Source organism: Chiloscyllium punctatum, chromosome 6 (genome assembly GCF_047496795.1).
Source record: "Chiloscyllium punctatum isolate Juve2018m chromosome 6, sChiPun1.3, whole genome shotgun sequence".
NCBI classification, from domain to species: Eukaryota; Metazoa; Chordata; class Chondrichthyes; order Orectolobiformes; family Hemiscylliidae; genus Chiloscyllium; species Chiloscyllium punctatum.
Genome location: NC_092744.1, coordinates 101,713,024 through 101,857,202, shown reverse-complemented (window position 1 = coordinate 101,857,202; position 144,179 = coordinate 101,713,024).

Here is a 144,179-nt window from a genome sequence, read left to right as displayed (position 1 = left end):
GTGTGTGTGCACGCTTGTGTGCGTGTGAACGTGTGTGTGTGTGTGAACACGTGTGTGTATGAAAACGAGTGTGTGAACAGGTGTGTGTGTGTGAACACGTGTGTGTGTGAACAGATGTGTGTGTGAACAGGTGTGTGTGTGTGAACACGTGTGTGTGTGTGAACGGTGTGTGTGTGAACACGTGTGTGTGTGAACACGTGTGTGTGTGAACAGGTGTGTGTGTGTGAATGTGTGTGTGAACAGGTGTGTGTGTGAATATGTCTGTGTGTGCGAACACGTGTGTGTGCTTGAACAGGTGTGTGTGTGTGTGAACACGTGTGTGTGTGTGAACAGGTGTGTGTGTGTGAACACGTGTGTGTGTGAACTCGTGTCTTTGTGAACACGTGTGTGTGTGTGAACAGGTGTGTGTGTGAACAGGTGTGTGTGAGTGTGAACATGTGTGTGTTTTAACAGGTGTGTGCGTGAACAGGTGAGTGTTAACACGTGTGTGTGAACCCGTGTGTGTGTGTGAACACGTGTGTGTATGTATGTGAACATGTGTGTGTGTGTGTGAACACGTTTGTGTGTGTGAACACGTGTGTGTATGTGTGTGAACACGTGTGTGTGTGTGAACACACGTGTGTGTGTGATCACGTGTGTGTGTGTGAGAACAGGTGTGTGTGTGAACAAGTGTGTGTGTGTGAACAGGTGTGTGTGTGTGAACAGGTGTGTGTGTGTGAGAACACGTGTGTGTGTGTGAACAGGTGTGTCTGTGTGAACACGTGTGTGTGTGAACACGTGTGTTTGTGTGATCACGTGTGTGTGAACACGTGTGTGTGTATGTGAACACGTGTGTGTGTGTGAACACGTGTGTGTGAGAACACGTGTGTGTGTGAACACGTGTGTGTGTGAACACGTGTGTGTGTGAACACATGTGTGTTTGTGTGAACACGTGTGTGTGAACACGTGTGTGTGTGAACACGTGTGTGTGTGTGTGTGAGAACACGTGTGTGTGTGAACATGTGTGTGTGTTACAACGTGTGTGTGTGTGTGAACAGGTGTGTGTGTGAACAGGTGTGTGTGAGTGTGAACACGTGTGTGTTTTAACAGGTGTGTGCCTGAACAGGTGTGTGTGTGAACACGTGTGTGTGAACACGTGTGTGTAAGTATGTGAACACGTGTGTGTGTGAACACATTTGTGTGTGTGAACACGTGTGTGTATGTGTGTGAACACGTGTGTGTGTGTGAACACACGTGTGTGTGTTAACACGTGTGTGTGTGTGAGAACAGGTGTGTGTGTGTAAACACGTGTGTGTGTGTGAACAGGTGTGTGTGTGAACAGGTGTGTGTGTGTGAGAACACGTGTGTGTGTGTGAACAGGTGTGTCTGTGTGAACACGTGTGTGTGTGAACACATGTGTTTGTGTGAACGTGTGTGTGTATGAACGTGTGTGTGTGTGAACACATGTGTGTGTGTGAACACATGTGTGTGTGTGTGAACACGTGTGTGTGTGTGAACAGGTGTGTGTGCGTGAACAGGTGTGTGTGCCTGTGTGTGAACACGTGTGTGTGTATGTGAGGACGTGTGTGTGTGAACACGTGTGTGTGTGTGAACACGTGTGTGTGTGAACAGGTGTGTGTGAAAAGGTGTGTGTGTGACCAGGTGTTTGTGAAAACGTGTGTGTGTGTGAACACGTGTGTGTGTGAACACGTGTGTGTGTGTGTGAACAGGTGTGTGTGCGTGAACATGTGTGTGTGTGAACAGGTGTGTGTGCGTGAACAGGTGTGAGTGTCTGTGTGAGAACACGGGTGTGTGTGTGAGAACATGTGTGTGTGAGAACGCGCGTGTGTGTGTGAGAACACGTGTGTGTGTGTGAACAGTTGTGTGTGTGTTTGAACAGGTGTGTGTGTGTGTGAACACGTGTGTGTGTGAACAGGTGTGTGTGTGTGAACATGTGTGTGTGTGTGTGAACACGTGTGTGTGTGTGAGAACACGTGTGTGTGTGTGAACAGGTGTGTGTGTGAACACGTGTCTGTGTGTGTGAACACGTGTGTGTGTGTGAACACGTGTGTGTGTGTGTGAACAGGTGTGTGTGGGTGTGTGTGAACAGGTGTGTGTGTGTGAACGTGTGTGTGTGTGAACACATGTGTGTATGTGAACGTGTGTGTGTGAACAGGTGCGTGTGTGAACACGTGTGTGTGTGAACAGGTGTGTGTGTGTTAACAGGTGTGTGTTGAGTGTGAACACGTGTGTGTGTGTGAACAGGTGTGTATGTGTATGTGTGAACGCGTGTGTGTGTGCGAACAGGTGTGTGTGAGAGAACTGGTGTGTGTGAACACGTGTGTGTGGACTCGTGTGTGTGTGGACAGGTGTCTGTGTATGTGAACAGGTGTGTGTGTGTGAACAGGTGTGTGTGTGTGAACAGGTGTGTGTGTGTCTGTATGTGAACAGGTGTGTGTGTGAACAGGTGTGTGTGTGAACAGGTGTGTGTGTGTGAACAGGTGTGTGTGTCTGTATGTGAACAGGTGTGTGTGTGAACACGTGTGTGTGTATGTGAACAAGTGTGTGTGTGAACGTGTGTGTGTGAGAAAATGTGTGTGGGTGTGTGAACACGTGTGTGTGTGTGAATACGTGTGTATGTGTGAACAGGTGTGTGTGTGTGAACAGGTGTGTGTGTGTGAACACGTGTGCGTGTGTGTGCACAGGTGTGTGTTTGTGAACAGGTGTGTGTGTGAGCAGGTGTGTGTATGTGTGAACAGGTGTGTGTGTGTGAACAGGTGTGTGTGTGTGAACACGTATGTGTGTGAACACGTGTGTGTGTGTGAAATGTTAGTGTGCGTGTGTGTGAACACATGTGTGTGTGAACACGTGTGTGTGAACACGTGTGTGTGTGAACACGTGTGTGTGTGAACACGTGTGTGTGTGAACAGGTGTGTGTGTTAACAGGTGTGTGTGTGTGAACACGTGTGTGTGAGTGAACACGTGTGTGTGTGTGGACACGTGTGTGTGTTTGTGTGGACATGTGTGCGTGTGGACGCGTGTGTGTGGACATGTGTGTGTGTGTGACCACGTGTGTGTGTGTGAACATGTGTGTGTGTTTGTTTGAACACGTGTGTGTGAACACGTGTGTGTGTGTCAACACGTGTGTGTGTGTGTGAACACGTTTGTGTGTGAACGTGTGTGTGCGTTTGTGTGTGCACACGTGTGTGTGTGAATGTGTGTGTGTGTGTGAACGTGTGTGTGTATGTGAACGTGTGTGTGTGAACAGGTGTGTGTGTGTGAACACGTGTGTGTGAACAGGTGTGTGTGTGAACGCGTGTGTGTGTGAACAGGTGTTTGTGTGCGTGAACACGTGTGTGTGAACAGGTGTGTGTGTGTGTGAACACGTGAGTGGGTGAACAGGTGTGTGTGTGTGAGAACAGTTGTGTGTGTCTGTGTGTGAACACGTGTGTGTGTGCGTGAACACGTGTGTATGTGTAAGAGAACAGGTGTGTGTGTGTGAACACGTGTGTGTGTGTGAACGTGTGTGTGTGTGTGTGTGAACGTGTGTGTGTGAACACGTGTGTGTGTGCGTGAGTGTGAACACGTGTGTGTGCGTGTGTGTGAACATGTGTGTGTGATCGTGTGTTTGTGTGTGAACACGTGTGTGAGTGTGGGTGAACACGTGTGTGTGTGCACGCTTGTGTGCGTGTGAACGTGTGTGTGTGTGTGAACACGTGTTTGTATGAAAACGAGTGTGTGAACAGGTGTGTGTGTGTGAACACGTGTGTGTGTGAACAGATGTGTGTGTGAACAGGTGTGTGTGTGTGAACACGTGTGTGTGTGTGAACGGTGTGTGTGTGAACACGTGTGTGTGTGAACACGTGTGTGTGTGAACAGGTGTGTGTGTGTGAATGTGTGTGTGAACAGGTGTGTGTGTGAATATGTCTGTGTGTGCGAACACGTGTGTGTGCTTGAACAGGTGTGTGTGTGTGTGAACACGTGTGTGTGTGTGAACAGGTGTGTGTGTGTGAACACGTGTGTGTGTGAACTCGTGTCTTTGTGAACACGTGTGTGTGTGTGAACAGGTGTGTGTGTGAACAGGTGTGTGTGAGTGTGAACATGTGTGTGTTTTAACAGGTGTGTGCGTAAACAGGTGAGTGTTAACACGTGTGTGTGAACCCGTGTGTGTGTGTGAACACGTGTGTGTATGTATGTGAACATGTGTGTGTGTGTGTGAACACGTTTGTGTGTGTGAACACGTGTGTGTATGTGTGTGAACACGTGTGTGTGTGTGAACACACGTGTGTGTGTGATCACGTGTGTGTGTGTGAGAACAGGTGTGTGTGTGAACAAGTGTGTGTGTGTGAACAGGTGTGTGTGTGTGAACAGGTGTGTGTGTGTGAGAACACGTGTGTGTGTGTGAACAGGTGTGTCTGTGTGAACACGTGTGTGTGTGAACACGTGTGTTTGTGTGATCACGTGTGTGTGAACACGTGTGTGTGTATGTGAACACGTGTGTGTGTGTGAACACGTGTGTGTGAGAACACGTGTGTGTGTGAACACGTGTGTGTGTGAACACGTGTGTGTGTGAACACATGTGTGTTTGTGTGAACACGTGTGTGTGAACACGTGTGTGTGTGAACACGTGTGTGTGTGTGTGTGAGAACACGTGTGTGTGTGAACATGTGTGTGTGTTACAACGTGTGTGTGTGTGTGAACAGGTGTGTGTGTGAACAGGTGTGTGTGAGTGTGAACACGTGTGTGTTTTAACAGGTGTGTGCCTGAACAGGTGTGTGTGTGAACACGTGTGTGTGAACACGTGTGTGTAAGTATGTGAACACGTGTGTGTGTGAACACATTTGTGTGTGTGAACACGTGTGTGTATGTGTGTGAACACGTGTGTGTGTGTGAACACACGTGTGTGTGTTAACACGTGTGTGTGTGTGAGAACAGGTGTGTGTGTGTAAACACGTGTGTGTGTGTGAACAGGTGTGTGTGTGAACAGGTGTGTGTGTGTGAGAACACGTGTGTGTGTGTGAACAGGTGTGTCTGTGTGAACACGTGTGTGTGTGAACACATGTGTTTGTGTGAACGTGTGTGTGTATGAACGTGTGTGTGTGTGAACACATGTGTGTGTGTGAACACATGTGTGTGTGTGTGAACACGTGTGTGTGTGAACAGGTGTGTGTGCGTGAACAGGTGTGTGTGCCTGTGTGTGAACACGTGTGTGTGTATGTGAGGACGTGTGTGTGTGAACACGTGTGTGTGTGTGAACACGTGTGTGTGTGAACAGGTGTGTGTGAAAAGGTGTGTGTGTGACCAGGTGTTTGTGAAAACGTGTGTGTGTGTGAACACGTGTGTGTGTGAACACGTGTGTGTGTGTGTGAACAGGTGTGTGTGCGTGAACAGGTGTGTGTGTGCGTGTGTGTGAACACGTGTGTGTGTGTGAGAACAGGTGTGTGTGTGTGAACACGTTTGTGTGTGTGAACACGTGTGTGTGTGAACACGTGTGTGTGTTTGTGTGTGAAAACGTGTGTGTGTGAACACGTGTGTGTGTGTGAACACGTGTGTGTGTGTGTAAACAGGTGTGTGTGTGTGAACACGTGTGTGTGTGTGAGTGTACAGGTGTGTGTGTGAACACTTGTGTGTGTGTGGGAACAGGTGTGTGTGTGAACAGGTGTGTGTGTGTGAACACGTGTGTGTGTGTGAACACGTGTGTGTGTGAACACGTGTGTGTATGTGAACAAGTGTGTGTGTGAACGTGTGTGTGTGAACACGTGTGTGTAAGTATGTGAACACGTGTGTGTGTGAACACATTTGTGTGTGTGAACACGTGTGTGTATGTGTGTGAACACGTGTGTGTGTGTGAACACACGTGTGTGTGTTAACACGTGTGTGTGTGTGAGAACAGGTGTGTGTGTGTAAACACGTGTGTGTGTGTGAACAGGTGTGTGTGTGAACAGGTGTGTGTGTGTGAGAACACGTGTGTGTGTGTGAACAGGTGTGTCTGTGTGAACACGTGTGTGTGTGAACACATGTGTGTATGTGAACAAGTGTGTGTGTGAACGTGTGTGTGTGAACACGTGTGTGGGTGTGTGAACACGTGTGTGTGTGTGAATACGTGTGTATGTGTGAACAGGTGTGTGTGTGTGAACAGGTGTGTGTGTGTGAACACGTGTGCGTGTGTGTGAACAGGTGTGTGTTTGTGAACAGGTGTGTGTGTGAGCAGGTGTGTGTATGTGTGAACAGGTGTGTGTGTGTGAACAGGTGTGTGTGTGTGAACACGTGTGTGTGAACACGTGTGTGTGTGTGAAATGTTTGTGTGTGTGTGTGAACACGTGTGTGTGAACACGTGTGTGTGAACACGTGTGTGTGTGAACACGTGTGTGCGTGAACACGTGTGTGTGTGAACAGGTGTGTGTGTGAACAGTTGTGTGTGTGAACACGTGTGTGTGTGTTTGTGAACAGGTGTGTGTGTGTGTGAATACGTGTGTGTGTGTGAGTGTACAGGTGTGTGTGTGAACACTTGTGTGTGTGTGTGAACAGGTGTGTGTGTGAACAGGAATGTGTGTGTGAACAGGTGTGTGTGTGTCAACACGTGTGTGTGTGTGAACACGTGTGTTTGTGAACACGTGTGTGTGTGTGAACAGGTGTGTTTGCGTGAACAGGTGTGTGTGTCTGTGTGTGAAAACGTGTGTGTGTATGTGAACACGTGTGTGTGTGCAGGAGAACACGTGTGTGTGTGTGAGAAAACGTGTGTGTGTGTGAGAACACGTGTGTGTGTGTGAGAACACGTGTGTGTGAGAACACGTGTGTGTGTGTGTGAGAACACGTGTGTGTGTGAACAGGTGTGTGTGTGTGTGAGAACAGGTGTGTGTGTGTGTGTGAACAGGTGTGTGTGTGAGAACACGTGTGTGTGTGTGAGAACACGTGTGTGTGTATGTGAACAGGTGTGAGTGTGTGTGAACAGGTGTGTGTGTGTGTGAACACGTGTGTGTGTGTGAACATGTGTGTGTGTGAACATGTGTGTGTTTGAACAGGTGTGTGTGTGAACGGATGTGTGTGTGTGAAGAGATGTGTGTGTGTGAACACGTGTGTGTGTGTGAACGTGTGTGTGTGATTAAGGGTGTGTGTGTGTGTGAACACGTGTGTGTGTGAGTGAACACGTGTGTGTGTGAACACGTGTGTGTGTGTTAACACGTGTGTGTTGGTGAACATGTGTGTGTGTGAACAGGTGTGTGTGCGTGAACAGGTGTGAGTGTCTGTGTGAGAACACGGGTGTGTGTGTGAGAACATGTGTGTGTGAGAACGCGCGTGTGTGTGTGAGAACACGTGTGTGTGTGTGAACAGTTGTGTGTGTGTTTGAACAGGTGTGTGTGTGTGTGAACACGTGTGTGTGTGAACAGGTGTGTGTGTGTGAACATGTGTGTGTGTGTGTGAACACGTGTGTGTGTGTGAGAACACGTGTGTGTGTGTGAACAGGTGTGTGTGTGAACACGTGTGTGTGTGTGTGAACACGTGTGTGTGTGTGAACACGTGTGTGTGTGTGTGAACAGGTGTGTGTGGGTGTGTGTGAACAGGTGTGTGTGTGTGAACGTGTGTGTGTGTGAACACATGTGTGTATGTGAACGTGTGTGTGTGAACAGGTGCGTGTGTGAACACGTGTGTGTGTGAACAGGTGTGTGTGTGTTAACAGGTGTGTGTTGAGTGTGAACACGTGTGTGTGTGTGAACAGGTGTGTATGTGTATGTGTGAACACGTGTGTGTGTGCGAACAGGTGTGTGTGAGAGAACTGGTGTGTGTGAACACGTGTGTGTGGACTCGTGTGTGTGTGGACAGGTGTCTGTGTATGTGAACAGGTGTGTGTGTGTGAACAGGTGTGTGTGTGTGAACAGGTGTGTGTGTGTCTGTATGTGAACAGGTGTGTGTGTGAACAGGTGTGTGTGTGAACAGGTGTGTGTGTGTGAACAGGTGTGTGTGTCTGTATGTGAATAGGTGTGTGTGTGAACACGTGTGTGTGTATGTGAACAAGTGTGTGTGTGAACGTGTGTGTGTGAGAAAATGTGTGTGGGTGTGTGAACACGTGTGTGTGTGTGAATACGTGTGTATGTGTGAACAGGTGTGTGTGTGTGAACAGGTGTGTGTGTGTGAACACGTGTGCGTGTGTGTGAACAGGTGTGTGTTTGTGAACAGGTGTGTGTGTGAGCAGGTGTGTGTATGTGTGAACAGGTGTGTGTGTGTGAACAGGTGTGTGTGTGTGAACACGTATGTGTGTGAACACGTGTGTGTGTGTGAAATGTTAGTGTGCGTGTGTGTGAACACATGTGTGTGTGAACACGTGTGTGTGAACACGTGTGTGTGTGAACACGTGTGTGTGTGAACACGTGTGTGTGTGAACAGGTGTGTGTGTTAACAGGTGTGTGTGTGTGAACACGTGTGTGTGAGTGAACACGTGTGTGTGTGTGGACACGTGTGTGTGTTTGTGTGGACATGTGTGCGTGTGGACGCGTGTGTGTGGACATGTGTGTGTGTGTGACCACGTGTGTGTGTGTGAACATGTGTGTGTGTTTGTTTGAACACGTGTGTGTGAACACGTGTGTGTGTGTCAACACGTGTGTGTGTGTGAACACGTTTGTGTGTGAACGTGTGTGTGCGTTTGTGTGTGCACACGTGTGTGTGTGAATGTGTGTGTGTGTGTGAACGTGTGTGTGTATGTGAACGTGTGTGTGTGAACAGGTGTGTGTGTGTGAACACGTGTGTGTGAACAGGTGTGTGTGTGAACGCGTGTGTGTGTGAACAGGTGTTTGTGTGCGTGAACACGTGTGTGTGAACAGGTGTGTGTGTGTGTGTGAACACGTGAGTGGGTGAACAGGTGTGTGTGTGTGTGTGAACACGTGAGTGGGTGAACAGGTGTGTGTGTGTGAGAACAGTTGTGTGTGTCTGTGTGTGAACACGTGTGTGTGTGCGTGAACACGTGTGTATGTGTAAGAGAACAGGTGTGTGTGTGTGAACACGTGTGTGTGTGTGAACGTGTGTGTGTGTGTGTGAACGTGTGTGTGTGAACACGTGTGTGTGTGCGTGAGTGTGAACACGTGTGTGTGCGTGTGTGTGAACATGTGTGTGTGATCGTGTGTTTGTGTGTGAACACGTGTGTGAGTGTGGGTGAACACGTGTGTGTGTGCACGCTTGTGTGCGTGTGAACGTGTGTGTGTGTGAACACGTGTTTGTATGAAAACGAGTGTGTGAACAGGTGTGTGTGTGTGAACACGTGTGTGTGTGAACAGATGTGTGTGTGAACAGGTGTGTGTGTGTGAACACGTGTGTGTGTGTGAACGGTGTGTGTGTGAACACGTGTGTGTGTGAACACGTGTGTGTGTGAACAGGTGTGTGTGTGTGAATGTGTGTGTGAACAGGTGTGTGTGTGAATATGTCTGTGTGTGCGAACACGTGTGTGTGCTTGAACAGGTGTGTGTGTGTGTGTGAACACGTGTGTGTGTGTGAACAGGTGTGTGTGTGTGAACACGTGTGTGTGTGAACTCGTGTCTTTGTGAACACGTGTGTGTGTGTGAACAGGTGTGTGTGTGAACAGGTGTGTGTGAGTGTGAACATGTGTGTGTTTTAACAGGTGTGTGCGTGAACAGGTGAGTGTTAACACGTGTGTGTGAACCCGTGTGTGTGTGTGAACACGTGTGTGTATGTATGTGAACATGTGTGTGTGTGTGTGAACACGTTTGTGTGTGTGAACACGTGTGTGTATGTGTGTGAACACGTGTGTGTGTGTGAACACACGTGTGTGTGTGAACACGTGTGTGTGTGTGAGAACAGGTGTGTGTGTGAACAAGTGTGTGTGTGTGAACAGGTGTGTGTGTGTGAACAGGTGTGTGTGTGTGAGAACACGTGTGTGTGTGTGAACAGGTGTGTCTGTGTGAACACGTGTGTGTGTGAACACGTGTGTTTGTGTGATCACGTGTGTGTGAACACGTGTGTGTGTATGTGAACACGTGTGTGTGTGTGAACACGTGTGTGTGAGAACACGTGTGTGTGTGAACACGTGTGTGTGTGAACACGTGTGTGTGTGAACACATGTGTGTTTGTGTGAACACGTGTGTGTGAACACGTGTGTGTGTGAACACGTGTGTGTGTGTGTGTGTGAGAACACGTGTGTGTGTGAACATGTGTGTGTGTTACAACGTGTGTGTGTGTGTGAACAGGTGTGTGTGTGAACAGGTGTGTGTGAGTGTGAACACGTGTGTGTTTTAACAGGTGTGTGCCTGAACAGGTGTGTGTGTGAACACGTGTGTGTGAACACGTGTGTGTAAGTATGTGAACACGTGTGTGTGAACACATTTGTGTGTGTGAACACGTGTGTGTATGTGTGTGAACACGTGTGTGTGTGTGAACACACGTGTGTGTGTTAACACGTGTGTGTGTGTGAGAACAGGTGTGTGTGTGTAAACACGTGTGTGTGTGTGAACAGGTGTGTGTGTGAACAGGTGTGTGTGTGTGTGAGAACACGTGTGTGTGTGTGAACAGGTGTGTCTGTGTGAACACGTGTGTGTGTGAACACATGTGTTTGTGTGAACGTGTGTGTGTATGAACGTGTGTGTGTGTGAACACATGTGTGTGTGTGAACACATGTGTGTGTGTGTGAACACGTGTGTGTGTGAACACGTGTGTGTGTGTGAACAGGTGTGTGTGCGTGAACAGGTGTGTGTGCCTGTGTGTGAACACGTGTGTGTGTATGTGAGGACGTGTGTGTGTGAACACGTGTGTGTGTGTGAACACGTGTGTGTGTGAACAGGTGTGTGTGAAAAGGTGTGTGTGTGACCAGGTGTTTGTGAAAACGTGTGTGTGTGTGTGAACACGTGTGTGTGTGAACACGTGTGTGTGTGTGTGAACAGGTGTGTGTGCGTGAACAGGTGTGTGTGTGCGTGTGTGTGAACACGTGTGTGTGTGTGAGAACAGGTGTGTGTGTGTGAACACGTGTGTGTGTGTGAACACGTGTGTGTGTGTGAACGTGTGTGTGTGTGAACGTTTGTGTGTGTGAACACGTGTGTGTGTGTGAACACGTGTGTGTGTTTGTGTGTGAAAACGTGTGTGTGTGAACACGTGTGTGTGTGTGAACACGTGTGTGTGTGTGTAAACAAGTGTGTGTGTGTGTGAACACGTGTGTGTGTGTGAGTGTACAGGTGTGTGTGTGAACACTTGTGTGTGTGTGGGAACAGGTGTGTGTGTGAACAGGTGTGTGTGTGTGAACACGTGTGTGTGTGAACACGTGTGTGTGTGTGAACAGGTGCGTTTGCGTGAACAGGTGTGTGTGTCTGTGTGTGAAAACGTGTGTGTGTATGTGAACACGTGTGTGTGTGCATGAGAACACGTGTGTGTGTGTGAGAAAACGTGTGTGTGTGTGTGAGAACACGTGTGTGTGTGTGAGAACACGTGTGTGTGAGAACACGTGTGTGTGTGTGTGAGAACACGTGTGTGTGTGAACAGGTGTGTGTGTGTGAGAGAACAGGTGTGTGTGTGTGAACAGATGTGTGTGTGAGAATACGTGTGTGTGTGTGAGAACACGTGTGTGTGTATGTGAAAAGGTGTGAGTGTGTGTGAACAGGTGTGTGTGTGTGTGAACACGTGTGTGTGTGTGAACAGGTGTGTGTGTGTGTGAACATGTGTGTGTTTGAACAGGTGTGTGTGTGAACGGATGTGTGTGTGTGTGAACAGATGTGTGTGTGTGAACACGTGTGTGTGTGAACGTGTGTGTGTGAATAAGGGTGTGTGTGTGAACACGTGTGTGTGTGTGAACACGTGTGTGTGTGAACACGTGTGTGTGTGTTAACACGTGTGTGTTGGTGAACATGTGTGTGTGTGAACAGGTGTGTGTGCGTGAACAGGTGTGTGTGTCTGTGTGAGAACACGTGTGTGTGTGTGAGAACATGTGTGTGTGAGAACACGCGGGTGTGTGTGAGAACACGTGTGTGTGTGAACAGGTGTGTGTGTGAACAGGTGTGTGTGTGTGTGAACACGTGTGTGTGTGTGAACGTGTGTGTGTGTGTGTGAACGTGTGTGTGTGAACACGTGTGTGTGTGCGTGAGTGTGAACACGTGTGTGTGCGTGTGTGTGAACATGTGTGTGTGATCGTGTGTTTGTGTGTGAACACGTGTGTGAGTGTGGGTGAACACGTGTGTGTGTGCACGCTTGTGTGCGTGTGAACGTGTGTGTGTGTGTGAACACGTGTGTGTATGAAAACGAGTGTGTGAACAGGTGTGTGTGTGTGAACACGTGTGTGTGTGAACAGATGTGTGTGTGAACAGGTGTGTGTGTGTGAACACGTGTGTGTGTGTGAACGGTGTGTGTGTGAACACGTGTGTGTGTGAACACGTGTGTGTGTGAACAGGTGTGTGTGTGTGAATGTGTGTGTGAACAGGTGTGTGTGTGAATATGTCTGTGTGTGCGAACACGTGTGTGTGCTTGAACAGGTGTGTGTGTGTGTGAACACGTGTGTGTGTGTGAACAGGTGTGTGTGTGTGAGAACACGTGTGTGTGTGTGAACAGGTGTGTCTGTGTGAACACGTGTGTGTGTGAACACGTGTGTTTGTGTGATCACGTGTGTGTGAACACGTGTGTGTGTATGTGAACACGTGTGTGTGTGTGAACACGTGTGTGTGAGAACACGTGTGTGTGTGAACACATGTGTGTGTGAACACGTGTGTGTGTGAACACATGTGTGTTTGTGTGAACACGTGTGTGTGAACACGTGTGTGTGTGTGTGTGTGAGAACACGTGTGTGTGTGAACATGTGTGTGTGTTACAACGTGTGTGTGTGTGTGAACAGGTGTGTGTGTGAACAGGTGTGTGTGAGTGTGAACACGTGTGTGTTTTAACAGGTGTGTGCCTGAACAGGTGTGTGTGTGAACACGTGTGTGTGAACACGTGTGTGTAAGTATGTGAACACGTGTGTGTGTGAACACATTTGTGTGTGTGAACACGTGTGTGTATGTGTGTGAACACGTGTGTGTGTGTGAACACACGTGTGTGTGTTAACACGTGTGTGTGTGTGAGAACAGGTGTGTGTGTGTAAACACGTGTGTGTGTGTGAACAGGTGTGTGTGTGAACAGGTGTGTGTGTGTGTGAGAACACGTGTGTGTGTGTGAACAGGTGTGTCTGTGTGAACACGTGTGTGTGTGAACACATGTGTTTGTGTGAACGTGTGTGTGTATGAACGTGTGTGTGTGTGAACACATGTGTGTGTGTGAACACATGTGTGTGTGTGTGAACACGTGTGTGTGTGAACACGTGTGTGTGTGTGAACAGGTGTGTGTGCGTGAACAGGTGTGTGTGCCTGTGTGTGAACACGTGTGTGTGTATGTGAGGACGTGTGTGTGTGAACACGTGTGTGTGTGTGAACACGTGTGTGTGTGAACAGGTGTGTGTGAAAAGGTGTGTGTGTGACCAGGTGTTTGTGAAAACGTGTGTGTGTGTGTGAACACGTGTGTGTGTGAACACGTGTGTGTGTGTGTGAACAGGTGTGTGTGCGTGAACAGGTGTGTGTGTGCGTGTGTGTGAACACGTGTGTGTGTGTGAGAACAGGTGTGTGTGTGTGAACACGTGTGTGTGTGTGAACACGTGTGTGTGTGTGAACGTGTGTGTGTGTGAACGTTTGTGTGTGTGAACACGTGTGTGTGTGTGAACACGTGTGTGTGTTTGTGTGTGAAAACGTGTGTGTGTGAACACGTGTGTGTGTGTGAACACGTGTGTGTGTGTGTAAACAAGTGTGTGTGTGTGTGAACACGTGTGTGTGTGTGTGTACAGGTGTGTGTGTGAACACTTGTGTGTGTGTGGGAACAGGTGTGTGTGTGAACAGGTGTGTGTGTGTGAACACGTGTGTGTGTGTGAACACGTGTGTGTGTGAACACGTGTGTGTGTGTGAACAGGTGCGTTTGCGTGAACAGGTGTGTGTGTCTGTGTGTGAAAACGTGTGTGTGTATGTGAACACGTGTGTGTGTGCATGAGAACACGTGTGTGTGTGTGAGAAAACGTGTGTGTGTGTGTGAGAACACGTGTGTGTGTGTGAGAACACGTGTGTGTGAGAACACGTGTGTGTGTGTGTGAGAACACGTGTGTGTGTGAACAGGTGTGTGTGTGTGAGAGAACAGGTGTGTGTGTGTGAACAGATGTGTGTGTGAGAACACGTGTGTGTGTGTGAGAACACGTGTGTGTGTATGTGAAAAGGTGTGAGTGTGTGTGAACAGGTGTGTGTGTGTGTGAACACGTGTGTGTGTGTGAACAGGTGTGTGTGTGTGTGAACATGTGTGTGTTTGAACAGGTGTGTGTGTGAACGGATGTGTGTGTGTGTGAACAGATGTGTGTGTGTGAACACGTGTGTGTGTGAACGTGTGTGTGTGAATAAGGGTGTGTGTGTGAACACGTGTGTGTGTGTGAACACGTGTGTGTGTGAACACGTGTGTGTGTGTTAACACGTGTGTGTTGGTGAACATGTGTGTGTGTGAACAGGTGTGTGTGCGTGAACAGGTGTGTGTGTCTGTGTGAGAACACGTGTGTGTGTGTGAGAAAATGTGTGTGTGAGAACACGCGGGTGTGTGTGAGAACACGTGTGTGTGTGAACAGGTGTGTGTGTGAACAGGTGTGTGTGTGTGAACACGTGTGTGTGTGTGAACGTGTGTGTGTGTGTGTGAACGTGTGTGTGTGAACACGTGTGTGTGTGCGTGAGTGTGAACACGTGTGTGTGCGTGTGTGTGAACATGTGTGTGTGATCGTGTGTTTGTGTGTGAACACGTGTGTGAGTGTGGGTGAACACGTGTGTGTGTGCACGCTTGTGTGCGTGTGAACGTGTGTGTGTGTGTGAACACGTGTGTGTATGAAAACGAGTGTGTGAACAGGTGTGTGTGTGTGAACACGTGTGTGTGTGAACAGATGTGTGTGTGAACAGGTGTGTGTGTGAACACGTGTGTGTGTGTGAACGGTGTGTGTGTGAACACGTGTGTGTGTGAACACGTGTGTGTGTGAACAGGTGTGTGTGTGTGAATGTGTGTGTGAACAGGTGTGTGTGTGAATATGTCTGTGTGTGCGAACACGTGTGTGTGCTTGAACAGGTGTGTGTGTGTGTGAACACGTGTGTGTGTGTGAACAGGTGTGTGTGTGTGAGAACACGTGTGTGTGTGTGAACAGGTGTGTCTGTGTGAACACGTGTGTGTGTGAACACGTGTGTTTGTGTGATCACGTGTGTGTGAACACGTGTGTGTGTATGTGAACACGTGTGTGTGTGAACACGTGTGTGTGAGAACACGTGTGTGTGTGAACACGTGTGTGTGTGAACACGTGTGTGTGTGAACACATGTGTGTTTGTGTGAACACGTGTGTGTGAACACGTGTGTGTGTGAACACGTGTGTGTGTGTGTGTGTGAGAACACGTGTGTGTGTGAACATGTGTGTGTGTTACAACGTGTGTGTGTGTGTGAACAGGTGTGTGTGTGAACAGGTGTGTGTGAGTGTGAACACGTGTGTGTTTTAACAGGTGTGTGCCTGAACAGGTGTGTGTGTGAACACTTGTGTGTGAACACGTGTGTGTAAGTATGTGAACACGTGTGTGTGTGAACACATTTGTGTGTGTGAACACGTGTGTGTATGTGTGTGAACACGTGTGTGTGTGTGAACACACGTGTGTGTGTTAACACGTGTGTGTGTGTGAGAACAGGTGTGTGTGTGTAAACACGTGTGTGTGTGTGAACAGGTGTGTGTGTGAACAGGTGTGTGTGTGTGTGAGAACACGTGTGTGTGTGTGAACAGGTGTGTCTGTGTGAACACGTGTGTGTGTGAACACATGTGTTTGTGTGAACGTGTGTGTGTATGAACGTGTGTGTGTGTGAACACATGTGTGTGTGTGAACACATGTGTGTGTGTGAACACGTGTGTGTGTGAACACGTGTGTGTGTGTGAACAGGTGTGTGTGCGTGAACAGGTGTGTGTGCCTGTGTGTGAACACGTGTGTGTGTATGTGAGGACGTGTGTGTGTGAACACGTGTGTGTGTGTGAACACGTGTGTGTGTGAACAGGTGTGTGTGAAAAGGTGTGTGTGTGACCAGGTGTTTGTGAAAACGTGTGTGTGTGTGTGAACACGTGTGTGTGTGAACACGTGTGTGTGTGTGTGAACAGGTGTGTGTGCGTGAACAGGTGTGTGTGTGCGTGTGTGTGAACACGTGTGTGTGTGTGAGAACAGGTGTGTGTGTGTGAACACGTGTGTGTGTGTGTGAACACGTGTGTGTGTGTGAACGTGTGTGTGTGTGAACGTTTGTGTGTGTGAACACGTGTGTGTGTGTGAACACGTGTGTGTGTTTGTGTGTGAAAACGTGTGTGTGTGAACACGTGTGTGTGTGTGAACACGTGTGTGTGTGTGTAAACAAGTGTGTGTGTGTGTGAACACGTGTGTGTGTGTGAGTGTACATGTGTGTGTGTGAACACTTGTGTGTGTGTGGGAACAGGTGTGTGTGTGAACAGGTGTGTGTGTGTGAACACGTGTGTGTGTGTGAACACGTGTGTGTGTGAACACGTGTGTGTGTGTGAACAGGTGCGTTTGCGTGAACAGGTGTGTGTGTCTGTGTGTGAAAACGTGTGTGTGTATGTGAACACGTGTGTGTGTGCATGAGAACACGTGTGTGTGTGTGAGAAAACGTGTGTGTGTGTGTGAGAACACGTGTGTGTGTGTGAGAACACGTGTGTGTGAGAACACGTGTGTGTGTGTGTGAGAACACGTGTGTGTGTGAACAGGTGTGTGTGTGTGAGAGAACAGGTGTGTGTGTGTGAACAGATGTGTGTGTGAGAACACGTGTGTGTGTGTGAGAACACGTGTGTGTGTATGTGAACAAGTGTGTGTGTGAACGTGTGTGTGTGTGAACACGTGTGTGGGTGTGTGAACAATTGTGTGTGTGTGAATACGTGTGTATGTGTGAACAGGTGTGTGTGTGTGAACAGGTGTGTGTGTGTGAACACGTGTGCGTGTGTGTGAACAGGTGTGTGTATGTGTGAACAGGTGTGTGTGTGTGAACAGGTGTATGTGTGTGAACACGTGTGTGTGTGAACACGTGTGTGTGTGAAATGTTTGTGTGTGTGTGTCTGAACAGGTGTGTGTGTGAACACGTGTGTGAACAGGTGTGTGTGTGAACAGGTGTGTGTGTGAACACGTGTGTGTGTGTGAACACGTGTGTGTGTGAACACGTGTGTGCGTGAACACGTGTGTGAACAGGTGTGTGTGTGAACAGGTGTGTGTGTGAACACGTGTGTGTGTGTGAACGCGTGTGTGTGTGTGAACACGTCTGTGTGTGTGAACTCGTGTGTGTGTGTGTGAACACGTGTGTGTGTGAACAGGTGTGTGTGTGTGAACAGGTGTGTGTGCGTGAACAGGTGTGTGTGTCTGTGTGTGAACACGTGTGTGTGTGTATGTGAACACGTGTGTGTGTGTGAGAACACGTGTGTGTGTGAGAAAACGTGTGTGTGTGTGAGAACACGTGTGTGAGAACACGTGTGTGTGTGTGAGAACACGTGTGTGTGTGAGAACACGTGTGTGTGTGAATGTGTGTGTGTGAACACGTGTGTGTGTGTGAACACGTGTGTGTGTGAACACATGTGTGTGTGTGAACACGTGTGTGTTTGTGTGAACGTGTGTGTTTCTGTGTGTGAACAGGTGTGTGTGTGAACACGTGTGTGTGTGTGAACACTTGTGTGTGTGTGAACACGTGTGTGTGCTTGTGAACAGGTGTGTGTGTGTGAACACGTGTGTGTGTGAACAGGTGTGTGTGTGTGTGAACAGGTGTGTGTGGGTGTGTGTGAACACGTGTGTGTGTGAACGTGTGTGTGTGTGTGAACGTGTGTGTGTGTGTGTGAACACGTGTGTGTATGTGAACGTGTGTGTGTGAACAGGTGTGTGTGTGAACACGTGTGTGTGTGAACACTTGTGTGTGTGAACACATGTGTGTGTGTGAACACATGCGTGTGTGTGAACACGTGTGTGATGGTGAACACGTGTGTGTGTGTGTGAACAGGTGTGTGTGCGTGAACAGGTGTGTGTGTCTGTGTGAGAACACGTGTGTGTGAGAATATGTGTGTGTGAGAACACGCGTGTGTGTGAGAACACGTGTGTGTGCGTGAACAGGTGTGTGTGTGTGAACACGTGTGTGTGTGAACACGTGTGTGTGCGTGAACAGGTGTGTGTGTGAGAACACGTGTGTGTGTGTGAACACGTTTGTGTGAGAACACGTGTGTGTGTGAGAACGCGTGTGAGAACACGTGTGTGTGTGTGAACAGGTGTGTGTGTGTGAACAGGTGTGTGTGTGTGTAAACAGGTGTGTGTGTGTAAACAGGTGTGTGTGTGTGAGAACATGTGTGTGTGTCTGAGACCACGTGTGTGAGAACACGTGTGTGTGTGTGAGAACACGTGTGTGTGTGAGAACAGGTGTGTGTGTGAGAACAGGTGTGTGTGTGTGTGTGAACAGGTGTGTGTGTGAGAACACGTGTGTGTGTGTGTGAGAAAACGCGTGTGTGTATGTGAACAGGTGTGAGTGTGTGTGAACAGGTGTGTGTGTGTGAACACGTGTGTGTGTGAGAACACGTGTGAGAACACGTGTGTGTGTGTGAACAGGTGTGCGTGTGTGAACAGGTGTGTGTGTGTAAACAGGTGTGTGTGTGTGAGAAAATGTGTGTGTGTGTGAGATCACGTGTGTGACAACACGTGTGTGTGTGTGAGAACACGTGTGTGTGTGTGAGAACACGTGTGTGTGAGAACACGTGTGTGTGTGTGAACAGGTGTGTGTGTGAGAACAGGTGTGTGTGTGTGTGAACAGGGGTGTGTGTGAGAACACGTCTGTGTGTGTGTGAGAACACGTGTGTGTGTATGTGAACAGGTGTGAGTGTGTGTGAACAGGTGTGTGTGTGTGAACACGTGTGTGTGTGAACAGGTGTGTGTGTGTGAACATGTGTGTGTGTGTGAACAGGTGTGTGTGTAAACAGGTGTGTGTGTGAACAGATGTGTGTGTGTGAACACGTGTGTGTGTGTGAACGTGTGTGTGTGAATAAGGGTGTGTGTGTGTGAACACGTGTGTGTGTGAGTGAACTTGTGTGTGTGAACACGTGCGTGTGAACATGTGTGTGTGAGAGAACAGGGGTGTGTGCGTGAACAAGTGTGTGTCTGTGTGAGAACACGTGTGTGTGTGTGAGAACATGTGAGTGTGAGAACACGCGTGTGTGTGTGAGAACACGTGTGTGTGTGTGTGAACAGGTGTGTGTGTGTGAACAGGTGTTTGTGTGTGAACACGTGTGTGTGTGTGTGTGAACAGGTGTGTGTGTGTGAACACGTGTGTGGGTGTGTGAACACGTGTGTGTGTGTGAATACGTGTGTATGTGTGAACAGGTGTGTGTGTGTGAACAGGTGTGTGTGTGTGTGAACACGTGTGCGTGTGTGTGAACAGGTGTGTGTTTGTGAACAGGTGTGTGTGTGAGCAGGTGTGTGTATGTGTGAACAGGTGTGTGTGTGAACAGGTGTGTGTGTGTGAACACGTGTGTGTGAACACGTGTGTGTGTGTGAAATGTTTGTGTGTGTGTGTGAACACGTGTGTTTGTGAACACGTGTGTGTGAACACGTGTGTGTGTGAACACGTGTGTGCGTGAACACGTGTGTGTGTGAACAGGTGTGTGTGTGAACAGGTGTGTGTGTGAACACGTGTGTGTGAGTGAACACGTGTGTGTGTATGAACACGTGTGTGTGTGAACACGTGTGTTTGTGAACACGTGTGTGTGTGTGAACAGGTGTGTGTGTGAACAGGTGTGTGTGAGTGTGGACATGTGTGTGTTTTAACAGGTGTGTGCGTGAACAGGTGTGTGTTAACACGTGTGTGTGAACCCGTGTGTGTGTGTGAACACGTGTGTGTAAAAATGTGAACACGTGTGTGTGTGTGAACACGTTTGTGTGTGTGAACACGTGTGTGTATGTGTGTGAACATGTGTGTGTGTGTGAACACATGTGTGTGTGTGTGAACAGGTGTGTGTGTGTGTGTGAACAGGTGTGTGTGTGTGAGAACACGTGTGTGTGTGTGAACAGGTGTGTCTGTGTGAACACGTGTGTGTGTGAACACGTGTGTTTGAGTGATCACGTGTGTGTGAACACGTGTGTGTGTGTATGTGAACACGTGTGTGTGAACACGTGTGTGTGAGAACACGTGTGTGTGTGAACACGTGTGTGTGTGTGAACACGTGTGTGTGAACACATGTGTGTTTGTGTGAACACGTGTGTGTGTGTGAACACGTGTGTGTGTGAACACTAGTGTGAGTGAACACGTGTGTGTGTGTGTGTGAGAACATGTGTGTGTGTGTGAACAGGTGTGTGTGTTACAACGTGTGTGTGTGTGTGTGAACAGGTGTGTGTGTGAACAGGTGTGTGTGAGTGTGAACACGTGTGTGTTTTCACAGGTGTGTGCGTGAACAGGTGTGTGTGTGAACACGTGTGTGTGAACATGTGTGTGTATGTATGTGAACACGTGTGTGTGAACACATTTGTGTGTGTGAACACGTGTGTGTATGTGTGAGAACACGTGTGTGTGAGAATATGTGTGTGTGAGAACACGCGTGTGTGTGAGAACACGTGTGTGTGCGTGAACAGGTGTGTGTGTGTGAACACGTGTGTGTGTGAACACGTGTGTGTGCGTGAACAGGTGTGTGTGTGAGAACACGTGTGTGTGTGTGAACACGTTTGTGTGAGAACACGTGTGTGTGTGAGAACGCGTGTGAGAACACGTGTGTGTGTGTGAACAGGTGTGTGTGTGTGAACAGGTGTGTGTGTGTGTAAACAGGTGTGTGTGTGTAAACAGGTGTGTGTGTGTGAGAACATGTGTGTGTGTCTGAGACCACGTGTGTGAGAACACGTGTGTGTGTGTGAGAACACGTGTGTGTGTGAGAACAGGTGTGTGTGTGAGAACAGGTGTGTGTGTGTGTGTGAACAGGTGTGTGTGTGAGAACACGTGTGTGTGTGTGTGAGAAAACGCGTGTGTGTATGTGAACAGGTGTGAGTGTGTGTGAACAGGTGTGTGTGTGTGAACACGTGTGTGTGTGAGAACACGTGTGAGAACACGTGTGTGTGTGTGAACAGGTGTGCGTGTGTGAACAGGTGTGTGTGTGTAAACAGGTGTGTGTGTGTGAGAAAATGTGTGTGTGTGTGAGATCACGTGTGTGACAACACGTGTGTGTGTGTGAGAACACGTGTGTGTGTGTGAGAACACGTGTGTGTGAGAACACGTGTGTGTGTGTGAACAGGTGTGTGTGTGAGAACAGGTGTGTGTGTGTGTGAACAGGGGTGTGTGTGAGAACACGTCTGTGTGTGTGTGAGAACACGTGTGTGTGTATGTGAACAGGTGTGAGTGTGTGTGAACAGGTGTGTGTGTGTGAACACGTGTGTGTGTGAACAGGTGTGTGTGTGTGAACATGTGTGTGTGTGTGAACAGGTGTGTGTGTAAACAGGTGTGTGTGTGAACAGATGTGTGTGTGTGAACACGTGTGTGTGTGTGAACGTGTGTGTGTGAATAAGGGTGTGTGTGTGTGAACACGTGTGTGTGTGAGTGAACTTGTGTGTGTGAACACGTGCGTGTGAACATGTGTGTGTGAGAGAACAGGGGTGTGTGCGTGAACAAGTGTGTGTCTGTGTGAGAACACGTGTGTGTGTGTGAGAACATGTGAGTGTGAGAACACGCGTGTGTGTGTGAGAACACGTGTGTGTGTGTGTGAACAGGTGTGTGTGTGTGAACAGGTGTTTGTGTGTGAACACGTGTGTGTGTGTGTGTGAACAGGTGTGTGTGTGTGAACACGTGTGTGGGTGTGTGAACACGTGTGTGTGTGTGAATACGTGTGTATGTGTGAACAGGTGTGTGTGTGTGAACAGGTGTGTGTGTGTGTGAACACGTGTGCGTGTGTGTGAACAGGTGTGTGTTTGTGAACAGGTGTGTGTGTGAGCAGGTGTGTGTATGTGTGAACAGGTGTGTGTGTGAACAGGTGTGTGTGTGTGAACACGTGTGTGTGAACACGTGTGTGTGTGTGAAATGTTTGTGTGTGTGTGTGAACACGTGTGTTTGTGAACACGTGTGTGTGAACACGTGTGTGTGTGAACACGTGTGTGCGTGAACACGTGTGTGTGTGAACAGGTGTGTGTGTGAACAGGTGTGTGTGTGAACACGTGTGTGTGAGTGAACACGTGTGTGTGTATGAACACGTGTGTGTGTGAACACGTGTGTTTGTGAACACGTGTGTGTGTGTGAACAGGTGTGTGTGTGAACAGGTGTGTGTGAGTGTGGACATGTGTGTGTTTTAACAGGTGTGTGCGTGAACAGGTGTGTGTTAACACGTGTGTGTGAACCCGTGTGTGTGTGTGAACACGTGTGTGTAAAAATGTGAACACGTGTGTGTGTGTGAACACGTTTGTGTGTGTGAACACGTGTGTGTATGTGTGTGAACATGTGTGTGTGTGTGAACACATGTGTGTGTGTGTGAACAGGTGTGTGTGTGTGTGTGAACAGGTGTGTGTGTGTGAGAACACGTGTGTGTGTGTGAACAGGTGTGTCTGTGTGAACACGTGTGTGTGTGAACACGTGTGTTTGAGTGATCACGTGTGTGTGAACACGTGTGTGTGTGTATGTGAACACGTGTGTGTGAACACGTGTGTGTGAGAACACGTGTGTGTGTGAACACGTGTGTGTGTGTGAACACGTGTGTGTGAACACATGTGTGTTTGTGTGAACACGTGTGTGTGTGTGAACACGTGTGTGTGTGAACACTAGTGTGAGTGAACACGTGTGTGTGTGTGTGTGAGAACATGTGTGTGTGTGTGAACAGGTGTGTGTGTTACAACGTGTGTGTGTGTGTGTGAACAGGTGTGTGTGTGAACAGGTGTGTGTGAGTGTGAACACGTGTGTGTTTTCACAGGTGTGTGCGTGAACAGGTGTGTGTGTGAACACGTGTGTGTGAACATGTGTGTGTATGTATGTGAACACGTGTGTGTGAACACATTTGTGTGTGTGAACACGTGTGTGTATGTGTGTGAACACGTGTGTGTGTGTGAACACACGTGTGTGTGAACACGTGTGTGTGTGAGAACAGGTGTGTGTGTGTGAACACATGTGTGTGTGTGTGAACAGGTGTGTGTGTGTGAACAGGTGTGTGTGAACAGGTGTGTCTGTGTGAACACGTGTGTGTGTGAACACATGTGTTTGTGTGATCACGTGTGTGTGAACACGTGTGTGTGTATGTGAACACGTGTGTGTGTGTGTGTGAACAGGTGTGTGTGTGTGCACACGTGTTTGTGTGTGAACGTGTGTGTGTATGAACGTGTGTGTGTGTGTGAACACATGAGTGTGTGAACAAATGTGTGTGTGTGAACACGTGTGTGTGTGAACACGTGTGTGTGTGTGTGAACAGGTGTGTGTGCGTGAACAGGTGTGTGTGCCTGTGTGTGAACACGTGTGTGTGTATGTGAAGACGTGTGCGTTCGAACACGTGTGTGTGTGTGAACACGTGTGTGTGTGTGAACAGGTGTGTGTGAAAAGGTGTGTGTGTGACCAGGTGTTTGTGTGTGAACACGTGTGTGTGTGTGAACACGTGTGTGTGTGTGAACACGTGTGTGTGTGTGTGAACAGGTGTGTGTGCGTGAACAGGTGTGTGTGTGTGTGTGTGAACACGTGTGTGTGTGATCACGTGTGTGTGTGAACGTGTGTGTGTGTGAATGTGTGTGTGTGTGAACACGTGTGTGTGTGTGAACAGGTGTGTGTGTGAGTGAACACGTGTGTGTGTTAACAGGTATGTGTGTGTGAACATGTGTATGTTTGAACAGGTGTGTGTGTGAACGGATGTGTGTGTGAACAGATGTGTGTGTGTGAACACGTGTGTGTGTGAACGTGTGTGTGTTAATAAGGGTGTGTGTGTGAACACGTGTGTGTGTGTGAACACGTGTGTGTGTGAACACGTGTGTGGGTGTTAACACGTGTGAGTTGGTGAACATGTGTGTGTGCGTGAACAGTTGTGTGTGCGTGAACAGGTGTGTGTGTCTGTGTGAGAATACGTGTGTGTGTGTGAGAACATGTGTGTGTGAGAACACGCGTGTGTGTGTTGGAACACGTGTGTGTGTGTGAACAGGTGTGTGTGTGTGAACACGTGTGTGTGAACAGGTGTGTGTGTGTGAACATGTGTGTGTGTGAACACGTGTGTGTGTGTGAGAACACGTGTGTGTGTGTGAACAGGTGTGTGTGTGAACACGTGTGTGTGTGTGTGAACACGTGTGTGTGTGTGAACACGTGTGTGTGTGTGAACAGGTGTGTGTGGGTGTGTGTTAACAGGTGTGTGTGTGTGAACACACGTGTGTGTGAACACGTGTGTGTATGTGTGTGAACACGTGTGTGTGTGTGAACACACGTGTGTGTGAACACGTGTGTGTGTGAGAACAGGTGTGTGTGTGTGAACACATGTGTGTGTGTGTGAACAGGTGTGTGTGTGTGAACAGGTGTGTGTGTGAGAGAACACGTGTGTGTGAACAGGTGTGTCTGTGTGAACACGTGTGTGTGTGAACACATGTGTTTGTGTGATCACGTGTGTGTGAACACGTGTGTGTGTATGTGAACACGTGTGTGTGTGTGTGTGTGTGAACAGGTGTGTGTGTGTGCACACGTGTTTGTGTGTGAACGTGTGTGTGTATGAACGTGTGTGTGTGTGTGAACACATGAGTGTGTGAACAAATGTGTGTGTGTGAACACGTGTGTGTGTGAACGTGTGTGTGTGTGTGTGAACGTGTGTGTGTGTGTGAACACGTGTGTGTATGTGAACGTGTGTGTGTGAACAGGTGTGTGTGTGAACACGTGTGTGTGTGAACACTTGTGTGTGTGAACACATGTGTGTGTGTGAACACATGCGTGTGTGTGAACACGTGTGTGTTGGTGAACACGTGTGTGTGTGTGAACAGGTGTGTGTGCGTGAACAGGTGTGTGTGTCTGTGTGAGAACACGTGTGTGTGAGAATATGTGTGTGTGAGAACACGCGTGTGTGCGAGAACACGTGTGTGTGCGTGAACAGGTGTGTGTGTGTGAACACGTGTGTGTGTGAACACGTGTGTGTGCGTGAACAGGTGTGTGTGTGTGAACACGTGTGTGTGTGAGAACACGTGTGTGTGTGTGTGAGAGAAAACGTGTGTGTGTGTGAGAACACGTGTGTGTGTGTGTGAACACGTTTGTGTGAGAACACGTGTGTGTGTGAGAACGCGTGTGCGAACACGTGTGTGTGTGTGAACAGGTGTGTGTGTTTGAACAGGTGTGTGTGTGTAAACAGGTGTGTGTGTGTGAGAACATGTGTGTGTGTCTGAGACCACGTGTGTGAGAACACGTGTGTGTGTGTGAGAACACGTGTGTGTGTGAGAACAGGTGTGTGTGTGTGTGTGAACAGGTGTGTGTGTGAGAACACGTGTGTGTGTGTGAGAACACGCGTGTCTGTATGTGAACAGGTGTGAGTGTGTGTGAACAGGTGTGTGTGTGTGAACACGTGTGTGTGTGAGAACACGTGTGAGAACACGTGTGTGTGTGTGAACAGGTGTGCGTGTGTGAACAGGTGTGTGTGTGTGTAAACAGGTGTGTGTGTGTGAGAACATGTGTGTGTGTGTGAGACCACGTGTGTGACAACACGTGTGTGTGTGTGAGAACACGTGTGTGTGTGTGAGAACACGTGTGTGTGAGAACACGTGTGTGTGTGTGAACAGGTGTGTGTGTGAGAACAGGTGTGTGTGTGTGTGAACAGGGGTGTGTGTGAGAACACGTGTGTGTGTGTGTGAGAACACGTGTGTGTGTATGTGAACAGGTGTGAGTGTGTGTGAACAGGTGTGTGTGTGTGAACACGTGTGTGTGTGAACAGGTGTGTGTGTGTGAACATGTGTGTGTGTGTGAACAGGTGTGTGTGTAAACAGGTGTGTGTGTGAACAGATGTGTGTGTGTGAACACGTGTGTGTGTGTGAACGTGTGTGTGTGAATAAGGGTGTGTGTGTGTGAACACGTGTGTGTGTGTGTTAACACGTGTGTGTGTGTGTGTGAACACGTGTGTGTGTGTGAACAGGTGTGTGGGTGTGTGTGAACAGGTGTGTGTGTGTGAACATGTGTGTGTGTGAACACGTGTGTGTGTGTGTGAGAACATGTGTGTGTGTGTGTGAACAGGTGTGTGTGTGTGAACACGTGTGTGTATGTGTGTTAACACGTGTGTGTGTGTGTGTGTGAACACGTGTGTGTGTGAACAGGTGTGTGTGGGTGTGTGTGAACAGGTGTGTGTGTGTGAACGTGTGTGTGTGTGAACACGTGTGTGTATGTGAACAGGTGTGTGTGTGTGTGAACACGTGTGTGTGTGTGCGAACAGCTGTGTCTGTGTGAACTGGTGTGTGTGAACACGTGTGTGTGGACTCTTGTGTGTGTGGACAGGTGTCTTTGTATGTGAACAGGTGTGTGTGTGTGAACAGGTGTGTGTGTGTGAACAGGTGTGTGTGTCTGAACAGGTGTGTGTGTGTCTGTATGTGAACAGGTGTGTGTGTGAACACGTGTGTGTGTATGTGAACAAGTGTGTGTGTGTGAACGTGTGTGTGTGAACAAGTGTGTGTGTGTGTGTGAACACGTGTGTGTGTGAACGCGTGTGTGTGTGTGAACACGTGTGTGTGTGTGAACTCGTGTGTGTGTGTGTGAACACGTGTGTGTGCGAACAGGTGTGTGTGTGAACAGGTGTGTGTGCGTGAACAGGTGTGTGTGTCTGTGTGTGAACACGTGTGTGTGTATGTGAACACGTGTGTGTGTGTGTGAACACGTGTGTGTGTGTGAACGCGTGTGTGTGTGTGAACACGTCTGTGTGTGTGAACTCGTGTGTGTGTGTGTGAACACGTGTGTGTGTGAACAGGTGTGTGTGTGAACACGTGTGTGTGTGAACACTTGTGTGTGTGAACACATGTGTGTGTGTGAACACATGCGTGTGTGTGAACACGTGTGTGTTGGTGAACACGTGTGTGTGTGTGTGTGAACAGGTGTGTGTGTGAACACGTGTGTGTGTGTGTGAACACGTGTGTGTGTGTGAAAACGTGTGTGTGTGTGAACAGGTGTGTGTGGGTGTGTGTTAACAGGTGTGTGTGTGTGAACGTGTGTGTGTGTGAACACGTGTGTGTATGTGAACGTGTGTGTGTGAACAGGTGCGTGTGTGAACACGTGTGTGTGTGAACAGGTGTGTGTGTGTGAACAGGTGTGTGTGTGTGTGAACACGTGTGTGTGTGTGAACAGGTGTGTATGTGTGTGTGTGAACACGTGTGTGTGGACACATGTGTGTGTGGACAGGTGTCTGTGTATGTGAACAGGTGTGTGTGTGTGAACAGGTGTGTGTGTGTGTGAACAGGTCTGTGTGTCTGTATGTGAACAGGTGTGTGTGTGAACAGGTGTGTGTGTGTGAACAGGTGTGTGTGTGTGAACAGGTGTGTGTGTGTCTGTATGTGAACAGGTGTGTGTGTGTGAACACGTGTGTGTGTATGTGAACAAGTGTGTGTGTGAACGTGTGTGTGTGTGAACACGTGTGTGGGTGTGTGAACAATTGTGTGTGTGTGAATACGTGTGTATGTGTGAACAGGTGTGTGTGTGAACAGGTGTGTGTGTGTGAACACGTGTGCGTGTGTGTGAACAGGTGTGTGTATGTGTGAACAGGTGTGTGTGTGTGAACAGGTGTATGTGTGTGAACACGTGTGTGTGTGAACACGTGTGTGTGAAATGTTTGTGTGTGTGTGTCTGAACAGGTGTGTGTGTGAACACGTGTGTGTGAACACGTGTGTGTGTGAACACGTGTGTGCGTGAACACGTGTGTGTGTGAACAGGTGTGTGTGTGAACAGGTGTGTGTGTGAACACGTGTGTGTGTGTGAACGCGTGTGTGTGTGTGAACACGTGTGTGTGTGTGAACTCGTGTGTGTGTGTGAACACGTGTGTGTGAACAGGTGTGTGTGTGTGAACAGGTGTGTGTGCGTGAACAGGCGTGTGTGTCTGTGTGTGAACACGTGTGTGTGTATGTGAACACGTGTGTGTGTGAGAACACGTATGTGTGTGAGTGAACATGTGTGTGTGAACACGTGTGTGTGTGTGAACATGTGTGTGTGTGTGTGAACAGGTGTGTGTGCGTGAACAAGTGTGTGTGTGAATGTGTGTGTGTGTGAACAAGTGTGTGTGTGTGTGAACACGTGTGTGTGTGTGAACTCGTGTGTGTGTGTGTGAACACGTGTGTGTGTGAACAGGTGTGTGTGTGTGAACAGGTGTGTGTGCGTGAACAGGTGTGTGTGTCTGTGTGTGAACACGTGTGTGTGTATGTGAACACGTGTGTGTGTGAGAGAGAACACGTGTGTGTGTGAGAAAACGTGTGTGTGTGTGTGAGAACACTTGTGTGAGAACACGTGTGTGTGTGTGAGAACACGTGTGTGTGTGAGAACACGTGTGTGTGTGAACACATGTGTGTGTGTGAACACGTGTGTGTTTGTGTGAACGTGTGTGTGTTTCTGTGTGTGAACAGGTGTGTGTGTGTGAACACGTGTGTGTGTGTGAACACTTGTGTGTGTGTGAACACGTGTGTGTGCGTGTGAACAGGTGTGTGTCTGAACACGTGTGTGTGTGAACAGGTGTGTGTGAACAGGTGTGTGTGTGTGAACAGGTGTGTGTGGGTGTGTGTGAACACGTGTGTGTGTGAACGTGTGTGTGTGTGTGAACGTGTGTGTGTGTGTGAACACGTGTGTGTATGTGAACGTGTGTGTGTGAACAGGTGTGTGTGAACACGTGTGTGTGTGAACACGTGTGTGTGTGAACACATGTGTGTGTGTGAACACATGCGTGTGTGTGAACACGTGTGTGTTGGTGAACACGTGTGTGTGTGTGTGAACAGGTGTGTGTGCGTGAACAGGTGTGTGTGTCTGTGTGAGAACACGTGTGTGTGAGAATATGTGTGTGTGAGAACACGCGTGTGTATGAGAACACGTGTGTGTGCGTGAACAGGTGTGTGTGTGTGAACACCTGTGTGTGTGAACACGTCTGTGTGCGTGAACAGGTGTGTGTGTGTGAACACGTGTGTGTGTGAGAACACGTGTGTGTGTGTGTGTGTGTGTGTGAGAAAACGTGTGTGTGTGTGAGAACATGTGTGTGTGAGAACACGCGTGTGTGTGTAAGAACACGTGTGTGTGTGTGTGAACAGGTGTGTGTGTGTGAACAGGTGTGTGTGTGTGAACACGTGTGTGTGTGAACAGGTTTGTGTGTGTGAACATGTGTGTGTGTGAACACGTGTGTGTGTGAGAACATGTGTGTGTGTGTGAACAGGTGTGTGTGTGTGAACACGTGTGTGTATGTGTGTTAACACGTGTGTGTGTGTGTGTGAACACGTGTGTGTGTGTGAACAGGTGTGTGGGTGTGTGTGAACAGGTGTGTGTGTGTGAACATGTGTGTGTGTGATCACGTGTGTGTGTGTGAGAAATGTGTGTGTGTGTGAACAGGTGTGTGTGTGTGAACACGTGTGTGTATGTGTGTTAACACGTGTGTGTGTGTGTGTGAACACGTGTGTGTGTGAACAGGTGTGTGTGGGTGTGTGTGAACAGGTGTGTGTGTGTGAACGTGTGTGTGTGAACACGTGTGTGTATGTGAACGTGTGTGTGTGAACAGGTGTGTGTGTGAATACGTGTGTGTGTGAACAGGTGTGTGTGTGTGAACAGGTGTGTGTGTGTGTGAACACGTGTGTGTGTGAGAACACGTGTGTGTGTGAGAACAGGTGTGTGTGTGTGTGAACAGGTGTGTGTGTGAGAACACGTGTGTGTGTGTGAGAACACGCGTGTGTGTATGTGAACAGGTGTGAGTGTGTGTGAACAGGTGTGTGTGTGTGAACACGTGTGTGTGTGAGAACACGTGTGAGAACACGTGTGTGTGTGTGAACAGGTGTGCGTGAGTGAACAGGTGTGTGTGTGTAAACAGGTGTGTGTGTGTGAGAACATGTGTGTGTGTGTGAGACCACGTGTGTGACAACACGTGTGTGTGTGTGAGAACACGTGTGTGTGTGTGAGAACACGTGTGTGTGAGAACACGTGTGTGTGTGTGAACAGGTGTGTGTGTGAGAACAGGTGTGTGTGTGTGTGAACAGGGGTGTGTGTGAGAACACGTGTGTGTGTGTGTGAGAACACGTGTGTGTGTATGTGAACAGGTGTGAGTGTGTGTGAACAGGTGTGTGTGTGTGAACACGTGTGTGTGTGAACAGGTGTGTGTGTGTGAACATGTGTGTGTGTGTGAACAGGTGTGTGTGTAAACAGGTGTGTGTGTGAACAGATGTGTGTGTGTGAACACGTGTGTGTGTGTGAACGTGTGTGTGTGAATAAGGGTGTGTGTGTGTGAACACGTGTGTGTGTGTGTGTTAACACGTGTGTGTGTGTGTGTGAACACGTGTGTGTGTGTGAACAGGTGTGTGGGTGTGTGTGAACAGGTGTGTGTGTGTGAACATGTGTGTGTGTGAACACGTGTGTGTGTGTGTGAGAACATGTGTGTGTGTGTGTGAACAGGTGTGTGTGTGTGAACACTTGTGTGTATGTGTGTTAACACGTGTGTGTGTGTGTGTGAACACGTGTGTGTGTGAACAGGTGTGTGTGGGTGTGTGTGAACAGGTGTGTGTGTGTGAACGTGTGTGTGTGTGAACACGTGTGTGTATGTGAACGTGTGTGTGTGAACAGGTGTGTGTGTGAATACGTGTGTGTGTGAACAGGTGTGTGTGTGTGAACAGGTGTGTGTGTGTGTGAACACGTGTGTGTGTGTGCGAACAGCTGTGTGTGTGTGAACTGGTGTGTGTGAACACGTGTGTGTGGACTCGTGTGTGTGTGTGAGAACACGTGTGTGTGTGAGAACAGGTGTGTGTGTGTGTGAACAGGTGTGTGTGTGAGAACACGTGTGTGTTTGTGAGAACACGCGTGTGTGTATGTGAACAGGTGTGAGTGTGTGTGAACAGGTGTGTGTGTGTGAACACGTGTGTGTGTGAGAACACGTGTGAGAACACGTGTGTGTGTGTGAACAGGTGTGCGTGTGTGAACAGGTGTGTGTGTGTGTAAACAGGTGTGTGTGTGTGAGAACATGTGTGTGTGTGTGAGACCACGTGTGTGACAACACGTGTGTGTGTGTGAGAACACGTGTGTGTGTGTGAGAACACGTGTGTGTGAGAACACGTGTGTGTGTGTGAACAGGTGTGTGTGTGAGAACAGGTGTGTGTGTGTGTGAACAGGGGTGTGTGTGAGAACACGTGTGTGTGTGTGTGAGAACACGTGTGTGTGTATGTGAACAGGTGTGAGTGTGTGTGAACAGGTGTGTGTGTGTGAACACGTGTGTGTGTGAACAGGTGTGTGTGTGTGAACATGTGTGTGTGTGTGAACAGGTGTGTGTGTAAACAGGTGTGTGTGTGAACAGATGTGTGTGTGTGTGAACACGTGTGTGTGTGTGAACGTGTGTGTGTGAATAAGGGTGTGTGTGTGTGAACACGTGTGTGTGTGTGTTAACACGTGTGTGTGTGTGTGCGAACACGTGTGTGTGTGTGAACAGGTGTGTGGGTGTGTGTGAACAGGTGTGTGTGTGTGAACATGTGTGTGTGTGAACACGTGTGTGTGTGTGTGAGAACATGTGTGTGTGTGTGTGAACAGGTGTGTGTGTGTGAACACGTGTGTGTATGTGTGTTAACACGTGTGTGTGTGTGTGAACACGTGTGTGTGTGAACAGGTGTGTGTGGGTGTGTGTGAACAGGTGTGTGTGTGTGAACGTGTGTGTGTGTGAACACGTGTGTGTATGTGAACAGGTGTGTGTGTGTGTGAACACGTGTGTGTGTGTGCGAACAGCTGTGTCTGTGTGAACTGGTGTGTGTGAACACGTGTGTGTGGACTCTTGTGTGTGTGGACAGGTGTCTTTGTATGTGAACAGGTGTGTGTGTGTGAACAGGTGTGTGTGTGAACAGGTGTGTGTGTCTGAACAGGTGTGTGTGTGTCTGTATGTGAACAGGTGTGTGTGTGAACACGTGTGTGTGTATGTGAACAAGTGTGTGTGTGTGAACGTGTGTGTGTGAACAAGTGTGTGTGTGTGTGTGAACACGTGTGTGTGTGAACGCGTGTGTGTGTGTGAACACGTGTGTGTGTGTGAACTCGTGTGTGTGTGTGTGTGAACACGTGTGTGTGCGAACAGGTGTGTGTGTGAACAGGTGTGTGTGCGTGAACAGGTGTGTGTGTCTGTGTGTGAACACGTGTGTGTGTATGTGAACACGTGTGTGTGTGTGTGAACAAGTGTGTGTGTGTGTGAACACGTGTGTGTGTGTGAACGCGTGTGTGTGTGTGAACACGTCTGTGTGTGTGAACTCGTGTGTGTGTGTGTGAACACGTGTGTGTGAACAGGTGTGTGTGTGAACACGTGTGTGTGTGAACACTTGTGTGTGTGAACACATGTGTGTGTGTGAACACATGCGTGTGTGTGAACACGTGTGTGTTGGTGAACACGTGTGTGTGTGTGTGTGAACAGGTGTGTGTGTGAACACGTGTGTGTGTGTGTGAACACGTGTGTGTGTGTGAAAACGTGTGTGTGTGTGAACAGGTGTGTGTGGGTGTGTGTTAACAGGTGTGTGTGTGTGAACGTGTGTGTGTGTGAACACGTGTGTGTATGTGAACGTGTGTGTGTGAACAGGTGCGTGTGTGTGTGTGTGAACACGTGTGTGTGTGTGAACAGGTGTGTATGTGTGTGTGTGAACACGTGTGTGTGGACACATGTGTGTGTGGACAGGTGTCTGTGTATGTGAACAGGTGTGCGTGTGTGAACAGGTGTGTGTGTGTGAACAGGTGTGTGTGTGTGTGTGTGAACACGTGTGTGTGTGTGAACAGGTGTGTATGTGTGTGTGTGAACACGTGTGTGTGGACACATGTGTGTGTGGACAGGTGTCTGTGTATGTGAACAGGTGTGCGTGTGTGAACAGGTGTGTGTGTGTGTGAACAGGTGTGTGTGTCTGTATGTGAACAGGTGTGTGTGTGAACAGGTGTGTGTGTGTGAACAGGTGTGTGTGTGTGAACAGGTGTGTGTGTGTGAACAGGTGTGTGTGTGTCTGTATGTGAACAGGTGTGTGTGTGTGAACACGTGTGTGTGTATGTGAACAAGTGTGTGTGTGAACGTGTGTGTGTGTGAACACGTGTGTGGGTGTGTGAACAATTGTGTGTGTGTGAATACGTGTGTATGTGTGAACAGGTGTGTGTGTGAACAGGTGTGTGTGTGTGAACACGTGTGCGTGTGTGTGAACAGGTGTGTGTATGTGTGAACAGGTGTGTGTGTGTGAACAGGTGTATGTGTGTGAACACGTGTGTGTGTGAACACGTGTGTGTGTGAAATGTTTGTGTGTGTGTGTCTGAACAGGTGTGTGTGTGAACACGTGTGTGTGAACACGTGTGTGTGTGAACACGTGTGTGCGTGAACACGTGTGTGTGTGAACAGGTGTGTGTGTGAACAGGTGTGTGTGTGAACACGTGTGTGTGTGTGAACGCGTGTGTGTGTGTGAACACGTGTGTGTGTGTGAACTCGTGTGTGTGTGTGTGAACACGTGTGTGTGAACAGGTGTGTGTGTGTGAACAGGTGTGTGTGCGTGAACAGGCGTGTGTGTCTGTGTGTGAACACGTGTGTGTGTATGTGAACACGTGTGTGTGTGAGAACACGTATGTGTGTGAGTGAACATGTGTGTGTGAACACGTGTGTGTGTGAACATGTGTGTGTGTGTGTGAACAGGTGTGTGTGCGTGAACAAGTGTGTGTGTGAATGTGTGTGTGTGTGAACAAGTGTGTGTGTGTGTGAACACGTGTGTGTGTGTGAACTCGTGTGTGTGTGTGTGAACACGTGTGTGTGTGAACAGGTGTGTGTGTGTGAACAGGTGTGTGTGCGTGAACAGGTGTGTGTGTCTGTGTGTGAACACGTGTGTGTGTATGTGAACACGTGTGTGTGTGAGAGAGAACACGTGTGTGTGTGAGAAAACGTGTGTGTGTGTGTGAGAACACTTGTGTGAGAACACGTGTGTGTGTGTGAGAACACGTGTGTGTGTGAGAACACGTGTGTGTGTGAACACATGTGTGTGTGTGAACACGTGTGTGTTTGTGTGAACGTGTGTGTGTTTCTGTGTGTGAACAGGTGTGTGTGTGTGAACACGTGTGTGTGTGTGAACACTTGTGTGTGTGTGAACACGTGTGTGTGCGTGTGAACAGGTGTGTGTGTGTGAACACGTGTGTGTGTGAACAGGTGTGTGTGAACAGGTGTGTGTGTGTGAACAGGTGTGTGTGGGTGTGTGTGAACACGTGTGTGTGTGAACGTGTGTGTGTGTGAACGTGTGTGTGTGTGTGAACACGTGTGTGTATGTGAACGTGTGTGTGTGAACAGGTGTGTGTGAACACGTGTGTGTGAACACGTGTGTGTGTGAACACATGTGTGTGTGTGAACACATGCGTGTGTGTGAACACGTGTGTGTTGGTGAACACGTGTGTGTGTGTGTGAACAGGTGTGTGTGCGTGAACAGGTGTGTGTGTCTGTGTGAGAACACGTGTGTGTGAGAATATGTGTGTGTGAGAACACGCGTGTGTATGAGAACACGTGTGTGTGCGTGAACAGGTGTGTGTGTGTGAACACCTGTGTGTGTGAACACGTCTGTGTGCGTGAACAGGTGTGTGTGTGTGAACACGTGTGTGTGTGAGAACACGTGTGTGTGTGTGTGTGTGTGTGAGAAAACGTGTGTGTGTGTGAGAACATGTGTGTGTGAGAACACGCGTGTGTGTGTAAGAACACGTGTGTGTGTGTGTGTGTGTGAACAGGTGTGTGTGTGTGAACAGGTGTGTGTGTGTGAACACGTGTGTGTGTGAACAGGTTTGTGTGTGTGAACATGTGTGTGTGTGAACACGTGTGTGTGTGAGAACATGTGTGTGTGTGTGAACAGGTGTGTGTGTGTGAACACGTGTGTGTATGTGTGTTAACACGTGTGTGTGTGTGTGTGTGAACACGTGTGTGTGTGTGAACAGGTGTGTGGGTGTGTGTGAACAGGTGTGTGTGTGTGAACATGTGTGTGTGTGAACACGTGTGTGTGTGTGAGAAATGTGTGTGTGTGTGAACAGGTGTGTGTGTGTGAACACGTGTGTGTATGTGTGTTAACACGTGTGTGTGTGTGTGTGAACACGTGTGTGTGTGAACAGGTGTGTGTGGGTGTGTGTGAACAGGTGTGTGTGTGTGAACGTGTGTGTGTGTGAACACGTGTGTGTATGTGAACGTGTGTGTGTGAACAGGTGTGTGTGTGAATACGTGTGTGTGTGAACAGGTGTGTGTGTGTGAACAGGTGTGTGTGTGTGTGAACACGTGTGTGTGTGAGAACACGTGTGTGTGTGAGAACAGGTGTGTGTGTGTGTGTGAACAGGTGTGTGTGTGAGAACACGTGTGTGTGTGTGAGAACACGCGTGTGTGTATGTGAACAGGTGTGAGTGTGTGTGAACAGGTGTGTGTGTGTGAACACGTGTGTGTGTGAGAACACGTGTGAGAACACGTGTGTGTGTGTGAACAGGTGTGCGTGTGTGAACAGGTGTGTGTGGGTAAACAGGTGTGTGTGTGTGAGAACATGTGTGTGTGTGTGAGACCACGTGTGTGACAACACGTGTGTGTGTGTGAGAACACGTGTGTGTGTGTGAGAACACGTGTGTGTGAGAACACGTGTGTGTGTGTGAACAGGTGTGTGTGTGAGAACAGGTGTGTGTGTGTGTGAACAGGGGTGTGTGTGAGAACACGTGTGTGTGTGTGTGAGAACACGTGTGTGTGTATGTGAACAGGTGTGAGTGTGTGTGAACAGGTGTGTGTGTGTGAACACGTGTGTGTGTGAACAGGTGTGTGTGTGTGAACATGTGTGTGTGTGTGAACAGGTGTGTGTGTAAACAGGTGTGTGTGTGAACAGATGTGTGTGTGTGAACACGTGTGTGTGTGTGAACGTGTGTGTGTGAATAAGGGTGTGTGTGTGTGAACACGTGTGTGTGTGTGTGTTAACACGTGTGTGTGTGTGTGTGAACACGTGTGTGTGTGTGAACAGGTGTGTGGGTGTGTGTGAACAGGTGTGTGTGTGTGAACATGTGTGTGTGAACACGTGTGTGTGTGTGTGAGAACATGTGTGTGTGTGTGTGAACAGGTGTGTGTGTGTGAACACGTGTGTGTATGTGTGTTAACACGTGTGTGTGTGTGTGTGAACACGTGTGTGTGTGAACAGGTGTGTGTGGGTGTGTGTGAACAGGTGTGTGTGTGTGAACGTGTGTGTGTGTGAACACGTGTGTGTATGTGAACGTGTGTGTGTGAACAGGTGTGTGTGTGAATACGTGTGTGTGTGAACAGGTGTGTGTGTGTGAACAGGTGTGTGTGTGTGTGAACACGTGTGTGTGTGTGTGCGAACAGCTGTGTGTGTGTGAACTGGTGTGTGTGAACACGTGTGTGTGGACTCGTGTGTGTGTGGACAGGTGTCTTTGTATGTGAACAGGTGTGTGTGTGTGAACAGGTGTGTGTGTGTGAACAGGTGTGTGTGTCTGAACAGGTGTGTGTGTGTCTGTATGTGAACAGGTGTGTGTGTGAACACGTGTGTGTGTATGTGAACAAGTGTGTGTGTGTGAACGTGTGTGTGTGAACAAGTGTGTGTGTGTGTGTGAACACGTGTGTGTGTGAACGCGTGTGTGTGTGTGAACACGTGTGTGTGTGTGAACTCGTGTGTGTGTGTGTGTGAACACGTGTGTGTGCGAACAGGTGTGTGTGTGAACAGGTGTGTGTGCGTGAACAGGTGTGTGTGTCTGTGTGTGAACACGTGTGTGTGTATGTGAACACGTGTGTGTGTGTGTGAACAAGTGTGTGTGTGTGTGTGAACACGTGTGTGTGTGTGAACGCGTGTGTGTGTGTGAACACGTCTGTGTGTGTGAACTCGTGTGTGTGTGTGTGTGAACACGTGTGTGTGTGAACAGGTGTGTGTGTGAACACGTGTGTGTGTGAACACTTGTGTGTGTGAACACATGTGTGTGTGTGAACACATGCGTGTGTGTGAACACGTGTGTGTTGGTGAACACGTGTGTGTGTGTGTGAACAGGTGTGTGTGTGAACACGTGTGTGTGTGTGTGAACACGTGTGTGTGTGTGAAAACGTGTGTGTGTGTGAACAGGTGTGTGTGGGTGTGTGTTAACAGGTGTGTGTGTGTGAACGTGTGTGTGTGTGAACACGTGTGTGTATGTGAACGTGTGTGTGTGAACAGGTGCGTGTGTGAACACGTGTGTGTGTGAACAGGTGTGTGTGTGAACAGGTGTGTGTGTGTGTGTGAACACGTGTGTGTGTGTGAACAGGTATGTATGTGTGTGTGTGAACACGTGTGTGTGGACACATGTGTGTGTGGACAGGTGTCTGTGTATGTGAACAGGTGTGTGTGTGTGAACAGGTGTGTGTGTGTGTGAACAGGTGTGTGTGTCTGTATGTGAACAGGTGTGTGTGTGAACAGGTGTGTGTGTGTGAACAGGTGTGTGTGTGAACAGGTGTGTGTGTGTGAACAGGTGTGTGTGTGTCTGTATGTGAACAGGTGTGTGTGTGTGAACACGTGTGTGTGTATGTGAACAAGTGTGTGTGTGAACGTGTGTGTGTGTGAACACGTGTGTGGGTGTGTGAACAATTGTGTGTGTGTGAATACGTGTGTATGTGTGAACAGGTGTGTGTGTGAACAGGTGTGTGTGTGTGAACACGTGTGCGTGTGTGTGAACAGGTGTGTGTATGTGTGAACAGGTGTGTGTGTGTGAACAGGTGTATGTGTGTGAACACGTGTGTGTGTGAACACGTGTGTGTGTGAAATGTTTGTGTGTGTGTGTCTGAACAGGTGTGTGTGTGAACACGTGTGTGTGAACACGTGTGTGTGTGAACACGTGTGTGCGTGAACACGTGTGTGTGTGAACAGGTGTGTGTGTGAACAGGTGTGTGTGTGAACACGTGTGTGTGTGAGTGAACATGTGTGTGTGAACACGTGCGTGTGAACATGTGTGTGTGAGAGAACAGGGGTGTGTGCGTGAACAAGTGTGTGTCTGTGTGAGAACACGTGTGTGTGTGTGAGAACATGTGTGTGTGAGAACACGCGTGTGTGTGTGAGAACACGTGTGTGTGTGTGTGTGAACAGGTGTGTGTGTGTGAACAGGTGTGTGTGTGTGAACACGTGTGTGTGTGTGTGTGAACAGGTGTGTGTGTGTGAACACGTGTGTGGGTGTGTGAACACGTGTGTGTGTGTGAATACGTGTGTATGTGTGAACAGGTGTGTGTGTGTGAACAGGTGTGTGTGTGTGAACACGTGTGCGTGTGTGTGAACAGGTGTGTGTTTGTGAACAGGTGTGTGTGTGAGCAGGTGTGTGTATGTGTGAACAGGTGTGTGTGTGAACAGGTGTGTGTGTGTGAACACGTGTGTGTGAACACGTGTGTGTGAACACGTGTGTATGAACACGTGTGTGTGTGTGAAATGTTTGTGTGTGTGTGTGAACACGTGTGTTTGTGAACACGTGTGTGTGAACACGTGTGTGTGTGAACACGTGTGTGCGTGAACACGTGTGTGTGTGAACAGGTGTGTGTGTGAACAGGTGTGTGTGTGAACACGTGTGTGTGAGTGAACACGTGTGTGTGTATGAACACGTGTGTGTGTGAACACGTGTGTTTGTGAACACGTGTGTGTGTGTGAACAGGTGTGTGTGTGAACAGGTGTGTGTGAGTGTGGACATGTGTGTGTTTTAACAGGTGTGTGCGTGAACAGGTGTGTGTTAACACGTGTGTGTGAACCCGTGTGTGTGTGTGAACACGTGTGTGTAAAAATGTGAACACGTGTGTGTGTGTGAACACGTTTGTGTGTGTGAACACGTGTGTGTATGTGTGTGAACATGTGTGTGTGTGTGAACACATGTGTGTGTGTGTGTGAACAGGTGTGTGTGTGTGTGAACAGGTGTGTGTGTGTGAGAACACGTGTGTGTGTGTGAACAGGTGTGTCTGTGTGAACACGTGTGTGTGTGAACACGTGTGTTTGAGTGATCACGTGTGTGTGAACACGTGTGTGTGTGTATGTGAACACGTGTGTGTGAACACGTGTGTGTGAGAACACGTGTGTGTGTGAACACGTGTGTGTGTGTGAACACGTGTGTGTGAACACATGTGTGTTTGTGTGAACACGTGTGTGTGTGTGAACACGTGTGTGTGTGAACACTAGTGTGAGTGAACACGTGTGTGTGTGTGTGTGAGAACATGTGTGTGTGTGTGAACAGGTGTGTGTGTTACAACGTGTGTGTGTGTGTGTGAACAGGTGTGTGTGTGAACAGGTGTGTGTGAGTGTGAACACGTGTGTGTTTTCACAGGTGTGTGCGTGAACAGGTGTGTGTGTGAACACGTGTGTGTGAACATGTGTGTGTATGTATGTGAACACGTGTGTGTGAACACATTTGTGTGTGTGAACACGTGTGTGTATGTGTGTGAACACGTGTGTGTGTGTGAACACACGTGTGTGTGAACACGTGTGTGTGTGAGAACAGGTGTGTGTGTGTGAACACATGTGTGTGTGTGTGAACAGGTGTGTGTGTGTGAACAGGTGTGTGTGAACAGGTGTGTCTGTGTGAACACGTGTGTGTGTGAACACATGTGTTTGTGTGATCACGTGTGTGTGAACACGTGTGTGTGTATGTGAACACGTGTGTGTGTGTGTGTGAACAGGTGTGTGTGTGTGCACACGTGTTTGTGTGTGAACGTGTGTGTGTATGAACGTGTGTGTGTGTGTGAACACATGAGTGTGTGAACAAATGTGTGTGTGTGAACACGTGTGTGTGTGAACACGTGTGTGTGTGTGTGAACAGGTGTGTGTGCGTGAACAGGTGTGTGTGCCTGTGTGTGAACACGTGTGTGTGTATGTGAAGACGTGTGCGTTCGAACACGTGTGTGTGTGTGAACACGTGTGTGTGTGTGAACAGGTGTGTGTGAAAAGGTGTGTGTGTGACCAGGTGTTTGTGTGTGAACACGTGTGTGTGTGTGAACACGTGTGTGTGTGTGAACACGTGTGTGTGTGTGTGAACAGGTGTGTGTGCGTGAACAGGTGTGTGTGTGCGTGTGTGTGAACACGTGTGTGTATGTGAGAACAGGTGTGTGTGTGTGAACACGTGTGTGTGTGATCACGTGTGTGTGTGAACGTGTGTGTGTGTGAATGTGTGTGTGTGTGAACACGTGTGTGTGTGTGAACAGGTGTGTGTGTGAGTGAACACGTGTGTGTGTTAACAGGTATGTGTGTGTGAACATGTGTATGTTTGAACAGGTGTGTGTGTGAACGGATGTGTGTGTGTGAACAGATGTGTGTGTGTGAACACGTGTGTGTGTGAACGTGTGTGTGTTAATAAGGGTGTGTGTGTGAACACGTGTGTGTGTGTGAACACGTGTGTGTGTGAACACGTGTGTGGGTGTTAACACGTGTGAGTTGGTGAACATGTGTGTGTGCGTGAACAGTTGTGTGTGCGTGAACAGGTGTGTGTGTCTGTGTGAGAATACGTGTGTGTGTGTGAGAACATGTGTGTGTGAGAACACGCGTGTGTGTGTTGGAACACGTGTGTGTGTGTGAACAGGTGTGTGTGTGTGAACACGTGTGTGTGAACAGGTGTGTGTGTGTGAACATGTGTGTGTGTGAACACGTGTGTGTGTGTGAGAACACGTGTGTGTGTGTGAACAGGTGTGTGTGTGAACACGTGTGTGTGTGTGTGAACACGTGTGTGTGTGTGAACACGTGTGTGTGTGTGAACAGGTGTGTGTGGGTGTGTGTTAACAGGTGTGTGTGTGTGAACACACGTGTGTGTGAACACGTGTGTGTATGTGTGTGAACACGTGTGTGTGTGTGAACACACGTGTGTGTGAACACGTGTGTGTGTGAGAACAGGTGTGTGTGTGTGAACACATGTGTGTGTGTGTGAACAGGTGTGTGTGTGTGAACAGGTGTGTGTGTGAGAGAACACGTGTGTGTGAACAGGTGTGTCTGTGTGAACACGTGTGTGTGTGAACACATGTGTTTGTGTGATCACGTGTGTGTGAACACGTGTGTGTGTATGTGAACACGTGTGTGTGTGTGTGTGTGAACAGGTGTGTGTGTGCACACGTGTTTGTGTGTGAACGTGTGTGTGTATGAACGTGTGTGTGTGTGTGAACACATGAGTGTGTGAACAAATGTGTGTGTGTGAACACGTGTGTGTGTGAACGTGTGTGTGTGTGTGTGAACGTGTGTGTGTGTGTGAACACGTGTGTGTATGTGAACGTGTGTGTGTGAACAGGTGTGTGTGTGAACACGTGTGTGTGTGAACACTTGTGTGTGTGAACACATGTGTGTGTGTGAACACATGCGTGTGTGTGAACACGTGTGTGTTGGTGAACACGTGTGTGTGTGTGAACAGGTGTGTGTGCGTGAACAGGTGTGTGTGTCTGTGTGAGAACACGTGTGTGTGAGAATATGTGTGTGTGAGAACACGCGTGTGTGTGAGAACACGTGTGTGTGCGTGAACAGGTGTGTGTGTGTGAACACGTGTGTGTGTGAACACGTGTGTGTGCGTGAACAGGTGTGTGTGTGTGAACACGTGTGTGTGTGAGAACACGTGTGTGTGTGTGTGTGAGAGAAAACGTGTGTGTGTGTGAGAACACGTGTGTGTGTGTGTGAACACGTTTGTGTGAGAACACGTGTGTGTGTGAGAACGCGTGTGCGAACACGTGTGTGTGTGTGAACAGGTGTGTGTGTGTGAACAGGTGTGTGTGTGTAAACAGGTGTGTGTGTGTGAGAACATGTGTGTGTGTCTGAGACCACGTGTGTGAGAACACGTGTGTGTGTGTGAGAACACGTGTGTGTGTGAGAACAGGTGTGTGTGTGTGTGTGAACAGGTGTGTGTGTGAGAACACGTGTGTGTGTGTGAGAACACGCGTGTGTGTATGTGAACAGGTGTGAGTGTGTGTGAACAGGTGTGTGTGTGTGAACACGTGTGTGTGTGAGAACACGTGTGAGAACACGTGTGTGTGTGTGAACAGGTGTGCGTGTGTGAACAGGTGTGTGTGTGTGTAAACAGGTGTGTGTGTGTGAGAACATGTGTGTGTGTGTGAGACCACGTGTGTGACAACACGTGTGTGTGTGTGAGAACACGTGTGTGTGTGTGAGAACACGTGTGTGTGAGAACACGTGTGTGTGTGTGAACAGGTGTGTGTGTGAGAACAGGTGTGTGTGTGTGTGAACAGGGGTGTGTGTGAGAACACGTGTGTGTGTGTGTGAGAACACGTGTGTGTGTATGTGAACAGGTGTGAGTGTGTGTGAACAGGTGTGTGTGTGTGAACACGTGTGTGTGTGAACAGGTGTGTGTGTGTGAACATGTGTGTGTGTGTGAACAGGTGTGTGTGTAAACAGGTGTGTGTGTGAACAGATGTGTGTGTGTGAACACGTGTGTGTGTGTGAACGTGTGTGTGTGAATAAGGGTGTGTGTGTGTGAACACGTGTGTGTGTGTGTTAACACGTGTGTGTGTGTGTGTGAACACGTGTGTGTGTGTGAACAGGTGTGTGGGTGTGTGTGAACAGGTGTGTGTGTGTGAACATGTGTGTGTGTGAACACGTGTGTGTGTGTGTGAGAACATGTGTGTGTGTGTGTGAACAGGTGTGTGTGTGTGAACACGTGTGTGTATGTGTGTTAACACGTGTGTGTGTGTGTGTGTGAACACGTGTGTGTGTGAACAGGTGTGTGTGGGTGTGTGTGAACAGGTGTGTGTGTGTGAACGTGTGTGTGTGTGAACACGTGTGTGTATGTGAACAGGTGTGTGTGTGTGTGAACACGTGTGTGTGTGTGCGAACAGCTGTGTCTGTGTGAACTGGTGTGTGTGAACACGTGTGTGTGGACTCTTGTGTGTGTGGACAGGTGTCTTTGTATGTGAACAGGTGTGTGTGTGTGAACAGGTGTGTGTGTGTGAACAGGTGTGTGTGTCTGAACAGGTGTGTGTGTGTCTGTATGTGAACAGGTGTGTGTGTGAACACGTGTGTGTGTATGTGAACAAGTGTGTGTGTGTGAACGTGTGTGTGTGAACAAGTGTGTGTGTGTGTGTGAACACGTGTGTGTGTGAACGCGTGTGTGTGTGTGAACACGTGTGTGTGTGTGAACTCGTGTGTGTGTGTGTGAACACGTGTGTGTGCGAACAGGTGTGTGTGTGAACAGGTGTGTGTGCGTGAACAGGTGTGTGTGTCTGTGTGTGAACACGTGTGTGTGTATGTGAACACGTGTGTGTGTGTGTGAACACGTGTGTGTGTGTGAACGCGTGTGTGTGTGTGAACACGTCTGTGTGTGTGAACTCGTGTGTGTGTGTGTGAACACGTGTGTGTGTGAACAGGTGTGTGTGTGAACACGTGTGTGTGTGAACACTTGTGTGTGTGAACACATGTGTGTGTGTGAACACATGCGTGTGTGTGAACACGTGTGTGTTGGTGAACACGTGTGTGTGTGTGTGTGAACAGGTGTGTGTGTGAACACGTGTGTGTGTGTGTGAACACGTGTGTGTGTGTGAAAACGTGTGTGTGTGTGAACAGGTGTGTGTGGGTGTGTGTTAACAGGTGTGTGTGTGTGAACGTGTGTGTGTGTGAACACGTGTGTGTATGTGAACGTGTGTGTGTGAACAGGTGCGTGTGTGAACACGTGTGTGTGTGAACAGGTGTGTGTGTGTGAACAGGTGTGTGTGTGTGTGTGAACACGTGTGTGTGTGTGAACAGGTGTGTATGTGTGTGTGTGAACACGTGTGTGTGGACACATGTGTGTGTGGACAGGTGTCTGTGTATGTGAACAGGTGTGTGTGTGTGAACAGGTGTGTGTGTGTGTGAACAGGTGTGTGTGTCTGTATGTGAACAGGTGTGTGTGTGAACAGGTGTGTGTGTGTGAACAGGTGTGTGTGTGTGAACAGGTGTGTGTGTGTCTGTATGTGAACAGGTGTGTGTGTGTGAACACGTGTGTGTGTATGTGAACAAGTGTGTGTGTGAACGTGTGTGCGTGTGAACACGTGTGTGGGTGTGTGAACAATTGTGTGTGTGTGAATACGTGTGTATGTGTGAACAGGTGTGTGTGTGAACAGGTGTGTGTGTGTGAACACGTGTGCGTGTGTGTGAACAGGTGTGTGTATGTGTGAACAGGTGTGTGTGTGTGAACAGGTGTATGTGTGTGAACACGTGTGTGTGTGAACACGTGTGTGTGTGAAATGTTTGTGTGTGTGTGTCTGAACAGGTGTGTGTGTGAACACGTGTGTGTGAACACGTGTGTGTGTGAACACGTGTGTGCGTGAACACGTGTGTGTGTGAACAGGTGTGTGTGTGAACAGGTGTGTGTGTGAACACGTGTGTGTGTGTGAACGCGTGTGTGTGTGTGAACACGTGTGTGTGTGTGAACTCGTGTGTGTGTGTGTGAACACGTGTGTGTGAACAGGTGTGTGTGTGTGAACAGGTGTGTGTGCGTGAACAGGCGTGTGTGTCTGTGTGTGAACACGTGTGTGTGTATGTGAACACGTGTGTGTGTGAGAACACGTATGTGTGTGAGTGAACATGTGTGTGTGAACACGTGTGTGTGTGTGAACATGTGTGTGTGTGTGTGAACAGGTGTGTGTGCGTGAACAAGTGTGTGTGTGAATGTGTGTGTGTGTGAACAAGTGTGTGTGTGTGTGAACACGTGTGTGTGTGTGAACTCGTGTGTGTGTGTGTGAACACGTGTGTGTGTGAACAGGTGTGTGTGTGTGAACAGGTGTGTGTGCGTGAACAGGTGTGTGTGTCTGTGTGTGAACACGTGTGTGTGTATGTGAACACGTGTGTGTGTGAGAGAGAACACGTGTGTGTGTGAGAAAACGTGTGTGTGTGTGTGAGAACACTTGTGTGAGAACACGTGTGTGTGTGTGAGAACACGTGTGTGTGTGAGAACACGTGTGTGTGTGAACACATGTGTGTGTGTGAACACGTGTGTGTTTGTGTGAACGTGTGTGTGTTTCTGTGTGTGAACAGGTGTGTGTGTGTGAACACGTGTGTGTGTGTGTGAACACTTGTGTGTGTGTGAACACGTGTGTGTGCGTGTGAACAGGTGTGTGTGTGTGAACACGTGTGTGTGTGAACAGGTGTGTGTGAACAGGTGTGTGTGTGTGAACAGGTGTGTGTGGGTGTGTGTGAACACGTGTGTGTGTGAACGTGTGTGTGTGTGTGTGAACGTGTGTGTGTGTGTGAACACGTGTGTGTATGTGAACATGTGTGTGTGAACAGGTGTGTGTGAACACGTGTGTGTGTGAACACGTGTGTGTGTGAACACATGTGTGTGTGTGAACACATGCGTGTGTGTGAACACGTGTGTGTTGGTGAACACGTGTGTGTGTGTGTGAACAGGTGTGTGTGCGTGAACAGGTGTGTGTGTCTGTGTGAGAACACGTGTGTGTGAGAATATGTGTGTGTGAGAACACGCGTGTGTATGAGAACACGTGTGTGTGCGTGAACAGGTGTGTGTGTGTGAACACCTGTGTGTGTGAACACGTCTGTGTGCGTGAACAGGTGTGTGTGTGTGAACACGTGTGTGTGTGAGAACACGTGTGTGTGTGTGTGTGTGTGTGTGAGAAAACGTGTGTGTGTGTGAGAACATGTGTGTGTGAGAACACGTGTGTGTGTGTAAGAACACGTGTGTGTGTGTGTGAACAGGTGTGTGTGTGTGAACAGGTGTGTGTGTGTGAACACGTGTGTGTGTGAACAGGTTTGTGTGTGTGAACATGTGTGTGTGTGAACACGTGTGTGTGTGAGAACATGTGTGTGTGTGTGAACAGGTGTGTGTGTGTGAACACGTGTGTGTATGTGTGTTAACACGTGTGTGTGTGTGTGTGAACACGTGTGTGTGTGTGAACAGGTGTGTGGGTGTGTGTGAACAGGTGTGTGTGTGTGAACATGTGTGTGTGTGAACACGTGTGTGTGTGTGAGAAATGTGTGTGTGTGTGAACAGGTGTGTGTGTGTGAACACGTGTGTGTATGTGTGTTAACACGTGTGTGTGTGTGTGAACACGTGTGTGTGTGAACAGGTGTGTGTGGGTGTGTGTGAACAGGTGTGTGTGTGAACGTGTGTGTGTGTGAACACGTGTGTGTATGTGAACGTGTGTGTGTGAACAGGTGTGTGTGTGAATACGTGTGTGTGTGAACAGGTGTGTGTGTGTGAACAGGTGTGTGTGTGTGTGAACACGTGTGTGTGTGAGAACACGTGTGTGTGTGAGAACAGGTGTGTGTGTGTGTGTGAACAGGTGTGTGTGTGAGAACACGTGTGTGTGTGTGAGAACACGCGTGTGTGTATGTGAACAGGTGTGAGTGTGTGTGAACAGGTGTGTGTGTGTGAACACGTGTCTGTGTGAGAACACGTGTGAGAACACGTGTGTGTGTGTGAACAGGTGTGCGTGAGTGAACAGGTGTGTGTGTGTAAACAGGTGTGTGTGTGTGAGAACATGTGTGTGTGTGTGAGACCACGTGTGTGACAACACGTGTGTGTGTGTGAGAACACGTGTGTGTGTGTGAGAACACGTGTGTGTGAGAACACGTGTGTGTGTGTGAACAGGTGTGTGTGTGAGAACAGGTGTGTGTGTGTGTGAACAGGGGTGTGTGTGAGAACACGTGTGTGTGTGTGTGAGAACACGTGTGTGTGTATGTGAACAGGTGTGAGTGTGTGTGAACAGGTGTGTGTGTGTGAACACGTGTGTGTGTGAACAGGTGTGTGTGTGTGAACATGTGTGTGTGTGTGAACAGGTGTGTGTGTAAACAGGTGTGTGTGTGAACACGTGTGTGTGTGTGAACGTGTGTGTGTGAATAAGGGTGTGTGTGTGTGAACACGTGTGTGTGTGTGTGTTAACACGTGTGTGTGTGTGTGTGAACACGTGTGTGTGTGTGAACAGGTGTGTGGGTGTGTGTGAACAGGTGTGTGTGTGTGAACATGTGTGTGTGTGAACACGTGTGTGTGTGTGTGAGAACATGTGTGTGTGTGTGTGAACAGGTGTGTGTGTGTGAACACGTGTGTGTATGTGTGTTAACACGTGTGTGTGTGTGTGTGAACACGTGTGTGTGTGAACAGGTGTGTGTGGGTGTGTGTGAACAGGTGTGTGTGTGTGAACGTGTGTGTGTGTGAACACGTGTGTGTATGTGAACGTGTGTGTGTGAACAGGTGTGTGTGTGAATACGTGTGTGTGTGAACAGGTGTGTGTGTGTGAACAGGTGTGTGTGTGTGTGAACACGTGTGTGTGTGTGCGAACAGCTGTGTGTGTGTGAACTGGTGTGTGTGAACACGTGTGTGTGGACTCGTGTGTGTGTGTGAGAACACGTGTGTGTGTGAGAACAGGTGTGTGTGTGTGTGTGAACAGGTGTGTGTGTGAGAACACGTGTGTGTGTGTGAGAACACGCGTGTGTGTATGTGAACAGGTGTGAGTGTGTGTGAACAGGTGTGTGTGTGTGAACACGTGTGTGTGTGTGTGTGAACACGTGTGTGTGTGTGAACAGGTGTGTGGGTGTGTGTGAACAGGTGTGTGTGTGTGAACATGTGTGTGTGTGAACACGTGTGTGTGTGTGAGAAATGTGTGTGTGTGTGAACAGGTGTGTGTGTGTGAACACGTGTGTGTATGTGTGTTAACACGTGTGTGTGTGTGTGAACACGTGTGTGTGTGAACAGGTGTGTGTGGGTGTGTGTGAACAGGTGTGTGTGTGTGAACGTGTGTGTGTGTGAACACGTGTGTGTATGTGAACGTGTGTGTGTGAACAGGTGTGTGTGTGAATACGTGTGTGTGTGAACAGGTGTGTGTGTGTGAACAGGTGTGTGTGTGTGTGAACACGTGTGTGTGTGAGAACACGTGTGTGTGTGAGAACAGGTGTGTGTGTGTGTGTGAACAGGTGTGTGTGTGAGAACACGTGTGTGTGTGTGAGAACACGCGTGTGTGTATGTGAACAGGTGTGAGTGTGTGTGAACAGGTGTGTGTGTGTGAACACGTGTGTGTGTGAGAACACGTGTGAGAACACGTGTGTGTGTGTGAACAGGTGTGCGTGAGTGAACAGGTGTGTGTGTGTAAACAGGTGTGTGTGTGTGAGAACATGTGTGTGTGTGTGAGACCACGTGTGTGACAACACGTGTGTGTGTGTGAGAACACGTGTGTGTGTGTGAGAACACGTGTGTGTGAGAACACGTGTGTGTGTGTGAACAGGTGTGTGTGTGAGAACAGGTGTGTGTGTGTGTGAACAGGGGTGTGTGTGAGAACACGTGTGTGTGTGTGTGAGAACACGTGTGTGTGTATGTGAACAGGTGTGAGTGTGTGTGAACAGGTGTGTGTGTGTGAACACGTGTGTGTGTGAACAGGTGTGTGTGTGTGAACATGTGTGTGTGTGTGAACAGGTGTGTGTGTAAACAGGTGTGTGTGTGAACAGATGTGTGTGTGTGAACACGTGTGTGTGTGTGAACGTGTGTGTGTGAATAAGGGTGTGTGTGTGTGAACACGTGTGTGTGTGTGTGTTAACACGTGTGTGTGTGTGTGTGAACACGTGTGTGTGTGTGAACAGGTGTGTGGGTGTGTGTGAACAGGTGTGTGTGTGTGAACATGTGTGTGTGTGAACACGTGTGTGTGTGTGTGAGAACATGTGTGTGTGTGTGTGAACAGGTGTGTGTGTGTGAACACGTGTGTGTATGTGTGTTAACACGTGTGTGTGTGTGTGTGAACACGTGTGTGTGTGAACAGGTGTGTGTGGGTGTGTGTGAACAGGTGTGTGTGTGTGAACGTGTGTGTGTGTGAACACGTGTGTGTATGTGAACGTGTGTGTGTGAACAGGTGTGTGTGTGAATACGTGTGTGTGTGAACAGGTGTGTGTGTGTGAACAGGTGTGTGTGTGTGTGAACACGTGTGTGTGTGTGCGAACAGCTGTGTGTGTGTGAACTGGTGTGTGTGAACACGTGTGTGTGGACTCGTGTGTGTGTGTGAGAACACGTGTGTGTGTGAGAACAGGTGTGTGTGTGTGTGTGAACAGGTGTGTGTGTGAGAACACGTGTGTGTGTGTGAGAACACGCGTGTGTGTATGTGAACAGGTGTGAGTGTGTGTGAACAGGTGTGTGTGTGTGAACACGTGTGTGTGTGAGAACACGTGTGAGAACACGTGTGTGTGTGTGAACAGGTGTGCGTGTGTGAACAGGTGTGTGTGTGTGTGTAAACAGGTGTGTGTGTGTGAGAACATGTGTGTGTGTGTGAGACCACGTGTGTGACAACACGTGTGTGTGTGTGAGAACACGTGTGTGTGTGTGAGAACACGTGTGTGTGAGAACACGTGTGTGTGTGTGAACAGGTGTGTGTGTGAGAACAGGTGTGTGTGTGTGTGAACAGGGGTGTGTGTGAGAACACGTGTGTGTGTGTGTGAGAACACGTGTGTGTGTATGTGAACAGGTGTGAGTGTGTGTGAACAGGTGTGTGTGTGTGAACACGTGTGTGTGTGAACAGGTGTGTGTGTGTGAACATGTGTGTGTGTGTGAACAGGTGTGTGTGTAAACAGGTGTGTGTGTGAACAGATGTGTGTGTGTGTGAACACGTGTGGGTGTGTGAACGTGTGTGTGTGAATAAGGGTGTGTGTGTGTGAACACGTGTGTGTGTGTGTTAACACGTGTGTGTGTGTGTGCGAACACGTGTGTGTGTGTGAACAGGTGTGTGGGTGTGTGTGAACAGGTGTGTGTGTGTGAACATGTGTGTGTGTGAACACGTGTGTGTGTGTGTGAGAACATGTGTGTGTGTGTGTGAACAGGTGTGTGTGTGTGAACACGTGTGTGTATGTGTGTTAACACGTGTGTGTGTGTGTGAACACGTGTGTGTGTGAACAGGTGTGTGTGGGTGTGTGTGAACAGGTGTGTGTGTGTGAACGTGTGTGTGTGTGAACACGTGTGTGTATGTGAACAGGTGTGTGTGTGTGTGAACACGTGTGTGTGTGTGCGAACAGCTGTGTCTGTGTGAACTGGTGTGTGTGAACACGTGTGTGTGGACTCTTGTGTGTGTGGACAGGTGTCTTTGTATGTGAACAGGTGTGTGTGTGTGAACAGGTGTGTGTGTGTGAACAGGTGTGTGTGTCTGAACAGGTGTGTGTGTGTCTGTATGTGAACAGGTGTGTGTGTGAACACGTGTGTGTGTATGTGAACAAGTGTGTGTGTGTGAACGTGTGTGTGTGAACAAGTGTGTGTGTGTGTGTGAACACGTGTGTGTGTGAACGCGTGTGTGTGTGTGAACACGTGTGTGTGTGTGAACTCGTGTGTGTGTGTGTGTGAACACGTGTGTGTGCGAACAGGTGTGTGTGTGAACAGGTGTGTGTGCGTGAACAGGTGTGTGTGTGTCTGTGTGTGAACACGTGTGTGTGTATGTGAACACGTGTGTGTGTGTGTGAACAAGTGTGTGTGTGTGTGAACACGTGTGTGTGTGTGAACGCGTGTGTGTGTGTGAACACGTCTGTGTGTGTGAACTCGTGTGTGTGTGTGTGAACACGTGTGTGTGTGAACAGGTGTGTGTGTGAACACGTGTGTGTGTGAACACTTGTGTGTGTGAACACATGTGTGTGTGTGAACACATGCGTGTGTGTGAACACGTGTGTGTTGGTGAACACGTGTGTGTGTGTGTGTGAACAGGTGTGTGTGTGAACACGTGTGTGTGTGTGTGAACACGTGTGTGTGTGTGAAAACGTGTGTGTGTGTGAACAGGTGTGTGTGGGTGTGTGTTAACAGGTGTGTGTGTGTGAACGTGTGTGTGTGTGAACACGTGTGTGTATGTGAACGTGTGTGTGTGAACAGGTGCGTGTGTGAACACGTGTGTGTGTGAACAGGTGTGTGTGTGTGAACAGGTGTGTGTGTGTGTGTGAACACGTGTGTGTGTGTGAACAGGTGTGTATGTGTGTGTGTGAACACGTGTGTGTGGACACATGTGTGTGTGGACAGGTGTCTGTGTATGTGAACAGGTGTGTGTGTGTGAACAGGTGTGTGTGTGTGTGAACAGGTGTGTGTGTCTGTATGTGAACAGGTGTGTGTGTGAACAGGTGTGTGTGTGTGAACAGGTGTGTGTGTGTGAACAGGTGTGTGTGTGTGAACAGGTGTGTGTGTGTCTGTATGTGAACAGGTGTGTGTGTGTGAACACGTGTGTGTGTATGTGAACAAGTGTGTGTGTGAACGTGTGTGTGTGTGAACACGTGTGTGGGTGTGTGAACAATTGTGTGTGTGTGAATACGTGTGTATGTGTGAACAGGTGTGTGTGTGAACAGGTGTGTGTGTGTGAACACGTGTGCGTGTGTGTGAACAGGTGTGTGTATGTGTGAACAGGTGTGTGTGTGTGAACAGGTGTATGTGTGTGAACACGTGTGTGTGTGAACACGTGTGTGTGTGAAATGTTTGTGTGTGTGTGTCTGAACAGGTGTGTGTGTGAACACGTGTGTGTGAACACGTGTGTGTGTGAACACGTGTGTGCGTGAACACGTGTGTGTGTGAACAGGTGTGTGTGTGAACAGGTGTGTGTGTGAACACGTGTGTGTGTGTGAACGCGTGTGTGTGTGTGAACACGTGTGTGTGTGTGAACTCGTGTGTGTGTGTGTGAACACGTGTGTGTGAACAGGTGTGTGTGTGTGAACAGGTGTGTGTGCGTGAACAGGCGTGTGTGTCTGTGTGTGAACACGTGTGTGTGTATGTGAACACGTGTGTGTGTGAGAACACGTATGTGTGTGAGTGAACATGTGTGTGTGAACACGTGTGTGTGTGTGAACATGTGTGTGTGTGTGTGAACAGGTGTGTGTGCGTGAACAAGTGTGTGTGTGAATGTGTGTGTGTGTGAACAAGTGTGTGTGTGTGAACACGTGTGTGTGTGTGAACTCGTGTGTGTGTGTGTGAACACGTGTGTGTGTGAACAGGTGTGTGTGTGTGAACAGGTGTGTGTGCGTGAACAGGTGTGTGTGTCTGTGTGTGAACACGTGTGTGTGTATGTGAACACGTGTGTGTGTGAGAGAGAACACGTGTGTGTGTGAGAAAACGTGTGTGTGTGTGTGAGAACACTTGTGTGAGAACACGTGTGTGTGTGTGAGAACACGTGTGTGTGTGAGAACACGTGTGTGTGTGAACACATGTGTGTGTGTGAACACGTGTGTGTTTGTGTGAACGTGTGTGTGTTTCTGTGTGTGAACAGGTGTGTGTGTGTGAACACGTGTGTGTGTGTGAACACTTGTGTGTGTGTGAACACGTGTGTGTGCGTGTGAACAGGTGTGTGTGTGTGAACACGTGTGTGTGTGAACAGGTGTGTGTGAACAGGTGTGTGTGTGTGAACAGGTGTGTGTGGGTGTGTGTGAACACGTGTGTGTGTGAACGTGTGTGTGTGTGAACGTGTGTGTGTGTGTGAACACGTGTGTGTATGTGAACGTGTGTGTGTGAACAGGTGTGTGTGAACACGTGTGTGTGTGAACACGTGTGTGTGTGAACACATGTGTGTGTGTGAACACATGCGTGTGTGTGAACACGTGTGTGTTGGTGAACACGTGTGTGTGTGTGTGAACAGGTGTGTGTGCGTGAACAGGTGTGTGTGTCTGTGTGAGAACACGTGTGTGTGAGAATATGTGTGTGTGAGAACACGCGTGTGTATGAGAACACGTGTGTGTGCGTGAACAGGTGTGTGTGTGTGAACACCTGTGTGTGTGAACACGTCTGTGTGCGTGAACAGGTGTGTGTGTGTGAACACGTGTGTGTGTGAGAACACGTGTGTGTGTGTGTGTGTGTGTGAGAAAACGTGTGTGTGTGTGAGAACATGTGTGTGTGAGAACACGCGTGTGTGTGTAAGAACACGTGTGTGTGTGTGTGAACAGGTGTGTGTGTGTGAACAGGTGTGTGTGTGTGAACACGTGTGTGTGTGAACAGGTTTGTGTGTGTGAACATGTGTGTGTGTGAACACGTGTGTGTGTGAGAACATGTGTGTGTGTGTGAACAGGTGTGTGTGTGTGAACACGTGTGTGTATGTGTGTTAACACGTGTGTGTGTGTGTGTGAACACGTGTGTGTGTGTGAACAGGTGTGTGGGTGTGTGTGAACAGGTGTGTGTGTGTGAACATGTGTGTGTGTGAACACGTGTGTGTGTGAGAACATGTGTGTGTGTGTGAACAGGTGTGTGTGTGTGAACACGTGTGTGTATGTGTGTTAACACGTGTGTGTGTGTGTGAACACGTGTGTGTGTGAACAGGTGTGTGTGGGTGTGTGTGAACAGGTGTGTGTGTGTGAACGTGTGTGTGTGTGAACACGTGTGTGTATGTGAACGTGTGTGTGTGAACAGGTGTGTGTGTGAATACGTGTGTGTGTGAACAGGTGTGTGTGTGTGAACAGGTGTGTGTGTGTGTGAACACGTGTGTGTGTGTGCGAACAGCTGTGTGTGTGTGAACTGGTGTGTGTGAACACGTGTGTGTGGACTCGTGTGTGTGTGGACAGGTGTCTTTGTATGTGAACAGGTGTGTGTGTGTGAACAGGTGTGTGTGTGTGAACAGGTGTGTGTGTCTGAACAGGTGTGTGTGTGTCTGTATGTGAACAGGTGTGTGTGTGAACACGTGTGTGTGTATGTGAACAAGTGTGTGTGTGTGAACGTGTGTGTGTGAACAAGTGTGTGTGTGTGTGAACACGTGTGTGTGTGAACGCGTGTGTGTGTGTGAACACGTGTGTGTGTGTGAACTCGTGTGTGTGTGTGTGTGAACACGTGTGTGTGCGAACAGGTGTGTGTGTGAACAGGTGTGTGTGCGTGAACAGGTGCGTGTGTCTGTGTGTGAACACGTGTGTGTGTATGTGAACACGTGTGTGTGTGTGTGAGAACACGTGTGTGTGTGAGTGAACATGTGTGTGTGTGAACACGTGTGTGTGTGTGAACATGTGTGTGTGTGAACAGGTGTGTGTGCGTGAACAAGTGTGTGTGTGAATGTGTGTGTGTGTGAACAAGTGTGTGTGTGTGTGTGAACACGTGTGTGTGTGTGAACGCGTGTGTGTGTGTGAACACGTCTGTGTGTGTGAACTCGTGTGTGTGTGTTTGTGTGAACACGTGTGTGTGTGAACAGGTGTGTGTGTGTAAACAGGTGTGTGTGCGTGAAAAGGTGTGTGTGACTGTGTGTGAACACGTGTGTGTGTATGTGAACACGTGTGTGTGTGTGAGAACACGTGTGTGTGTGAGAAAACGTGTGTGTGTGTGAGAACACGTGTGTGAGAACACGTGTGTGTGTGTGAGAACACGTGTGTGTGTGAGAACATGTGTGTGTGTGAATGTGTGTGTGTGAACACGTGTGTGTGTGTGAACACGTGTGTGTGTGAACACATGTGTGTGTGAACACGTGTGTGTTTGTGTGAACGTGTGTGTGTTTCTGTGTGTGAACAGGTGTGTGTGTGAACACGTGTGTGTGTGAACACTTGTGTGTGTGTGAACACGTGTGTGTGCTTGTGAACAGGTGTGTGTGTGTGAACACGTGTGTGTGTGAACAGGTGTGTGTGTGTGAACAGGTGTGTGTGGGTGTGTGTGAACACGTGTGTGTGTGAACGTGTGTGTGTGTGTGAACGTGTGTGTGTGTGTGTGAACACGTGTGTGTGTGAACACTTGTGTGTGTGAACACATGTGTGTGTGTGAACACATGCGTGTGTGTGAACACGTGTGTGTTGGTGAACACGTGTGTGTGTGTGTGAACAAGTGTGTGTGCGTGAACAGGTGTGTGTGTCTGTGTGAGAACACGTGTGTGTGAGAATATGTGTGTGTGAGAACACGCGTGTGTGTGAGAACACGTGTGTGTGCGTGAACAGGTGTGTGTGTGAACACGTGTATGTGTGAACACGTGTGTGTGCGTGAACAGGTGTGTGTGTGTGAACACGTGTGTGTGTGAGAACACGTGTGTGTGTGTGTGTGTGAGAAAACGTGTGTGTGTGAGAACACGTGTGTGTGTGTGAACACGTTTGTGTGAGAACACGTGTGTGTGTGAGAACGCGTGTGAGAACACGTGTGTGTGTGTGAACAGGTGTGTGTGTGTGAACAGGTGTGTGTAAACAGGTGTGTGTGTGAGAACATGTGTGTGTGTCTGAGACCACGTGTGTGAGAACACGTGTGTGTGTGTGAGAACACGTGTGTGTGTGAGAACAGGTGTGTGTGTGAGAACAGGTGTGTGGGTGTGTGTGAACAGGTGTGTGTGTGAGAACACGTGTGTGTGTGTGTGAGAACACGCGTGTGTGTATGTGAACAGGTGTGAGTGTGTGTGAACAGGTGTGTGTGTGTGAACACGTGTGTGTGTGAGAACACGTGTGAGAACACGTGTGTGTGTGTGAACAGGTGTGCGTGTGTGAACAGGTGTGTGTGTGTAAACAGGTGTGTGTGTGTGAGAACATGTGTGTGTGTGTGAGACCACGTGTGTGACAACACGTGTGTGTGTGTGAGAACACGTGTGTGTGTGTGAGAACACGTGTGTGTGAGAACACGTGTGTGTGTGTGAACAGGTGTGTGTGTGAGAACAGGTGTGTGTGTGTGAACAGGGGTGTGTGTGAGAACACGTGTGTGTGTGTGTGAGAACACGTGTGTGTGTATGTGAACAGGTGTGAGTGTGTGTGAACAGGTGTGTGTGTGTGAACACGTGTGTGTGTGAACAGGTGTGTGTGTGTGAACATGTGTGTGTGTGTGAACAGGTGTGTGTGTAAACAGGTGTGTGTGTGAACAGATGTGTGTGTGTGAACACGTGTGTGTGTGTGAACGTGTGTGTGTGAATAAGGGTGTGTTTGTGTGAACACGTGTGTGTGTGAGTGAACATGTGTGTGTGAACACGTGCGTGTGAACATGTGTGTGTGAGAGAACAGGGGTGTGTGCGTGAACAAGTGTGTGTCTGTGTGAGAACACGTGTGTGTGTGTGAGAACATGTGTGTGTGAGAACACGCGTGTGTGTGTGAGAACACGTGTGTGTGTGTGTGAACAGGTGTGTGTGTGTGAACAGGTGTGTGTGTGTGTGAACACGTGTGTGTGTGTGTGAACAGGTGTGTGTGTGAACACGTGTGTGGGTGTGTGAACACGTGTGTGTGTGAATACGTGTGTATGTGTGAACAGGTGTGTGTGTGTGAACAGGTGTGTGTGTGTGAACACGTGTGCGTGTGTGTGAACAGGTGTGTGTTTGTGAACAGGTGTGTGTGTGAGCAGGTGTGTGTATGTGTGAACAGGTGTGTGTGTGTGAACAGGTGTGTGTGTGTGAACACGTGTGTGTGAACACGTGTGTGTGTGTGAAATGTTTGTGTGTGTGTGTGAACACGTGTGTGTGAACACGTGTGTGTGAACACGTGTGTGTGTGAACACGTGTGTGCGTGAACACGTGTGTGTGTGAACAGGTGTGTGTGTGAACAGGTGTGTGTGTGAACACGTGTGTGTGAGTGAACACGTGTGTGTGTATGAACAGGTGTGTGTGTGAACACGTGTGTTTGTGAACACGTGTGTGTGTGTGAACAGGTGTGTGTGTGAACAGGTGTGTGTGAGTGTGGACATGTGTGTGTTTTAACAGGTGTGTGCGTGAACAGGTGTGTGTTAACACGTGTGTGTGAACCCGTGTGTGTGTGTGAACACGTGTGTGTAAAAATGTGAACACGTGTGTGTGTGTGAACACGTTTGTGTGTGTGAACACGTGTGTGTATGTGTGTGAACATGTGTGTGTGTGTGAACACACGTGTGTGTGTGAACACATGTGTGTGTGTGTGAACAGGTGTGTGTGTGTGTGAACCGGTGTGTGTGTGTGAGAACACGTGTGTGTGTGTGAACAGGTGTGTCTGTGTGAACACGTGTGTGTGTGAACACGTGTGTTTGGGTGATCACGTGTGTGTGAACACGTGTGTGTGTGTATATGAACACGTGTGTGTGAACACGTGTGTGTGAGAACACGTGTGTGTGTGAACACGTGTGTGTGTGTGAACACGTGTGTGTGAACACATGTGTGTTTGTGTGAACACGTGTGTGTGTGTGAACACGTGTGTGTGTGAACACTAGTGTGAGTGAACACGTGTGTGTGTGTGTGTGTGAGAACATGTGTGTGTGTGTGAACAGGTGTGTGTGTTACAACGTGTGTGTGTGTGTGAACAGGTGTGTGTGTGAACAGGTGTGTGTGAGTGTGAACACGTGTGTGTTTTCACAGGTGTGTGCGTGAACAGGTGTGTGTGTGAACACGTGTGTGTGAACATGTGTGTGTATGTATGTGAACACGTGTGTGTGAACACATTTGTGTGTGTGAACACGTGTGTGTATGTGTGTGAACACGTGTGTGTGTGTGAACACACGTGTGTGTGAACACGTGTGTATGTGAGAACCGGTGTGTGTGTGTGAACACATGTGTGTGTGTGTGAACAGGTGTGTGTGTGTGAACAGGTGTGTGTGTGAGAGAACACGTGTGTGTGAACAGGTGTGTCTGTGTGAACACGTGTGTGTGAACACATGTGTTTGTGTGATCACGTGTGTGTGAACACGTGTGTGTGTATGTGAACACGTGTGTGTGTGTGTGAACAGGTGTGTGTGTGTGCACACGTGTTTGTGTGTGAACGTGTGTGTGTATGAACGTGTGTGTGTGTGTGAACACATGAGTACGTGAACAAATGTGTTTGTGTGAACACGTGTGTATGTGAACATGTGTGTGTGTGTGAACACATGAGTGTGTGTGTGAACACGTGTGTGTATGTGAACGTGTGTGTGTGAACAGGTGTGTGTGTGAACACGTGTGTGTGTGAACACTTGTGTGTGTGAACACATGTGTGTGTGTGAACACATGCGTGTGTGTGAACACGTGTGTGTTGGTGAACACGTGTGTGTGTGTGTGTGAACAGGTGTGTGTGCGTGAACAGGTGTGTGTGTCTGTGTGAGAACACGTGTGTGTGAGAATATGTGTGTGTGAGAACACGCGTGTGTGTGAGAACACGTGTGTGTGCGTGAACAGGTGTGTGTGTGTGAACACGTGTGTGTGTGAACACGTGTGTGCGTGAACAGGTGTGTGTGTGTGAACACGTGTGTGTGTGAGAACACGTGTGTGTGTGTGTGTGTGAGAAAACGTGTGTGTGTGTGAGAACACGTGTGTGTGTGTGTGAACACGTTTGTGTGAGAACACGTGTGTGTGAGAACGCGTGTGAGAACACGTGTGTGTGTGTGAACAGGTGTGTTTGTGTGAACAGGTATGTGTGTGTAAACAGGTGTGTGTGTGTGAGAACATGTGTGTGTGTCTGAGACCACGTGTGTGAGAACACGTGTGTGTGTGTGAGAACACGTGTGTGTGTGAGAACAGGTGTGTGTGTGAGAACAGGTGTGTGTGTGTGTGTGAACAGGTGTGTGTGTGAGAACACGTGTGTGTGTGTGTGAGAACACGCGTGTGTGTATGTGAACAGGTGTGAGTGTGTGTGAACAGGTGTGTGTGTGTGAACACGTGTGTGTGTGAGAACACGTGTGAGAACACGTGTGTGTGTGTGAACAGGTGTGCGTGTGTGAACAGGTGTGTGTGTGTAAACAGGTGTGTGTGTGTGAGAACATGTGTGTGTGTGTGAGACCACGTGTGTGACAACACGTGTGTGTGTGTGAGAACACGTGTGTGTGTGTGAGAACACGTGTGTGTGAGAACACGTGTGTGTGTGTGAACAGGTGTGTGTGTGAGAACAGGTGTGTGTGTGTGTGAACAGGGGTGTGTGTGAGAACACGTGTGTGTGTGTGTGAGAACACGTGTGTGTGTATGTGAACAGGTGTGAGTGTGTGTGAACAGGTGTGTGTGTGAACACGTGTGTGTGTGAACAGGTGTGTGTGTGTGAACATGTGTGTGTGTGTGAACAGGTGTGTGTGTAAACAGGTGTGTGTGTGAACAGATGTGTGTGTGTGAACACGTGTGTGTGTGTGAGCGTGTGTGTGTGAATAAGGGTGTGTGTGTGTGAACACGTGTGTGTGAGTGAACATGTGTGTGTGAACACGTGCGTGTGAACATGTGTGTGTGAGAGAACAGGGGTGTGTGCGTGAATAAGTGTGTGTCTGTGTGAGAACACGTGTGTGTGTGTGAGAACATGTGTGTGTGAGAACACGCGTGTGTGTGTGAGAACACGTGTGTGTGTGTGTGAACAGGTGTGTGTGTGTGAACAGGTGTGTGTGTGTGAACACGTGTGTGTGTGTGTGAACAGGTGTGTGTGTGTGAACACGTGTGTGGGTGTGTGAACACGTGTGTGTGTGTGAATACGTGTGTATGTGTGAACAGGTGTGTGTGTGTGAACAGGTGTGTGTGTGTGAACACGTGTGCGTGTGTGTGAACAGGTGTGTGTTTGTGAACAGGTGTGTGTGTGAGCAGGTGTGTGTATGTGTGAACAGGTGTGTGTGTGTGAACAGGTGTGTGTGTGTGAACACGTGTGTGTGAACACGTGTGTGTGTGTGAAATGTTTGTGTGTGTGTGTGAACACGTGTGTGTGTGAACACGTGTATGTGAACACGTGTGTGTGTGAACACGTGTGTGCGTGAACACGTGTGTGTGAACAGGTGTGTGTGTGAACAGGTGTGTGTGTGAACACGTGTGTGTGAGTGAACACGTGTGTGTGTATGAACACGTGTGTGTGTGAACACGTGTGTTTGTGAACACGTGTGTGTGTGTGAACAGGTGTGTGTGTGAACAGGTGTGTGTGAGTGTGGACATGTGTGTGTTTTAACAGGTGTGTGCGTGAACAGGTGTGTGTTAACACGTGTGTGTGAACCCGTGTGTGTGTGTGAACACGTGTGTGTAAAAATGTGAACACGTGTGTGTGTGTGAACACGTTTGTGTGTGTGAACACGTGTGTGTATGTGTGTGAACATGTGTGTGTGTGTGAACACACGTGTGTGTGTGAACACATGTGTGTGTGTGTGTGTGAACAGGTGTGTGTGTGTGTGAACAGGTGTGTGTGTGTGAGAACACGTGTGTGTGTGTGAACAGGTGTGTCTGTGTGAACACGTGTGTGTGTGAACACGTGTGTTTGAGTGATCACGTGTGTGTGAACACGTGTGTGTGTATGTGAACACGTGTGTGTGAACACGTGTGTGTGAGAACACGTGTGTGTGTGAACACGTGTGTGTGTGAACACGTGTGTGAACACATGTGTGTTTGTGTGAACACGTGTGTGTGTGAACACGTGTGTGTGTGAACACTAGTGTGAGTGAACACGTGTGTGTGTGTGTGTGTGAGAACATGTGTGTGTGTGTGAACAGGTGTGTGTGTTACAACGTGTGTGTGTGTGTGTGAACAGGTGTGTGTGTGAACAGGTGTGTGTGAGTGTGAACACGTGTGTGTTTTCACAGGTGTGTGCGTGAACAGGTGTGTGTGTGAACACGTGTGTGTGAACATGTGTGTGTATGTATGTGAACACGTGTGTGTGAACACATTTGTGTGTGTGAACACGTGTGTGTATGTGTGTGAACACGTGTGTGTGTGTGAACACACGTGTGTGTGAACACGTGTGTGTGTGAGAACAGGTGTGTGTGTGTGAACACATGTGTGTGTGTGTGAACAGGTGTGTGTGTGTGAACAGGTGTGTGTGTGAGAGAACACGTGTGTGTGAACAGGTGTGTCTGTGTGAACACGTGTGTGTGTGAACACATGTGTTTGTGTGATCACGTGTGTGTGAACACGTGTGTGTGTATGTGAACACGTGTGTGTGTGTGTGTGAACAGGTGTGTGTGTGTGCACACGTGTTTGTGTGTGAACGTGTGTGTGTATGAACGTGTGTGTGTGTGTGAACACATGAGTGTGTGAACAAATGTGTGTGTGTGAACACGTGTGTGTGTGAACACGTGTGTGTGTGTGTGAACAGGTGTGTGTGCGTGAACAGGTGTGTGTGCCTGTGTGTGAACACGTGTGTGTGTGTATGTGAAGACGTGTGCGTTCGAACACGTGTGTGTGTGTGAACACGTGTGTGTGTGTGAACAGGTGTGTGTGAAAAGGTGTGTGTGTGACCAGGTGTTTGTGTGTGAACACGTGTGTGTGTGTGAACATGTGTGTGTGTGTGAACACGTGTGTGTGTGTGTGAACAGGTGTGTGTGCGTGAACAGGTGTGTGTGTGCGTGTGTGTGAACACGTGTGTGTATGTGAGAACAGGTGTGTGTGTGTGAACACGTGTGTGTGTGATCACGTGTGTGTGTGAACGTGTGTGTGTGTGAATGTGTGTGTGTGTGTGAACACGTGTGTGTGTGTGAACAGGTGTGTGTGTGAGTGAACACGTGTGTGTGTGTTAACAGGTATGTGTGTGTGAACATGTGTATGTTTGAACAGGTGTGTGTGTGAAGGGATGTGTGTGTGTGAACAGATGTGTGTGTGTGAACACGTGTGTGTGTGAACGTGTGTGTGTTAATAAGGGTGTGTGTGTGAACACGTGTGTGTGTGTGAACACGTGTGTGTGTGAACACGTGTGTGTGTGTTAACACGTGTGTGTTGGTGAACATGTGTGTGTGCGTGAACAGTTGTGTGTGCGTGAACAGGTGTGTGTGTCTGTGTGAGAATACGTGTGTGTGTGTGTGAGAACATGTGTGTGTGAGAACACGCGTGTGTGTGTTGGAACACGTGTGTGTGTGTGAACAGGTGTGTGTGTGTGAACACGTGTGTGTGAACAGGTGTGTGTGTGTGAACATGTGTGTGTGTGTGAACACGTGTGTGTGTGTGTGAGAACACGTGTGTGTGTGTGAACAGGTGTGTGTGTGAACACGTGTGTGTGTGTGAACACGTGTGTGTGTGTGAACACGTGTGTGTGTGAACAGGTGTGTGTGGGTGTGTGTTAACAGGTGTGTGTGTGAACACACGTGTGTGTGAACACGTGTGTGTATGTGTGTGAACACGTGTGTGTGTGTGAACACACGTGTGTGTGAACACGTGTGTGTGTGAGAACAGGTGTGTGTGTGTGAACACATGTGTGTGTGTGTGAACAGGTGTGTGTGTGTGAACAGGTGTGTGTGTGAGAGAACGTGTGTGTGTGATCAGGTGTGTCTGTGTGAACACGTGTGTGTGTGAACACATGTGTTTGTGTGATCACGTGTGTGTGAACACGTGTGTGTGTATGTGAACACGTGTGTGTGTGTGTGTGAACAGGTGTGTGTGTGTGCACACGTGTTTGTGTGTGAACGTGTGTGTGTATGAACGTGTGTGTGTGTGTGAACACATGAGTGTGTGAACAAATGTGTGTGTGTGTGAACACGTGTGTGTGTGAACGTGTGTGTGTGTGTGAACGTGTGTGTGTGTGTGAACACGTGTGTGTATGTGAACGTGTGTGTGTGAACAGGTGTGTGTGTGAACACGTGTGTGTGTGAACACTTGTGTGTGTGAACACATGTGTGTGTGTGAACACATGCGTGTGTGTGAACACGTGTGTGTTGGTAAACACGTGTGTGTGTGTGAACAGGTGTGTGTGCGTGAACAGGTGTGTGTGTCTGTGTGAGAACACGTGTGTGTGAGAATATGTGTGTGTGAGAACACGCGTGCGTGTGAGAACACGTGTGTGTGCGTGAACAGGTGTGTGTGTGTGAACACGTGTGTGTGTGAATACGTGTGTGTGCGTGAACAGGTGTGTGTGTGTGAACACGTGTGTGTGTGAGAACACGTGTGTGTGTGTGTGTGAGAAAACGTGTGTGTGTGTGAGAACACGTGTGTGTGTGTGAACACGTTTGTGTGAGAACACGTGTGTGTGTGAGAACGCGTGTGAGAACACGTGTGTGTGTGTGAACAGGTGTGTGTGTGTGAACAGGTGTGTGTGTGTAAACAGGTGTGTGTGTGTGAGAACATGTGTGTGTGTCTGAGACCACGTGTGTGAGAACACGTGTGTGTGTGTGAGACCACGTGTGTGTGTGAGAACAGGTGTGTGTGTGTGTGTGAACAGGTGTGTGTGTGAGAACACGTGTGTGTGTGTGTGTGAGAACACGCGTGTGTGTATGTGAACAGGTGTGAGTGTGTGTGAACAGGTGTGTGTGTGTGAACACGTGTGTGTGTGAGAACACGTGTGAGAACACGTGTGTGTGTGTGAACAGGTGTGCGTGTGTGAACAGGTGTGTGTGCGTAAACAGGTGTGTGTGTGTGTGAACATGTGTGTGTGTGTGAGACCACGTGTGTGACAACACGTGTGTGTGTGTGAGAACACGTGTGTGTGAGAACACGTGTGTGTGAGAACACGTGTGTGTGTGTGAACAGGTGTGTGTGTGAGAACAGGTGTGTGTGTGTGTGAACAGGGGTGTGTGTGAGAACACGTGTGTGTGTGTGTGAGAACACGTGTGTGTGTATGTGAACAGGTGTGAGTGTGTGTGAACAGGTGTGTGTGTGTGAACACGTGTGTGTGTGAACAGGTGTGTGTGTGTGAACATGTGTGTGTGTGAACAGGTGTGTGTGTAAACAGGTGTGTGTGTGAACAGATGTGTGTGTGTGAACACGTGTGTGTGTGTGAACGTGTGTGTGTGAATAAGGGTGTGTGTGTGAACACGTGTGTGTGTGTGTGTTAACACGTGTGTGTGTGTGTGTGAACACGTGTGTGTGTGTGAACAGGTGTGTGTGTGTGAACACGTGTGTGTGTGTGAACACGTGTGTGGGTGTGTGAACACGTGTGTGTGTGTGAATACGTGTGTATGTGTGAACAGATGTGTGTGTGTGAACAGGTGTGTGTGTGTGAACACGTGTGCGTGTGTGTGAACAGGTGTGTGTTTGTGAACAGGTGTGTGTGTGAGCAGGTGTGTGTATGTGTGAACAGGTGTGTGTGTGTGAACAGGTGTGTGTGTGTGAACACGTGTGTGTGAACACGTGTGTGTGTGTGAAATGTTTGTGTGTGTGTGTGAACACGTGTGTGTGAACACGTGTGTGTGAACACGTGTGTGTGTGAACACGTGTGTGCGTGAACACGTGTGTGTGTGAACAGGTGTGTGTGTGAACAGGTGTGTGTGTGAACACGTGTGTGTGAGTGAACACGTGTGTGTGTATGAACACGTGTGTGTGTGAACACGTGTGTTTGTGAACACGTGTGTGTGTGTGAACAGGTGTGTGTGTGAACAGGTGTGTGTGAGTGTGGACATGTGTGTGTTTTAACAGGTGTGTGCGTGAACAGGTGTGTGTTAACACGTGTGTGTGAACCCGTGTGTGTGTGTGAACACGTGTGTGTAAAAATGTGAACACGTGTGTGTGTGTGAACACGTTTGTGTGTGTGAACACGTGTGTGTATGTGTGTGAACATGTGTGTGTGTGTGAACACACGTGTGTGTGTGAACACATGTGTGTGTGTGTGTGAACAGGTGTGTGTGTGTGTGAACAGGTGTGTGTGTGTGAGAACACGTGTGTGTGTGTGAACAGGTGTGTCTGTGTGAACACGTGTGTGTGTGAACACGTGTGTTTGTGTGATCACGTGTGTGTGAACACGTGTGTGTGTATGTGAACACGTGTGTGTGAACACGTGTGTGTGAGAACACGTGTGTGTGCGTGAACAGGTGTGTGTGTGTGAACACGTGTGTGTGTGAGAACACGTGTGTGTGTGTGTGTGTGTGAGAAAACGTGTGTGTGTGTGAGAACATGTGTGTGTGCGAACACGCGTGTGTGTGTAAGAACACGTGTGTGTGTGTGAACAGGTGTGTGTGTGTGAACAGGTGTGTGTGTGTGAACACGTGTGTGTGTGAACAGGTTTGTGTGTGTGAACATGTGTGTGTGTGAACACGTGTGTGTGTGAGAACATGTGTGTGTGTGTGAACAGGTGTGTGTGTGTGAACACGTGTGTGTGTGAACACGTGTGTGTGCGTGAACAGGTGTGTGTGTGTGAACACGTGTGTGTGTGAGAACACGTGTGTGTGTGTGTGTGTGTGAGAAAACGTGTGTGTGTGTGAGAACATGTGTGTGTGAGAACACGCGTGTGTGTGTAAGAACACGTGTGTGTGTGTGAACAGGTGTGTGTGTGTGAACAGGTGTGTGTGTGTGAACACGTGTGTGTGTGAACAGGTTTGTGTGTGTGAACATGTGTGTGTGTGAACACGTGTGTGTGTGAGAACATGTGTGTGTGTGTGAACAGGTGTGTGTGTGTGAACACGTGTGTGTATGTGTGTTAACACGTGTGTGTGTGTGTGTGAACACGTGTGTGTGTGTGAACAGGTGTGTGGGTGTGTGTGAACAGGTGTGTGTGTGTGAACATGTGTGTGTGTGAACATGTGTGTGTGTGTGTGAGAGCATGTGTGTGTGTGTGAACAGGTGTGTGTGTGTGAACTCGTGTGTGTATGTGTGTTAACACGTGTGTGTGTGTGTGTGAACACGTGTGTGTGTGAACAGGTGTGTGTGGATGTGTGTGAACAGGTGTGTGTGTGTGAACGTGTGTGTGTGTGAACACGTGTGTGTATGTGAACGTGTGTGTGTGAACAGGTGTGTGTGTGAATACGTGTGTGTGTGAACAGGTGTGTGTGTGTGAACAGGTGTGTGTGTGTGTGAACACGTGTGTGTGTGTGCGAACAGCTGTGTGTGTGTGAACTGGTGTGTGTGAACACGTGTGTGTGGACTCGTGTGCGTGTGTGAACGTGTGTGTGTGAACAAGTGTGTGTGTGTGTGAACACGTGTGTGTGTGAACGCGTGTGTGTGTGTGAACACGTGTGTGTGTGTGAACTCGTGTGTGTGTGTGTGTGAACACGTGTGTGTGCGAACAGGTGTGTGTGTGAACAGGTGTGTGTGCGTGAACAGGTGTGTGTGTCTGTGTGTAAACACGTGTGTGTGTATGTGAACACGTGTGTGTGTGTGTGAGAACACGTGTGTGTGTGAGTGAACATGTGTGTGTGTGAACACGTGTGTGTGTGTGAACATGTGTGTGTGTGTGAACAGGTGTGTGTGCGTGAACAAGTGTGTGTGTGAATGTGTGTGTGTGTGAACAAGTGTGTGTGTGTGTGAACACGTGTGTGTGTGTGAACGCGTGTGTGTGTGTGAACACGTCTGTGTGTGTGAACTCGTGTGTGTGTGTGTGTGAACACGTGTGTGTGTGAACAGGTGTGTGTGTGTAAACAGGTGTGTGTGCGTGAACAGGTGTGTGTGTCTGCGTGTGAACACGTGTGTGTGTATGTGAACACGTGTGTGTGTGTGAGAACACGTGTGTGTGTGAGAAAACGTGTGTGTGTGAGAACACGTGTGTGAGAACACGTGTGTGTGTGTGAGAACACGTGTGTGTGTGAGAACACGTGTGTGTGTGAATGTGTGTGTGTGAACACGTGTGTGTGTGTGAACACGTGTGTGTGTGAACACGTGTGTGTGTGTGAACACGTGTGTGTTTGTGTGAACGTGTGTGTGTTTCTGTGTGTGAACAGGTGTGTGTGTGAACATGTGTGTGTGTGTGAACACTTGTGTGTGTGTGAACACGTGTGTGTGCGTGTGAACAGGTGTGTGTGTGTGAACACGTGTGTGTGTGAACAGGTGTGTGTGTGTGAACAGGTGTGTGTGGGTGTGTGTGAACACGTGTGTGTGTGAACGTGTGTGTGTGTGTGAACGTGTGTGTGTGTGTGAACACGTGTGTGTATGTGAACTTGTGTGTGTGAACAGGTGTGTGTGTGAACACGTGTGTGTGTGAACACTTGTGTGTGTGAACACATGTGTGTGTGTGAACACATGCGTGTGTGTGAACACGTGTGTGTTGGTGAACACGTGTGTGTGTGTGTGAACAGGTGTGTGTGCGTGAACAGGTGTGTGTGTCTGTGTGAGAACACGTGTGTGTGAGAATATGTGTGTGTGAGAACACGCGTGTGTGTGAGAACACGTGTGTGTGCGTGACCAGGTGTGTGTGTGTGAACACGTGTGTGTGTGAACACGTGTGTGTGCGTGAACAGGTGTGTGTGTGTGAACACGTGTGTGTGTGAGAACACGTGTGTATGTGTGTGTGTGAGAAAACGTGTGTGTGTGAGAGAACACGTGTGTGTGTGTGAACACGTTTGTGTGAGAACACGTGTGTGTGTGAGAACGCGCGTGAGAACACGTGTGTGTGTGTGAACAGGTGTGTGTGTGTAAACAGGTGTGTGTGTGTGAGAACATGTGTGTGTGTCTGAGACCACGTGTGTGAGAACACGTTAATGTGTGTGAGAACACGTGTGTGTGTGAGAACAGGTGTGTGTGTGAGAACAGGTGTGTGTGTGTGTGTGAACAGGTGTGTGTGTGAGAACACGTGTGTGTGTGTGAGAACACGCGTGTGTGTATGTGAACAGGTGTGAGTGTGTGTGAACAGGTGTGTGTGTGTGAACACGTGTGTGTGTGAGAACACGTGTGAGAACACGTGTGTGTGTGTGAACAGGTGTGCGTGTGTGAACAGGTGTGTGTGTGTAAACAGGTGTGTGTGTGTGAGAACATGTGTGTGTGTGTGAGACCACGTGTGTGACAACACGTGTGTGTGTGTGAGAACACGTGTGTGTGTGTGAGAACACGTGTGTGTGAGAACACGTGTGTGTGTGTGAACAGGTGTGTGTGTGAGAACAGGTGTGTGTGTGTGTGAACAGGGGTGTGTGTATGTGAACAGGTGTGAGTGTGTGTGAACAGGTGTGTGTGTGTGAACACGTGTGTGTGTGAACAGGTGTGTGTGTGTGAACATGTGTGTGTGTGTGAACAGGTGTGTGTGTAAACAGGTGTGTGTGTGAACAGATGTGTGTGTGTGAACACGTGTGTGTGTGTGAACGTGTGTGTGTGAATAAGGGTGTGTGTGTGTGAACACGTGTGTGTGTGAGTGAACCTGTGTGTGTGAACACGTGTGTGTGAACATGTGTGTGTGAGAGAACAGGGGTGTGTGCGTGAACAAGTGTGTGTCTGTGTGAGAACACGTGTGTGTGTGTGAGAACATGTGTGTGTGAGAACACGCGTGTGTGTGTGAGAACACGTGTGTGTGTGTGAACAGGTGAGTGTGTGTGAACAGGTGTGTGTGTGTGAACACGTGTGTGTGTGTGTGAACAGGTGTGTGAGTGTGAATATGTGTGTGTGTGTGTGAACACGTGTGTGTGTGTGAGAACATGTGTGTGTGTGTGAACAGGTGTGTGTGTGTGAACACGTGTGTGTATGTGTGTTAACACGTGTGTGTGTGTGTGTGAACACGTGTGTGTGTGTGAACAGGTGTGTGTGGGTGCGTGTGAACAGGTGTGTGTGTGTGAACGTGTGTGTGTGTGAACACGTGTGTGTATGTGAACGTGTGTGTGTGAACAGGTGTGTGTGTGAATACGTGTGTGTGTGAACAGGTGTGTGTGTGTGAACAGGTGTGTGTGTGTGTGTGAACACGTGTGTGTGTGCGTGCGAACAGCTGTGTGTGTGTGAACTGGTGTGTGTGAACACGTGTGTGTGGACTCGTGTGTGTGTGGACAGGTGTCTTTGTATGTGAACAGGTGTGTGTGTGTGAACAGGTGTGTGTGTGTGAACAGGTGTGTGTGTCTGAACAGGTGTGTGTGTGTCTGTATGTGAACAGGTGTGTGTGTGAACACGTGTGTGTGTATGTGAACAAGTGTGTGTGTGTGAACGTGTGTGTGTGTGAACAAGTGTGTGTGTGTGTGAACACGTGTGTGTGTGAACGCGTGTGTGTGTGTGAACACGTGTGTGTGTGTGAACTCGTGTGTGTGTGTGTGTGAACACGTGTGTGTGTGAACAGGTGTGTGTGTGTGAACAGGTGTGTGTGCGTGAACAGGTGTGTGTGTCTGTGTGTGAACACGTGTGTGTATGTGAACACGTGTGTGTGTGTGTGAGAACACGTGTGTGTGTGAGTGAACATGTGTGCGTGTGAACACGTGTGTGTGTGTGAACATGTGTGTGTGTGTGAACAGGTGTGTGTGCGTGAACAAGTGTGTGTGTGTGAACACGTGTGTGTGTGTGTGAACAGGTGTGTGTGTGTGAACACGTATGTGTGTGAACAGGTGTGTGTGTGTGAACAGGTGTGTGTGGGTGTGTGGGAACACGTGTGTGTGTGAACGTGTGTGTGTGTGTGAACGTGTGTGTGTGTGTGAACACGTGTGTGTATGTGAACGTGTGTGTGTGAACAGGTGTGTGTGTGAACACGTGTGTGTGTGAACACTTGTGTGTGTGAACACATGTGTGTGTGTGTGAACACATGCGTGTGTGTGAACACGTGTGTGTTGGTGAACACGTGTGTGTGTGTGTGTGAACAGGTGTGTGTGCGTGAACAGGTGTGTGTGTCTGTGTGAGAACACGTGTGTGTGAGAATATGTGTGTGTCAGAACACGTGTGTGTGCGTGAACAGGTGTGTGTGTGAACACGTGTGTGTGTGAGAACACGTGTGTGTGTGTGTGAGAAAACGTGTGTGTGTGTGAGAACACGTGTGTGTGTGTGTGAACACGTGTGTGTGAGAACACGTGTGTGTGTGAGAACGCGTGTGAGAACACGTGTGTGTGTGTGTGAACAGGTGTGTGTGTGATACCACGTGTGTGAGAACACGTGTGTGTGTGAGAGAACACGTGTGTGTGTGTGAGAACACGTGTGTGTGAGAACACGTGTGTGTGTGAGAACACGTGTGTGTGAGAACACGTGTGTGTGTGTGAGAACACGTGTGTGTGTGTGAACAGGTGTGTGTGTGAGAACATGTGTGTGTGTGAGACCACGTGTGTGAGAACACGTGTGTGTGAAACCATGTGTGTGTGTGTGAACACGTGTGTGTAAAAATGTGAACACGTGTGTGTGTGTGAACACGTTTGTGTGTGTGAACACGTGTGTGTATGTGTGTGAACATGTGTGTGTGTGTGAACACACGTGTGTGTGTGAACACATGTGTGTGTGTGTGAACAGGTGTGTGTGTGTGTGAACAGGTGTGTGTGTGTGAGAACACGTGTGTGTGTGTGAACAGGTGTGTCTGTGTGAACACGTGTGTGTGTGAACACGTGTGTTTGTGTGATCACGTGTGTGTGAACACGTGTGTGTGTGTATGTGAACACGTGTGTGTGAACACGTGTGTGTGAGAACACGTGTGTGTGTGAACACGTGTGTGTGTGTGAACACGTCTGTGTGAACACATGTGTGTTTGTGTGAACACGTGTGTGTGTGTGAACACGTGTGTGTGAACACTAGTGTGAGTGAACACGTGTGTGTGTGTGTGAGAACATGTGTGTGTGTGTGAACAGGTGTGTGTGTTACAACGTGTGTGTGTGTGTGTGAACAGGTGTTTGTGTGAACAGGTGTGTGTGTGTCTGAACACGTGTGTATGTGAACAGGTGTGTGTGTGTGAACACGTGTGTGTGTGTGAACACGTGTGTCTGTGTGTGTGAACACGTGTGTCTGGGTGTGTGAACACGTGTGTCTGCGTGTGAACACGTGTGTGTGTGTGTGTGGACACGTGTGTGTGTGTGAACACGTGTGTGTGTGTGTGTGTGTGTGTGTGTGAGAACCGGTGTGTGTGTGTGTGAACACGTGTGTGTGTGTGTGTGTGAGTGTGAGAACACGTGTGTGTGTGTGGACACGTGTGTGTGTGAACACGTGTTTGTGTGTGAACACGTGTGCGTTTGAAAAGGTGTGTGTGTGTGAACACGTGTGTGTGTGTGAACACGTGCGTGTGTGAACATGTGTGTGTGAACAGGTGTGTGCATCTGAACACGTGTGTGTGTGTGAGAGAACAGGTGTGTGTGTGTGAGAACAGGTGTGTGTGTGTGTGAACAGGTGTGTGTGTGAACACGTGTGTGTGTGTGAACACGTGAGTGTGTGAACACGTGTGTGTGTGTGAACACGTGTCTGTGTGAACACGTGTGTGTGTGTGTGTGTGTGAACACGGGTGTGTGAGAACACGTGTGTGTGTGTGAACGCGTGCGTGTGTGAACATGTGTGTCTGAACAGGTATGTGCATCTGAACACTTGTGTGTGTGTGTGTGAGAACAGGTGTGTGTGTGTGAGAACAGGTGTGTGTGTGTGTGAACAGGTGTGTGTGTGAACACGTGTGTATGTGTGTGAACACGTGTGTGTGTGAACACGTGTGTGTGTGAACACGTGTCTGTGTGAACACGTGTGTGTGTGTGTGAACACGCGTGTGTGTTAACGTGTGTGTGTGAACAGGTGTGTGCGTGTGTGAACAGGAGTGTGTGTGAAAACGTGTGTGTGTGAACGTGTGTGTGTGTGTGTGAACACGTGTGTGTGTGAACGTGTGTATGTGTGAACGTCTGTGTATGTGAACGTGTGTGTGTGTGAACACGTGTGTTTGTGTGTGTGTGAACGTGTGTGTGTGAACGTGTGTGTGTGTGAACACGTGTGTGTGTGTGAACAGGAGTGTGTGTGTGAACAGGTGTGTGTGTGAACAGGTGAGTGTGTGAACAGGTGTGTGTGTGTGTGTGAACAGGTGTGTGTGTGAACACGTGTGTGTGTGAATAGGTGTGTGTGTGAACAGGTGTGTGTGTGTGTCTGAACACGTGTGCGTGTGTGAACAGGTGTGTGTGTGAACAGGTGTGTGTGAACAGGTGTGTGCATCTGAACACGTGTGTGTGTGTGTGTGAGAACAGGTGTGTGTGTGTGAGAACAGGTGTGTGTGTGTGTGAACAGGTATGTGTGTGAACACGTGTGTATGTGTGTGAACACGTGTGTGTGTGAACACGTGTGTGTGTGAACACGTGTCTGTGTGAACACGTGTGTGTGTGTGTGAACACGTGTGTGTGTGAACACGCGTGTGTGTTAACGTGTGTGTGTGAACAGGTGTGTGCGTGTGTGAACAGGAGTGTGTGTGAACACGTGTGTGTGTGAACGTGTGTGTGTGTGTGTGAACACGTGTGTGTGTGAACGTGTGTATGTGTGAACGTCTGTGTATGTGAACGTGTGTGTGTGTGAACACGTGTGTTTGTGTGTGTGTGAACGTGTGTGTGTGAACGTGTGTGTGTGTGAACTCGTGTGTGTGTGTGAACAGGTGTGTGTGTGTGAACAGGTGTGTGTGTGAACAGGTGTGTGTGTGAACAGGTGTGTGTGTGTGAACAGGTGTGTGTGTGAACACGTGTGTGTGTGAATAGGTGTGTGTGTGAACAGGTGTGTGTGTGTCTGAACACGTGTGCGTGTGTGAACAGGTGTGTGTGTGAACAGGTGTGTGTGTGTGTGAACAGGTGTGTGTGTGAACAGGTGTGTGTGTGTGAACAGGTGTGTGTCTGTGAACAGGTGTTTGTGTGTGAACAGGTGTGTGTGTGTCTGTACATTTGTTTGTGTTAACACGTGTGTGTGTGAGTGTGAACACGTGTGTGTGTGAACAGGTGTGTGTGTGAACAGTTGTGTGTGTGAGAACAGGTGTGTGTGAGTGAGAACAGGTGTGTGTGTGTGAACAGGTGTGTGTGTGAACGCGTGTGTGTGTGCACAGGTGTGTGTGTGAACAGGTGTGTGTTTGTGTGAACTCGTGTGTGTATGTGAACAGGTGTGTGTGTGTGAACAGGTGTGTGTCTGTGTTAACAGGTGTGTGTATGAACACGTGTGTGTGAGAACAGGTGTGTGTGTGTGAACACGTGTGTATGTGTGTGAACAGGTGTGTGTGTGTGTGAACACGTGTGTGTGTGTGAACACGTGTGTGTGTGTGTGAACACGTGTGTGTGTGAACAGGTGTTTGTGTGAACAGGTGTGTGTGTGTCTGAACACGTGTGTGTGTGAACAGGTGTGTGTGTGTGAACACGTGTGTGTGTGTGAACACGTGTGTCTGTGTGTGTGAACACGTGTGTCTGGGTGTGTGAACACGTGTGTCTGCGTGTGAACACGTGTGTGTGTGTGTGGACACGTGTGTGTGTGTGAACACGTGTGTGTGTGTGTGTGTGTGTGTGAGAACCGGTGTGTGTGTGTGTGAACACGTGTGTGTGTGTGTGTGTGTGAGTGTGAGAACACGTGTGTGTGTGTGGACACGTGTGTGTGTGAACACGTGTTTGTGTGTGAACACGTGTGCGTTTGAAAAGGTGTGTGTGTGTGAACACGTGTGTGTGTGTGAACACGTGCGTGTGTGAACATGTGTGTGTGAACAGGTGTGTGCATCTGAACACGTGTGTGTGTGTGAGAGAACAGGTGTGTGTGTGTGAGAACAGGTGTGTGTGTGTGTGAACAGGTGTGTGTGTGAACACGTGTGTGTGTGTGAACACGTGAGTGTGTGAACACGTGTGTGTGTGTGAACACGTGTCTGTGTGAACACGTGTGTGTGTGTGTGTGTGTGAACACGGGTGTGTGTGAACACGCGTGTGTGTGAACGTGTGTGTGTGTGTGAACACGTGTGTGTGTGTGTGAGAACACGTGTGTGTGTGAACAGGTGTGTGTGTGTGAACAGGTGTGTGTGTGAATGTGTGTGTGTGTGTGAACGTGTGTGTGTGTGAATGTGTGTGTGTGAACGTGTGTGTGTGTGAACACGTGTGTGTGTGTGTGAACAGGTGTGTGTGTGAACACGTGTGTGTGTGAATAGGTGTGTGTGTGAACAGGTGTGTGTGTGTGTCTGAACACGTGTGTGTGTGTGAACAGGTGTGTGTGTGAACAGGTGTGTGTGTGTGTGAACACGTGTGTGTGTGTGAACAGGTGTGTGTGTGAACAGGTGTGTGTGTGTGAACAGGTGTGTGTGTGAACAGGTGTTTGTGTGTGAACAGGTGTGTGTGTCTGTATGTGTGTTTTTGTGAACACGTGTGTGTGTGTGTGTGAACACGTGTGTGTGTGAACAGGTGTGTGTGTGAACAGTTGTGTGTGTGAGAACAGGTGTGAGTGAGTGAGAACAGGTGTGTGTGTGTGAACAGGTGTGTGTGTGAACACTTGTATGTGTGTGCACAGGTGTGTGTGTGTGAACAGGTGTGTGTGTGTGTGAACTCGTGTGTGTGTGTGAACAGGTGTGTGTGTGTGAACAGGTGTGTGTCTGTGTTAACAGGTGTGTGTATGAACACGTGTGTGTGAGAACAGGTGTGTGTGTGTGAACACGTGTGAATGTGTATGAACAGGTGTGTGTGAGTGAGAACGTGTGTGTGTGTGTGAACCTCTGTGTGTGTGAACAGGTGTGTGTGTGTGAAAACGTGTGTGTGTGAACATGTGTGTGTGTGTGTGAACAGGTGTGTGTGTGTGAACACGTGTGTGTGTGTGAACAGGTGTGTGTTTGTGAACAGGTGTGTGTGAACACGTGTGTGTGTGTGTGAACACGTGTGTGTGAACAGGTGTGTGTGTGGACAGGTGTGTGTGTGAACAGGTGTGTTTGTGTGTGTGTGTGAACTGGTGTGTGTGTGTCTGAACACGTGTGTGTGTGAACAGGTGTGTGTGTGTGAACACGTGTGTGTGTGTGAACACGTGTGTGCGTGAACACGTATGTGTGTGTGAACAGGTGTGTGTGAGCGAACACGTGTGTGTGTGTGAACACGTGTGTCTGTGTGTGAACACGTGTCTGTGTGTGTGAACACGTGTGTCTGTGTGCGAACACGTGTGTGTGTGAACACGTGTGTGTGTGAACAGGTGTGTGTGTTTGAACACGTGTGTGTGTGTGAACACGTGTGTGTGTGAACAGGTGTGTGTGTGTGAACAGGTGTGTGTGTGTGAACAGGTGTGTGTGTGTCTGAACACGTGTGTGTGTGAACAGGTGTGTGTGTGTGAACATGTGTGTGTGTGAACACGTGTGTGTGTGAACAGGTGTGTGTGTGTGAACAGGTGTGTGTGAGTGAACACGTGTGTGTGAACACGTGTGTCTGTGTGTGAACACGTGTGTCTGGGTGGGTGAACACGTGTGTCAGCGTGTGAACACGTGTGTGTGTGAACACGTGTGTGTGTGTGTGAACACGTGTGTGTGTGTGTGAGAACACGTGTGTGTGTGAACCGGTGTGTGTGTGTGTGTGAACACGTGTGTGTGTGGGTGAGTGTGTGAGAACACGTGTGTGTGTGTGTGTGGACACGTGTGTGTGTGAACACGTGTGCGTTTGAACAGGTGTGTGTGTGTGAACACGTGTGTGTGTGTGTGATCGCGTGCGTGTGTGAACGTGTGTGTGTGAACAGGTGTGTGCATGTGAACACGTGTGTGTGTTTGAGAACAGGTGTGTGTGTGTGAGGACAGCTGTGTGTGTGTGTGAACAGGTGTGTGTGTGAACACGTGTGTGTGTGTGAACACGTGAGTGTGTGAACACGTGTGTGTGTGTGAACACCTGTCTGTGGGAACACGTGTGTGTGTGTGTGTGAACACGGGTGTGTGTGAACACGCGTGTGTGTGAACGTGTGTGTGTGTGAACACGTGTGTGTGTGTGAACGTGTGTATATGTGAACGTCTGTGTGTGTGAACGTGTGTGTGTGCGAACACGTGTGTTTGTGTGTGTGTGAACGTGTGTGTGTGAACGTGTGTGTGTTGGAACACGTGTGTGTGTGTTGAACAGGTGTGTGAGTGAACACGTGTGTGTGTGTGTGTGAACACGTGTGTCTGTGTGTGTGAACACGTGTCTGTGTGTGTGAACACGTGTGTCTGTGTGCGAACACGTGTGTGTGAACACGTGTGTGTGTGTGTGAACACGTGTGTGTGTGTGAACACGTGTGTGTGTGTGTGAACCAGTGTGTGTGTGTGTGAACACGTGTGTGTGTGTGTGAACACGTGTGTGTGTGTGAACAGGTGTGTGTGTGAACAGGTGTGTGAGAACACGTGTGTGTGTGAACAGGTGTGTGTGTGAACAGGTGTGTGTGTGAATGTGTGTGTGTGTGTGAACGTGTGTGTGTGAATGTGTGTGTGTGAACGTGTGTGTGTGAACACGTGTGTGTGTGTGTGGACAGGTGTGTGTGTGAACACGTGTGTGTGTGAATAGGTGTGTGTGTGAACAGGTGTGTGTGTGTCTGAACACGTGTGTGTGTGAACAGGTGTGTGTGTGAACAGGTGTGTGTGTGTGTGTGAACACGTGTGTGTGTGTGAACAGGTGTGTGTGTGAACAGGTGTGTGTGTGAACAGGTGTGTGTGTGTGTGAACAGGTGTTTGTGTGTGAACAGGTGTGTGTGTCTGTACGTGTGTTTGTGTGAACACGTGTGTGTCTGTGTGTGTGAACACGTGTGTGTGTGAACAGGTGTGTGTGTGTGAACAGTTGTGTGTGTGAGAACAGGTGTGTGTGTGTGAGAACAGGTGTGTGTGTGTGAACACGTGTGTGTGTGAACACGTGTGTGTGTGCCCAGGTGTGTGTGTGAACAGGTGTGTGTGTGTGTGAACTCGTGTGTGTGTGTGAACAAGTGTGTGTGTGTGAACAGGTGTGTGTCTGTGTTAACAGGTGATTGTATGAACACGTGTGTGTGAGAACAGGTGTGTGTGTGTGAACATGTATGTGTGTGTGAACGTGTGTGTGTGTGAAAACGTGTGTGTGTTAACAGGTGTGTGTGTGTGTGAACAGGTGTGTGTGTGTGAACACGTGTGTGTGTGTGAACAGGTGTGTGTGTGTGAACAGGTGTGTGTGAACACGTGTGTGTGTTTGTGTGAACACGTGTGTGTGTGAACAGGTGTGTGTGTGGACAGGTGTGTGTGTGAACAGGTGTGTTTGTGTGTAAACAGGTGCGTGTGTGTGAACAGGTGTGTGTGTGAATATGTGTGTGTGTGTGAACACGTGTGTGTGTGAATGTGTGTGTGTGTGAACGTGTGTGTGTGTGAATGTGTGTGTGTGAACGTGTGTGTGTGTGAAAACGTGTGTGTGTGAACAGGTGTGTCTGTGTGTGTGAACACGTGTCTGTGTGTGTGAACACGTGTGTCTGTGTGCGAACACGTGTGTGTGTGAACACGTGTGTGTGTGAACAGGTGTGTGTGTGTGAACACGTGTGTGTGTGTGTGAACACGTGTGTGTGTGTGAACAGGTGTTTGTGTGAACAGGTGTGTGTGTGTGTGTCTGAACACGTGTGTGTGTGAACAGGTGTGCGTGTGTGAACACGTGTGTGTGTGTGAACACGTGTCTGTGTGAACACGTGTGTGTGTGTGTGAACACATGTGTGTGTGAACACGCGTGTGTGTTAACGTGTGTGTGTGAACAGGTGTGTGCGTGTTTGAACAGGAGTGTGTGTGTGAACACGTGTGTGTGTGAACATGTGTGCGTGTGTGAACACGTGTGTGTGTGAACGTGTGTATGTGTGAACGTCTGTGTATGTGAACGTGTGTGTGTGTGAACACGTGTGTTTGTGTGTGTGTGAACGTGTGTGTGTGAACGTGTGTGTGTGTGTACACGTGTGTGTGTGTGAACAGGTGTGTGTGTGTGAACAGGTATGTGTGTGAACAGGTGTGTGTGTATGTGTGAACAGGTGTGTGTGTGAACAGGTGTGTGTGTGTGTGTGAACAGGTGTGTGTGTGTGTCTGAACACGTGTGTGTGTGAACACGCTTGTGTGAACACGTGTGTGTGTGAACACGTGTGTGTGTGAACACGTGTGTCTGTGAACATGTGTCTGTGTGTGAACAGGTGTGTGAGTGAACACGTGTGTGTGTGAACACGTGTGTCTGTGTGTGTGAACACGTGTCTGTGTGTGTGAACACGTGTGTCTGTGTGCGAACACGTGTGTGTGAACATGTGTGTGTGTGTGAACACGTGTGTGTGTGTGTGTGAACACTTGTGTGTGTGTGTGAACCGGTGAGTGTGTGTGTGTGAACACGTGTGTGTGTGTGTGAACAGGTGTGTGTGTGTGAACAGGTGTGTGTGTGAACAGGTGTGTGTGTGTGAACACGTGTGTGTGTGAACAGGTGTGTGTGTGAATGTGTGTGTGTGTGTGTGAACACGTGTGTGTGTGTGAACAGGTGTGTGTGTGAACACGTGTGTGTGTGAATAGGTGTGTGTGTGAACAGGTGTGTGTGTGTGTCTGAACACGTGTGTGTGTGTGAACAGGTGTGTATGTGAACAGGTGTGTGTGTGTGTGAACACGTGTGTGTGTGTGAACAGGTGTGTGTGTGAACAGGTGTGTGTGTGTGAACAGGTGTGTGTCTGTGAACAGGTGTTTGTGTGTGAACAGGTGTGTGTGTGTCTGTACGTGTGTTTGTGTGAACACGTGTGTGTGTGTGTGTGTGTGTGTGTGTGTGAACACGTGTGTGTGTGAACAGTGTGTGTGTCAGCAGTTGTGTGTGTGAGAACAGGTGTGTGTGAATGAGAACAGGTGTGTGTGTGTGAACAGGTGTGTGTGTGAACACGTGTGTGTGTGCACAGGTGTGTGTGTGAACAGGTGTGTGTGTGTGAACACGTGTGTGTGTGTGAACAGGTGTGTGTGTGTGAACAGGTGTGTGTCAACACGTGTGTGTGTGTGTGAACACGTGTGTGTGTGAACAGGTGTGTGTGTGGACAGATGTGTGTGTGAACAGGTGTGTTTGTGTGTAAACAGGTGCGTGTGTGTGAACAGGTGTGTGTGTGAACACGTGTGTGTGTGTGAACACGTGTGTGTGAACAGGTGTGTGTGTGTGAACAGGTGTGTGTGAGTGAACACGTGTGTGTGTGTGAACACGTGTGTCTGTGTGTGTGAACACATGTGTCTGTGTGTGTGAACACGTGTGTCTGCGTGTGGACGTGTGTGTGTGTGTGCACACGTGTGTGTGTGAACACGTGTGTGTGTGTGTGAACACGTGTGTATGTGTTTGAACAGGTGAGTGTGTGTGTGAACGTGTGTGTGTGTGAACCTCTGTGTGTGTGAACAGTTGTGTGTGTGTATGTGAAAACGTGTGTGTGTGAGCAGGTGTGTGTGTGTGTGAACAGGTGTGTGTGTGTGAACACATGTGTGTGTGAACAGGTGTGTGTGTGTGTGAACAGGTGTGTGTCAACACGTGTGTGTGTGTGTGAACACGTGTGTGTGTGAACAGGTGTGTGTGTGGACAGGTGTGTGTGTGAACAGGTGTGTTTGTGTGTAAACAGGTGCATGTGTGTGAACAGGTGTGTGTGTGAACTCGTGTTTGTGTGTGTGAACACGTGTGTGTGTGAACACCTGTGTGTGTGTGAACACGTGTCTGTGTGAACACATGTGTGTGTGTGTGAACACGTGTGTGTGTGAACACGTGTGTGTGTTAACGTGTGTGTGTGAACAGGTGTGTGCGTGTGTGAACAGGAGTGTGTGTGTGAACACATGTGTGTGTGAACTTGTGTATGTGTAAACGTCTGTGTAGGTGAACGTGTGTGTGTGAACACGTGTGTTTGTGTGTGTGTGAACGTGTGTGTGTGAACGTGTGTGTGTGTGAACACGTGTGTGTGTGTGAACAGGTGTGTGTGTGTGAACAGGTGTGTGTGTGAACAGGTGTGTGTGTATGTGTGAACAGGTGTGTGTGTGTGTGAACAGGTGTGTGTGTGCCTGAACACGTGTGTGTGTGAACACGCTTGTGTGAACACGTGTGTGTGTGTGAACGTCTGTGTATGTGAACGTGTGTGTGTCAACACGTGTGTTTGTGTGTGTGTGAACGTGTGTGTGTGAACGTGTGTGTGTGTGAACACGTGTGTTTGTGAACATGTGTGTGTGTGTGAACAGGTGTGTGAGTGAACACGTGTGTGTGTGAACACGTGTGTCTGTGTGTGTGAACACGTGTCTGTGTGTGTGAACACGTGTGTCTGTGTGCGAACACGTGTGTGTGAACACGTATGTGTGTGTGTGAACACGTGTGTGTGTGTGAACACTTGTGTGTGTGTGTGAACCGGTGTGTGTGTGTGTGAACACGTGTGTGTGTGTGTGAACACGTGTGTGTGTGTGAACAGGTCTGTGTGTGAACAGGCGTGTGTGTGTGAACACGTGTGTGTGTGAACAGGTGTGTGTGTGTGAACAGGTGTGTGTGTGAATGTGTGTGTGTGTGTGAACGTGTGTGTGTGTGTGAATGTGTGTGTGTGAACGTGTGTGTGTGTGAACACGTGTGTGTGTGTGTGAACAGGTGTGTGTGTGAACACGTGTGTGTGTGAATAGGTGTGTGTGTGAACAGGTGTGTGTGTGTGTCTGAACACGTGTGTGTGTGTGAACAGGTGTGTGTGTGAACAGGTGTGTGTGTGTGAACACGTGTGTGTGTGTGAACAGGTGTGTGTGTGAACAGGTGTGTGTGTGTGAACAGGTGTTTGTGTGTGAACAGGTGTGTGTGTGTGTCTGTACGTGTGTTTGTGTGAACACGTGTGTGTGTGTGTGTGAACACGTTTGTGCGTGAGAACAGGTGTGTGTGAGTGAGAACAGGTGTGTGTGTGTGTGAACAGGTGTGTGTGTGAACACGTGTGTGTGTGTGCACAGGTGTGTGTGTGAACAAGTGTGTGTGTACTCGTGTGTGTATGTGAACAGGTGTGTTTGCGTGAACAGGTGTGTGTCTGTGTTAACAGGTGTGTGTCTGAACACGTGTGTGTGTGAACACGCTTGTGTGAACACGTGTGTGTGTGAACACGTGTGTGTGTGAACACGTGTGTGTGTGAACATGTGTGTGTGTGAACACGTGTGTCTGTGTGTGTGAACACGTGTCTGTGTGTGTGAACACGTGTGTCTGTGTGCGAACACGTGTGTGTGAACACGTATGTGTGTGTGTGAACACGTGTGTCTGTGTGTGTGAACACGTGTCTGTGTGTGAACACGTGTGTCTGTGTGCGAACACGTGTGTGTGAACACGTATGTGTGTGTGTGAACACGTGTGTGTGTGTGTGTGTGTGAACACTTGTGTGTGTGTGTGAACCGGTGTGTGTGTGTGAACACGTGTGTGTGTGTGAACACGTGTGTGTGTGTGAACAGGTCTGTGTGTGAACAGGTGTGTGTGTGTGAACACGTGTGTGTGTGAACAGGTGTGTGTGTGAACAGGTGTGTGTGTATGAATGTGTGTGTGCGTGTGAATGTGTGTGTGTGAACGTGTGTGTGTGTGAACACGTGTGTGTGTGTGAACAGGTGTGTGTGTGAACACGTGTGTGTGTGAATAGGTGTGTGTGTGAACAGGTGTGTGTGTGTGTCTGAACACGTGTGTGTGTGTGAACAGGTGTGTGTGTGAACAGGTGTGTGTGTGTGAACACGTGTGTGTGTGTGAACAGGTGTGTGTGTGAACAGGTGTGTGTGTGTGAACAGGTGTGTGTGTGTGAACAGGTGTGTGTGTGTGAACAGGTGTGTGTGTGTCTGTACGTGTGTTTGTGTGAACACGTGTGTGTGTGTGTGTGTGAACACGTGTGTGTGTGAGAACAGGTGTGTGTGAGTGAGAACTGGTGTGTGTGTGTGAACAGGTGTGTGTGTGAACACGTGTGTGTGTGTGCACAAGTGTGTGTGTGAACAGGTGTCTGTCTGAACAGGTGTGTGTGTGTGAACAGGTGTGTGTCTGTGAACAGGTGTTTGTGTGTGAACAGGTGTGTGTGAGTCTGTACGTGTGTTTGTGTGAACACGTGTGTGTGTGTGTGAACACGTGTGTGTGTGAACAGGTGTGTGTGTGAACAGTTGTGTGTGTGAGAACAGGTGTGTGTGAGTGAGAACAGGTGTGTGTGTGTGAACAGGTGTGTGTGTGAACACGTGTGTGTGTGCACAGGTGTGTGTGTGAACAGGTGTGTGTGTGTGAACTCGGGTGTGTATGTGAACAGGTGTGTGTGTGAACAGGTGTGTGTCTGTGTTAACAGGTGTGTGTATGAACACGTGTGTGTGAGAAAAGGTGTGTGTGTGTGAATACGTGTGTATGTGTGTGAACAGGTGTGTGTGTGTGAACGTGTGTGTGTGTGTACCTCTGTGTGTGTGAACAGGTGTGTGTGTGTGTGAAAACGTGTGTGTGTGAACAGGTGTGTGTGTGTGTGAACAGGTGTGTGTGTGTGAACACGTGTGTGTGTTCGAACAGGTGTGTGTGTGTGAACAGGTGTGTGTCAACACGTGTGTGTGTGAACACGTGTGTGTGTGAACAGGTGTGTGTGTGGACAGGTGTGTGTGTGAACAGGTGTGTTTGTGTGTAAACAGGTGCGTGTGTGTGAACAGGTGTGTGTGTGAACACGTGTGTGTGTGTGAACACGTGTGTGTGAACAGGTGTGTGTGTGTGAACAGGTGTGTGTGAGTGAACACGTGTGTGTGTGTGTGAACACGTGTGTCTGTGTGTGTGAACACGTGTGTCTGTGTGTGTGAACACGTGTGTCTGCGTGTGGACGTGTGTGTGTGTGAACACGTGTGTGTGTGAACACGTGTGTGTGTGTGTGAACACGTGTGTATGTGTTTGAACAGGTGTGTGTGTGTGTGAACGTGTGTGTGTGTGAACCTCTGTGTGTGTGAACAGGTGTGTGTGTGTATGTGAAAACGTGTGTGTGTGAACAGGTGTGTGTGTGTGTGAACAGGTGTGTGTGTGTGAACACATGTGTGTGTGTGAACAGGTGTGTGTGTGTGTGTGAACAGGTGTGTGTCAACACGTGTGTGTGTGTGAACACGTGTGTGTGTGAACAGGTGTGTGTGTGGACAGGTGTGTGTGTGAACAGGTGTGTTTGTGTGTAAACAGGTGCATGTGTGTGAACAGGTGTGTGTGTGAACTCGTGTTTGTGTGTGTGAACACGTGTGTGTGTGAACACCTGTGTGTGTGTGTGAACACGTGTCTGTGTGAACACGTGTGTGTGTGTGAACACGTGTGTGTGTGAACACGTGTGTGTGTTAACGTGTGTGTGTGAACAGGTGTGTGCGTGTGTGAACAGGAGTGTGTGTGTGAACACGTGTGTGTGTGAACGTGTGTATGTGTAAACGTCTGTGTATGTGAACGTGTGTGTGTGAACACGTGTGTTTGTGTGTGTGTGAACGTGTGTGTGTGAACGTGTGTGTGTGTGAACAGGTGTGTGTGTGTGAACAGGTGTGTGTGTGTGAACAGGTGTGTGTGTGAACAGGTGTGTGTGTATGTGTGAACAGGTGTGTGTGTAAAGGTGTGTGTGTGTGTGTGAACAGGTGTGTGTGTGTCTGAACACGTGTGTGTGTGAACACGCTTGTGTGAACACGTGTGTGTGTGAACACGTGTGTGTGTGAACACGTGTGTGTGTGAACATGTGTGTGTGTGTGAACAGGTGTGTGAGTGAACACATGTGTGTGTGTGTGTGAACAGGTGTGTGTGTGTCTGAACACGTGTGTGTGAGAACAGGTGTGTGTGTGTGAATACGTGTGTATGTGTGTGAACAGGTGTGTGTGTGTGTGAACGTGTGTGTGTGTGTGTGTACCTCTGTGTGTGTGAACAGGTGTGTGTGTGTGTGAAAACGTGTGTGTGTGAACAGGTGTGTGTGTGTGTGAACAGGTGTGTGTGTGAACACGTGTGTGTGTTCGAACAGGTGTGTGTGTGTGAACAGGTGTGTGTCAACACGTGTGTGTGTGTGAACACGTGTGTGTGTGAACAGGTGTGTGTGTGGACAGGTGTGTGTGTGAACAGGTGTGTTTGTGTGTAAACAGGTGCGTGTGTGTGAACAGGTGTGTGTGTGAACACGTGTGTGTGTGTGAACACGTGTGTGTGAACAGGTGTGTGTGTGTGAACAGGTGTGTGTGAGTGAACACGTGTGTGTGTGTGTGAACACGTGTGTCTGTGTGTGTGAACACATGTGTCTGTGTGTGTGAACACGTGTGTCTGCGTGTGGACGTGTGTGTGTGTGTAAACACGTGTGTGTGTGAACACGTGTGTGTGTGTGTGAACACGTGTGTATGTGTTTGAACAGGTGTGTGTGTGTGTGAACGTGTGTGTGTGTGAACCTCTGTGTGTGTGAACAGGTGTGTGTGTGTATGTGAAAACGTGTGTGTGTGAACAGGTGTGTGTGTGTGTGAACAGGTGTGTGTGTGTGAACACATGTGTGTGTGTGAACAGGTGTGTGTGTGTGAACAGGTGTGTGTCAACACGTGTGTGTGTGTGTGAACACGTGTGTGTGTGAACAGGTGTGTGTGTGGACAGGTGTGTGTGTGAACAGGTGTGTTTGTGTGTAAACAGGTGCATGTGTGTGAACAGGTGTGTGTGTGAACTCGTGTTTGTGTGTGTGAACACGTGTGTGTGTGAACACCTGTGTGTGTGTGAACACGTGTCTGTGTGAACACGTGTGTGTGTGTGTGAACACGTGTGTGTGTGAACACGTGTGTGTGTTAACGTGTGTGTGTGAACAGGTGTGTGCGTGTGTGAACAGGAGTGTGTGTGTGAACACGTGTGTGTGTGAACGTGTGTATGTGTAAACGTCTGTGTATGTGAACGTGTGTGTGTGAACACGTGTGTTTGTGTGTGTGTGAACGTGTGTGTGTGAACGTGTGTGTGTGTGAACAGGTGTGTGTGTGTGAACAGGTGTGTGTGTGTGAACAGGTGTGTGTGTGAACAGGTGTGTGTGTATGTGTGAACAGGTGTGTGTGTAAAGGTGTGTGTGTGTGTGAACAGGTGTGTGTGTCTGAACACGTGTGTGTGTGAACACGCTTGTGTGAACACGTGTGTGTGTGTGAACACGTGTGTGTGTGAACACGTGTGTGTGTGAACATGTGTGTGTGTGAACAGGTGTGTGAGTGAACACATGTGTGTGTGTGTGTGAACAGGTGTGTGTGTGTCTGAACACGTGTGTGTGTGAACAGGTGTGTGTGTGTGAACAGGTGTTTGTGTGAACAGGTGTGTGTGTATGTGTGAACAGGTGTGTGTGTGAACAGGTGTGTGTGTGAACACGTGTGTGTGTGTGTGAACAGGTGTGTGTGTGTCTGAACACGTGTGTGTGAACAGGTGTGTGTGTGAACACGTGTGTGTGTGTTTGAAGACATGTGTGTGTGAACAGGTGTGTACGTGTGTGTTTGTGTGTGTGAACGTGTGTGTGTGAGAACGTGTGTGTGTGAACAGGTGTGTGTATGTGTGAACAGGTGTGTGTGTGTGAACAGGTGTGTGTGTTTGAACACATGTGTTTGTGAACACGTGTGTGTGTGAACACGTGTGTGTGTGTGTGTGAACACGTGTGTGTGTGTGAACACGTGTGTGTGTGAACACGTGTGTGCGTGTGTGTGTGAACACGTGTGTGTGTGAACAGGTGTGTGTGTATGAACAGGTGTGTGTGTGTGTGAACACGTGTGTGTGTGAACGCGTGTGTGTGTGTGAACACGGGTGTGCGTGTGTGTGTGTGAAGACGTGTGTGTGTGTGAACACGTGTGTGTGTGAACAGGTGTGTGTATGAACAGGTGTGTGTGTGTGAACACGTGTGTGTGTGAATACGTGTGCGTGTGTGTGAACGTGTGTGTGTGTGAACACGTGTATGTGTGTGAACACGTGTGTGTGTGAACAGGTGTGTGAGTGTGAACAGGTGTGTGTGTGAACAGGTGTGTGCGTGTGAACACGTGTTTGCGTTTGTGAACGTTTGTGTGTGCACGTGTGTGTGTGAACAGGTGTGTGTGTGAACACGTGTGTGTGTGTGTGAACACGTGTGTGTGTGTGAACACGTGTGTGTGTGTGAACACGTGTGTGCGTGTGTGTGTGTGAACACGTGTGTGTGTGAACAGGTGTGTGTGTATGAACAGGTGTGTGTGTGTGAACACGTGTGTGTGTGAACGCGTGTGTGTGTGAACACGGGTGTGTGTGTGTGTGTGAAGACGTGTGTGTGTGTGAACACGTGCGTGTGTGAACAGGTGTGTGTATGAACAGGTGTGTGTGTGTGAACACGTGTGTGTGTGAATACGTGTGCGTGTGTGTGAACGTGTGTGTGTTTGAACACGTGTATGTGTGTGAACACGTGTGTGTGTGAACAGGTGTGTGAGTGTGAACAGGTGTGTGTGTGAACAGGTGTGTGCGTGTGAACACGTGTTTGTGTTTGTGAACGTTTGTGTGTGCACGTGTGTGTGTGAACAGGTGTGTGTGTGTGTGAACACGTGTGTTTGTGTGAACACGTGTGTGTGTGTGAACACGTGTGTGTGTGTGAACACATGTGTGTGTGTGAACACGTGTGAGTGTGTGAACGTGTGTGTGTGAACGTGTGTGTGTGAACACGTGTGTGGGTGTGTGAACATGTGTGTGTGTGTGTGAGAGAAAACCTGTGTGTGTGTGTGTGTGTGAACACGTGTGTGTGTGAACACGTGTGTGTGTGTGAACACGTGTGTGTGTCTGAACACGTGTGTGTCTGTGAACACGTGTCTGTGTGAACACATGTGTGTGTGTGAACACATGTGTGTGTGAACACGTTTATGTGTGTGTGTGTGAACACGTGTGTGTGTACACGTGTGTGTGTGTGAACATGTGTGTGTGTGTGAACACGTGTGTGTGTGTGAACGTGTGTGTGTGAACACGTGTGTGTGTGAACACGTGTGTGTGTGAACACGTGTGTGTGTGAACACGTGTGTGTGTGAACACGTGTATGTGTGCCTGTGAGTGTGTGTATGTATGTTTGTCTGTGTATATGTGAAAGAGAGAGAGAGGGAGAGACCATGCCTGTGTGTGTGTGTATGTGTGTGCGTGTGCCTGTGAGTGTGTGTGTGTATGTTTGTCTGTGTGTATTTGAGAGAGAGAGAGGGGGAGACCATGCCTGTGTGTGTGTGTGTATGTGTGTGTGTGTGCCTGTGAGTGTGTGTGTGTATGTTTGTCTGTGTGTATGTGAGAGATGAGAGAGAGAGAGAGAGAGAGAGAGAGACCATGCCTGTGTCTGTGTGTGTTTGTTTGTGTGTGTGTGTGTATGTGTCCCTGTGAATGTGTGTGTGTATGTTTGTCTGTGTGTATTTGAGTGTTAGAGAGGGAGAGACCATGCCTGTGTGTGTGTGTCTGTGTGTGTGTGTATGTGTGTGTGTGTGCCTGTGAGTGTGTGTGTGTATGTTTGTCTGTGTGTATTTGAGAGAGAGAGAGGGAGAGACCATGCCTGTGTGTGTGTGTGTGTGTGTGTGTGTGTGTGTGTGTGTGTGTGCCTGTGTACATATGTGTGTGCCTCTGAGTGTGTGCGTGTATGTGTGAGAGAGAGAGAGAGAAAAACCATGCCTCTGTGTGTGTGTGTATGCACTCGCCTGTGTGGATGTGTGTATGCGCCTGTGTGTGCGTGCCTCTGTGTGTGTGTGTGAATATATATGGGTGTTTGTGCCTGTGTACATCTGTGTGTGTGCATGTGTGAGTACATATGTGTCCATGTGTGTGTATCTGTCGTAATTTATAGTGCCACATGTTGATAGTTTATGCTGTAGCAACACTCTAATTTCTTGTAATAAATGATAATATTTGTTAAGTACAGAACTCGATATCTGTGCTTTCTATTAACCTGGGCCTGAAAATTATTTAAATTGGAGAATCTTCACATACTTTTTTAAAAAAAGGTCTGTAGCCTTTGGGAGGTCTCTGGGAATGGTAGGGCTTGTCTTCCTGTGCATTACTCAGTGAGTCGTGATAAAGTCTGGGGGCTGATCCGGGATAGATTGACGTGAAACAGAGTCAGAGAGGATTTGTCTGTGGTTTTAGTAACGAAAACTGATGGAGGAAAATACCAGGTATGATCTGTGTGTGTGTGTGAACACGTGTGTGTGTGTGAACACGTGTGTGTGTGTGTGTGTGTGTGAACACGTGTGTGTGTGTGTGTGAACACGTGTGTGTGTGTGAAAACGTGTGTGTGTGTGTGAACAAGTGAGTGTGTGAACGTGTGTGTGTGAACACGTGTGTGTGTGTGAACACGTGTGTGTGTGAAAACGTGTGTGTGTGTGAACACATGTGTGTGTGTGAACACGTGTGTGTGTGAACATGTGTGTGTGAACAAGTGTGTGTGTGAACACGTGTGTGTGTGAGTGAACACGTGTGTGTGTGTGAACACGTGTGTATGTGTGTGTGAACACGTGCGTGTGTGTGTGAACACATGTGTGTGTGTGAACACGTGTGTGTGTGTGTGAACACGTATGTGTGTATGTCAACACGTGTGTGTGTGTGTGAACATGTGTGTGTGTGTGAAAACGTGTGTGTGTGAACACGTGAATTGTGTGTGTGAACACGTTTGTGTGTGTGTGTGAACACGTGTGTGTGAACACGTGTGTGTGTGTGAACACATGTGTGTGAACACATTTGTATGAACACGTGTGTGTGTGAACACGTGTGTGTGTGAACACGTGTGTGTGTGTGTGAACACGTGTGTGTTTGTGTGTGAACACATGTGTGTGTGAACACGTGTGTGTGTGAACACGTGTGTGTGTGAACGTGTGTGTGTGTGTGTGAACACGTGTGTGTGTGAACACGTGTGTGTGTGGACACGTGTGTGTATGTGAACACGTGTGTGTGTGTGAACACGTGTGTGTGTGTGTGTGAACACATAGTGTGTGTACATGTGTGTGTGAACACGTGTGTGTGAACATGTGTGTATGTGTGTACACGTGTATTTATGTGTGTACACGTGTATTTGTGTGTGAACAAGTGTGTGTGAACACGTGTGTGTGTGAACACGTGTGTGTGTGAGCGAGTGCGTGTGCAAGCAAGTGCGTGTGTGTGAGAGTACGTGTGTGAGCACGTGTGTGCCTGTGAGCGCGTGTGAGCGTGTGTGCGTGTGAGCACGTGTGAGTGTGAGCGTGTGTGTGTGTGCGTGTGAGCACGTGTTGTGCGCATGTGAGCACGTGTGTGTGCATGTGAGCACGTGTCTGTGAGCACGTGTGTGAGCATGTGTGTGTGTGAGCACGTGGGTGCTTGTGCGTGTATGTGTGAGAGCACGTGTGTGTGTGCGTGTGTGTATTTGTGTGAGCATATGTGTGTGCACGTGTGTGTGAGAGCATGTGTGTGTATGTGTGTGCATGCACATGTGTGTGCACGCGTGTGTGTGCATGTGTGTGTGAACACGTGTTTGTGCATGTGTATGTGAGCACGTGTGTGTGTGCATGTGTGTATTTGTGTAAGCATGTGTGTGTGTGCACGTGTGTGTGTGAGCATGTGTGTGAACATGTGTGTGTGAGCACATGTGTGTGTGAGCATGTGTGTGTGTGTGCATGTGTGTGTGAACACATGTGTTTGTGCATGTGTGTGTGAGCACGTGTGTGTATGTGTATGAGCATGTGTGTGAAAGCACGTGTGTGTGTGTGAGCACATGTGTGTGCGTGTGTGAGAGAGTGAGGTAAAAACAATGACTGCAGATGCTGGAAACTAGATTCTGGATTAGTGGTGCTGGAAAAGCACAGCAGTTCAGGCAGCATCCAAATAGCCAAAAAGCCCTTCATCAGGAATAAATGGGGCGAGTGTCATGTGAGAGAGCATGTTTGTGAGCATGTGCGTGTGTGAGAGCACGTGTGTGTATGTGTGTGTGAGCGTGAGAGCACTTGTGTGTATATGTGTGTGTGAGAGAGCGTGTGTGTATGAAAGCATGTGTATGTGTGCGTATGTGTGACAGGATGTGTGTGTATGTGTGTGAGAGCACATGTGTGTGTGAGCACGTGTATGAGCACGTGTGTGTGTGAGAGCATTGTGTGAGCATGCGTGTGTGTGAGAGCACATGTGTGTGCCTGTGAGAGTATGCCTGTGAGGACTGACAGTTCTGAGTGATGTTGAAGTAATGCACGCTGCCATTATTCCTCGCTGAGTAAAGTACAGCCCAGTTGGAGCTTTCTGAACTATTGCCCATCTGACCGGATGATGGTTTAAGCTGGTGTGTGTGCACGTATGTGTCTGTATGTGAGCATGTGTGTGTGCGCATGTGTGTGAGCATGTGTGTGTGTGTGAACACGTGTGTGTGTGTGAAAACGTGTGTGTGTGTGAATACATGTGTGTGTGTGAACACGTGTGTGTGTGTGTGAACACGTGTGTGTGTGTGAACATGTGTGTGTGTGAACAAGTGTGTGTGTGAACACGTGTGTGTGAACACGTGTGTGTGTGAACATGTGTGTGTGAGTGAACATGTGTGTGTGTGAACACGTGTGTATGTGTGTGTGAACACGTGTGTGTGTGAACACGTGTGTGTGTGAACACGTATTTGTGTATGACAACACGTGTGTGTGTGTGAACATGTGTGTGTGAACACGTGTGTGTGTGAACATGTGTTTGTGTGTGTGAACACGTGTGTGTGTGAACACGTGTGTGTGTGAACACGTGTGTGTGTGTGAACACGTGTGTGTTTGTGTGAACACGTGTGTGTGTGAACACGTGTGTGTGTGAACACGTGTCTGTGAACACGTGTGTGTGTGAACATGTGTGTGTGAGTGAACACGTGTGTGTGTGTGAACACGTTTGTATGTGTGTGTGAACACGTGTGTGTGTGAACACGTGTGTGTGTGAACACGTATTTGTGTATGACAACACGTGTGTGTGTGTGAACATGTGTGTGTGAACACGTGTGTGTGTGTGAACATGTGTTTGTGTGTGTGAACACGTGTGTGTGTGAACACGTGTGTGTGTGAACATGTGTGTGTGTGAACACGTGTGTGTGTGAACACGTGTGTGTTTGTGTGAACACATGTGTGTGTGTGAACATGTGTGTGTGTGTGAACACGTGTGTGTGTGTGAACACGTGTGTGTGTGAACGTGTGTGTGTGAACACGTGTGTGTGTGTGAACACGTGTGTGTGTGTGGACACGTGTGTGTGTATGTGTGAACACGTGTGTGTTTGTGTGAACACATGTGTGTGTGTGAACACGTGTGTGTGAACACGTGTGTGTGTGTGTGTGTGAACACGTGTGTGTGTGTGAACGTGTGTGTGTGAACACGTGTGTGTGTGAACGTGTGTGTGTGAACACGTGTGTGAGTGTGAACACGTGTGTGTGTACATGTGTGTGTGAACACGTGTGTGTGAACATGTGTGTATGTGTGTACATGTGTATTTATGTGTGTACACGTGTATTTGTGTGTGAACAAGTGTGTGTGAACACGTGTGTGTGTGAACACGTGTGTGTGCGAGCGAGTGCGTGTGCAAGCAAGTGCGTGTGTGTGAGAGTACGTGTGTGAGCACATGTGTGTGCCTGTGAGCGCGTGTGAGCGTGTGTGCGTGTGAGCACGTGTGAGTGTGAGCGCGTGTGTGTGAGCACGTGTTGTGCGCATGTGAGCACGTGTGTGTGCATGTGAGCACGTGTCTGTGAGCACGTGTGTGAGCATGTGTGTGTGTGAGCACGTGGGTGCATGAGCGTGTATGTGTGAGAGCACGTGTGTGTGTGCGTGTGTGTATTTGTGTGAGCATGTGTGTGTGCACGTGTATGTGTGAGCATGTGTGTGAACGTGTGTGTGAGCACATGTGTGTGTGAGTATGTGTGTGTATGTGTGTGCATGCACATGTGTGTGCACGCGTATGTGTGAACACATGTGTTTGTGCATGTGTGTGTGAGCACGCGTGTGTATTAGCACGTGTGTGTATGTGTATGAGCATGTGTGTGAAAGTACGTGTGTGTGTGTGAGCACATGTGTGTGCGTGTGTGAGAGAGCGAGGTAAAAACAATGACTGCAGATGCTGGAAACTAGATTCTGGATTAGTGGTGCTGGAAAAGCACAGCAGTTCAGGCAGCATCCAAATAGCCAAAAAGCCCTTCATCAGGAATAAATGGGGTGAGTGTCGTGTGAGAGAGCATGTTTGTGAGCATGTGTGTATGAGAGAGCATGTGTGAGAGCATGTGTGCATATGTGTACGTGTGAGAGCACGTGTGTGTATGTGAATGTGAGTGTGTGTGTAAACACGTGGTTGTGAGAGTATGTGTGTGAGAGAGAGCACGTGTGTGTGTGAGCATGTGTGTGTGAGAGAGAGCACGTGTGTGTGAGAGAGCATGTGTGTGTGTGAGAGCGCACGTGTGTATGTGTGTGTGAGCATGTGTGTGTATGTGAGCATGTGTGTATGTGTGTGAGCACGCGTGTGTGTGAGCACGCATATGTGTGTGTAAGCACGCGTGTGTATATGTGAGCACGTGTGTGTGTGTGAGCATGCATGTCTGTGTGAGAGCACGTGTGTGTATGTGTGTGTGTGAGCGTGAGAGCACATGTGTGTGTATATGTGTGTGTGAGAGAGCGTGTGTGTATGAAAGCATGTGTATGTGTGCGTATGTGTGACAGCATGTGTGTGTATGTGTGTGTGTGAGAGCACATGTGTGTGTGAGCACGTGTATGAGCACGCGTGTGTGTGAGAGCATTGTGTGAGCATGCGTGTGTGTGAGAGCACATGTGTGTGCCTGTGAGAGTATGCCTGTGAGGACTGACAGTTCTGAGTGATGTTGAAGTAATGCACGCTGCCATTATTCCTCGCTGAGTAAAGTACAGCCCAGTTGGAGCTTTCTGAACTAATGCCCATCTGACCGGATGATGGTTTAAGTTGGTGTGTGTGCACGTATGTGTGTGTATGTGAGCATGTGTGTGTGCGCATGTGTGTGAGCACGCGTGTGTGTGTGAGCACGCGTGTGTGTATGTGTGTGTAAGCACGCGTGTGTGTGTAAGCACACGTGTGTGTATGTGAGCATGCATGTGTGTGTGAGAGCACGTGTGTGTATGTGTATGAGCGTGAGAGCACGTGTGTGTGTATATGTGTGTGAGAGAGAGCGTGTGTGTATGAGAGCATGTGTATGTGTGCATATGTGTGATAGCACGTGTGTATGTGTGTGTGTATGTGTGTGTGTGTGAGAGCACGTGTGCGTTTGAGCATGTGTGTGTGTGAGCACGTGTGTGTATGTGTGTGTGTGAGATCACGTGTGTGCTTGAGCACGTGTGTGTGTGTGTGAGCACGTGTGTGTATGTGTGTGTGTGAGCACGTGTGTGTGTGTGAGCATGTGCATGTGTGTGAGCACGTGTATGAGCACGCGTGTGTGTGAGAGCACATGTGTGTGCCTGTGAGAGTATGCCTGTGAGGACTGACAGTTCTGAGTGATGCTGAAGTAATGCACGCTGCCATTATTCCTCGCTGAGTAAAGTACAGCCCAGTTGGAGCTTTCTGAACTATTGCCCATCTGACCGGATGATGGTTTAAGTTGGTGTGTGTGTGTGTGTATCGCGGAACCTAACCTTATGCTGTGTGTCTGAATGGACAGGTGCTGAGGTGCACTGGTTCCTTTGACCTTTGTGGTGTGTTGCAGTTGGAAGACCAGTAAACTGGCCACAGTACCGTTTTAAGAAGGCCTGTGGCCATCTGGAAGAGCCTGAACATTGATGTTCACCTCTGAGAGTCAGGGGCTGACCAAATGGCGCCACCACTTGAAGATCAGCATGTACAGCAACATGACAACAGGCACGGACACCAAAAAGGAACAGTCCACCTCATCGAATCACCACTGTGCTGTGGCAGGTTCTGACCCTCTCTCAGCCCAGATGGATTTACTATGTGTCTGGTCCCTAGCAGCCCTGCCTCTTGACCAGATGCACTGGGTACAAGTCCCACCTCTGGGCTCAATAGTGACAGGCAGCAGTGTGCCAAAACACAGCCAAATAGACTTTAAATCCTTCCGACACAACAGGCAGGAAGAGTGGGATAGTCTCATGGTCTTCTTGAAAGGATTATCACGTGCTGGATGCAGATGCTCTTGACCAGGCTAACGTTTATTGCCCATCACTGCTCAGTCCCAACCACATGGTTGTAGGTCTGGAGTCACATGTCAGCCAGACCAGATAAGGCTGGCAGTTTCCTTCCCTTCAAGGCATTAGTGAACCAGATGGATTTTTTTTGTGACAATTGTTTCACAGTCATTATTATACCTTTGCCTCCAGATTTTTATCAAATTCAATTTCACAGGATCCCTCCAGTGTGAAAGCAGGCCATTCAGCCCATCGAGTCCGCAATGACCCTCCGAAAAGCATCTCACCCCAGACCCAACCCATCCCCATGACCCCACATTTCCCATGGCTAACCCACCTAGCCTGCACATCCCTGGGCAATTTAGGATGGCCAATCCACCGAACTACCATGGCCATGTCCCCAGGATGTTACGGGGGTCTCTAGATTAATGGCCCAGTGATAACACCACTAGGCCATTGCCTCCCTGTCGGCTGGAGCTGTGTGGTAGCTGTAGTGGCACAGCCAACCTGGCGTAGACTTCACGCTTGGGTCACCTTTGTCCTGATTTTCCAGCGCACATGCGTACACGCATGCACACACTTCCTCACCCACATGCACCCAACATGGCTGCATGTCCCCCACTGACAGCCACAGTGACTGACAGGTTTCGTTCGAAGTGAACTCTGCGAGCAGCAGATTCCTAATCCTCAGCAGCACTGGGTTCAGGTGAATGAGCCCCCCCCCCCCCCCAATCCTCCCCCACCCTTTGTCAAACACACTCAGGTTCTTGGAGCTCCCATCTCACAATTTACAATGAGGTACATTGGAGGCAACCAATGTTCTGCTCATTGTGGGACTGATTACAGTAACAATCACAATTCAGGCCATTCAACCCATTGCATCTGCACCAATTCTCGGATGCCAATTTTTTTTGCCTTTTCTCCATATCTCTACTCTGTCCCCTTGCTATCCGAATAGCCATCCAATGCCCTCCGGAATGCTTCAGTTGAACCCACCTCCACCACGGTTCCAGACAGTCCAGCCCCTTACCCTAACTAGCTGCTGAGTGAAAAAGTTGATCTCTCACATTCCCCCTTGCTTTGCTGGCATCGCTTTAAATCGAGGCCCACTTGTTGTTTTACAAGTGAGGACAACTTCTCTCTACGAACTGTATCCAGCCCACATGTGATTTTGGAAACCTCTATCAAATCTCGTCTAAGCTTCTTCTCTCCAGGGGGATCAGTCCCAACCTCTTCAATCTATTCTCATGACTGAGGTTTCTCATCCCTGGAACCATTGTTGTAAATTGCTTCTGCACTTCCTCCGATGCATTGACATCTTCCCTGTAATATGGAACCCAGAACTCTACACAATGCTCCAGCTGAGGTCTACCAAGGATCTTGTACACCTTCAGCTTCACCTCCTTGCTTTTGTACACTTGCTTCAGAATCATAAGAGATGTACAGCATGGAAAATGTCCCTTTGGTCCAACTCGTTCACGCCGAACAGATATCCTAAATAGTCCCACCTGCCAGCACTTGGCCCATATCCCTCCAAACCCTTTCTATTCATATACCCATCCAGAGGCCTTTTAAATGTTGCAATTGTACCAGCCTCCACCACTTCCTCTGGCAGCTCATTCCATACACGTACCACCCTCTGTGTGAAAGCGTTGCCCCTTGGGTCCCTTTTATATCTTTCCCCTCTCACCTTAAACCTATGCCATCTACGTTTGGACTCCCCTACTTTGGGAAAAAGACCTTGTCTATTTATCCTATCCATGCCCCTGATGATATTATAAGCCTCTATAAGGTCACCCCCTCAGCCCCCCAGTGCTGCAGGGAAAACAGCCCCGGCCTGTTCAGCTTCTCCCAATGGTTCAAACCTTTCAACCCTGGCAACATTGTTTTTGAACCCTTTCAAGCTGAACAACATCTTTCCTATAACAAGGAGACCAGAATTGTACGCAGTATTCCAAGGCTTTGGACAGCTGCTGTCTCTACCTGTCCTGCCACCATCACATGTTTCCCCCAGGTCCTTTTGTTTCTGTGCTATACCCCCTTTTATAATTGTACCCCTCCAAGTTCCTTGACTCTCATCAGCCCAGTCCACCGACTTGTCCAAGTTGCTTTGCGTTTCCATGCTGTCCTCCTCACAACCTACAGAACCAGAGACTTCAAATGACAAAACCCCAGGGCTTGTGGAAGGACAACACTTTGGGTCTGAGGTCTGGATCACTTGATTCCTGTGTTAGTCAACTCCCTCCCAAAGTCACTCCACATCTGTTCAGGTGATGACTGTAATCCCGGTGGCGTGGGCTGGGAGTTGAAGCCAGCGAAAAAGAATTAAAATGTTTCCACTGGCCGCACTTCCCAGATCCTGGCCATTGGGTTCCTTAGAAATCAGAATTCTGTCACCAGCCTGTTGTGTTGGACCGGGCTCTGTTTAAAGTTGAATGACGTTCTCACAACAGTGGAACGGCAGGACTCGGTGCAGGAATTCCTAATTCCCAGATTTTTGCCTTTTGTCTTAAAGATCTCCCATGATTTGAAGTGGTGACCATGTCTCGGTTGGTCACGCTCTCCCAGTTGAGTCTAATGTGAGCACAAATCCCACGCAAGGACATGAGCATGACAAAAAACAAAGTTAACACATATTGGTGCACTGCCGAGGGAGTGCCACACTGTCAGAGGTACAGTCGTTTGGATAAAATGTTAAACCAGCATCAGGGTCGCCTCCTTGGGCATCAACTCAAAGCAGAGCAGCAGAGGAAATGAATTGAATTAGCTTTATTGTCACATGAGTACAGTGAAACAGTTACAGGTTGCCACTTAAAGTGCCATCTTTGGTACATATTTACCTAGGGACAAAATCTTGGTACAAAGCAGAAAAATAAAGAAAACCAAGTTTACAAAGTTAAATATTCCCATCCTTCCTATTAAAATCAAAGAAACACAGTTAACATGTAACACCATAACTAATCCCAGCCATGCTGCACTCACACTCCTGGTGCCCTGGTCAATGTGTACCTCTTGATCAACATTTTAAAATAAAACACGATTCTCGGGTTGTCATTGCATTGCTGTGTGTGGGATCTTGCTGTGCATGCACTGGCTGCTGTATTTCTGACATTACTAAAATGGCTACACTTTAAAGGAACATTGCTTCTTTGGATGTGAAGTGCTTTGAAATGGCTGTTGATTGTAAAAGATTATTTACCCTCCAGTGTAAAACTATCCCATTGTCCTGTTAGCAATATTGGAATGTATTTCTGATGTTCACTATTGTCAGTGAAAGTTGACTGGTTGGAAAAGAGAGAGCATTAAACCTTCTTGCATTGAACTCAATCAGAACAGAGTCACATTACAGAAGGAAGAACAATTTATATTCAGTGAGAAGGTGAAGGAGATTTTTAAAATAATATTCAATATAAGGTTACTGGCAAAGCAGTTGGGGCAGGACAATTAGAATTAGACTTTATTGTCACGTCCTCAAGTACAGAAGCACAGGAGCGCAATCAAAAGTTTTCAATGTTACCACGCATGGGGAGATGATGACCTAATGATTTATCGCTTACTGTTAATCCAGAGATCCAGGTAATGTTCTGGGGATCAGGTTCAAATCCTGCAGATGATAGAATTTGAATTCAATTTTAAAAATATTGGAATTAAAAGTCTAATGATGATCATGAATCCATTATCAATTGCTGTAAAAACCCATCTGGTTCACTGCAGCATCGGAGGCTGAGAGGTGATCTTATAGAGGTTTATAAAAGGGCATGGACAGGATAATAGACAAGGTATTTTCTGTGGGCAAGGGAGTCCAGAACTAGAGGGCATAGGTTTAGGGTGAGAGGGGAAAGATATAAAGGAGACCTGAGGGACAATTTTTTCACACAGAGGGTGGTGTGTGTGTGTGGAATGAGCTGCCAGAGGAAGTGGTGGAGGCTGGTACAATTGTAACTTCTAAAAGACATCTGGATGGGTATATGAATAGGAAGGGTTTGGAGGGATATGGGCCGGGTGCTGGCAGGTGGGACTAGATTGGGTTAAGATATCTGGTCAGCATGGACGGGTTGGACCGAAGGGTCTGTTTCCATGCTGTACATCTCTATGAATATGACTCTGATGTCCTTCAGGGAAGGAAATCTGCCATCTTTACCTGGTCTGGCCCACATGTAACTCCAGCAATGTGGTCGACTCTTACCTGCCCTCTGGAGCCAGAGATGCCTTTATGCCACGAACGAATGAGGGAAAAAAAGTGCCATCTTAGGTACAAGTACCTGGGCACAAAAACTTAAGAACAAGATAGAAATTAATAAGGAACTGAGTTTAAAACCTAAATGGGTGTGGAGGGTCGGTGTTGGAGATGAGAAGACACTTTTAACTGCTAACTGTTCTGAGGTAGAAGGCACTGCCCAAAAGGGTGGTGGAAGCAGTTTAGTCATAACTTTCAATTAATGTTGGCTCACATAACACGGGGTGGCACGGTGGCTCACTGGCTAGTGCTGCTGCCTCACAGCGCCAGGGACCCAGGTTTGGTTCCACCCTTGGGTGAATGTCTGTGTGGAGTTTGCACATTTTCCCTTTGTCTGTGCGGGCTTCCTCCTGGTCGTGAATTGGCCATGGGAAATTGAGCATTGTGTCCAGGGATGTGCAGGCTTGGGTGGGTCATGCAGGGTTACAGGCATACAGTAGCAGGGCAGCTCTGGTTGGGATATTATTTGGATGGTTAATGTGGACTTGATGGGCCAAATGGCTTGCTTCCATTCTATGATACAACACGACTTACCTCTCGATGTTAAAGTGAAACAAAGTCAATAAATCTGTTTAACATTATTAGTTTTACTTTAATGTCATTTATTACAAAGATCTACAGCCTGTGTGCACACGAGTTTTCCCCCTGACACTCCTAATCTTAACTCTTACCCTCTGCTCTGACCAACAGCCACTCCCTTCTCCTGCCTCCCAATCTGAACTTGCACTAGCCTCCACCTTGTGGGGCACATTGGTAAGTGCAAATAAAAACAGAAATGGCTGCAGGTCTGTAGAGGGCAATAGAGGTAATGTTTCCGTCCAGTGACCCTTCTTCAGAATTGCCAGAACCTGCTGAGTTTCTCCAGGAATTTCTGCCTTGGTTTGAGATCTCCAGTGTCTACAGCTCTTTGTTATGCGGCTAGTCTTCAGCTGCTACTTGCACTGGCCAGTGCCTGTCACTAGATGGAGCCTCATCAATGTGAGAACACTGTCCTGCAGGAGACCACTATGGCACTACACACACACACACACACGGACACACATATACACAGACACGCTCACAGACACTCACACACACTCACATAGGCATCCTCTCAGAGACTTAGACCACGTTACACTCATGCACACACATATACACTCTCTCTCACAGACACTAACAACCCCCCCACCCCAGACACACAATCCTACAGACACACACACTCCCACACTCACACATGCACCCCCTCACAGACTTAAGACACTCTACACTCAGATACACACATATATACAGACTCTCTCACACTCACAATCCCCCAACCCAGACAGACAGACAGGCAGACACACACACACACACACACACACACACACACACACACACAAAGACCCACATGCACACATGTAATATACATTTGTGGGGTGAATTTGTATTTTCAGGGTTACACTGTACTTTGCTGAAAAACTGCATGAATCCATGTAAGACCCTGTTTTCTCACTTTTTAGATTAGGATCAGTCTAAACATTATGGCACAGAGAGAGAACACAGGGAGCTAACACCTTCAACATATTGTCTGACTAACACCAATTGTTACAGTTAACCTGAGAATGTAACTTTTAAAAAACTATCACGGTCATTCTAACAGATGAGAGACTTAACAAACAATCCAGGTATTTTTCAATGTATAATTTCAGTTACATCACACTGTAAATGTTTGCTCTAAATTCTGTGTCTTACAATTGTGTACTCCACAACCACCTGATGAAGGAGCAGCGCTCCGAAAACTAGTGCTTCCAATTAAACCTGTTGGACTATAACCTGGTGTTGTGTGATTTTTAACTTTGTCCACCCCAGTCCAACACCGGCACCTCCACATCTTGGTGCATTTTCAAAGTTATTTATATTTATATTAGGAATGCATGGTACTGCACGCATATGATACAATATTGCATCTTGTACATTAGTTTTTCCAGACAAGAAATATACCAAGCTAGTTAACTCACATGTTAAACCAATGAAGCACTTAATGGTGCAGTTTTCAGGAATACAGCTAGGTCAGGATTCCCTTCAATGCAAACGTTTTCATAGATTCACAAGGAAAGGGGTGGGATGTTATAAAATCATGAAGGGCATGGATAGGATAAATAGAGAAGGTCTTTTCCCTGGTGTGGGGAAATCCAGACTAAAGGGCATAGGTTTAGGGTGAGAGGGGAAAGATATAAAAGGGACCTTTTCACACAGAGGGTGGTGCGTGTGTGCAAGCTGCCAGAGGAAGTGGTGGTTAGTACAATTACAACATTTAAAAGACATCTGGATGGGTATATCAATAGGAAGGGTTTAGAGGGATATGGACCGAGTCCTGGCAAATGGGACTAGATTAGGTTGGGATATCTGGTCAGCATGGACAAGTTGGACCGAAGGGTCTGTTTCCGTGCTGTAGATCTCTATGACTTGGGTACCAGACTCAAAGAATTGCAATCTCTCCCCATCAGTGAGTAGTCTCTGTGTTATCGCTGAAGCTGCTCTTCTGTAATCTGATCTCAGAACAAGATCAGTTCTAGCATACAATAACTACGCTTCCCCTTGAGCAAAGCAACAAAGCTTCGGCATCCTTGTGTAGGATTCACAAGATAAACAAGAACCAAAAGTAGGCTATTCAGCCCTTTGAAACTGCTTCCCCATTCAGTAAGACCAGAGCTGATCTGATTTTAACCTCAACCATGCATTCCTGTATATCCCCTGATAATCTTTCACTCCCTTGGTCAAGATACTATCTACCTGTGCCTTAAAAATACTTAAAGATGGGGAGTATTACTAAACAAGGAGACTTGGTGGTGCAAATTGATAGTTCCTTGAAAGTGGAGTCACAGGTAGCTAGGATGGTGAAGAAGGTATTTAGTACACTTGACTTTATTGGTCAATGCATTGAGTATAGGAGTTGGGAGGTCATGTTGTGGCTCTACGGGGCATTGGTTAGGCTAATTTTGGAATATTCCCTGCAATTCTGGTGTCCCTGCTGTAGGAAAGATGTGGTGAAACTTGAAAGGGTTCAGAAAAGATTTTACAAGGATGTTGCCAGGGTTGGAGGATCTGAACTATAGGGAGAGGCTGAACAGGCTGGGGCTGTTTTCCCTGGAGCGTCAGAGGCTGAGGAGTGACCTTATAGAGGTTTACAAAATTATGAGGGGCATGGATAGGGTAAATAGCCAAAGTCATTTTCCTGGGGTGGGGGAGTCCAGAACTAGAGGGCATAGGTTTAGGGTGAGAGGAAAAAGTTTTAAAAGGCACCTAAGGGGCAACTTTTTCACGCAGAGGGTGGTACGTGCATGGAATGAGCTGCCAGAGGATGTGATGGAGGCTGGTACAATTGCAACATTTAAAAGGCATCTGGATGGGTATATGAATAGGAAGGGTTTGGAGGGATATGGGCCAAGTGCTGGTAAATGGGACGAGATTGGATTGGGATATCTGGTCAGCATGGGCGGGTTAGACCGACGGGTCTGTTTCTGTGCTGTACATCTCTCTGACTCTAGTCTGCATTGATTGCCTTTTGAGGAAGGGAATTCCAAAGACACTCAACCGCTTAAGAGAAAACAATGTTTTCTCATCTCTGCTTTAAATGGGTGCCCCCTTATTTTAAAGCTATGACCCTGAGTTCTGGATTCTCCCACTACAGGAAACACCCTTCCCACATCCATCCACTCAAGTGCCATCAGGATTTTATGTTCTACAGTACACTACATGCAATAGTGAAGACCAGTGTAGTAACAGTCTAATGTCGGCTAGTTTGATGGTAACAATACTATGTGAAGCGGTTTATCTGACAGCTGCATTCAGCATATACAACATCTGCCAGTGTTGTCCAGGCATAGTGCCACCTCTTCCCTTTGATTCTCTCACACTATCTTTAGCACTCGCCGAGAATCAACGATTCCCATTTTCAGGAAATCTGTAGCAATGACATCTTCTTCAACACAGTTTTGGTACCGTTTATGTTGAGATTTATTTTTATGTCCCCCCAGATTTCGTCTGTAGTTGTATGTGGAGTTGCCTGACTCGGAAATTCAGGATCCTTCTCCCTCTGTCACTTGGAAAACATTTTTTCAGTGTTGCGACACATTCTTTTATTCTTGCTTTTTGCTGCTCAGGTTTCCTGTCAAGCAAATCCATTGCTTTCTTGTAATGTGTGCCTCCAGAGTTTGCAAATTTTTATTGTTAATTGAGGTGCGGCAAAGTATAACATTTGGATGGGCTTCTGCCCGTGGTTAATGCCAAGCCTGAAGGCTGGTGATCTGTTGAAGATTAATGGAAGGGGAATGAGTGATTTGTCACAGAGTCATACAGCACAGAAGTACACCCTTCAGTCCAACCAGTCTACGCCGAACATAATCCCAAACTCAACTAGTCCCACCCGCCTGCCCTTGGCCCATATCCCTCCAAACATATCTTACTCATGTAATTATCCAAATATCTTTTAAATGTAACTATTCCCGCCTCTACCACTACCTCTGGAAGTTCATTCCATACACAAACCACTCTCTGTGTAAAGAAATTGCCCCTCATGTTACTTTAAAATCTTTCTTCTCTCATCCTAAGAATATATCCCTTGGTTTTGAAATCCCTCATCTTCGGGAAAGGACCTTTGCTATTCACCTTATCTGTGCCCCTCATGATTTTATAAACCCCTAAAGGGTCTCCCTCAACCTCCTATGCTCCAGCGAGAAAAAGTCCCAGCCTGTCCAGCCTCTCCTTCCAACTGAAAGCTTCCATTCCCAGCAACCTCCTGGTAAATCTGTTCTGCACCTTCTTCTGTTTAATAGCATCCTTCCTATAAGAGGGGGAACCAGAACTGGGCACAGTACTCCAGAAGAGACCTCACCAACATCCTGTACAACCTCAATATGACGTCCCAACTCCTATACTGTTGTCTGCCACATGTACAAACCCACGTGGGAGCACTTGCTGTCCAACAGGACGACCCACAGGCTGGTGTGTGTTTGGATCTAGGTATTTCTGTTGTGTGGAATATTACATGCTGTCACCACTTTCTTTACCTTGCTCTAAATCTCTATATCTCTGAGTTACTGACTCCTGTTTTGAACATATTATATATATATATGTAATATATATATCTGTATGCCCTGCTGCAGAGGTGTTTGAAGCTTGGAATCCGAGGGACTATCACAGCCTCCCCTGTTACTTGGGCCTGACCACATTGTGATGAGTGATTGCCTGCAGAGGGGGCTCAGCAATCTGACATGGTCTCAATACCATCTGATCCATCACCCAGGAGAGTTGCTGTTGTATTGCACTTGGCTTTATATTTCTGACCTCGCGTTTCTGACATGTCCTACCAATGAAGGGAATTGAGCACATTAAGAGACACAAGGTGGGAGTGGAGTCAAGAGTGACTGTATATCCCCACAACGTTCCACTCTGGGTTGTCGGGTCCCCATAATCTCTTCAGTAAATGGGTTTTCTAAAAAAGAACACAGTGTGTGGAGGAATTCTTGTCTTGAACCCATCAGGACCTTTCACAAGAATACCAAAAGTAAAGGAAAAATCGAATTGATATTGTAAGACAAGAGAGTTCTGGCTGGTTGACAAGTGCCTACTGATCGTAATTTTGCTTTAGATGAGCTTCAGCCATCAGCAGCTAAGGGCCCAGGCTACTCCACGTTTGACATTTCCAATTTATCCCAGCTACTAGCCCACTGCCAACTGTTGATGTTACCTCATGGACAACATCCCCTGGTGCCTTGCCTTGTCTCAGACACTCTCCCACGTTCCTGATGAAGGGCCTATGCTCAAAACATTGACCCCCCTGTTCCTTGGAGACTGCCTGACCGGCTGTAGTTTTTGACTGTGACCCAACAGATCAGAGAATCCTAGAGCCTGGAAAGGGGCCGTTCTGCCCACCATGCCTGGGTGGGCTAGCCACTTCAACCCACTTAACTGCTCAGCTCCAAATTGTTTTCCTTATCCAACTCCTCCTTGTACATTACAGTAGCGCCTGATTCCTCCTAGGCAGTCCAAGGCAGATCACATGTGGAACAAATGCCATCTCACTATGTGATGGTTATGGCACAGAAAGAGGCCAATCAGCCCATCATCTCTGTGCTGGTTCTCTGCAAGAGCAACTTCCTTTGTCCCATGTCCACCACCTTCTCGTGTCTCCCTGCAAAGTTTGTCAATTCAATCCGTCGCCACCTCAGACGCTGTGTTCCAAATCCTAACCAGACGCTGTGCGGAAATGTGTTTTCCTCATGTCACCCCGGTCCTTCTGCCAATCACATTAAATATTATTATCCAGTTCCCAATCCTTCCATCAATAGCTACGACTTAAAGACCGAGTCCTTTTATATTTTCGTCTTTTATAAAACTGTGGATCAGGATGTGAGATAAATGTTTTGAAGGCAGTGTTTTGTAAGGGTAGCTGCTTGTTTTGAAGAGTAAGTAACCTGATGCTCATGACAAACATCATTTCGAGACCTACTTGAACAAGCAGTAATTGACGATTGTAATTGAACTGAAGCCAAACGATTCAATATTCAGATGGATCTCCGGATGTCAACAAGATGTTGATTGGTCCATGTACGAGTGAGTCCTGATGAAAGGTTATGCCCAAAACATCGACTCGCTTGTTCCTCAGATGCTGCCTGACCTGCTGTGATTTTTCCCTGGCCATGTATTAATGAGCACTTATTGATGATAACGGCCTTTTCGTAGGTGAACCAGCCACCTTGTGCCAGTGGGAACATCGAGAAAAGGAGAAACCTTCTATCAGCAAAAGCCAGCTCAAATGATCTTCCCAGTTTATCCTCCACCTTCTTTATCCTGTATCAGTGCATGTGTGTGTGTGAGAGAGAGAGAGAGCATGCGTCTTTGTGTGTATGTGTGCGCACCTGTGTGTGGGTGTGTGTGTGTGCGCGCCTGTGTGTGGGTATGTATGTCTGTGTGCGTGCGCCTGTGTGTGGGTGTGGGTGGGTGTCCCTGCGCCTGTGTGTGTGTGTGTGGGTGCGTGCGCCTGTGTGTGTGGGTGGGTGCGTGCGCCTGTGTGTGTGTGCGCGCGTGCACGCATGGTGTGGGTATGGGTGTGTGTGTGTGAGAGTGAGGAAAAGAGAGACCATGCCTGTATGTGTGGGTGCGCACGTGTGTGTGTGTGTGTGCGTGTGTGTGTGTGTGTGTGTTTGTCTGTGTGTATGTGAGAGAGAGAGGGAGAGACGATGCCTGTGTATGTGTGCATGTGTGTGTGTGTGTTACGTGTGTGTGTGCCTGTGAGTGTGTGTGTGTATGTTTGTCTGTGTATATGTGAAAGAGAGAGAGGGAGAGACGATGCCTGTGTATGTGTGCATGTGTGTGTTACGTGTGTGTGTGCCTGTGAGTGTGTGTGTGTATGTTTGTCTGTGTATATGTGAAAGAGAGAGAGGGAGAGACGATGCCTGTGTGTGTGTGTGTGTATGTTTGTCTGTGTGTATGTGAGAGAGAGAGAGGGAGAGACCATGCCTGTGTGTGTGTGTGTATGTTTGTCTGTGTGTATGTGAGAGAGAGAGAGGGAGAGACCATGCCTGTGTGTGTGTGTGTGTGTGTGCCTGTGAGTGTGTGTGTGTGTATGTTTGTCTGTGTGTATGTGAGAGAGAGAGAGGGAGAGACCATGCCTGTGTGTGTGTGTATGTGTGTGTGTGTGTGCCTGTGATTGTGTTTGTGTATGTTTGTCTGTGTGTATTTGAGAGAGAGAGAGAGAGGGAGAGACCATGCCTGTGTGTGTGTGTGTGTGTGCCTGTGAGTGTGTGTGTGTGTGTATGTTTGTCTGTGTGTATGTGAGAGAGAGAGAGAGAGAGAGACCATGCCTGTGTGTGTGTGTGTCTGTGTCTGTGTACATATGTGTGTGCCTCTGAGTGTGTGTGTGTATGTGAGAGAGAGAGAGAGAGAGAGAGAGAGAGACCATGCCTCTGTGTGTGTGTGTGTGTGTGTGTGTGTGTGTATGCACGCGCCTGTGTGGATGTGTGTATACGCCTGTGTGTGCGTGCCTCTGTGTGTGTGTGTGTGAATATATATGGGTGTGTGTGCCTGTGTACGTCTGTGTGTGTGCATGTGTGAGTACATATGTGTCCATGTGTGTGTATCTGTGTAAGGGGATGTTTATAACAGGATTGGAGTCGTAATTTATAGTGCCACATGTTGGTAGTTTACGCTGTAGCAACACTCTAATTTCTTGTAATAAATGATAATATTTGTTAAGTACAGAACTCGATATCTGTGCTTTCTATCAACCTGGGCCTGAAAATTATTTAAATTGGAGAATCTTCACATACTTTTAAGAAAAAGGTCTGTAGCCTTTGGGAGGTCTCTGGGAATGGTAGGGCTTGTCTTCCTGCGCATTACTCAGTGAGTCGTGATAAAGTCTGGGGGCTCATCCGGGATAGATTGACGTGAAACAGAGTCAGTGAGGATTTGTCTGTGGTTTTAGTAACTAAAACTGATGGAGGAAAATACCAGGTTTGATCTGTGTTTAAGACAAGAAATGGCAAAGGATTTCCTGCAGGTGGCAACGTTATCCCTTAAGGGGGTCTTACAGAGTTTCTCAAAACTCAGGCTAATTGAATTGTTGGGGGAAACTGAAGGTCGCGCTGTCTGACAGAGATATAGAGAAGAGATCATTGAGGAAAAGGCATGCAGCTTCAGAAGAAACACAAAAGGGCCTGAGTACTATAGTTGGTGAATCAGGTGAAATTCAGGAAAAGCAGATTGAGAATCAGGAACGAATGAAGAAACCAGAGTTGGAAATAAAAGGACAGGAACTGGAAATGAGAAAACTAGAATTAGAAGTGTAAGAGGAAAGGAAATGGGGGGAATATGAATGTAAGCTTAGAACAATGCAGCTGAAAAAGGAAATGTCAGATGTAGACCCAGGTGTAGAATCTTAGTTATAATTTGGAATGCATTAAGGAAATGTTTACGTTCACACAGGCCCTACCAACATTTGGGGAAATGATGTCAAGGGATTCTTCATATCATTTGAGAAAATGGCCAGGCAAATGAATTGGACAAAAGAGGGCTGGACTTTTGTCTGCGGCAGATTAAGTTGACAGGTAAAGCACAGGATGGTTCGCTGTCAGAGGTTTCTTGGGATTATGGTTAAGTGAAAAAAAGACGACCTTGGCTGCCTTGGAGTTAGTGGCTTAGGCATAAACAGTCATGGCAAACCTCTGTTGAGTTTGAGAGGGTTAAAACATGCTGTCGTCAGTGTGACAGGTGGATGAAAACGTTAGAATCCAAAACCACATATAAAGCTCTTAAAGGAACTTGAAAGCTTTTTCACTCTGTAATTAAGAACCTACTTTGATGACCAAAGGGTTGCAACTACTGGAAAGGCAGCAATAGTGGTTGACAATTGAGACCTAACCCATCCAATGAAATCGGTCACTCTCAAATTTAAAGGGTTAAGAACATGGGAGAATGAGAAGGTGGTATGTAGCCACAGTAAAGAATGGACAACTGGGAATATTCTAAGGTCATCTCCTCAGATGAAAATTGAAAATAGTGCAAATCAGAGGCCTTGGTATTTCCATTGTGACAATGTGGGACACATTCACTCAGAAGGCTGGAAGTCATGAGGGGAGCCCATATGACTTACTGAAGCTTATAAGAATTGATCTGAAAAGGAAACTCAAAAGGTAAATGCCATGAATCAGATTGTGACGTTAACCTTAACCAAAAGACTGTAAGTAGATGCTGTTGTGAGTGCTGAAGTATGCAGAGTAGCTGAGAGCTAAGGAAGGGTTTTTATCGAAAGGGAAGATGATCTCTTTTACTTCAAAGGAAGTATCCAAGATCATAGCTGTATTAAGAGATATAGGGCCTACTCAACACTTGCTGGAGAAGGATTTAGTATTCACACCAGAGAATTCAGCAAAAGCCAAAGTGTTGGACAATGGGATGATTGGAGAGTATTTCCCAGCTAAATGTGGCTTGTTATCTGCACTAATGGAAGTTAGGGTAGTTAGGAAATTATCTGTGGATGGAGTTAATTTACTGCTGGGGGGGTGATTAGGCAGGTGTGACCATGAAAGGAGGCAATATCAGAGCGTGACTTTGAGCAAGCTAACCCAGTCATGTGGTAACATTGGTTTATTTCCATCTGGATTCCACATGATTCTGAAAACCCACAGCAAGCCTCCTCTCACTCTTCTCCCATCGGAGAGCTTAGTCTGTCTACCATCACATGACTGAAGTTTCTCAACCTTGGCGCCATCTCTTCTGCATCCTTTACAAATGTGGTCACCTCCTTCCTGATGGGTGATGCAGAGAGCTGGGCAATTCAGGCTGAATCAGTGAAAAATGATTCCTCTTAATTTCCTTGTTTTGGTATTCCATATCCCTATTTATATAGTTAAGTAACTAGTTATCCTCCTACACATTTTCCCAAGCTGCCCTGCCAACCTACAATGATCATAGATAACCCCCCCACTCCCCCCAAAGCTGGTGTCTGTTTCTTTAGAACTACCTTATCCTCTGTAAACTCTCCTGGTTATTCCTTGTGAGACCACACACTTGGGTGCGTTAATTTTCAGCTCTGCCCCTTTCAACGGCCTGACTCTTTCAAAGGTTTTTCACCTCCCCACTCTCCCCTGTCACGTTACTCAGCAGTCCCTCCCATGTCTCCATTTCCCTCAACCTGGGTCGGGGGGGGGGGGGCGGGGAGGGGATGGAGCCCCCTGGTGCTGAACTGGGAAGTAAAGAGAATTGATCGGTCATCCTTCCTTTAGGAGCAGCACGGTGGCTCAGTGGTTAGCGCTGCTGCCTCACAGCGCCAGGGACCCAGGTTCAATCCCAGCCTCGGGTGACCTTCTGTGTGGAGTTTGCACATTCTCCCTGCATCGGGATGGGTTTGCTCCAACAGTCCAAAGACTAGGCGGATTGGCCACAATGTAGTGTTGGGGGGAATGGTGGATTAGCCATGGGGAATGCAGGGTTCACTGGTGGGTGAAGCAGATTTCAGACTCAATTGAGCAGGAAATGCTTCACCCAGGGAGTTGTAAATCTATGGAATTCCCTTCCCAGGAAAGTGGTGATGCTGTTTCCAGTAAACATTTTTAAAGCGAAGGTAGATTTAGTTTTGAACAGTAGAGGAATTATGGGATTACAATGAGAAGGCAGGTAAGTGGATCTGACTCCATGAAAAGATCAGCCATGATCTTATTATATGGCAGAGCAGGTCAACTCCTGCTCCTAGTTCTTATGTTATAGGGCAGGGGGTTGGGTCTGGGTGGGAGGCTCTTTTGAGGGGCAGTGTGTGATGGGCCGAATGGCCTGCTTTCACACTATAGGGATTCTATGCTTCTTTCAGACTAAAAGCGGATGTTCAGCTCCTACAGTAACTCCCATCCAAGCTTAGAAGCTTGTGATATTCCACAGTAATAAAGGATAACATCTCACGGGTTTCCAGCCTTCACTGTATCTCAGGACAAATATCTCCAAATGTGGGGGGAGGGGGGTGTAGTGGGGGGGGGGGGGAACATGGAGGTGAGGGTGAGGGGGGAGCTCCCATCATGCCAAGTTGTTGTTGCTAAGAGACCGCCTCATGTCTGCTGTAATGGTGAGATCAAATTTGGGCTCCCCACTTTCAACGTCACTTCTTTCAAGTTGAACTGGAGCGCGAGAAAGCTTGGCTCCGATCTAACATGTATTGCTGGAACCTTTGAAGTTGTGGAAGTCAAAGATTTAACAGGTGGAGCCTGTGGCAGCTGCTGGGGGCTTGTAACCGTGGGAAGCTTAACTTGAAATGCGAGGAGGAAAATAATTCCCTGTTCTGGGTTTGTTTCACTGGCATGGGGTGCTCACAGAGATCTGAAAACTGGACCACGATTGGCCATCAGATTTGGGCCTCCAATGGTTTACAGACTTTAGAATTATTTTCACTTTGTTCCTAATTTGACCAGGCCTTGAATTACAGCTTCCAGAAAATCTCTAGCCTGCATTGGGACCAATTTATCTGCAAGCTCAAGTGTTTTTAGTGATGGAAATCAACATCTGAGACTTTGGTAGCTTCAGGCATCTCACCTCGTACGGGGCCAAAGCAAAATGGGAGACGCGAAACCTTGGCTTGTGGCCGCTCCTGGGGGAGGTGATGACCTCCAGTTTGGGAAGCCTGGATCGATTGGGCTTGTACTCACGGGGGATTCAGAAGAATGAGGGAGGAATCTCATAGAAACATTCTAAATCCTGATGGGACTGGACAGACTAGATGCAGGAAGAATGTTCCTGATGTTGGGGAAGTCCAGAACCAGGGCTTAGAGTCTCAGAATAAGGCCATTCAGGACTGAGATGAGGAAGAGTTTCTCCGCTCAGAGATTGGTGAACCTGTGGAATTCTCTCCCTCGGGAAGCTGTTGGGACCAGTTTGTTAGATGTTAGAAGAGGGAGATGGACATGGCCCTTGCGACTAAAGGGATCAATGGTTGGGACAGAAAGCGGGAGTGGGATACTGAAATGGCATGATCAGCCATGATCATGTGGAATGGTGATGCTTGGCTCAAAGGGCCGAATGGTCTACTCCTGCACCTGTTTTCTATGTTTCTGTGTTTCTAAGCCGTGTGGTTGGATCTATGGAAGCTGCTTGAAGCTTCCATCTTGCCAGTGCAGAGGGACTCAGTCCATTGGGTTTGAGGAGCTCCATAATGTTGGGGATTTGAATTATCAAGCCCTTCGTGTTTGATCCACCAAATGAGAAACACACCATCAATCGAATGTAACGAACAACATAAATTTTCATTATTTTCCATCGCTGGAAGGTTACAGCTGGATTGTCACTGAGTCAATGGCGATATATTTAAGAATGAGGTTAAGTATGGTTTACTGTGGTGTGGCCAACATTAATTATTTTAATTTTCTAGCGATTGAAGTGGTCATTTCTCTTTTTAAAGAGGAATTGCTATGAATAGTTACCTCACAAACAGTCCCATAGCCCTGTAAACCGGACTCCCCCCCCGGCCTGGAATTACCTTGGAGAATTTGGAGTAGGCCATGTTCTATCAGAAAAAGGTCCTGGGTTCAATCTTGGTCAGTGTCTCAATCCTGATGGTAGCTGGGGTCCTGTACCTGGCCTTACAACCTGGGAGTTGGGTAACAGCGCCTGATACCGCCCTCAAGCACTGCCCAGTGCCTCTTCCCGGATGGAGAGTCCTGGGCTGAAGACAAGATTGTCTTCTACTGTGATGCCGCCCACAGCTGAACAGCCTAGTGGACACTCACTTGCCTGTGCTGAGCGCTGAGGATTGACAACTCGAATGAGGGGTTGTAGATCAGTCTGTGCATAAGTTGAAGTTGGGGGGGAGGGGTGGTGAGAGGGGTGCAAAGATGGCACCTCGACCATACCAGGTCCTCACCCTTCTGTGGCACCCTTTGAACAAGGCAAAGCTTGAGGGAATGTGGGTTTTCAAATCTCTCAGCATTAGTTCAACATCTTCCGGGATGGAATCTTCAGGGCTAAGAATCCTTCCGGGTGACAGGAGGACTGCCTTTCAAAGCGCCACTCGGCTAATCCCTTGTGTTGACGGCACTGACAGTTTATCCACCAAAGAGGCCACAGGATGGGGAGCCGTAAAGAACAGCCCTTTCCCAAACCTGCAGGACACACCCAAACCCCGCACTCTAACTCTAAGCCCTGAGTAAGAAACATAAAAGCAAGCAGGGCTATCTGTGAAGGCCACATGAACAGTGTGTGGCCAGTGGACAGTGTTTCCCTGCTCAACACGTTGGCCCACCCAGTGTACGTAAGGTCAAGCCAAGCCAACAGTGACTGCTTCTTGGCTGATGATTAAGATTAGTGAATTGAGGAGTCAACGGAGGATAGTGGATTGAAGGACACAGCTCCCGTTTCAGTCTGTGATGCAACCAACTACCCACCCCCCCACCCAACCCCCTCACATTCAAACCCGGCACGAGTGATCTCAGTGTGACCACAGTTTGCTTTCTTGTCATTGTCCATCTGTGAACTACATGCTGTTTTGTATGTGTGTATTAATGAGGAGAAAGAATCAAAGTGTACTTGATATTGTTGCTAATCCCCATCCAGTGAGTGGCAATGCCAACCACAAACACCAGTACAATGTACATATAAATCTATTGTACATTGAGTTTGTGCATTTCTTAATTATGTAAGGATTTATCATATTAACAGTTACTTCAGTGACTCTGAATGAAGTCCTGCATGGACCCATTTGCCCTGAACTGGGAAATAATGGGAGCATCAGTTTCCTGATTGTTATCTTTAGCAACAACAATAAAACTTTTACATTTATATAACACCTTTGACCTATTAATGTACCAAAGTGTTTCATGACCCCACTTGTAGTACAGTGAGCAAATCAGGGCACCACTCTTTAGGAACGATAGGCTGGTCTTGGACGTAGTACAGCACAGGGTAAAAACAATGACTGCAGATGCTGGAAACCAGATTCTGGATTCGTGGTGCTGGAAGAGCACAGCAGTTCAGGCAGCATCCAAGGAGCTTCGAAATCGACGTTTCTGGAAGGGCCTTTGCCCGAAACATCGATTTTGAAGCTACTTGAATGCTGCCTGAACTGCTGTACTCTTCCAGCACCACTAATCTGGAGTACAGCACAGGTTTACAAGGATCATACCTGGACTTCAGGGGTTATGTCATGAGAACTGATGATACAGATTAGGCCGGTTTCTCTAGAATTTAGAAGGTTAAGGGGTGATCTGATTGAAGACTTCAAGATATTAACAGGAATAGACAGGGTAGATAAAAATAATCTATTTCCATGGGTTGGGGATTCGCGAACCAGGGGCATAGCCTGAGAATTAGGGCCAGACTGTTTGGAATAATGTCAGGGAATGCATCTACACACGAAGGGTGAGAGATGGTTGGATCTCTGTTCCAAAAATGGCAGTGGATGAGTTGTTCATTTTAAACCTTGCGAAAGATATGGAGTTAGGCCACAGATCAGCCATGACCTCATTGAATGGTGAACAGGCTCGAGGGGCTGAATGGCCTACTCCCTGTTCTTATAACGGATTTATGAAACAATGTTTTAGCCTGTGCCACCATTGGAGACACCAGATGGTTTGTCCAAGAAGTAAGTTCTGAGGAGAATCTTAAACCAAGAGAGTGGGCTGGAGACATTTCTGGAGGGAGTCCCAGAGCTCCTGGCCTAGACAATGAAAAGTCCAACTGCTAGTGTTGAACTGGAGAGAATTCTGGGTGAACAAGCTGTCGGAATGTAGAGATCACGAAAGGTTTATGGCCTGTAGAATGGTTCACAGATGAGGAGGAGTGTAAGACCGTGAAGGATTTAAAGAGGGTTACAGAGAATGCAAGGTGGGAGGCTGGCTAGGAAGAGCATTGGAACAGTAACGTCACGTAGATGAAAGATTGCTCACATTCTGAGGGATACGCTGTATGTAATTAGCTTCCAAATGCTGCAAACCCCCCCCAAAACTCAAACACTGTTTCACTGTCAGCTTGGTAACTATGAGAGCTGTGGGGTGAGGATAGCACTGGGATGAGCTGTGCTAAAGATCTCCCAGAATTAGACCATCATCATTTGTCATCACTTGGGAATTCAAGAAAATTGATTTGTTGAAACAACGTTGATGTGAGGAGCTTTCTCTGCCTCAGTTGGCAACTCTCGATGGAAGCGAAAACTCCAAATACTGCCACCTACAGGATTAAAATAATCAGCAGGTGCCATCAAACTGGAATCTCACATGGCAAAGGATTTATGACAGAGGGACAGACAGCACTGAAGAGGCTGGGAATGACTGAGCTCTGGCACAGAATGACAGAGAGTGATGGACAGGGGAAACAGCTCAAAGTGACAATGAATATGATCATATTAGTCGAAGGCTGGAGGAGGAAACTCAGCCCCCTGTTGCGGTATGTTGTATTGAATATTAACCTGACTGAATCAGTCCGATCAACAAGCAATCTGAGGAGTGAGTGGTTTGTGAGTTGTCAGCTGGCGAAGTAACTGAGAACTTAGATTCCAGGGGATCGATTTAAGTTAACAAATGGAAAGCAGAGATGGAAAAAAACAGTGGCAAATGTAAAACTGGAAAATGGTTTGGTGAGTTGAACTTAATTCTAAACCTCTCCAGGCTGAGTCGAATGTTTATGTTTCCACCAGATTACAAACCTCGCATACCCCATCGCTGCAATTCCATGGGTATTTTGGTTGAGATCTGATTGCATTGTTGACAGTAGATCAAGGTTGTTTCTAAAAACTAAGATTAATGTTGAAGTTCGTCACGATCACCAGCACTAACACTCAACTTTCCATTGGGTAAACATTAAATTAGTATCTTAGCTGGCACGTTAAGTGCCTGTGGGTAGGTTTGACCTACCATTGGTGCCAATGCTAGGCTCACAGATGCTCAGTGTCCTTTATTGTATTAAGGAGTATACCTGTTTCCTTCATTTTATTGTTGTGTAGTTTGCAACCATATTGAACTCCGCTCTGGTAAACAGTCGATGCTGTGAGGATTCTATGCAATAGCATGTTGTCCTCATCTGGAAACGTGATCTTGTACAGACTGTAGTTTCTCACGTGCCTCTCATTTTGCAGTGAGTCCTTAGATACTGTATCCTTCATTTCAAATCACATTGTACACCATAAACTATGAAACATGGTTCACATGCCTCTGAGTTTCTTTTTTTTGGTTTTTGCAGTGCTTCTTGACCTTTAGCAGCACCATATTTCCGCTCTGGGAACTGGCAGAAAACTAGGCCCAGTGTTTTTCCCGGCTCGGAGGTTGGATGCTGAGGTGATGGCAACTGTTAATAATAAGGCAGGCAGCTGATTTCCCAGCCCCAGGGCAGACCTCAGGGCAAGCCAGCTGCTTCCTGCACGGTTTATTTATTTAGTTAAGAATGGTCACAACGGTGTGTTGCAGCCAGGTCCATTCCTGAGGCCTCAGAGCCTATGATTCAGACGGTAAGTCCACGCTGGTGAAAAGGATCCAAATTTCAGGTGTGAGTGAATGTCTATCCCTCAGCAACGTTCTCTTAATCCCTCCCCAGGTGAAAGTTCAGTCCACGCCATGTTGTTTTTTTGTTCATTTGTGGGACGTGGACATCACTAAGTGAGCCGGCATTTCTCGTATGTCCCTAGTTGCCCTTGAGAAGGTGGTGATGAGCTCCCTTCTTGAAATGCTGCAGTTCATGTGCTGGAGGAAGTCCAGGATTTTGAGCCAGCGACAGTGGCTCAAAGGAACTGTGATATATTTCCAAGTCAGGATGTTAGGTGGCTTGGAGGGAGACCTTCAGGGGGTGGTGTTCCTGTGTATCTACTGCTCGATGGAAGTAGTCGTGAGTTTGGAAGGTGCCGTCTGAGGATCTTTGGTGAATCTCTGCAGTGAATGCACCCTCACCATAATCCATCTCTCTCCCCAGGACAGTGTTGCAAAGCTGGGCCTGAATGGGGGCAGGGACATACTCCTCATCTCAATCACTGCCCCAGTTGTCCAACAGAAACGGGACATTACTCCCATTGGGAATTCCCATTGGGAATTCTCACTGGAAGAGGAGCATTGATACCACGGAGCTGGATCGAGCACACTACTTTGTTGACTCCACCCTATGTTGCAGCACTGAGGCCTACACCTTGCTGAATTGTGGGCAGTTAATGGAGGAACTGCTGAACTCTAGTCGTGAATGTGAAAGTGCAGAGCCCTCACCTCCATGTGTTGATCTCTGACCGATGGCCCATGGAGATCCTGTCTGTTTACCCAATCAAAACCCGATTCTCTAATGACATGTGACACTAGGCCCAGCCGTTTCTCGAATGTGACCTGTTTGTACCAATCTGTTCCACGATGGGATTTATATCACAAGACACTCTCACTGTGGGTGACATGGTGGCTCAGTGGTTAGCGCTGCTGCCTCACAGCATCGGGGACCTGGGTTCAATTCCATCCTTGGGTGACTGTGTGGAGTTTGCACATTGTCCCTGTGTCTGTGCAGGTTTCCTGCAGGTGCTCCAGTTTTTTCCTACAGTCCAAAGATGTGCAAGGTAGGTGGACTGGCCGCGCTAAATTGCTCCATGGATGTGTAGGCTAGGTGGGTTAACCATGGGCAATACAGCGTTACAGGGATAGGCTGGGTCTGGATGGGATTCTCTTTGGAGAGTCATTGTGGACTGCTTCCACATTGTAGGGAACCAATGATTCTTCTATCACTCTGGTGTTTAGAATAAAGAGCAGGGATACAGTAGATTCGCCATGTGGCTTCGGCGAGAGAGCTCAGAAGTTGGCCATTGAAACACAGGGGCCTCAGAGTGGAAGGTGGTGCAGAGCAGGAATAAAGTTTCCAAATTGTGGTCAGGCGAATTTCCATCAAGGGACCAATAGTAATCCATGGCCTCTCAAATGAGAGAGGGCTGAGACCCTTAACTACTGACCTGGGGTCCCACACTGGAAGGGAAAACCCGGAATTCCTGAAATATCTGCCAGTGGAGGGAATTGGAGCTGGTGAAATCGGAAGCAGTGAAGATTTATCCTGGTGTTTATTCCCTTCCCTTGCACTTCCGCCTGTAGCTGGCATCACCTGTCGGTCTAGAAGAGCACTATGGCAATCCTCAAGTCACTCACTCCATCTTCTCTCCATCACTCCAACATGGGAAATTCACTCAAGAACATAATGTGACCTCTTCCTCTTCAGGACCTGGTCTAGATACATTCGTCTGAATGAGGGGACAGCAGTACCTTCACTTCCAGCCTCGCTGGACCGTCAGAGCACACTGCACATTCATCGGCCTTCATTTAGTATTTCAGGATTTATTGGTTCTGGGGTCTCTAATTTATCACATTATTGTAATGATTAAACTTAGTTTAAAGATGTTTTCAGATTTTATTTCTTTAGCACCAACCTCAACCTCATACCATCGACCTCAAAACCTTAGGGCAGCCTATCGACCTTATATCCATTTTTCAAATATTGATCCTGAATTCTCCTTTGGCTGTGCAGTAGCATCCCTCTTATCATTTACTCTTGCCCGTCCTCCACTGCATTACAGATCTTCCCTTAATTCAGATTTCTAACGTCTGCAATGTGTTGCTTTTCTCTGCGGTGATTCTTTGTCAAACACTCTTTAAAAATCCACATGAACGTGACGACAATCATATTCTCTTAACCAATTCTCTTAACTTCATCAGAAAACTTGACTGAGTCACACAAACTTTACACAGAGTCGTGGAGTCGTACAGCACAGAAACAGATCCTTCAGTTTATCCAGTCCATGTCAACTCTAATGCATATTAAACTAGTCCCACCTGTCCCATGTCCCTCAAACTTTTCCTATTCACGTACTTATCCAAATGTCTTTTCCACATTGTAACTGTATCTACACCCACCACTTTCTCTGCCAGTTCATTCCACACGTGACTCACCTTTGTGTGGAGAAAATTCCCCATATCTCCTTTTTAAATTCCTCTCCTCTCGCCTTAAAAAGATATCCCCCTAGTCTTTAAATCCCCCCTGCGAGGGAAAAGACACCTGCCATTCACCTTATCTATACCCCTCATGATTTTCTAAACCTCTATAAGGTCACCCACAACCTCCCACACTCCAGTGAAACAAATCCCAGCCTATCCAGCCCATTCTTATAACTCAAACCCTCCAGTCCTGGTAACATCCTGGGAAATCTTTCTGAACTCTCTCTAATTTAATAATAGCCTTCCTATAACAGGGTGACCAGAATTGGACAGTACTCCAAAAGAGGCCTCACCAACGTTCCTGTACAACCTCAACATGATGTCCCAATTCCTATACTCAAAGGTCTGAGCAATGAAGGCAAGTGTGCTAAACGCCTTTTTAACTGCCCTATCTATTTGTGACGCATATTGTAAAGAATTATGCATCTGAACATTTAGCAAGTACATGCTGATTATCATTTATTGACTTGCATTTCTCCAAACGTTCCTCCACCAGGTTGACTGGCCTGTGGTTTTGTGCGTTTCCTGGGTTACCCGAAAGGAGTACTTAACCTTTTACACAGGCATTCTTCCCTTGTGTGACAGACAAATGACAGGAAGTCAACTCAGACTTTAATGAAACAAACAGTTCTTTATTTTAACCCTTTAGGGAATTTTTGAGAAGATTTGTAGCTCAGGCTGATAATTATGTAAGTTAGCTCGCTGAGCTTGAAGGGTTGTTTTCAGAGGTTTCGTCACCATGCTTCGGTAGCATCATCAGTGAGAGTTTCTGGTGAAGCGCTGGTGCTGTGTCCCACCTCTCTGTTTATAGGGCTTGGTTTCTTAAGGTGGGTGATGTCATTTCTGGTTCTTTTTTTTCCCAAGGGAAGGTAGATAGGATCTAAATCGATGTATTTATTGATGGAGTTCTGGTTAGAATGCCATGCCTTTAAGAATTCTCTTGCGTGTCTTTGTTTCACCTGTCCTAGGATGGGTGTGATGTCCCAGTCAAAGTAATGTCCTTCTTTGTCTGTATGTATAGAAACTAGTGATAGTGGGTCACGTCTTTTGGTGGCCAGTTGGTGTTCATGTGTCCTGGTGGCAAGTTTCCTGCTGGTTTGTCCAATGTAGCGATTTTACACCTCTTACATGGTATCTAATAAAAGACGTTAGTTTTGCTGGTAGTATCTAATAGATCCTTTAGGTTCATTAGTTGTTGTTTAGGTGTGGTGGTAAATTTGTGGGCTACCATGATGCCAAGGGGTCTGAGTAGTCAAGAAGTCATTTCTGATATATCTTTGATGTACGGTAATGTGGCTATAGATTTTGATTGTGTTGTGTCTGCTTGTTTCTGAGGGATCGGTGGATTGTGTTTATTGGGTACCTGTTTTTCACGAAAGAGGAGAAGAATGACAACAGACTCCCATTCCTAGATGTGACAGTTTGAACGCACAGTTAATGGAGAGCTTCAAACCAGCGTCAACAGAAAAACAACAAATTCTGGATTAGTGGTGCTGGAAGAGCACAACAGTTCAGGCAGCATCCAAGTAGCTTCAAAATCGACGTTTCGGGCAAAAGCCCTTCATCAGGAAACGTCGATTTCGAAGCTACTTGGATGCTGCCTGAACTGCTGTGCTCTTCCAGCACCACTAATCCAGAATCTGGTTTCCAGCATCTGCAGTCATTGTTTTTACCTAGAAAAACAACAAACACAGACCAAATATTTATCTTCAGTAGGAATCATCCCAACACCCACAAACAGAGCTGCATCAAGCCATTTTGTCAATGAGCAATATCATACTGCAGTACCCAAGAACTACCAAAAGCAGAAGAAAAACATCTATACAATGTTTTCAAGAAAAACAAAATCCTTTATCCGAAATGCTTGGGACCAGCTGTTTTCCGGAATTCGGAATTTTTTGGTTTTCAGAATATGACAGTTTAATGGTGAAATTTTTAACAATCTTACCGGAGGAGCCGACTTCTAACGAAGAACGTGCTTGGCCATGTCCCCCCATGTTGCGTCTGAGTGACACGCATCGAGTGGGCGTTGACTTGGGTTAACTGCTCACCAAATAATTTTATTAATGAGAAAAAAACTTCACAAGAAAGCCTTCAGATTTCGAAGCATTTTGGTTTTTGGATGTTCGGATAAAGGGTTTTCTACCTGTACCAGCAAAATTAATGTCATTTAAAAGATACCATGCAAGAAGTGTAAAAACACTACATTGGTCAAACTAGCAGGAAACTTGCCACCAGGACACATGAACACCAACTGGCCACCAATAGACGTGACCCACTATCACTAGTTTCTATACATACAGACAAAGAAGGACATTACTTTGACTGGGACAACACACCCATCCTAGGACAGGTGAAACAAAGACACGCAAAAGAATTCTTAAAGGCATGGCATTCTAACCAGAACTCCACCAATAAATACATCGATTTAGATCCTATCTACCTTCCCTTGAAAAAAATAGAACCAGAATCACCTACCTTAAGAAACCAAACCCTATAGAGAGGCAGGATATAGCACCAGCGCTTCACCAGAAACTCTCACTGATGATGTTATCTAATCAGGGTGATGAAAACAAACCTTCCAGCTCAGTGAGCTAACTTACATACCTTTAGGGACTAATATTCAATATAAAACATACATTTGTGGTAACATTGACTTCTTACATCATCCACTCAATTTCAAGTTTAACTCACTTCACTTAGCTTCGTTTTACTTTACTTTACCGTAATCCACATTTAACTCTACATTATCTCTGTAAGTTTGGTTTGAAGCAAATATTACTTTGATTTGAATGGAGTGGCCAACTTTGCTCTCAGTGCAGGTCTTGCCTCATGGTTCTTTGTCATCTCTGAAGATAACATCAGGTATGTACTTCTCAAATGTTCTTTTATCCCAAAGTGCGGACACTTTCCAGAAACTTCTCTGGCACTCATCCAAAGAATTGACTGAAACCTGATCACGATGTTCAATCCCAGTCAATGGAGTTCCCAAATATTGATAATAACCAGCTACACTCCATGCTCCCTGTAAGGTAATATAGTGCCAGTCCATCTTGCAGACCTCCCTTATTCAGACAATACAGAAAACCGCAGGTGACAGCTTATGGGACAGGTCAAAACACGTCCTGGAGTTTTAACTGAGGTCAGAGTTTAAACCAGCTTGACTAAAATTCCCAGCATGCTTCATTGCAGCCCTTAACAAATCTCAAAGCCATTTCTGCTGCTGGCCACCTGACAACACTCTCTTCCCTTTGTTTACAGGAGTGTATGCAATCCTCTCGTCCTCTGACAACAACCTCCATAATCCAAGGATTGGAATATTGTGGCTACAGGTTCGACAATTTCCACCCTTCCTTTGCTTGGTGATTTTTCCTGGGATATGGGCATGAAGATCTATGACCCCTCAAGAGGGGCCTCTTGGTTCAAGATTGGTCAAAAGAATCAATGAATACGGCCTGTTCAAAAAGCAAGGGTCAGTAGTTTATTGCATTAAGGTACCTTGTCACAATTCTATCCAGCAACACAGAGGTTGAAGCTTCTGTATTCCGTGGTGAAGTTGCGCAATTACATTTGAAAATTACACATTATTTATGTTTTTTAAAAAGATAGTACAGCCTTAATTACAAGAAAGACCAATCACACATAACAAGGTGACATAATTTACAGCAAGTTAATCCAATGATATTTTCTGGGAATGGGTTCTTAATTACAAGACGAGTCCAATCAACTGTAATATGGTGACATAATTGACAACAGGTTAATCCAATGGTATTCCTTGGAAAAGATATCTTATTTACATAAGTTGTCATGCCATGTATCAGTTAGTTCGAATGGTCAATTAATGTGGCAGTATTCATTTTATGAAAACTCTATTGTCCTCTTATCTTTGAATTTCAGCTTAATTCTGCAAATCAGCAGTACAGGTTCACAAGGTTCAATCAGTATTTTCAGCCATTTTATAGTATTCTTTTAAATTGAGAAACCATCTTGTGGTAAATAAAAATCTACATATACTTGTTGCCTAAATTCAAATTCTAGATCCTCAGGCATGGCTGCTATTTGTTGTCTTCCCTAATCACTCATTATGAAGTCTATTCCAGAGGACAGTTAAGTGTAAATCCTATTACTTTGGATGTGGAGTGACAGAACCAGATAAGGATGGCACATTTCCTTCCCTGAAAGACATTAGTGAATCCGATCAAGTTATGACAACAGTGCCGAGATCTCCTTTGTCGTGATTGTAACACAGTTAGCCAAGTGGACCTCGTAGTATATGAGTTCCCTGATTGGGTCTGTTAACCTGGTCCAATCAGAGAGCCCTGGATGACAGATATAAACAGGAGGAGTCAGAGGGTGTGTTCACTCTGAGAGCTGGCTCTGAGGGAGCTGGAATCAGTGTGGAAGTGGAGACTGATTCTTGTTGGTGTCTTTGCATTGAGGAGCTTAGTTTGAAGTTCTTTGCTTCTTCTTTATTGCTTATTATTAAAAAAATAAACAAGAGGAGTCAAAGGGTGTGTTCACTCTGAGAGCTGGCTCTGAGGAAACTGGACCAGTGTTAAGTGCTATGCATGTGTAAGTAAAGGGTGAGTTGGGTGATAGGATACCGGCCTCTGTGGAGTTATTTCAGACAGTAGGGGAATCTTTCTTTGACAAAGATTTGTGAGTCTGTGGTGTTAATGATTGAAAGAAAGATTATGTTAATATTTAGAGTAGGTTGGGGGCTGATGGAATGCCGTGAATTAGGAACATTGCTCATATGGTGGATTTGCACATGGTTACACCCATGCTGTAACTTCAATGTAACTGTGTGTGTCAGAGTCCTATGTGGCAGACCTTCAGGATTGATGGTGTTACAAGTCAATTTTGCTTCGTGGGTAATTTGATCATGCGTGAAACATCTTGTAAAGTGGTTTGGCTTTTAACCATCAAACAAAAGCAACTCCCAAAACAAACTAGCAGCCCACAGTCACTTCCAATCTAGCTAGAGGCAATGATAAAAAAAACACAGATGGCCAGTATGTAAGTGTACAATCAGTATGTAAGTGTACAATCAGTATGTAAGTAAGTGTACAATCGCACCACGTTTTTAGTGGTGAACAATCTCGGTGATACTGTCGCATTTTTGGAGTGAAGCCTCCCAGCTCCCTGCAGTTATGAACAGAACTGATGTGAATCTGTGTCCCCACTGGGTTCACTCCCATTGTGTCCAGACAGCATGCTCTGTAAAAGGCAAAATGGGCTGTTAATTCTGACACACAGGAGGAAGTAATTTCAACACTTCCCATCACCATTTGGCTACAGCCTAGCGGAACTGAAGTGAGAATAACAAATTGAGATCACAAGCAGAGCACTGAGAAATTGCCACATTTGTCTTTTAAGTAATGAGAGGATTTGTGTGCAAATTGCAGTAACTCTTTCTATTTCTCTTTTGGCTTTTAAAATCTGATTCCTGTTGCTAAAAACCCCTTTGTAATAGTTTTACGTGATGAGCTAAGACTTTGCCTTCAGTGATGATCTGCTTCATTTCTGTTTTTCTGGAACATGGAACACGTGGGGTGGTACGGTGGTCCATGGTTGGCAGTGCTGCCAGGGACCCGGGTTCTATTCCACCCTCGAGTGACTGTCTGTGGAGTTTGCACATTTTCCCCGTGTCTTTGTTTCACCTGTCCTAGGATGTGTGTGTTGTCCCAGTCAAAGTGGTGTCCTTCTTTGTCTGTATGTATAGAAACCAGTGATAGGGGGTCACGTCTATTAGAGGCCAATGATCTTCCCTCCATCATAAGGTCAGAGGTGGGGATGTTTGCTGATAATTGCATTGTGTTCAGCACAATTCATGCCCCCTCAGATACTGAAGTATATTGAAATGCAACAAGATCTGGACAATATCCAGGCTTGGGCTGACAAATGTCATGTAACATTGCTACCTCAAAAAATACCTCCACTAAGAGACAATCTAACCACTGCCCTTGACATTCAATGGTGTTACAGCCTTGAACTCTGCACCATCAACATCCTCGGGGGTGACCAGAAACTCAACCGGAATCACCACGTAAAGACAGTGGCTACAAGACCTGGTCAAAGGATAGGAATACTGTGGTGAGTAACTCCCTTCCTGAGTTCCCCCAAAGCCTGTCCACCATCTACAAGGCACATGTCAGGAGTGTGATGGAATACTCCCCACTTGCCTGGATGAGTGCAGCTCCAATCAAGAAGATTGACACCATCCAGGACAAAGCAGCCCGCTTGATTGACATCACAGTCGCAAACATCCACTCCCTCCACCACCGTTGCTCAGTGGTCACAGTGTGTACTATTGACAAGATTCACTGTAGACATTCACCGAGATTTCTCAGACAACACCTTCCAAACCCATGACCACTACCATCTAGAAGGACAAAGGGCAGCAGATACATGGAAACACCACCATCTTCAATTTCACCTCCAAGCAAATCACCATCCTGACTTAGAACTACAGTATATCACCATTCCTTTACTGTTGTTGGGTCAAAATCCTGCAGTTCTCTCCAAAAGGGCATCGTGGGTCAACCCACAGCATATGGACTATAGCAGTTCAAGAAGGTAGTTCACCACCACTTCTCAAGGGGCAACTAGGGATGGGCAATAAATACTGACCAGCCAGGAGTGAGTTAAAGAAATGGTACTGGAGATGCACCACTGGGTTAGTGAGATTGTTAAATCACTGATTTCTTTTTAGTAGCTTTCCTTGCTGTCGTTCTCTTCCACTGCACAGGTTAGGCCTGGCAACCTCTGCTATCATCAAGCTATTCACCATTTCATTCCAGACAGAGAGTGCTGGCAGGCTGTTTCAGTGTGCAAGACTTCAGTATAGCTGAAACCATCCAGTATTCACACTGACACACACTTTTACCCACAGGGATGACTGGTCTACAGAACAGGAGTGGGACCTCATGTCAATTTTCTCCTGGAAAGAAAGACTGATATTAGAATCACAACACTGTTCCAACAAAGCCACTGTCTACTCAGCCCATCAAATTTGTGCTAGTCTCAAAATGAGCAAGTAATTTAATACCATTCCCTAGCCTTATTTGCATAACCCTGTGTATTATTCTTTCAATAATAAACATCTCATTCCATTTTGATTGTCTTGTTTGAACCTGCCTCCCCCACACTTCCAGATAGTACATTCCAGACACTAATTGCTCGAGTGAACCTGCCTCCTCCCACATTCTCAGATAGTACATTCCAGACACTAACCCCTTGAGTGAACCTGCCTCCCCCACACTCTCAGACAGTACACTCCAGACACTAACCCCTCGAGTGAACCTGCCTCCCCCCACACTCTCAGATAGTACATTCCAGACACTAACCCCTCGAGTGAACCTGCCTCCCCCCACACTCTCAGACAGTACATTCCAGACCCTTACCCCTCGAGTGAACCTGCCTCCCCCCACACTCTCAGATAGTACATTCCAGACACTAACCCCTCGAGTGAACCTGCCTCCCCCCTCACTCTCAGATAGTACATTCCAGACGCTAACCCCTCGAGTGAACCTGCCTCCCCCCACACTCTCAGATAGTACATTCCAGACCCTTACCCCTCGAGTGAACCTGCCTCCCCCCACACTCTCAGATAGTACATTCCAGACACTAACCCCTCGAGTGAACCTGCCTCCCCCCACACTCTCAGACAGTACATTCCAGACCCTTACCCCTCGAGTGAACCTGCCTCCCCCCACACTCTCAGATAGTACATTCCAGACACTAACCCCTCGAGTGAACCTGCCTCCCCCCTCACTCTCAGATAGTACATTCCAGACGCTAACCCCTCGAGTGAACCTGCCTCCCCCCACACTCTCAGATAGTACATTCCAGACACTAACCCCTCGAGTGAACCTGCCTCTCCCCCATACTCTCAGGTAGTATATTCCAGACCTTAGCCACTTGCTGTGTGAAATAGGTTTTCCTCCAATCTAACATCTTTCGCAGCTTTAAATCTGTGCCCTCCCATTGTCAGGGAAGGAGTGATTGGGAATATTTCCTCCTGTGTTACTCTGTCCATATCCCTCATGATCTTGACCTCTCTCCTTCCAGCCTTCTCATCTCCAAGCAGAACAGTGACAATTTCCCCAGTCTATCTTCGAAACTGTGGAATCATTCTCCAAAATCTCTCCTAAAGTCTGTCCATTGCCTTCAGATCCTTCCTAAAATACTGTGCCCTCAACTGTACATGAGATTCCAATGGAAGCTGGACTCGTGTTCTGAATGAGTACCTCCTTGCCCTTTGACATTGTGCTGACCAATAAAGCCGAGGACATTGTGTGTTTTGTAAATTACCCTCTCCCGCCAAATTTAGCGATTACGTACATGTACACCCAAGTCTTTCTGCTCCTGTATTCTCTTTAGAGTTGTAACCTTTCATTTTGTTCTCTATCTTCATGTTCTCCCTGTCAAAATGCATCACCTGGCATTTCTTTGCATTGAACTTGATCTGGTACCCATCAGCTCAGTCCGCCAACTTGTCAGTGCCTTTCAAAGTTCAATACTATTTTCCTTGCGGTTGACAATGCTACCAAGTTGCATACCCGCTGCTAGTTTTTAAATTGTGCACAGATATACAAATGTCTAGCTCGTTAATAAACATTGGCACGGTGGCTCAGTGGTTAGCATTGCTGCCTCCCAGCGCTAGGGACCCAGTTTTGATTCAACTCTCAGGCGACTGTTTGGATGGAGTTTGCACATTGTCCCCGTGTCTGTATGGGGTGCTCCAGTTTCCTTCCACAAACCAAAGGAGTGAAGGTCAGGTGAGTTGGTTGTGCTAAATTGTCCATAGTGGTGACAAAGCAAAGGGAAGAGTATGAAAAGAGACCGGCAACTAAATGTCAAAAGTTTTCTACAGGAATATAAATATCAAGTGGTGGGAGAAAAAGGAATGGGGTGAATGAGGGACCAACTGGGGCTTTATACCTTGGAGGCAGGTCAAATGGCTGAGGTATTAAATTAATACCTTGCATCTGTCTTCACCAAAGTGAAAGATGCTACCCAGGCTATGAAGAAGGAGGAGGGATGTGTCAGGGATGTGTAGCATAGGTGCATTAGTTAAGGGTAAATGTAGGGACATGGGTCTGGATGGATTTCTCTTTGGAGTGATGGTATGGATATGTTGGGCCAAATGGCCTGTTTCCACACTGTAGGGATTCTATGAACATCAGACAAATCAGGGGTCCCAAAACTGATAGCTGGTGACCTCCACTACAATCTTTGCTCTAGACTGAAAACCATCTATTCACTGTTACTATTTTGTCCCTTAGCCAATTTGGTATCCATCTTGCTGCTCTCCTTTTCATTCCACAAGCTCTAACTTTACCCACAAGTCTGTTGTGAGGCACTATATCAAATGCCTTCTGGAAGCCCATGTACACCACATTTACAGCATTATCCTTATTAGTCCTCTCTGGTACCTCATCAAAAATGCCAATTTACATTTGTTCAATTTCCCCTTGAGAAACCCATGCACTCCATAATTAATCCACATTTGTCCATGTGGTTCTTAATGTTGTCCTGACTTTCTAGAAGCTTACCCACCATTTAAGTTAAACTGGTCTGTAGTTACATGGATTATCCTCCCACCTTTTTTTTTAAAAGAAGAGCATAATATTTGCAATACTTCAGTTCTGTGCCAGCTACCCTCAGTCTCAGGAAGACTGAAAAAGTCTTGCTGGTGCCTTTACTATGTTCAATCTCACTTCCTTCAGGATCCTTTGATGAATCTCACCCAGCCCTCGTGCCCTGTCAACTCTAAGTACAGACAGCCTATCCAATTCCTCCCCCTGATCAATTTGAAACCCTCCTAGCATCCCTCCTCCTTCTTCACAGCCTGGGTAGCATCTTTCCCTTTGGTGAAGACAGATGCAAGGTATTAATTTAATGCTGAAAATGTGTTGCTGGAAAAGCGCAGCAGGTCAGGCAGCATCCAAGGAGCAGGAGAATCGACGCTTCGGGCCTGAGCCCTTCTTCAGGAATTAATTTAATACCTCAGCCATTTGACCTGCCTCCAAGGTATAAAGCCCCAGTTGGTCCCTCATTCACCCCATTCCTTTTTCTCCCACCACTTGATATTTATATTCCTGTAGAAAACTTTTTACATTTAGCTGCCAGTCTCTTTTCATACTCTTCCCTTTGCTTTTTCATCAGCTCCCCCCCAAAACTTTCACAATCAGACTGGTTACCAATTGTATTTTCTTTAAAAATCTGATACTGTCATAAGCAAATGTTATCTTCTTTATCATAATTTCTACTGTTCCACCAACTTGGATTTGTTTGTCCCACAATTCCCTTTTGTGGGAATGTACCTTAGCTGTGGTGAAACAAACCTCTTCCCCATTGTTCTGCTGTTTGTCCTCTTGCTCCCAAATGTTCAAATCAGATTCATTCTTATCCCATTCAGTTAAAAGCAGGAAGTGCTGGAAAAAAAACTCAACGCAGACTGTTCCGAATGCTGCTATTTGGGATATGAAGAGAGACGAGATCGGTGAGCATTATATTCATGGAAGTTTAGAAGACTGAGAGGTGAGGGGGGCATAGAAACCTGCAAACTCCTAACAGGACCAGACAGGGTAAGTGCAGGAAGGATATTCCCAGTGACCAGCGAGTCTAGAGCCAGAGGTTCCAGTTTGAGAATACAGGGTGGGCTATTTAGAACTGATTTGAGGAGAAATTACTTCACCCAGACAGAGGCGGGTCTGTGGAATTCACCGCCAGAGAAAGCAGTTGAAGCCAAAATATGGAATGTTTTCAAGAAAGAGTTAGATGCAGTTCTTAGGGCTGAAGGATCAAAGGGGTGTGAGGGAGAAAGTGAGAGTACAGTACTGAGTTTGACGATGAGCCATGATCATACTGAATAATGGGACACACTCAAAGGGCTGAGTGGCCCACTCTGCTCCTATTTTTCCATATCCCTATGTCAGGGGAGTTGCATCAGACTCAACACTAACTCTGTCTCCCTCTCCACAGAGACTGCCAGACCTGCTGAGGTTCTCCAGGACTTTGGTTTTACTTCAGACTCTCAGCATATCTAACGTTTGACTTTTACCCCCGCCCCTCCATTGAAGTTGACTTCCCCTCAATTAATTATTCTCACTCTAGACTGTTCATTGTCCTTTCCCATCACACACAGCATCAGGCTGCACCGACCAGTCGATGAAATACTTGGGGGGGTGGGGGGGGGGGGGGGGGGGGGGGTTGATGGGGGAACGGGCTAGGCAGTAAAGTGGAAATAAGGCTGCGTCAGATCAGACGCGATTTGAAAGGCGGGCTGGCTCAAGGGGCTGAATGGCCTACTCCTGCTCCTATTCCTGACGTTCTTGTCTGCTCCCCTTACTCAGGGCGTCCCCAGTCACCATGTTGTTAGGCCCCGGGGGTCCTCGATGTTGCTACAGTGCCTGAGTGAAGGTGCTTTCCATCCAAATATTCCAGAGGGCAGCTGACAATTCAGAGTAAATCGATGAGCGTGGAATCAGATGAAGCAGATCGGAGTTGTGACCTGGTTAAAGCAACTCCCTGATCGTAAGGGAGGGCTAGCTGTGTGGGCAGCAACTTGGGAGACAGTGTGCTAGCTCTGGCACTCCACTCCTTCACATTCACTCCATTTCTGTGGAATTCCTTCTCCGAGCAGAACAAAACCAGATAAGCACAGCATTCTCATGCTGGGCCTTTGACAACATTCAGCTGTTTCATTAAGTTATTGAAATCAATGCGTGCACTGCCGCTGAGAATGAGTGTAAAATGGGAATTAATATGGTGGGGTTCAGATTTTATGTGGGCAATATGAGTCTGAAAAAGTCTAACTCTTAAAGGGCAAGGCTGCGGCAGGATTAATGTCGGTGAGACTGGCAAGGCAGTGTATGTAACAGAACTTAGTGAATTCAATCCCCCCAACAATGCCAGTCATAGCAAGTTTAGATTAAGATTCAGATTTTTATTGTCACCTGTACTTAAATATCATAAGTACAGGAGTACAGTGAAAAGGGCATATTGTCTCTGCACAAGGTGCCATCTTAGGTACAAGTACCTAGGTACAGAATCTTAAGGATGACGTAGAAAGAAAGAACAAACTTAAAAGTTAAACAATATAGTAATTCTTAGTATTAAGTAGAAAAATGAAGAAATAAAGCTAAAAGTCAAACATTACAGTCTTTCGAAAGTCCCTAGCCAGGCTGTGACTGCACTTCCTACAGGCTCCCAATCTCTTCCTTCCTGCCGTGGGGGCACAGTCCATTCCAGGATTCGATAAAGTGCGGAGCTGGAAAAGCACAGCCGGTCTAGCAGCATCCCCAGAGGAGCAGGAGGTTCGACGTTTCAGCTCGGGACCTTCCAGCAGGACCTGGTCAAAGGTTCCGACCTGAATCGTCAGTTCTCCCGTTCCTGTGATGCTGCATGATCTGCTGTGCTTTCTCCAGCTCCGCACTTTATCAGCTCTGACTTTCCAGCATCTGCAGTCCTCACTATCTCGATTCCAGGAGTCCCCATACCGGGCCTACCACATACCTGTCGAAGTTGATCCACCTGGAGCATCAATTTGGGACGACTGCATTGCCACACCTGAATATTGTCTAATGAAGTTACAGGGCCAGCAGTAAAAAGCATTTTAAACAGATAAAATACTGTAGGATAATCTCTCATGGTTACCTGTCCTCTGAAGTTGCTCTGTGTCCATCTGGTCTTACCTCGGAGGCAAAGGCATTGCTTTGACACCAAGACTAGGACCCTCTGTTCGGCCAACTTTGTTGCATCCATTTCTCCATAATCACCAGGTCAGGAGTCACCACAAACACGCGTCCTATCCAGTTCCCAGCACGGAACCCCCCCCCCCCCTCTCTCTCTCTCTCTGTCTCTCTCTTTCACTTCAAGTCCATCTCTGAGTCCATCTTGTCCATGAGATCCACTCCTGTACTCTAAATGTTTGACCATTTTGTTCCTGGAGTCCAAACAGGTTTCCCTTTTCTGAGGCACTGTCCTCTGTCCTGACCCTGTTCCCTTTGACTTCTGAGTCACCATTGATATCCACAAAACAAACAGACCTTATGTGCATGTGCTTTTTTTGTTCATTTGTGGGATGTGGGCATCACTAGTTGGGCCACCATTTATTGCCTGTGGTGGCAAAGCTATGTGTTATTCATAGTCCCTTTCCTGCCCAGCCCTCGAATGGGTCACCATCTCCTGAATCTCTTTGACTGAACCTCATCAATTGGTTTCCTGCTCTGATTCCTAGCACTGGAACTGCAATGGCCAAAGTTTGGATCTCAATCATTCTTGCACCCTATTCGTGCTGATGCCCCAGCTCCTTCAAGTCTTGTTCTTGTGTTTTAAGTCTACCTCCTCCAGATGTCCAGAATGCTTCAGTTCTCTGTTCATTTGACTCCAGCCTCTTGATGTTTTGCCTCTTTCATCTCATCGCTGGTAGTTGTTCGGTCAGCAGCCGAGAGGGCAATGGTCTGAAATTCTCTTGGAAGGACACCCTGCAGAAGGAAGGTGAACAGCCAGAGTCTGTCATCCATGACTGCCTCGTGGGCAAATTGACAAAGAGGAATTAGCGTCTATAAGCAAAGGGTGGGGAGCCAGGAAATCCATTAAGAAGCAACACCTCAAACAGTGGTCATCTCAGGATTACTCCCAGTGCCATGTGTGAGCGAGATCAAGAATAAGAGAATAAACCAGATGAATTTGTGGCTGGAGAGGCGAAGTAGGAGGGAGGCATTAGGACGAATTCTGGGGAAGATGGGGTCTCCACAAGACGAGTGGGTCCAACATCATCTGGGATATCCTGGACCTGGATTTTGGGTGGTATGGTGGCGCAGTGGTTAGCACTGCTGCCTCATGGTGCCAGGGTCCCAGGTTCAATTCCACAAAGAGGCCAGCTTCCACACTGTAGGGCCTCTATGGTATCCTCACAGAGGCATTTGTTAGTATTGTCTGGGAGGGTTTAGAGTTGCCGGAGGGAGGGTTTTGTGGGAATGTGAGCCGGGAGTTACAAGAAAGGAAAAGAAAGACAGATAACAGAAGTGGAAGGCTGAAGAAACAAAGACTAGAAGTAAATTGAGCAAATAGTTACAAAACAGTATGTAAAAAAGGTTAATGCATCTGAATACATCAACCCTTTGCAATAAGGCAGATGAATTAACTGCGCAAATAGATCCAGTATGATTACTATTTAGGAGACAAGTCTTGAGGTGACCAATGCTAGGAACTGAAGGGCATTCAATCTTTAGACAAAATGGCAAGGGAGATGGAATGGAGTTGTTAATGAAACATTAAATCAGCTCAGTAGTGAGAAAAGGTATTGACTCAGCACATGTAGGTGAGGACTTTATCAGGTGGGGCTAAGAAACAATGAAGAGTGGAAAACATTAGTCTGAGCTGTCTGTAATGGCGAGGTAGGGAAACAGGAAATTAGAGAAGCATGCAACAAGGCTGCCACAGTTAACCTGAATGATATTGCTCTAAGTATAAAGTGGGCAAGCTACATGATCTTGCCTCACTGGTAGGATAGACTCAGCAGAGGTGGTGTACAGTTGGGAGGGAGTTGCCCTACCAGTCTTCCACATTGACTCTGGACCTCATGAACTCTCATGGCTTCAGGTTAAACGTGGGTGAGGAAATCTCCTGCTGATTGCCATGTACCATCTTCCTTCAGCTGATGAATCAGCGTGCCTCCATGTTGAACGTCACTTGGAGGGAGCACTGAAGGTGGCAAGGGTCAAAAATGTGGGTGGGAGATTTCACTGTCTACCACCAAGAGTGGCTCAGCAGCAGTACTAGTGACTGAGCTGGTCAGGTCCTAAAGGACATAGCTATAGGTCGGGTCTGTGGCAGGTGGTGAGGGAGCCAACAAGATGGAAAAACATACTTGACCTCATCCTTACCAATCTGCAAGCTACAGATGCATCTGTTCACGCCAGTATCAGTAAGAGTGACCAGTGCACAGTCCTGATGGAGATGAAGTCCTTCCTTCACATTGAGAAATCTTTCCATGGCATTGTGTGGCACTATCACCATGCTAAATGGTAATTAACCTGACATCCCAAAACAGTCAAGCCATAAAACAGGACTAGTTGTCAAATGTAGCTAAAAGCAGAGAGTGAAAGGCCCAAGGTGATTCCAGAACCAACGGATCAGATCTAAGCGCTTCAGTCCTGCCACATCCGGTTGGGAATTATGATGGACAATTAAACAGCCCACTTAGGATGAGGCTCCACAAATATCCCCATCCTCAATAATGGGAGAGTCCAGTGCATTCAGTGCAAAAGATAGGGACAGCAACTTAAAGTCTTGGACCCTGAGTTATTGTTCCACTGAACAGAAGAAATACCTTTCCTGTTTCTACTCTGACAAAAGCTCATTTCCCTTAGAAAACATCTGTAATGTCTCTGCCCAGCCAAAAACTGACACTACGGAACACCACTCCTAACCCCTCCCAGTCTGAAATAAAAAACATCGAGTCATCATGCTTTCGGTCACTGAGACAATTTCATTCTCATTCTGAGTCGCACCACCTGATTGAGCCTCCTGTGTGCCACTTCACTGAATGCCTTCTGAAAGGCCATATATACAACTACTGCACTGCCTAGATCAACCGTATGTTCTGGGTCAGAAGAGGTCATTGGGGTCCTTGAAACTGCTCCACTGTTCCACCAGCTCCTATATTTCCTTTAATTCCTCCTCCTGCCATGGTATCGCTGAGGCCCGTGACGATTAGCAGCTTCTGGAGCCAGACGTCAATCTCAACCGGGAGCCTCTGAGTGACTGTGGAGCACCAATCCTGGAGGAGCCATTGATGAGGTCGGGCCTAGTCTGACCACGGCCTCAACTGTACTCTCCTGTCTGCCCCCTATACTGCCTGACTCCCTCATTAGTTACGAGTATGTAACTCAATCTTAAATCTATTTACTGACCCTGCCTCCACTATTTCCTGGGGAAGAGAATTCCAAAGACTTGGGACACTCTTAGAGAAAAACTTCTGTATTCTCTCATACAATTTGAGAGTGCAATCAAGTTAGATTAGATTAGATTACTTACAGTGTGGAAACAGGCCCTTCGGCCCAACAAGTCCACACCGCCCCACCGAAGCGCAACCCACCCATACCCCTACATCTACCCCTTACCTAACACTACAGGCAATTTAGTATGGCCAATTCACCTGACCTTCACATCTTTGGAGTGTGGGAGGAAACTGGAGCACCCGGAGGAAACCCACGCAGACACGGGGAGAATGTGCAAACTCCACACAGAGAGTCGCCTGAGGCGGGAATTGAACCCAGGTCTCTGGCACTGTGAGGCAGCAGTGCTAACCACTGTGCCACCGTGCCGCCCAAGTTGTTTGCCTTTAATAAATTCATCCTTGGTTTTTTTGTTTGGTCGCAGGATGTGGGTGTCACTGGCTAGGTTTACATTCATTACCCATTGCTCAAGCCCAGAGGACAGTTAAGAGTCAACCACATTGCTTTAGGCCTGGAGTTACATGTAGGCCAGACCAGGTAAAGGCAACACATTGCCACTTTCCTCATGGGGATTAGTGAACCAGGGGGAGTTTCATGACAATCGACAGCTCTTGACTTCAGACTTGTTGTTTTAATTGAATTAAAATTTCAACACCTGCTTCAGTGAGATTTCAACCCATATCCCCAGAACATTAGACTGAGGGGTTCTGGATTGCTAGTTTCATTGACGTAACCATTACACCACCGCCGCCCCTGAGTAACCCACTTCCTAACTTCTTCCAAGATCCTTCCCACCATCAATGTTAAATTGATTATCCTGTGATTATTTTAAATTTATCCTCATCGCTGTCACAAATGGCGATATGACCGTGAGCATCTCTTCAGTCCTCTGGCCTCACTGCCATATCCAATAAGGATAGAAAAGATGTCCAAAGGTGTGCAGGTTGGGTGGATTGGCCAAGCTAAATTGCTGATCATGTCCAGGGATGTGCAGGCAAGGTGGGTTAGAAGGAGGTTTAGAAGGAGAGGGTGGGTCTGGGTGGGATGCTCTTCAGGGGGTCAGTGTCGATGGGCTAAATGGCCTGCTTCCACACCGTAGGGATTCTATGACTCTAAGGTTGTGGCCAACACTTTCACTAATCCTTACGCCTTTCAGCAAGTGAGGATGCATTTCATCTGGGTCAGGTGATGAACCAACATTCAATGATGCTGGCCTTTTGGCCTTCTTATTCCAGCAAGGGCAGTCCTGCCGGGAGAAATGTTGAATATAGGAAAATGTCTGGGCACCCAGAAAACCTGGCTGATTCACACCCCAGTGGGTGTCCACCAGTTCTGATCCTGATGACTGAAACTACCTCAGATGCTGTGCAGTGTTGTAAGGTGTTAACAGGCCCATTTTCATTTTGATTCTGTCTCGGATTTCCTTCGTTCAAAATTTTCCCTTTCACTTTTCTTTTTAAACTGGTGATGATAAATCTTCTCTTTGCAAGGCAGGCCCAACCCTGAAATGAGACAAGGATCAGAACAGGGACTCAAAGAGTTTCCATGTTGCAAAGTAAAATGTGCTTATCTCACCATGGCAACAGCTCGCTGGGAGATTGATCCAAAGTGACTCATTGGCCTCTCTTCCATGGAATGTATTTCTGAAAGAACAACTCCAGATGGCCAGCATTTGCTGAACAGCTGGACGGCTTTACGCCAAAACCTTCTGTGCAGCTTCGGCTTGGAAATTAATGAAAAAATATATATTTGAAGAGAAAAGCCTGCACTAGATCTGATAATGTGTAGACAGGATTAATGAATGATCTCTGAGTAAAGATACCCGAGGCAGCAGCGATCCTAAATGTTACTAAATTCCACATTCGGTTTGAGAGAGAGAGAAGAATCATAGGATGCCTACAGTGCAGATGGATGCCATTCAGCCCATCAAGTCTGTTCCGACCCTCCAAACAGCATCCCACTCTATCCCCATTACCCCGCATTTACCATGGCTAATCTACTTAGCCTGCACATCCCTGGACACTATGGAGCAATTTAGTATGGCCAATCCACCCTAACTGGCACATCTTTGGGCCATGAAAAGGAAGTCAGAGCACCTGAAAGAAACCTATGCAAACACAGGGAGAACGTGCAAACCCCACACAGTCACCTGAGGGTGGAATTGAACCTGTATCTCTGGTGCTGTGAGGCAGGAGTGCTAACCTCTGAGCCACTGGTCGAGAGTGGACCTAGAGTAATATTTTAAATTTAAATATATGCCATCACAAGTAAGACCGGACTGGCTAATGTGAATGGGAAAACCAGTTTAAAGGATAGGCCAGTTAACGTACTGTGACAGACATTTAAGGAGCTATTTCAGAATATTAATGAAATATACATTTCAATGAGAGAGAATGACGCTAAGTGAAAGATGCATCATTTATGTTCAATTTAGGATATTAAATACAAAACAAAACTGAAAACAAAGTGTATGATTCTGCAAAAACTGAGTGGCATATTAGAAGGTTGGGGAAAATATGAAAAAAATATAAAGAATGACTAAGATTAAGAAGGATTGGGAAACTAAGGCATGAGAGAAATCTAGCGAGAAGTATAAAAACAGACATTAAGAGTTTCTATCGCTTTTTCAAAACAAAATGGATAATTTAATTTGGGTTGTCCTCTGTAGAGCGAGGGTGGGGAATTAATAATAGAAAATAAGTAAATGGCAGATGAATTAGCGAGTTTTAGAGTCATACAGCATGGAAAACCAGCCCTTCAGCCTAACTTATCTGTGCTGTCCAGGTTTCAGAAACGGAACTAGTCTGATTTTCCTACATTTGGCCCATATCCTTCTAAGCCTTTCTTATCCATGTACCTGTTCAAATGTCTTTTAAATGTTATAAATGTGCTACCACTTCCCCATAGAATCATCATCATAGACATCATAGAATCCTTACAGTGTGGAAACAGGCTTTGAGGCCCAGCAAGTCCACACCGACCCACCGAAGAGTATCCCATCCAGACCCATTCCCCTATTACTCTACTTTTACCCCCTGACTAATGCACCTAACCTACACATCCCTGAATGCTACGGGCAATTTAGCATGGCCCATTCACCTAACCTGAACATCTTTGGATTGTGGGAGGAAACTGGAGCACCCAGAAGAAGCCCACGCGGACACGGGGAGAATGTGCAAACCCAAAGTGCAAACCTCAGTGTTTCTTCTCCATGAGAAGCAGGTTAAAATCATCTCCTTAGCTGCTTTCCGAACTTTGCTAAGGTCGTGTCCATCATCATCCAATGTATTGTGAAACATTTTCTTAGTCATAGAGTCATAGAGATAAACAGCACGGAAGCAGACCAATTCGCAAATGCTTTCAGATTCTCTTTGTCTTCTGTTTTCCCATCAACGTGAGCTTTGTTCAGTTTCTCTCCTGCAAAAAGTGATTGCTTTGTCATTTTGAAGTTTTAGTTAACACTCAAGAACATGCATACTCCCTCCTTGGTATCAGCATTGGTTACAGTGAAGTCTATTGATTTTAAAACACTGGATTATTTTGTTTTAACACCTGCGAGGTAAAGTCACTGCCAGACCACGGGGCTGCTCGAGAGAGAGGGGTCACTGGTGGTCGTTCATAGAGTCATAAAGTCATACAGCAAGGAAACAGACCCTTCCTTCCAACCAGTCTACCACCAACCATGTTCCCAAGCTCACCCAGTTCCAACTTGGTCCATATCCCTCCAAAGATTTATTACTCGTGTACTTATCTAAATGCCTTTTAAACCTTCTAACAGATACATGAATAGGAAAGGTTGAGAAGGATATGGGCCAAACATAGGCAAATGGAACTGTTTTAGTTTGAGAAATCTGGTCGGCATGGATGAGTTGGACTGAAGGATCTGTTTCCGTGCTGTAGCAGAAGGAAACATTACTTAAAAATCAATTTTGTTTCCTCTATTTTATGGAATTCTCTTCTCAAAATGGTGGTGAAAATGGAGCCCTTGAAGATTGTTTAAGGCAGAGGTGGGGAGACTCTCATGAAGCAAAGGGGTCAGAGGTTATTAGGGTAGGCTAGAAAACAGATTTAAGGTTGCATTCTGATTAGCCCTTTTCTTATTTGTTCATGGAATGAAGCCCGGCATTTATTACCCATCCCTAATTGCCCAGAGGGCAGTTACAAATCACCCACATTGCTGTGGGTCTGAAGTCACATGTCGGCCTGACCAGGGAAGGATGACAGATTTCCTTCCCTAAAGAACATTAATGAACCAGGTGAGTTTTTCCAACCATTGAAAATGGATTTGTGGTCATCATCAGACTCTGAATTCCAAATTTTTACCAAATTCAGATTCCAACATTTTGCCATGGTGGGATTCGAACCCAGGTCCCCAGGACTGGGTCTCATGGATTAGTAATCCATCAATAATGCTGATGGCCATTGCCTTCCAGCTTCAAGGGGCTGAATGGCCTACTCTTGCTCCTGATTTGTTTGTTTTTATGTCACCAATCATATCTGATTTCCCATCAGTTTTGCAGAGTACTGATGTCAACCTGGACCTTGAATCTTAATTGTTTGAAGGTTATGACATGTTTATTTCTCCATATGATAAATATTGTAAATGATTAACTTGCCTTCTGCTGACTTCACATTGACACATAACTTCTGTACTGCAGTTTGGACAAGTCACCACATTGACACAGGAAGCGAATGTGGCCGACATAGTGTCTCAGTTAGGAAGTTTCTCCTTTTACTTAGCCTCACCTTGCACCCCCGGCAGTTCAGTATTCTTACTCGGAGCACGTTGGCCACTCTTTTTATTGAGAAACCAAGTCAGAATTAAATTCCTGAGCAAACCTGGTGCAAAATGGGAGTGAATAGTTTGCTCTGTTTATTGTGGTGACTGTTAAGCCTTACTTGTGTTTGACAGGATATTAGGGGGCAAAGAAAGGGCTTCTTCAAAGGCCTGTCAAAATTCAATACATACAGTGACATAGTGGTTACAACATTGCCCTTGTTCACTCAGGGTATCTGGAGAATTTAATTTCAGCTCATTGATTAGTTGTGGATGTAAAGCTAGTCACCAGGAATGATTGATCATAAATGATTGGATTGTAGAAATGTACCTGATTTGATAAGGCCTTCTTAAGGGAGGAATTCCGCCATTCTTGACATACATGTGACCTCACATTTACCAGAAATGTGGGTGACTTTTCACCGGCCTCAGAAATAGCCTGTGAAGCTGCTCCAGTTGTATCAAACAGCGACAAGAAAATAACTGCGAGCAATAAAGTCGGGCAGGTCATGAAGAAACCACAGCGGCACACCCCAAGCTCTGCAGTCGATCTTTCAAAGCTCTCACTCCTTACTTTGGATCAAAACTGGGAATCGAGGATTATGGGGGAAAAGGCAGGAAAGTGGACGTAAGGACTGACAGATCAGCCATTTGAATGGCAGCATAGGCTCGAGAGGCGAAATGGACTCCTGTTCCCATTTCTTTTGGTTTGATGGTCCAATAGGGAGAGGTGCTGTGTGTAGTGAGGGCAAACAATGTACTCTGGTTGGGAGATGTCAGTGTCCATCACCAACAGTGGTGGCTCTGTAGCATCATTACCACCAAGCTGGTCGCACTGTGACAAACATAGCTAAGAATAAGTAGCAAATTAGACCACACACAGCTCCTTTGGCTGCTCCTCCATAGAAATATAAAATGTAGGAACCAGAGTAGGCCAGTTGGCCCTTCGAGCCTACCCTACCATCCAATATCATCATGGCTGATCACCCAATTCAGTCCCCTGGCCCCTTTTTCTCCCCATCCTTTTCACCCCCTTAGCCCTAAGAACTAAACAGCTCTATGTAACTCCATGACTGATCTCTGTGTTCACTGCCTCTTTCTTTATATCCCATAATTCCCTGAGAGACCATGGATCTGTCTACATCACTATTGAATGATGAAATATCCACAGTCCTCTCGAGTAGAGAATTCTAAAAATGTACAACACTTTGAATGAAAAAATTTCCCTTCATCACAATTTGAACTAATCAACATCCCACCCTGAAGCTGTGTATTTCTAAGTTTGCCCAACATTCTAAGGAGACCTGAACCAGGACCCAACTATCAAAAGGTAGTTGTACGTACAGTGTACCTTAATCAAATAAATTGGTCATGAGACAGCCAATCCTTTCTGGGTCTGCATGGAACACCCTGACCAATCAGCATCTACCTGCTGAGAATTAAGATGGACAGTTAACTGTTCTTGCTGCAGCATCAGCCATTTATGCTCCAACCAATCAGCATCCTTTTCTCATCCTGTATTAAATGGGCGTCTCTCTTTTTCAATCCCTTTCTTGGGTCCTAGTTTTGATAAGTGCAAGACATAAAGCTTTGACTCCCACTCTCCTTTCAGCAGGTGTTTTCCTCCTTGAATATGGTGATCAATCTGTGATTGATGTTCGAGGTGTGTAAGCCCTGTGAAAGCAGAGTAAACCTGTTTGTTCCTTGTACTCCACCTCCCGTGCAATAAAGACTGATGTGGTATTTGCTTTTGTTATTGCTTGCTGCACCTGCAAACTGACTTCCTCTTCCTTGTACAAATAAATCCCGATGTTTCTGAGCCTCAACATTCATGCTTTTTACAAAATATTCTGTCTTTTTAAAATTCTACAGTTAGTGTCACACTTCCTCATACCATACTCCATTTGCGACTTTATTACTCACTCACTTATCTTGTCTCGATCTCACTTCAGCCCCTTTGTGCCACAGTTTACATTCCGACAACTTTGCAGTACCAACAAACTTGGATACATTACTCAATGTCTTTGCTTACATTATTAATGTGGATTACAAATAGCCAAAGCCCCAGTACTCAATTTTGAGGCGCTTTCATAACCCCCAGCTTGAACACTTGGAAAATTCCCTCTTTTTCCTTACTCCTGCCCATTAACCAAGCCTCTATTTTGCTAATAAATTACCCTGAACACCACAAGCCATTATCTCCTTTCGAAGTATTTTGTGTAACACCTTATTGAATGCCCTTTGGAAACCCAAGTATAGTACATTCAGTGGTTCCCCATAATCTATCATCTCAATTACATCTCCAAAAAAACTTTAGTAAATTTCACAAACATGATTTCACTTCTGTAAATCTATGCGAACTCAGATCCTAATTTTTTTAGGTGCATTAATATTCCCTTAAAATCCAAAATGTTCCCAATGTCAGGGTTACTGGCCGTAAGCTCCGTCCTTTTTTGTAGTGTCACTAATTTTCAAACCCTTAGAGCCATTTCTAGAATTTTGATGAATTTCTATATTTATACCTAGAGCATCCACTGTCCCTGCTGCTATATCTGTTAGTACCCAGTGATAAAGGCCTTTAGATCTGAGCTTTTGCTGTTGATGGTGCTATCAAGTAGTTCACTAATGCTCAGTTTGGATTCTGCCAGCTCATATCCTCGTTTAAACCTGGGTTCGAATGTCGTCAAAAAAACGTTGTACTCACAGAAAGTGAGGGAAGAGTGGCTGCACCAGCCCATGCCACGAGGTAGCGAGAGTCCCGCTCTGGGCCTTAGCGGACTGGAGGAGTGTGTGGCCCCATTGACTCTGTAGTCCCACTAACACTGTAGCTTCACTGACTCTGTAGTCCCACTAACACTGTAGTCCCACTGACTCTGTAGCCCCACTGACTCTGTAGTCCCACTGACTCTGTAGCCCCACTGACACTGTAGCCTCACTGACACTGTAGCCTCACTGACACTGTAGCCTCACTGACACTGTAATCCCACTGACTCTGTAGCCTCACTGACACTGTAGTCCCACTAACACTGTAGCTTCACTGACTCTGTAGCCCCACTGACACTGTAGCCCCACTGACACTGTAACCTCACTGACACTGTAGTCCCACTGACTCTGTAGCCCCACTGACTCTGTAGCCCCACTGACTCTGTAGTCCCACTGACTCTGTAGCCCCACTGACACTGTAACCTCACTGACACTGTAGTCCCACTGACTCTGTAGCCTCACTGACTCTGCAGCCTCACTGACATTGTAGAAACACTGACTCTGTACCCCCACTGGCTCTGTAGCCCCATTGACTCTGTAGTCCCACTGATTCTGTAGCCCCACTGACTCTATAGTCTCACTGACTCTAGTCCCACTGATTCTGTAGCCTCACTGACTCTGTAGACCTACTGACTCTGTAGCCCTACTGACCCTTGAGCCTCACTAACACTGTAGTCCCACTGACTCTGTAGCCTCACTGACTCTATAGTCCCACTGACTCTGTAGTCCCACTGACTCTGTAGTCCCACTGACATTGCAGTCCCACTGACTCTGTAGCCCCACTCACTCTGTAGCCCCTCTGACACTGTAGTCCCACTGACACTGTAGCCTCACTGACTCTGTAGCCTCACTGACTCTGTAGCCTCACTGTTCCTGTAGACTCACTGACTCCGTATGCCCACTGACTTTGTTGTTCAACTGACACTGTAGTCCCACTGTCTCTTTAGCCTCACTGACACTGTAGCCGCACTGACTCTGTAGCCCCACTGACACTGTAGCCCCACTAACTCTGTAGCCCCACTGACTCTGTAGCCCCACTGACTCTGTAGCCCCACTGACACTGTAGCCCCACTGATTCTGTAGCCCTACTGACACTGCAGTCCCACTAACTCTTTAGCCTCACTGACTCTGTAGCCCCACTGACTCTGTAGCCCCACAGACACTGTAGTCCCACTGACACTGTAGCTTCACTGACTCTGTAGCCGCACTGACACTGTAGTCCCACTGACACTGTAGTCCAACTGACACTGTAGTCCCACTGACTCTGTAGCCGCACTGACACTGTAGTCCCACTGTCTCTGTAGTCCCACTGTCTCTGTAGTCCCACTGTCTCTGTAGTCCCACTGACTCTGTAGTCCCACTGACTCTGTAGCCCCACTGACTCTGTAGCCCCACTGCCACTGTAGCCCCACAGACTCTGTAGTCCCACTGACTCTGTAGCCCCACTGACACTGTAGCTTCACTGACTCTGTAGCCCCACAGACACTGTAGTCCCACTGACACTGTAGTCCCACTGTCTCTGTAGTCCCACTGACTCTGTAGTCCCACTGACACTGTAGCCCCACAGACACTGTAGCCCCACTGACACTGTAGTCCCACTGACACTGTAGTCCCACTGACACTGTAGTCCCACTGTCTCTGTAGTCCCACTGACTCTGTAGTCCCACTGACTCTGTAGCCCCACTGACTCTGTAGCCCCACTGCCACTGTAGTCCCACTGACTCTGTAGTCCCACTGACTCTGTAGCCCCACCGATTCTGTAGCCCCACTGACACTGTAGCCCCACTGACACTGTAGCCCCACTGATTCTGTAGCCCCACTGACACTGTAGTCCCACTGACTCTGTAGCCCCACTGACTCTGTAGCCCCACTGACTCTGTAGCCCCACTGACTCTGTAGCCCCACTGACTCTGTAGTCCACTGACTCTGTAGTCCACTGACTCTGTAGCCCCACTGACTCTGTATCCCCACTGTCTCTGTAGTCCCACTGACACTGTAGCCCCACAGACACTGTAGTCCCACTGACACTGTAGCTTGACTGACACTGTAGCCGCACTGACACTGTAGTCCCACTGACTCTGTAGCCCCACTGATTCTGTAGCCCCACTGACTCTGTAGCCCCACTGACACTGTAGCCCCACTGACACTGTAGCCCCACTGATTCTGTAGCCCTACTGACACTGTAGCCCCACTGATTCAGTAGCCCCACTGACACTGTAGTCCCACTAACTCTTTAGCCTCACTGACAATGTAGCCCCACTGACTCTGTAGCCCCACTGACTCTGTAGCCCCACTGACTCTGTAGCCCCACTGACTCTGTAGTCCACTGACTCTGTAGTCCACTGACTCTGTAGCCCCACTGTCTCTGTAGTCCCACTGATTCTGTAGCCCCACTGCCACTGTAGTCCCACTGACACTGTAGCCCCACAGACACTGTAGTCCCACTGACACTGTTGCTTCACTGACTCTGTAGCCGCACTGACACTGTAGTCCCACTGACTCTGTAGCCTCACTGACACTGTAGTCCCACTGACTCTGTAACCCCACTGACTCTGTAGCCTCACTGTTCCAGAAGCCTCACTGACTCTTTAATCCTACTGACTCTGTCGCGCCACGGACTCTGTAGCCCCACTGACACTGTAGAAACACTGACTCTGTAGTCCCACTGAATCTGTAATCCCGCTGACTCTGTAGCCTCACTGCTTCTGTAGCCTCACTGACACTGTAGCCCCAGTCGCTCTGTAGCCCCAGTCGCTCTGTAGCCTAGCTGCCTCTGTAGCTTCACAGACTCTGAAGCCACTGCTCTGCTCTGTTGAAGATCTTTAAAAGGTAAGTATAAGCAAAATCTTTTTTTTAAAAACCTGAGAGAAAAAGAATTGAAAAGAGAAAAAAAGAAAAGAAAAAGCAGAAGAGGAGGAGGAGCTTGGGCACAGGACCCCTGAAACCGCCTACTCTGCTGCTACAATCTTGTTTCCATGTTGTGACACTTTGATCTTTCACTATAAATTCTATGTCTTACGATCCTGCTTCACAACTACCTGATGAAGGAGCACTGGTCTGAAAGCTAGTGCCTCCAAATAAACCTGTTGGGCTATAGCCTGGCGTTGTGTGATTTTTAATTGTGTATCTACAACGTCCTTGACAATACTCAGAATGGAGGGTCATCTGAGTCGGTCAGCTCAGCCTTGCCCCAACAGAGTAGACACTGACAATGAATATTCAATAACCAGTGAATGTTAAACACCACAGCATTGTTCCTTCCCCAATAAAGGGAATGTCCTGAATTGCACTATAACCATCAACGTGGATCAACCATGAGGCATGCTGGTTAGCTCTCTGATTAAACTAGTCGCAACAAATAAATCAAAACATATGCATGAAGGAAGTGACACCTATATAATGTGAAATATTTACAGGTGAAATTACATTTGAATGACACCTATGCCATTTTATAGTGGAATGGTAGACCAGTGGTCAGCACTGCTGCCTCATAACACCAGGGACTCGGGTTCGATTCTGGTGACTGTCTGTGTGGAGTTTGCACGTTCCCCCGTGTCTGCGTGGGTTTCCCCCAGATGTTCTGGTTTCCTCCCACAGTTCAAACATGTACAGGTTAGGTGGATTGGCCATGTTAAATTGCCCATAGTGTCCAGGCTAGGTAGATTAGCCATGGGAAATACAGGGATGGGGCTTGTGATGCCCTTTAGAGAGTT